This window comes from Somniosus microcephalus, unplaced genomic scaffold (assembly GCF_052327205.1).
Source record: "Somniosus microcephalus isolate GS21.2 unplaced genomic scaffold, FLI_Smic_1.0 unresolved_chr1, whole genome shotgun sequence".
NCBI lineage: Eukaryota > Metazoa > Chordata > Chondrichthyes > Squaliformes > Somniosidae > Somniosus > Somniosus microcephalus.
In genome coordinates, this window is record NW_028225179.1 from 87204702 (window position 1) to 87348880 (window position 144179).

Sequence of the window (144179 nt, forward strand, 5' to 3'; positions counted from 1 at the left end):
GAATTTCTAGCCCACTCTGTGGAAATGGCCATTAATTTATTGGGCTGTGTAAATGATAAGCAAGCAAATTAAATTAAGGTTCGTCAATCAATTTTGCCAGATGACAGTGTCCCTTTAAGAGGACAGATTTTGAAGTGAGTTCATAATAAACTGAGGGAAATTAAACTGAAAGTAAAGTGAGCGACAGAATAAGGAGCAGCAACTGAGATGGCTGTCAGTAAACAGGTCTTCACCCTGGCCGAGGATTTAACCTGCTCCGTCTGCCTGTCTCTGTTTGCAAAGCCGGTGCGACTGGACTGTGAGCACAGCTTCTGTAAATCCTGTATCCAGAAGTGTTGGGGAAACGAGGAGCAGTCCGTGTCCTGCCCAGAATGTCGGGTGGTTCTGCCTGGGAGAAGCTACACCAGTAACAGGGTGTTGGCCAATCTCTCCGAGAAAGCGCGACAGCTGGAGCTGAACCTGAAGCAGGAGAAGGGCCGGTCTCACTGTGAGGAACATGAGGAGAAGCTGAACTGGGAGACGGAGAAGGAGCGGTCTCACTGTGAGGAACACTAGGAGAAGCTGAACCGGGACATGGTGAAGAAGTGGTCTCACTGTGAGGAACACGGGGTGAAGCTGAACTGGGACACGGAGAAGGAGCGGTCTCACTGTGAGGAACACGGGGAGAAGCTGAACTGGGACACGGAGAAGGAGCGGTCTCACTGTGAGGAACACGGCGAGAAGCTGAACCGAGACACAGAGACGGGCTGGTCTCACTGTGAGGAACACGGTGAGAAGCTGAACCGGGACACGGAGAAGGAGCGGTCTCACTGTGAGGAACATGAGGAGAAGCTGAACCGGGACACAGAGAAGGAGCGGTCTCACTGTGAGGAACACGAGGAGAAGCTGAACCGGGACACAGAGAAGGAGCGGTCTCACTGTGAGGAACACGAGGAGAAGCTGAACCGGGACACGGAGAAGGGCCGGTCTCACTGTGAGGAACACGGTGAGAAGCTGAACCGGGACACGGAGAAGGAGCGGTCTCACTGTGAGGAACACGAGGAGAAGCTGAACCGGGACACAGAGAAGGAGCGGTCTCACTGTGAGGAACACGAGGAGAAGCTGAACCGGGACACAGAGAAGGAGCGGTCTCACTGTGAGGAACACGGTGAGAAGCTGAACCGGGACACGGAGAAGGGCCGGTCTCACTGTGAGGATCATGAGGAGAAGCTGAACCGGGACACAGAGAAGGAGCGGTCTCACTGTGAGGAACACGGTGAGAAGCTGAACCGGGACACGGAGAAGGGCCGGTCTCACTGTGGGGAACACGGTGAGAAGCTGAACCGGGACACGGAGAAGGGCCGGTCTCACTGTGAGGAACTCGAGGAGAAGCTGAACCGGGACATGGAGAAGGGCCGGTCTCACTGTGAGGAACACGGCGAGAAGCTGAACCAGGACATGGAGAAGGAGCGGTCTCACTGTGAGGAACACGGTGAGAAGCCGAACCAGGACACGGAGAAGGAGCGGTTTCACTGTGAGGAACACGGTGAGAAGCTGTACCGGGACACGGAGAAGGAGTGGTCTCACTGTGAGGAACACGGTGAGAAGCTGAACCAGGACATGGAGAAGGAGCGGTCTCGCTGTGAGGAACACGGTGAGAAGCTGAACCAGGACATGGAGAATGGCCGGTCTCACTGTGAGGAACATGGCGAGAAGCTGAACCGGGACACGGAGAAGGAGCGGTCTCACTGTGAGGAACATGAGGAGAAGCTGAACCGGGACACGGAGAAGGGCCGGTCTCACTGTGAGGAACACGGTGAGAAGCTGAACCGGGACACGGAGAAGGAGCGGTGTCACTGTGAGGAACATGGTGAGAAGCTGAACTGGGACACGGAGAAGGAATGGTCTCACTGTGAGGAACACGAGGAGAAGCTGAACCGGGACACGGAGAAGGGCCGGTCTCACGGTGTGGAACACGGCGAGAAGCTGAAACTGTTCTGTGAGGAGGATGAGACTCCGATCTGTGTCATTTGTAGAGATTCGCCCGCACATTCAAACCACAGGTTCCTGCCGGCCCGGGATGCAGTGAGAAAGTACAAGGTAAAGAGACACGGGAGGGGATGTTCCCCAACTCTCACCCTAGTGACAGAGGGACCTGGGAGTTAATGTCCCTGAAGGTGGCGGGACAGATTGAGAGAGTGGCTAGCAAAGCATATGGGATCTTGGGCATCATAAATAGAGGTATTGAGTTCAAAATAGTTACGCTTCTTCTTCTTATCGTGTCCACGGACAATCTATACATCGCCCAGCCAGAACTGGACACATTTTTGCACCTTGTTGTTGAATTCGCCAAGATCTGCAACAGTGCAGGCTTCCTCTAACGATGGGCATTGCAGGAGATGTTGCATAGTCTGTGCCTCAGTTCCACATTCACAGGTTGTCGGGCTGGTTGAATATCCCCATTTGCTTAGTGACACCTTTGAGCAACCTACACCGGTCCTAAGTCTGTTAAGGCACTTCCAGGTTGCCCAGTTGCAATTAGCTCCTGGGGGAAGGCTTTAACAAGTAAAATTTCCATCGCTGGTGTTTGTTCAAGACTGGCAAGCCGGTCTTTCCACAAGGCGATGCGGGCTTCAGATGAGGTTGATTGTAATGGAACAATACTGTTCATGAAGCTCTTCCTTGACTTTAGGCGGCTGGGTGTAGGTGTAGGTGTGTGACAATGCTGAACCTCTATAAAGCGCTGGTTAGGCCACAGCTAGAGTATTGTGTCCAGTTCTGGTCACCACACTTTAGGAAGGATGTGAAGGCCCTTGAGAGGGTGCAGAGGAGATTTACCAGAATGGTTCTGGGGATGGGGGATCTTAGCTACAAGGACAGGTTGGAGAAACTGGATTTGTTTTCATTAGAGCGAAGGAGGTTGCGGGGTGATTTGATAGAGGTGTACAAGATTATGACAGGTTTGGATAGGCTAGACGGGGAAAGGCTGTTCCCACTAGTTGATGGTACAAGGACTAGGGGACACAGATTTAAGGTTTTGGGCAAGAGATACAGGGGGGACGTGAGGGAAAACTGTTTTACACAGCGAGTGGTGAGGACCTGGAACTCGCTGCCGACGGAAGTGGTGGAAGTGGACACACTCAATGTTTTCAAGGGGAGACTGGATAGGAACTTGAGGGAAATAAACTTTCCCTCAAGCAGGGCTACAGGGACAGAGCGGGGGAAAGGGACTGACTGGATTGCTCTACAGAGAGCCGGCACGGACTCGATGGACCGAATGGCCTCCTTCTGTGCCGTTATGACTTTATGGGCTAGAAATTCAGTAGGCTTTGCGCCCACTTTTCGCCCAAAGAGGGCTTTTGCGCCACTTGATGAGGTTGCGCCAATATTCAGCGCTGCGGTAATGGTGGCGTTAGCCAGTAGCGCTGCGCCGCCACCGATGATGTCATCGGTGTGCGCAGTGCCCCGCTACCGCCCCGATACCAGCCCGACCGCCATATTGAGCAGCGGCCGCCTCTTCCGTAGCGGCCGCAAACAACGTTCAGAGACCGGGGCCGTACTGCAGCCTTAGTGGGGCGAGTTAAGGTGGAGGTGCGGCCGGCCGCTTTTTCGGCGGCCGCCTGCCCGCACCTCCTTCCCCGGCCTCCTCCACCCACCCCCCCGCAGCATTGCCGGCTGTTGTCCGGGAGCCCGGCACTTCTCCGTGGTGCCGGGCTCATTTGCCGGCACTAGCGAGCGGCGATCTCGCTGTTGCAGGCACCTCCCCCTTAAGAGAGGGAGGAAGGCCTGCAGTACCGCAGCCTGCCGCTCCGCAGCGGGTGGCGCTGCGGCAACTAGCGCGCCGAAATTCAGTTTCATCGCCCCAAGCGGGGGCGGCCACACCCTTCAACAGCGGCAGTCTTCGACTTGGGGCGCTGAAACTGAATATCCGACGGGCGCGAGTGGCTCCACGCCCAGCGGTAACTTCTGGGCGCAAGCGAGCTGGCGGGGCCTAACTGAATTTCTAGGCCTATGATTCTGTGGTGGCTGTGGTGGCTGTGGAGCGCGGGATAGAGGGAGTGGAGAGCTGGGAATCAGTTTCATTACAATATTTAATTGAAATAACTGTAGGGAATCATATTCCTAGCTGGTGCTCACACCATTCCTGGTATTCCCAGGGTCCCCTCGCTCTATGGAAGAAAGCAATTTCCCTCCCAGCCTCAGGAACCTCAGGGACTGGGTCTGTAGCTCACTCTCTCTCTCTTTTATACACACACCCTTGCTGTTTAAAAAAATGTACCCAATATTTGGACATGAGTCTAGGTTCGGATCGGTCATGGCCCTGTGGGTAGCGGAACGGGCCCAGGGGCCATGTAGCCTGATCCTGCTCCTATTTCGTGTGTCTAATTCTGTTAGGTGCAGGAGATGGTTCTGTGATAGTGGATTGGCGGTTAGGATCAGATCAGCCATGATCTTATTGAATGGCGGAGCAGGCTCGAGGGGCCAATTGGCCTACTCCTGCTCCTATTTCTTATGTTCTTATGTTCTTATATAACCTTCAGCTTAAAGCTTTTGAAATGTGTCCTCTCGCTATTCATCATATCATTTTGAAAAAACAGCTCAACAGAAACTGCTAGAAGCTGCAGAAAAATATTCCATCCATTGACCTGACTGAGCGGTATTGATGCTCGCTGTGAAACTGGGTTCACTGCGCTTGCACAGACCGCACGATCTGCGTTCAGTGAACAGAATCAAAGCTCCCGGCAAAAATATCAACTCCAAGCCCAGGGTTTTGGGAGAGGCTGAGGCCTTCAAATACAAACTTCAATTAAGGCATTTAAAGACACAAAAGGAAATTCACTGGATGCATGTAACGATGTTTTTATGAACTATAGGTGTTTTTAAATTTGTTTAAAACCTTACTTTAGAAATTAGAAATTTCAGCTACCGGGGAAAAAAATGGCAGCTGAACATTTTTTCAGAAAGCATTTTGAGTGAATTGCGGGGAATAAGATCACCAGCACCATGTGGGGCTTTAACATGAAGCCGTGCCAGGCCACTGTTGAGATTAACATTGGAAGTCCTACTAAAGTGTCACTAAATGGCTGTTCAGAGTCCTGGCAGTAAGTTTGGACATTTTAAACATTGGGATTCCCACAGGAACTGTTTCTCTAGGAGTTTTCAATGGACTGTGCGACCCACATAAGTATTTTAATACCTAATAAAAACACCAGTGTCTGGTTAAAAGCCCGAACAGCTGTCCCCACAGTTTGGGAATAAACAGCAGACATTGCAAAGGGTTATGGTGAGATTCTGTTCCATTTTTAGGACCAGCTGAAATCGGCCTTGGATTCCATGGAGGAGGAAAAGAAAAGGAAAAGTGAATTAAAACGGCAGCAGGAGGGGAAGATTTCGGAACTGGATGTGAGTATTACTGCAATTACCTTTAAACACTGCCACCCTTTAACAACCCGCTGCTTAAATGATCTCTCTCACCGTCTTAGGAACTCACAGGATCCCTGGAGCAAGACATCTCCGCACAATTTGCCAAAATCCATCAATATCTTGATGACAAAGAGAAACATTTAATCGAAGAGCTGAGGAGACAAAAGGAGGGAGATCTGCGACCAATGGAGAAGAACTTGGAAAGAATTGAAGAGGAACTGACTTCACTTGAGGAGAACAGACTGAACCTTTGTGTAGACATCGAGCAGCAAGACAGTATCTCTTTTCTCAAGGTGACCCTTTATAACCCAATCCCCAAACTGTTGGTGTAAGTGTAAACAGCACTTTATAATAGGGCTCAAACCCCATCACAACAATGCACAATGTGCGGTATAACTGAGGACAAACAGTTACCAGTCAGGATTGAGCTCTGAGTGTCGAGCTGACTGTCCCACACTGTTAGGACCTCACACTGGCTGCAGTATAACTGGAACCAGAGTGAAGGCAACTTATTAAACCTCTTGCTGGTCCCCTTCATGTTTTCAATGTTAGTAAAGAGCTGAGAGGACAGTCCACTCTTCGCTGAAACTAAACACTTCACCAACACAGAGAACTCGACCAATATCTTTAAATACAGGTGCACAGTCCTCGGCTTCCCCACAGCTTGATGTGGTTTGAAGTCAGCAATATAACTCAGAGCTGTGTTTACAGATGTTACCAGGGTTACATAAGAACATAAGAAATAGGAGCAGGTCGAGGCCATTTGGCCCTTCGAGCCTGCTCCATCTTTCAATAAGATCATGGCTGATCTTCTACCTCATCTCCATTTTCCTGAACCATCCCCATATCCCTTGATTCCCTTAATATCCAAAAATCTATCGATCTCTGTCTTGAATATACTCAACGACTGAGTAACCACAGCCCTCTGGGGTCGAGAATTCCAAAGATTCACCACCCTCTGAGTGAAGACATTTCTCATCATCTCAGTCTTGAATGGCCGACCCCTTATTCTGAGACTGTGACCCCTGGTTCTAGACTCACCAGGCAGGGGAAACATCCTCCCTGCATCTACCCTGTAAGACTTTTGTATGTTTCAATGAGATCACCTCGCATTGTTCTAAACTCTAGAGAATATAGGCCTAGTCTACTCAATCTCTCCTCATAGGACAATCCCCCATTCCAGGAATCAGTCTGGTGAACCTTCGTTGCACTCCCTCTATGGCAAGTATATCCTTCACCAGGGCCCTATATAGTTGCAGTAAGATGTCTTTACTCTTGTATTCAAATCCTCTTGTAATAAAGGCCAACATACCATTTGCTTTCCTAATTGCTTGCTGTACCTGCATGTTAACTTTCAGTGATTTGTGTTTTCCCAATCTCTCAGCATTTAAAAAATACTCTGCTTTTCTATTTTTCCGACCAAAGTGGATAATTTCACATTTCTCCACATTATATTCCATTTGCCATGTTCTTCCCCACTCACTTAGCCTGTCTAAATCCCCTTAAAGCCTCCTTGCATCCTTCTCATAGCTTACATTCCCACCCAGCTTTGTATCATCAGCAAATTTGGATCTATTACATCTGGTCCCCTCATCCAAATCATTGATGTAGATTGTGAATAGCTGAGGCCCGAACACTGATCCTTGCAGTACCCCACTAGTTACAGCCTGCCAACCCGAAAATGACCTGTTTATTCTTACTCTCTGTTTTCTGTCCATTAACCAACCCTCAATCCATGCTAGTATATTACCCCAATCCCATGAGCCCTAATTTTGCTTAATAGCCTCTTATGTGGAACCTTATCGAAATGCCTCTGAAAATCCAAATACACCACATCCACTGGTTCCCCCTTATCTATTCTGTTAGTTACAACCTCAAAAAACACCAACAGATTTGTCATAAATCCGTGTTGACTCGGCCCAATCCTATTATTATTTTCTAAGTGCCCTGTTACCACGTCCTTAATAATAGATTCTAGCATTTTCCCTACTACTGATGTCAGGCTAACTGGTCTGTAGTTCCCCATTTTCTCTCTCCCTCCTTTCTTTAATAGTGGGGTTACATTTGCCACCTTCCAATCCGTGGGAACCGTTCTAGAATCTATGGAATTTTGGAAAATGATGACCAATCCGTCCACTATCTCTATAGCAAACTCTTTCAAAACCCTAGGATGTAGGCCATCAGGTCCAGGGGATTTATCGGCTTTCAGTCCCATTAATTTCGCCAGTACTACTTTTTTACTAACACTAATATTTTTCAGTTCCTCATTCTCGCCAGAGCCTTGGTTCTCCACTATTTACGAGAAGCTTTTTGCATCGTCTTCCGTGAATACAGACACAAAGTATTTGTTTAATTTCTCTGCCATTTCCTTATTCCCCATCATAATTTCTCCTGTCTCACATTTACTTTCGCTATTCTTTTCCTTTTTACATACCTATAGAAGCTTTTGCAGTCTGTTTTTATGTCTCTCGCTGGTTTACTCTCATATTCTATTTCCCCTTTATCAATTTCTTGGTCCACCTTTGCTGAATTCTAAAATCCTCCCAATCCTCAGGCCCTATTCTTTTTGACAACATTATAAGCCTCTTCCTTTGATCTAATACTATCTTTAACTTCTCTTGTTAGCCATGGTTGGACCACTTTTCCTGTGGGGTTTTTGGGCCTTAAAGGAATGTATATTTGTTGTAAATTATGTATTATTCTTTAAATGCTAGCCATTGTTTGTCTACCATCATACCTTTTAATGTAGTTTCCCAATCTACCGTAGCCAACTCGCCCCATATATTTCGTAGTTTGCTTTGTTTAGATTTAAGACCCTAGTTTCGGATTTAACTAAGTCACTTTCAAACTCAATATAAAATTCTAACATATTATGCTCACTCTTCCCTAAAGACACTTTTACTACAAGGTTATTAATTAACCCTTTCTTGTTGCACAATACTAAATCTAAAATAACCTGATCCCTAGTTGGTTCCTCAACATACTGATCTAGAAAACTATTTTGCATACATTCCATGAATTCGTCCTCCACACCATTACTGTAAATTTGATTTGCCCAGTTTATATGTAGATTAAAGTCCCCCATGATCACTGTATTACCCTTGTTACATGCGCCTCTAATTTCCTGATTTATACACTGCCCTACATTACAACGACTGTTCGGGGGGCCTATAAACAATTCCCATCAATGTTTTCTGCCTCTTGCTGTTTCTTAGCTCCAGCCAAACAGATTCTACTTCTTGATTTCGGAGTTAGGATCCTTTCTCTCTACTGTCTTTATCCCATCCTATATTATCAGGGCTACCCCTCCTCCTTTTCCATTTTGCCTATCTCTTCTAGAAGTTATGTATGCTGGAATATTTAGTTCCCAACCTTGGCCACTTTGCAACCATGTCTCTGTTATGGCTATTAGATCAAACCTATTTATTTCTATCTGCGCTGTTAATTCATCTATTTTGTTGCGAATGCTTCGCACATTCAGATATAATGCCTTTAGCTTTGACTTATTTCTATTTTTCCCTGATGTCACCTTAGTCACTGATACCTTATTACCTTTGTAACTCTCTCTGCCCCTTCCTGACCCACTCTGCTTATTTTTACCCAAAACTCTACTCTGCTCTAGAGCCTTGACATTTCTCTCGCTGCTTTTACATTTACTCTTTCCTGAATCCTCCCAGCACCCCTCCCCCACTTCATTAGTTTAAAGCCCTGTCTACTGCCCTAGTTCTTTGGTTCACCAGTACACTGGTCCCAGCCCGGTTTAAGTGGAGCTCATCCCAACGGAACAGCTCCCTCTTTCCCCAATATTGGTGCCAGTGCCCCATGAACTGAAACCCCTTCCTCCCACACCACTCTTTGAGCCTTGCATTTAAACCTCTGATCTGTCTGTCCCTATGCCAATTTGTGCATAGCTCATGTAACAATCCAGAGATTATTACCTTTGAGGTTCTGCTTTTTAATTTGGATCCTAACTTCTCAAACTCCCTCAACAGAACCTCCTTCCTAGTTCTACCTATGTCGTTGGTTCCTACGTGGACCACGACAATGGGATCCTCCCCCTCCCACTCCAAGTTCTTCTCCAGCCACGAGGAGATGTCTTTAACCGTGGCACCGGGCAGGCAACACAATCTTCGGAACTCTCGGTCGCAGCTGCAAAGAATAGTATTTATCCCCCTGTCTATACTGTCCCCTACCACAGCTACATTCCCTTTCACTCCCCCTGCTTGAATGGCCTCCTGCACCGTGGTGCCATGGTCAGCTTGCTCATCCATCCTGCAGGCTTTTTCCTCATCCACACAGGCAGCAAGAAGGTCATACCTGTTGGACAAGGGCAAAGGCTGAGGCTCCTCCAGCACTGCACCTGGGGTCCCCTTACCTGCCTGAGTTGCAGTCACACCCTTCTGTCCCTGACCACTAACCAGACCTGTACCAGTACCTAACCTAAGGGGTGTGACTACTTCCTGGATCAAAGAGTCCAGGTATCTCTCCCCATCCCTGATGCCCCACAATGTCTGCTCCTCAGACTCCAGCTCAAAACTCTGAGCTGAAGTTCCTCAAGATGCAGGCACTTACTGCAAACGTGGTTGTCTGGGATTACAATGCTCACCACAAACTCCCACATGCTGCAGTTGCGGCACACCACCTGCACTGCCATCCCTACATGACCTTGATTTATTTAATTACATTTAGTTAAATTTGTAATTAGGTAACTTAGTTTACAGTGTAGTTTCCTGACTACTTACTTGATCTAGATTAAGTTAAAGGTGCTAAAATTAACTATCTACCTGTAACACATAGCAATACAAGTAGTGTAGGCAAAAAGCAGCAACTCCTTCCCACTCTTCTCCGAATTCCCACTCTTTCCAAATTCCCAACCGAAGCACTCTGTTCAAGTCCACTCCGTTTAATCCTGCGCTGTGCAGACCGCTCTGTGCTCTGCAGAAATGTTTGCTTTCATACACTAGGAGCCTCACCCAACTTACAAGTGATGGTTCAGCACCCCTGCTCCTGATGATTAGCTCCTATTCAAGACAAACACTTACAGCCGACTGACCCTGGGCAAAGTGGCCATTAACTGGTCCAGGCAGTGGGTGGGCGAGGGGTCGTTGGGCCCAACTGCCTACCTCTCTTCCACGGGCACGTTCGCGCCCGGGTTGCACTGGAGATGGAGCCCTCGGTGTCCGCTGGCAAACTCGAGGCCTTCCGCAACCAGTGGGCACCAGAGGGGCTGAAGTGTATCATCACCCCTGGCCAAAATTTTTTAAATTTAAGTTGATAATTTCATTTAATGTTTTAAGATTAGTTACAGTCTATTTGTTTATGGGTTGCTCAAAAGAGTACAGCTGACTGACAGTTAACTGCCACTGGCAGTCAGCTTCTGTTAACTATAGTTTTTAAATTCTATGTTAATATCAAAATCTTAAACTAAATTTCACTTTTTACAGCTTCTACTTACCCAGTACTTACCAGAAATTCCCACTCTTTCCAAATTCCCAACCAAAGCACGCTGTTCAAATCCACTCGGTTTAATGCCGCTCTGTGCAGTCCACCTACAGACCACTGTTGCTGGAAATCTCTCTGTGTTTCCGGGGACCTGGTTCTGAGAGCCTGGTTCTGAGAGATATTGACCTTGTCCTTGTCCTGTCACTCTAACCCTTACACTGTTACTAAAAGCCAAACAGTGCATAGCAACATCGAGCAATATATCATCAATCGACTCACCATCCGAATATCTCCAAAAGGTTACAGAAGTTTCTTTCTTCAGTTAAACTTTGTCGCCTCTCAGTTCTCTCCCCTTCACTCATGTCCTTAAATGAGTGACAGGCTGCGGTCCAGCCCCATGGGTGTTGGCCCTGAGAGCAGTGACATGTTGGGGTTCAGTCCCATGGGTGTTGGCCCTGAGAGCAGTGACATGTTGGGGTTCAGTCCCATGGGTGCTGGCCCTGAGAGCAGTGACATGTTGGGGTTCAGTCCCATGGGTGCTGGCCCTGAGAGCAGTGACATGTTGGGGTTCAGTCCCATGGGTGCTGGCCCTGAGAGCAGTGACATGTTGGGGTTCAGTCCCATGTGTGCTGGCCCTGAGAGCAGTAACATGTTGGGGTTCAGTCCCATGGGTGCTGACCCTGAGAGCAGTGACATGTTGGGGTTCAGTCCCACGGGTGCTGGCCCTGAGTGCAGTGACATGTTGGGGTTCAGTCCCATGGGTGCTGGCCCTGAGAGCAGTGACATGTTGGGGTTCAGTCCCATGGGTGCTGGCCCTGAGAGCAGTGACATGTTGGGGTTCAGTCCCACGGGTGCAGGCCCTGAGAGCAGTGACATGTTGGGGTTCAGTCCAATGGGTGCTGGCCCTGAGAGCAGTGACATGTTGGGGTTCAGTCCCATGGGTGCTGGCCCTGAGAGCAGTGACATGTTGGGGATCAGTCCCATGGGTGCTGGCCCTGAGAGCAGTGACATGTTGGGGATCAGTCCCATGGGTGCTGGCCCTGAGAGCAGTGACATGTTGGGGTTCAGTCCCATGGATGCTGGCCCTGATAGCAGTGACATGTTGGGGTTCAGTCCCACGGGTGCTGGCTGTGAGAGCAGTGACATGTTGGGGTTCAGTCCCATGGGTGCTGGCCCTGAGAGCAGTGACATGTTGGGGTTCAGTCCCATGGATGCTGGCCCTGAGAGCAGTGACATGTTGGGGTTCAGTCCCATGGGTGCTGGCCCTGAGAGCAGTGACATGTTGGGGTTCAGTCCCATGGGTGCTGGCCCTGAGAGCAGTGACATGTTGGGGTTCAGTCCCATGGGTTCTGGCCCTGAGAGCAGTGACATGTTGGGGTTCAGTCCCATGGGTGCTGGCCCTGAGAGCAGTGACATGTTGGGGTTCAGTCCCATGGGTTCTGGCCCTGAGAGCAGTGACATGTTGGGGTTCAGTCCCATGGGTGTTGGCCCTGAGAGCAGTGACATGTTGGGGTTCAGTCCCATGGGTTCTGGCCCTGAGAGCAGTGACATGTTGGGGTTCAGTCCCATGGGTGCTGGCCCTGAGAGCAGTGACATGTTGGGGTTCAGTCCCATGGGTGCTGGCCCTGAGAGCAGTGACATGTTGGGGTTCAGTCCCATGGGTGCTGGCCCTGAGAGCAGTGACATGTTGGGGTTCACTCCCATGGGTGCTGGCCCTGAGAGCAGTGACATGTTGGGGTTCACTCCCATGGGTGCTGGCCCTGAGCGCAGTGACATGTTGGGGTTCAGTCCCATGGGTGCTGGCCCTGAGAGCAGTGACATGTTGGGGTTCAGTCCCATGGGTGCTGGCCCTGAGAGCAGTGACATGTTGGGGTTCACTCCCATGGGTGCTGGCCCTGAGCGCAGTGACATGTTGGGTTTCAGTCCCATGGGTGCTGGCCCTGAGAGCAGTGACATGTTTGGGGTCAGTCCCATGGGTGCTGGCCCTGAGAGCAGTGACATGTTGGGATTCAGTCCCATGGGTGCTGGCCCTGAGAGCAGTGACATGTTGGGGTTCAGTCCCATGGGTGCTGGCCCCAAGAGCAGTGACATGTTGGGGTTCAGTCCCACGGGTGCTGGCCCTGAGAGCAGTGACATGTTGGGGTTCAGTCCCATGGGTGCTGGCCCTGAGAGCAGTGACATGTTGGGGTTCACTCCCATGGGTGCTGGCCCTGAGAGCAGTGACATGTTGGGGTTCACTCCCATGGGTGCTGGCCCTGAGAGCAGTGACATGTTGGGGTTCAGTCCCATGGGTGCTGGCCCTGAGAGCAGTGACATGTTGGGGTTCAGTCCCATGGGTTCTGGCCCTGAGAGCAGTGACATGTTGGGGTTCAGTCCCATGGGTGCTGGCCCTGAGAGCAGTGACATGTTGGGGTTCAGTCCCATGGGTGCTGGCCCTGAGAGCAGTGACGTGTTGGGGTTCAGTCCCATGGGTGCTGGCCCTGAGAGCAGTGACATGTTGGGGTTCACTCCCATGGGTGCTGGCCCTGAGAGCAGTGACATGTTGGGGTTCACTCCCATGGGTGCTGGCCCTGAGCGCAGTGACATGTTGGGGTTCAGTCCCATGGGTGCTGGACCTGAGAGCAGTGACATGTTGGGGTTCACTCCCATGGGTGCTGGCCCTGAGAGCAGTGACATGTTGGGGTTCACTCCCATGGGTGCTGGCCCTGAGAGCAGTGACATGTTGGGGTTCAGTCCCATGGGTGCTGGCCCTGAGAGCAGTGACATGTTGGGGTTCACTCCCATGGGTGCTGGCCCTGAGCGCAGTGACATGTTGGGTTTCAGTCCCATGGGTGCTGGCCCTGAGAGCAGTGACATGTTTGGGGTCAGTCCCATGGTTGCTGGCCCTGAGAGCAGTGACATGTTGGGATTCAGTCCCATGGGTGCTGGCCCTGAGAGCAGTGACATGTTGGGGTTCAGTCCCATGGGTGCTGGCCCTGAGAGCAGTGACATGTTGGGATTCAGTACCATGGGTGCTGACCCTGAGAGCAGTGACATGTTGGGGTTCAGTCCCATGGGTGCTGGCCCTGAGAGCAGTGACATGTTGGGGTTCAGTCCCATGGGTGCTGGCCCTGAGAGCAGTGACATGTTGGGATTCAGTACCATGGGTGCTGACCCTGAGAGCAGTGACATGTTGGGGTTCAGTCCCATGGGTGCTGGCCCTGAGAGCAGTGACATGTTGGGGTTCTGTCCCATGGGTGCTGGCCCTGAGAGCAGTGACATGTTGGGGTTCAGTCCCATGGGTGCTGGCCCTGAGAGCAGTGACATGTTGGGGTTCAGTCCCATGGGTGCTGGCCCTGAGAGCAGTGACATGTTGGGGTTCCGTCCCATGGGTGTTGGCCCTGAGAGCAGTGACATGTTGGGGTTCAGTCCCATGGGTGCTGGTCCTGAGAGCAGTGACATGTTGGGTTTCAGTCCCATGGGTGCTGGCCCTGAGAGCAGTAACATGTTGGGGTTCAGTCCCATGGGTGCTGGCCCCGAGAGCAGTGACATGTTGGGGTTTAGTCCCATGGGTGCTGTCCCTGAGAGCAGTGAGATGTTAGGGTTCAGTCCCATGGGAGCTGACCCTGAGAGCAGTGACATGTTGGGATTCTGTCCCATGGGTGCTGGCCCTGAGAGCAGTGACATGTTGGGGTTCAGTCCCATGGGTACTGGCCCTGAGAGCAGTGACATGTTGGGGTTCAGTCCCATGGGTGCTGGCCCTGAGAGCAGTGACATGTTGGGGTTCAGTCCCATGGGTGCTGGCCCTGAGAGCAGTGACATGTCGGGGTTCAGTCCCATGGGTGCTGGCCCTGAGAGCAGTGACATGTTGGGATTCAGTCCCATGGGTGCTGGCCTTGAGAGCAGTGACATGTTGGGGTTCAGTCCCATGGGTGCTGGCCCTGAGAGCAGTGACATGTTGGTGTTCAGTCCCATGGATGCTGGCCCTGAGAGCAGTGACATGTTGGGGTTCAGTCCCATGGATGCTGGCCCTGAGAGCAGTGACATGTTGGGGTTCCGTCCCATGGGTGTTGGCCCTGAGAGCAGTGACATGTTGGGGTTCAGTCCCATGGGTGCTGGCCCTGAGAGCAGTGACATGTTGGGGTTCAGTCCCATGGGTGCTGGCCCTGAGAGCAGTGACATGTTGGGGTTCAGTCCCATGGGTGCTGGCCCTGAGAGCAGTGACATGTTGGGGTTCAGTCCCATGGGTGCTGGCCCTGAGAGCAGTGACATGTTCGGGTTCAGTCCCATGGGTGCTGGCCCTGAGAGCAGTGACATGTTGGGGTTCAGTCCCATGGGTGCTGGTCCTGAGAGCAGTGACATGTTGGGGTTCAGTCCCATGGGTGCTGGTCCTGAGAGCAGTGACATGTTGGGGTTCAGTCCCATGGGTGCTGGCCCTGAGAGCAGTGACATGTTGGGGTTCAGTCCCATGGGTGCTGGTCCTGAGAGCAGTGACATGTTCGGGTTCAGTCCCATGGGTGCTGGTCCTGAGAGCAGTGACATGTTGGGGTTCAGTCCCATGGGTGCTGGCCCTGAGAGCAGTGACATGTTGGGGTTCAGTCCCACGGGTGCTGGCCCTGAGAGCAGTGACTTGTTGGGGTTCAGTCCCGTGGGTGCTGGGACTGAGAGCAGTGACATGTTGGGGTTCAGTCCCATGGGTGCTGGCCCTAAGAGCAGTGACATGTTGGGGTTCAGTCCCACGGGTGCTGGGCCTGAGAGCAGTGACATGTTGGGGTTCAGTCCCATGGGTGCTGGCCCTAAGAGCAGTGACTTGTTGGGGTTCAGTCCCATGGGTGCTGGGCCTGAGAGCAGTGACATGTTGGGGTACAGTCCCATGGGTGCTGGCCCTAAGAGCAGTGACATGTTGGGGTTCAGTCCCATGGGTGCTGGCCCTGAGAGCAGTGACATGTTGGGGTTCAGTCCCACGGGTGCTGGCCCTGAGAGCAGTGACATGTTGGGGTTCAGTCCCATGGGTGCTGGCCCTGAGAGCTGTGACATGTTGGGGTTCAGTCCCATGGGTGCTGGCCCTGAGAGCAGTGACATGTTGGGGTTCAGTCCCATGGGTGCTGGCCCTGAGAGCAGTGACATGTTGGGATTCAGTCCCATGGGTGCTGGCCCTGAGAGCAGTGACATGTTGGGGTTCAGTCCCATGGGTGCTGGCCCTGAGAGCAGTGACATGTTGGGGTTCAGTACCATGGGTGCTGACCCTGAGGGCAGTGACATGTTGGGGTTCAGTCCCATGGGTGCTGGCCCTGAGAGCAGTGACATGTTGGGGTTCTGTCCCATGGGTGCTGGCCCTGACAGCAGTGACATGCTGGGGTTCAGTCCCATGGGTGCTGGCCCTGAGAGCAGTGACATGTTGGGGTTCAGTCCCATGGGTGCTGGCCCCGAGAGGAGTGACATGTTGGGGTTCAGTCACGTGGGTGCTGGCCCCGAGAGCAGTGACATGTTGGGGTTCAGTCCCATGGGTGCTGGCCCCGAGAGCAGTGACATGTTGGGGTTCAGTCCCATGGGTGCTGGCCCTGAGAGCAGTGACATGTTGGGGTTCAGTCCCATGGGTGCTGGTCCTGAGAGCAGTGACATGTTGGGGTTCAGTCCCATGGGTGCTGGCCCTGATAGCAGTGACATGTTGGGGTTCAGTCCCATGGGTGCTGGCCCTGAGAGCAGTGACATGTTGGGGTTCAGTCCCATGGGTGCTAGCCCTGAGAGCAGTGACATGTTGGGGTTCATTCCCATGGGTGCTGGCCCTGAGAGCAGTGACATGTTGGGGTTCAGTCCCATGGGTGCTGGCCCTGAGAGCAGTGACATGTTGGGGTTCAGTCCCATGGGTGCTGGCCCTGAGAGCAGTGACATGTTGGGGTTCAGTCCCATGGGTGCTGGCCCTGAGAGCAGTGACATGTTGGGGTTCAGTCCCATGGGTGCTGGCCCTGAGAGCAGTGACATGTTGGGGTTCAGTACCATGGGTGCTGATCCTGAGAGCAGTGACATGTTGGGGTTCAGTCCCATGGGTGCTGGCCCTGAGAGCAGTGACATGTTGGGGTTCTGTCCCATGGGTGCTGGCCCTGACAGCAGTGACATGCTGGGGTTCAGTCCCATGGGTGCTGGCCCGGAGAGCAGTGACATGTTGGGGTTCAGTCCCATGGGTGCTGTCCCTGAGAGCAGTGACATGTTGAGGTTCAGTCCCATGGGTGCTGGCCCTGAGAGCAGTGACATGTTGGGGTTCAGTCCCATGGGTGCTGGCCCTGAGAGCAGTGACATGTTGGGGTTCAGTCCCATGGGTGCTGGCCCTGAGAGCAGTGACATGTTGGGGTTCAGTCCCATGGGTGCTGGCCCCAAGAGCAGTGACATGTTCGGGTTCAGTCCCATGGGTGCTGGCCCTGAGAGCAGTGACATGTTGGGATTCAGTACCATGGGTGCTGGCCTTGAGAGCAGTGACATGTTGGGGTTCAGTCCCACGGGTGCTGGCCCTGAGAGCAGTGACATGTTGGGGTTCAGTCCCATGGGTGCTGGCCCTGAGAGCAGTGACATGTTGGGGTTCAGTCCCATGGGTGCTGGCCCTGAGAGCAGTGACATGTTGTGATTCAGTCCCATGGGTGCTGGCCCTGAGAGCAGTGACATGTTGGGGTTCAGTCCCATGGGTGCTGGCCCTGAGAGCAGTGACATGTTGGGGTTCAGTACCATGGGTGCTGACCCTGAGAGCAGTGACATGTTGGGGTTCAGTCCCATGGGTGCTGGCCCTGAGAGCAGTGACATGTTGGGGTTCTGTCCCATGGGTGCTAGCCCTGACAGCAGTGACATGTTGGGGTTCAGTCCCATGGGTGCTGGCCCTGAGAGCAGTGACATGTTCGGGTTCAGTCCCATGGGTGCTGGCCCTGAGAGCAGTGACATGTTGGGGTTCAGTCCCATGGGTGCTGGTCCTGAGAGCAGTGACATGTTGGGGTTCAGTCCCATGGGTGCTGGCCCTGAGAGCAGTGACATGTTGGGGTTCAGTCCCACGGGTGCTGGCCCTGAGAGCAGTGACTTGTTGGGGTTCAGTCCCGTGGGTGCTGGGCCTGAGAGCAGTGACATGTTGGGGTTCAGTCCCATGGGTGCTGGCCCTGAGAGCAGTGACATGTTGGGGTTCAGTCCCATGGGTGCTGGCCCTGAGAGCAGTGACATGTTGGGGTTCAGTCCCATGGGTGCTGGCCCTGAGAGCAGTGACATGTTGGGGTTCAGTCCCATGGGTGCTGGCCCTGAGAGCAGTGACATGTTGGGGTTCAGTCCCATGGGTGCTGGCCCTGAGAGCAGTGACATGTTGGGGTACAGTCCAATGGGTGCTGGCCCTGAGAGCAGTGACATGTTGGGGTTCAGTCCCATGGGTACTGGCCCGAAGAGCAGTGACATGTTGGGGTTCAGTCCCACGGGTGCTGGGCCTGAGAGCAGTGACATGTTGGGGTTCAGTCCCATGGGTGCTGGCCCTAAGAGCAGTGACTTGTTGGGGTTCAGTCCCATGGGTGCTGGGCCTGAGAGCAGTGACATGTTGGGGTTCAGTCCCATGGGTGCTGGCCCTAAGAGCAGTGACATGTTGGGGTTCAGTCCCACGGGTGCTGGCCCTGAGAGCAGTGACATGTTGGGGTTCAGTCCCATGGGTGCTGGCCCTGAGAGCTGTGACATGTTGGGGTTCAGTCCCATGGGTGCTGGCCCTGAGAGCAGTGACATGTTGGGGTTCAGTCCCATGGGTGCTGGCCCTGAGAGCAGTGACATGTTGGGATTCAGTCCCATGGGTGCTGGCCCTGAGAGCAGTGACATGTTGGGGTTCAGTCCCATGGGTGCTGGCCCTGAGAGCAGTGACATGTTGGGGTTCAGTACCATGGGTGCTGACCCTGAGGGCAGTGACATGTTGGGGTTCAGTCCCATGGGTGCTGGCCCTGAGAGCAGTGACATGTTGGGGTTCTGTCCCATGGGTGCTGGCCCTGACAGCAGTGACATGCTGGGGTTCAGTCCCATGGGTGCTGGCCCTGAGAGCAGTGACATGTTGGGGTTCAGTCCCATGGGTGCTGGCCCCGAGAGGAGTGACATGTTGGGGTTCAGTCACGTGGGTGCTGGCCCCGAGAGCAGTGACATGTTGGGGTTCAGTCCCATGGGTGCTGGCCCCGAGAGCAGTGACATGTTGGGGTTCAGTCCCATGGGTGCTGGCCCTGAGAGCAGTGACATGTTGGGGTTCAGTCACATGGGTGCTGGCCCTGAGAGCAGTGACATGTTGGGGTTCAGTCCCATGGGTGCTGGCCCTGAGAGCAGTGACATGTTGGGGTTCAGTCCCATGGGTGCTGGCCCTGAGAGCAGTGACATGTTGGGGTTCAGTACCATGGGTGCTGACCCTGAGAGCAGTGACATGTTGGGGTTCAGTCCCATGGGTGCTGGCCCTGAGAGCAGTGACATGTTGGGGTTCTGTCCCATGGGTGCTGGCCCTGACAGCAGTGACATGCTGGGGTTCAGTCCCATGGGTGCTGGCCCGGAGAGCAGTGACATGTTGGGGTTCAGTCCCATGGGTGCTGTCCCTGAGAGCAGTGACATGTTGGGGTTCAGTCCCATGGGTGCTGGCCCTGAGAGCAGTGACATGTTGGGGTTCAGTCCCATGGGTGCTGGACTTGAGAGCAGTGACATGTTGGGTTTCAGTCCCATGGGTGCTGGCCCTGAGAGCAGTGACATGTTGGGGTTCAGTCCCATGGGTGCTGGCCCTGAGAGCAGTGACATGTTGGGGTTCAGTCCCATGGGTGCTGGCCCTGAGAGCAGTGACATGTTGGGGTTCAGTCCCATGGGTGCTGGCCCCAAGAGCAGTGACATGTTCGGGTTCAGTCCCATGGGTGCTGGCCCTGAGAGCAGTGACATGTTGGGATTCAGTACCATGGGTGCTGGCCTTGAGAGCAGTGACATGTTGGGCTTCAGTCCCAAGGGTGCTGGCCCTGAGAGCAGTGACATGTTGGGGTTCAGTCCCACGGGTGCTGGCCCTGAGAGCAGTGACATGTTGGGGTTCAGTCCCATGGGTGCTTGCCCTGAGAGCAGTGCCATGTTGGGGTTCAGTCCCATGGGTGCTGGCCCTGAGAGCAGTGACATGTTGGGGTTCAGTCCCATGGGTGCTGGCCCTGAGAGCAGTGACATGTTGGGGTTCAGTCCCATGGGTGCTTGCCCTGAGAGCAGTGCCATGTTGGGGTTCAGTCCCATGGGTGCTGGCCCTGAGAGCAGTGACATGTTGGGGTTCAGTCCCATGGGTGCTGGCCCTGAGAGCAGTGACATGTTGGGGTTCAGTCCCACGGGTACTGGCCCTGAGAGCAGTGACATGTTGGGGTTCAGTCCCATGGGTGCTGGCCCTGAGAGCAGTGACATGTTGGGGTTCAGTCCCATGGGTGCTGGCCCTGAGAGCAGTGACATGTTGTGATTCAGTCCCATGGGTGCTGGCCCTGAGAGCAGTGACATGTTGGGGTTCAGTCCCATGGGTGCTGGCCCTGAGAGCAGTGACATGTTCGGGTTCAGTACCATGGGTGCTGACCCTGAGAGCAGTGACATGTTGGGGTTCAGTCCCATGGGTGCTGGCCCTGAGAGCAGTGACATGTTGGGGTTCTGTCCCATGGGTGCTAGCCCTGACAGCAGTGACATGCTGGGGTTCAGTCCCATGGATGCTGGCCCTGAGAGCAGTGACATGTTGGGGTTCAGTCCCATGGGTGCTGGCCCCGAGAGGAGTGACATCTTGGGGTTCAGTCACGTGGGTGCTGGCCCCGAGAGCAGTGACATGTTGGGGTTCAGTCCCATGGGTGCTGGCCCTGAGAGCAGTGATATGTTGGGGTTCAATCCCATGGGTGCTGGCCCTGAGAGCAGTGACATGTTGCGGTTAAGTCCCCTGGGTGCTGGTCCTGAGAGCAGTGACATGTTGGGGTTCAGTCCCATGGGTGCTGGCCCTGATAGCAGTGACATGTTGGGGTTCAGTCCCATGGGTGCTGGCCCTGAGAGCAGTGACATGTTGGGGTTCAGTCCCATGTGTGCTAGCCCTGAGAGCAGTGACATGTTGGGGTTCAGTCCCATGGGTGCTGGCCCTGAGAGCAGTGACATGTTGGGGTTCAGTCCCATGGATGCTGGCCCTGAGAGCAGTGACATGTTGGGATTCAGTCCCATGGGTGCTGGCCCTGAGAGCAGTGACATGTTGGGGTTCAGTCCCATGGGTGCTGGCCCTGAGAGCAGTGACATGTTGGGGTTCAGTCCCATGGGTGCTGGCCCTGAGAGCAGTGACATGTTGGGGTTCAGTCCCATGGGAGCTGGCCCTGAGAGCAGTGACATGTTGGGGTTCACTCCCATGGGTGCTGGCCCTGAGCGCAGTGACATGTTGGGTTTCAGTCCCATGGGTGCTGGCCCTGAGAGCAGTGACATGTTGGGGTTCAGTCCCATGGGTGCTGGATCTGAGAGCAGTGACATGTTGGGGTTCTGTCCCATGGGTGCTGGCCCTGAGAGTAGTGACATGTTGGGGTTCGGTCCCATGGGTGCTGGCCCTGAGAGCAGTGACATGTTGGGGTTCAGTCCCATGGGTGCTGGCCCTGAGAGCAGTGACATGTTGGGGTTCAGTCCCATGGGTGCTGGCCCTGAGAGCAGTGACATGTTGGGGTTCAGTCCCATGGGTGCTGGCCCCGAGAGGAGTGACATGTTGGGGTTCAGTCACGTGGGTGCTGGCCCCGAGAGCAGTGACATGTTGGGGTTCAGTCCCATGGGTGCTGGCCCCGAGAGCAGTGACATGTTGGGGTTCAGTCCCATGGGTGCTGGCCCTGAGAGCAGTGACATGTTGGGGTTCAGTCACATGGGTGCTGGCCCTGAGAGCAGTGACATGTTGGGGTTCAGTCCCATGGGTGCTGGCCCTGAGAGCAGTGACATGTTGGGGTTCAGTACCATGGGTGCTGACCCTGAGGGCAGTGACATGTTGGGGTTCAGTCCCATGGGTGCTGGCCCTGAGAGCAGTGACATGTTGGGGTTCTGTCCCATGGGTGCTGGCCCTGACAGCAGTGACATGCTGGGGTTCAGTCCCATGGGTGCTGGCCCTGAGAGCAGTGACATGTTGGGGTTCAGTCCCATGGGTGCTGGCCCCGAGAGGAGTGACATGTTGGGGTTCAGTCACGTGGGTGCTGGCCCCGAGAGCAGTGACATGTTGGGGTTCAGTCCCATGGGTGCTGGCCCCGAGAGCAGTGACATGTTGGGGTTCAGTCCCATGGGTGCTGGCCCTGAGAGCAGTGACATGTTGGGGTTCAGTCACATGGGTGCTGGCCCTGAGAGCAGTGACATGTTGGGGTTCAGTCCCATGGGTGCTGGCCCTGAGAGCAGTGACATGTTGGGGTTCAGTCCCATGGGTGCTGGCCCTGAGAGCAGTGACATGTTGGGGTTCAGTACCATGGGTGCTGACCCTGAGAGCAGTGACATGTTGGGGTTCAGTCCCATGGGTGCTGGCCCTGAGAGCAGTGACATGTTGGGGTTCTGTCCCATGGGTGCTGGCCCTGACAGCAGTGACATGCTGGGGTTCAGTCCCATGGGTGCTGGCCCGGAGAGCAGTGACATGTTGGGGTTCAGTCCCATGGGTGCTGTCCCTGAGAGCAGTGACATGTTGGGGTTCAGTCCCATGGGTGCTGGCCCTGAGAGCAGTGACATGTTGGGGTTCAGTCCCATGGGTGCTGGACTTGAGAGCAGTGACATGTTGGGTTTCAGTCCCATGGGTGCTGGCCCTGAGAGCAGTGACATGTTGGGGTTCAGTCCCATGGGTGCTGGCCCTGAGAGCAGTGACATGTTGGGGTTCAGTCCCATGGGTGCTGGCCCTGAGAGCAGTGACATGTTGGGGTTCAGTCCCATGGGTGCTGGCCCCAAGAGCAGTGACATGTTCGGGTTCAGTCCCATGGGTGCTGGCCCTGAGAGCAGTGACATGTTGGGATTCAGTACCATGGGTGCTGGCCTTGAGAGCAGTGACATGTTGGGCTTCAGTCCCAAGGGTGCTGGCCCTGAGAGCAGTGACATGTTGGGGTTCAGTCCCACGGGTGCTGGCCCTGAGAGCAGTGACATGTTGGGGTTCAGTCCCATGGGTGCTTGCCCTGAGAGCAGTGCCATGTTGGGGTTCAGTCCCATGGGTGCTGGCCCTGAGAGCAGTGACATGTTGGGGTTCAGTCCCATGGGTGCTGGCCCTGAGAGCAGTGACATGTTGGGGTTCAGTCCCATGGGTGCTTGCCCTGAGAGCAGTGCCATGTTGGGGTTCAGTCCCATGGGTGCTGGCCCTGAGAGCAGTGACATGTTGGGGTTCAGTCCCATGGGTGCTGGCCCTGAGAGCAGTGACATGTTGGGGTTCAGTCCCACGGGTACTGGCCCTGAGAGCAGTGACATGTTGGGGTTCAGTCCCATGGGTGCTGGCCCTGAGAGCAGTGACATGTTGGGGTTCAGTCCCATGGGTGCTGGCCCTGAGAGCAGTGACATGTTGTGATTCAGTCCCATGGGTGCTGGCCCTGAGAGCAGTGACATGTTGGGGTTCAGTCCCATGGGTGCTGGCCCTGAGAGCAGTGACATGTTCGGGTTCAGTACCATGGGTGCTGACCCTGAGAGCAGTGACATGTTGGGGTTCAGTCCCATGGGTGCTGGCCCTGAGAGCAGTGACATGTTGGGGTTCTGTCCCATGGGTGCTAGCCCTGACAGCAGTGACATGCTGGGGTTCAGTCCCATGGATGCTGGCCCTGAGAGCAGTGACATGTTGGGGTTCAGTCCCATGGGTGCTGGCCCCGAGAGGAGTGACATCTTGGGGTTCAGTCACGTGGGTGCTGGCCCCGAGAGCAGTGACATGTTGGGGTTCAGTCCCATGGGTGCTGGCCCTGAGAGCAGTGATATGTTGGGGTTCAATCCCATGGGTGCTGGCCCTGAGAGCAGTGACATGTTGCGGTTAAGTCCCCTGGGTGCTGGTCCTGAGAGCAGTGACATGTTGGGGTTCAGTCCCATGGGTGCTGGCCCTGATAGCAGTGACATGTTGGGGTTCAGTCCCATGGGTGCTGGCCCTGAGAGCAGTGACATGTTGGGGTTCAGTCCCATGTGTGCTAGCCCTGAGAGCAGTGACATGTTGGGGTTCAGTCCCATGGGTGCTGGCCCTGAGAGCAGTGACATGTTGGGGTTCAGTCCCATGGATGCTGGCCCTGAGAGCAGTGACATGTTGGGATTCAGTCCCATGGGTGCTGGCCCTGAGAGCAGTGACATGTTGGGGTTCAGTCCCATGGGAGCTGGCCCTGAGAGCAGTGACATGTTGGGGTTCACTCCCATGGGTGCTGGCCCTGAGCGCAGTGACATGTTGGGTTTCAGTCCCATGGGTGCTGGCCCTGAGAGCAGTGACATGTTGGGGTTCAGTCCCATGGGTGCTGGCCCTGAGAGCAGTGACATGTTGTGATTCAGTCCCATGGGTGCTGGCCCTGAGAGCAGTGACATGTTGGGGTTCAGTCCCATGGGTGCTGGCCCTGAGAGCAGTGACATGTTCGGGTTCAGTACCATGGGTGCTGACCCTGAGAGCAGTGACATGTTGGGGTTCAGTCCCATGGGTGCTGGCCCTGAGAGCAGTGACATGTTGGGGTTCTGTCCCATGGGTGCTAGCCCTGACAGCAGTGACATGCTGGGGTTCAGTCCCATGGATGCTGGCCCTGAGAGCAGTGACATGTTGGGGTTCAGTCCCATGGGTGCTGGCCCCGAGAGGAGTGACATCTTGGGGTTCAGTCACGTGGGTGCTGGCCCCGAGAGCAGTGACATGTTGGGGTTCAGTCCCATGGGTGCTGGCCCTGAGAGCAGTGATATGTTGGGGTTCAATCCCATGGGTGCTGGCCCTGAGAGCAGTGACATGTTGCGGTTAAGTCCCCTGGGTGCTGGTCCTGAGAGCAGTGACATGTTGGGGTTCAGTCCCATGGGTGCTGGCCCTGATAGCAGTGACATGTTGGGGTTCAGTCCCATGGGTGCTGGCCCTGAGAGCAGTGACATGTTGGGGTTCAGTCCCATGTGTGCTAGCCCTGAGAGCAGTGACATGTTGGGGTTCAGTCCCATGGGTGCTGGCCCTGAGAGCAGTGACATGTTGGGGTTCAGTCCCATGGATGCTGGCCCTGAGAGCAGTGACATGTTGGGATTCAGTCCCATGGGTGCTGGCCCTGAGAGCAGTGACATGTTGGGGTTCAGTCCCATGGGTGCTGGCCCTGAGAGCAGTGACATGTTGGGGTTCAGTCCCATGGGTGCTGGCCCTGAGAGCAGTGACATGTTGGGGTTCAGTCCCATGGGAGCTGGCCCTGAGAGCAGTGACATGTTGGGGTTCACTCCCATGGGTGCTGGCCCTGAGCGCAGTGACATGTTGGGTTTCAGTCCCATGGGTGCTGGCCCTGAGAGCAGTGACATGTTGGGGTTCAGTCCCATGGGTGCTGGATCTGAGAGCAGTGACATGTTGGGGTTCTCTCCCATGGGTGCTGGCCCTGAGAGTAGTGACATGTTGGGGTTCGGTCCCATGGGTGCTGGCCCTGAGAGCAGTGACATGTTGGGGTTCAGTCCCATGGGTGCTGGCCCTGAGAGCAGTGACATGTTGGGGTTCAGTCCCATGGGTGCTGGCCCTGAGAGCAGTGACATGTTGGGGTTCAGTCCCATGGGTGCTGGCCCCGAGAGGAGTGACATGTTGGGGTTCAGTCACGTGGGTGCTGGCCCCGAGAGCAGTGACATGTTGGGGTTCAGTCCCATGGGTGCTGGCCCCGAGAGCAGTGACATGTTGGGGTTCAGTCCCATGGGTGCTGGCCCTGAGAGCAGTGACATGTTGGGGTTCAGTCACATGGGTGCTGGCCCTGAGAGCAGTGACATGTTGGGGTTCAGTCCCATGGGTGCTGGCCCTGAGAGCAGTGACATGTTGGGGTTCAGTCCCATGGGTGCTGGCCCTGAGAGCAGTGACATGTTGGGGTTCAGTACCATGGGTGCTGACCCTGAGAGCAGTGACATGTTGGGGTTCAGTCCCATGGGTGCTGGCCCTGAGAGCAGTGACATGTTGGGGTTCTGTCCCATGGGTGCTGGCCCTGACAGCAGTGACATGCTGGGGTTCAGTCCCATGGGTGCTGGCCCGGAGAGCAGTGACATGTTGGGGTTCAGTCCCATGGGTGCTGTCCCTGAGAGCAGTGACATGTTGGGGTTCAGTCCCATGGGTGCTGGCCCTGAGAGCAGTGACATGTTGGGGTTCAGTCCCATGGGTGCTGGACTTGAGAGCAGTGACATGTTGGGGTTCAGTCCCATGGGTGCTGGCCCTGAGAGCAGTGACATGTTGGGGTTCAGTCCCATGGGTGCTGGCCCTGAGAGCAGTGACATGTTGGGGTTCAGTCCCATGGGTGCTGGCCCTGAGAGCAGTGACATGTTGGGGTTCAGTCCCATGGGTGCTGGCCCCAAGAGCAGTGACATGTTCGGGTTCAGTCCCATGGGTGCTGGCCCTGAGAGCAGTGACATGTTGGGATTCAGTACCATGGGTGCTGGCCTTGAGAGCAGTGACATGTTGGGCTTCAGTCCCAAGGGTGCTGGCCCTGAGAGCAGTGACATGTTGGGGTTCAGTCCCACGGGTGCTGGCCCTGAGAGCAGTGACATGTTGGGGTTCAGTCCCATGGGTGCTTGCCCTGAGAGCAGTGCCATGTTGGGGTTCAGTCCCATGGGTGCTGACCCTGAGAGCAGTGACATGTTGGGGTTCAGTCCCATGGGTGCTGGCCCTGAGAGCAGTGACATGTTGGGGTTCAGTCCCATGGGTGCTTGCCCTGAGAGCAGTGCCATGTTGGGGTTCAGTCCCATGGGTGCTGGCCCTGAGAGCAGTGACATGTTGGGGTTCAGTCCCATGGGTGCTGGCCCTGAGAGCAGTGACATGTTGGGGTTCAGTCCCACGGGTAGTGGCCCTGAGAGCAGTGACATGTTGGGGTTCAGTCCCATGGGTGCTGGCCCTGAGAGCAGTGACATGTTGGGGTTCAGTCCCATGGGTGCTGGCCCTGAGAGCAGTGACATGTTGTGATTCAGTCCCATGGGTGCTGGCCCTGAGAGCAGTGACATGTTGGGGTTCAGTCCCATGGGTGCTGGCCCTGAGAGCAGTGACATGTTCGGGTTCAGTACCATGGGTGCTGACCCTGAGAGCAGTGACATGTTGGGGTTCAGTCCCATGGGTGCTGGCCCTGAGAGCAGTGACATGTTGGGGTTCTGTCCCATGGGTGCTAGCCCTGACAGCAGTGACATGCTGGGGTTCAGTCCCATGGATGCTGGCCCTGAGAGCAGTGACATGTTGGGGTTCAGTCCCATGGGTGCTGGCCCCGAGAGGAGTGACATCTTGGGGTTCAGTCACGTGGGTGCTGGCCCCGAGAGCAGTGACATGTTGGGGTTCAGTCCCATGGGTGCTGGCCCTGAGAGCAGTGATATGTTGGGGTTCAATCCCATGGGTGCTGGCCCTGAGAGCAGTGACATGTTGGGGTTAAGTCCCCTGGGTGCTGGTCCTGAGAGCAGTGACATGTTGGGGTTCAGTCCCATGGGTGCTGGCCCTGATAGCAGTGACATGTTGGGGTTCAGTCCCATGGGTGCTGGCCCTGAGAGCAGTGACATGTTGGGGTTCAGTCCCATGTGTGCTAGCCCTGAGAGCAGTGACATGTTGGGGTTCAGTCCCATGGGTGCTGGCCCTGAGAGCAGTGACATGTTGGGGTTCAGTCCCATGGATGCTGGCCCTGAGAGCAGTGACATGTTGGGATTCAGTCCCATGGGTGCTGGCCCTGAGAGCAGTGACATGTTGGGGTTCAGTCCCATGGGTGCTGGCCCTGAGAGCAGTGACATGTTGGGGTTCAGTCCCATGGGTGCTGGCCCTGAGAGCAGTGACATGTTGGGGTTCAGTCCCATGGGAGCTGGCCCTGAGAGCAGTGACATGTTGGGGTTCACTCCCATGGGTGCTGGCCCTGAGCGCAGTGACATGTTGGGTTTCAGTCCCATGGGTGCTGGCCCTGAGAGCAGTGACATGTTGGGGTTCAGTCCCATGGGTGCTGGATCTGAGAGCAGTGACATGTTGGGGTTCTGTCCCATGGGTGCTGGCCCTGAGAGTAGTGACATGTTGGGGTTCGGTCCCATGGGTGCTGGCCCTGAGAGCAGTGACATGTTGGGGTTCAGTCCCATGGGTGCTGGCCCTGAGAGCAGTGACATGTTGGGGTTCGGTCCCATGGGTGCTGGCCTTGAGAGCAGTGACATGTTGGGGTTCAGTCCCATGGGTGCTGCCCTGAGAGCAGTGACATGTTGGGGTTCAGTCCCATGGGTGTTGGCCCTGAGAGCAGTGACATGTTGGGGTTCAGTCCCATGGGTGCTGGCCCCGAGAGGAGTGACATGTTGGGGTTCAGTCACGTGGGTGCTGGCCCCGAGAGTAGTGACATGTTGGGGTTCAGTCCCATGGGTGCTGGCCCTGAGAGCAGTGACATGTTGGGGTTCATTCCCATGGGTGCTGGCCCTGAGAGCAGTGACATGTTGGGGTTCAGTCCCATGGGTGCTGGTCCTGAGAGCAGTGACATTTTGGGGTTCAGACCCATGGGTGCTGGCCCTGAGAGCAGTGACATGTTGGGGTTCAGTCCCATGGGTGCTGGCCCTGAGAGCAGTGACATGTTGGGGTTCAGTCCCATGGGTGCTGGCGCTGAGAGCAGTGACATGTTGGGGTTCAGTCCCATGGGTGCTGGCCCTGAGAGCAGTGACATGTTGGGGTTCAGTCCCATGGGTGCTGGCCCTGAGAGCAGTGACATGTTGGGGTTCAGTCCCATGGGTGCTAGCCCTGAGAGCAGTGACATGTTGGGGTTCAGTCCCAGAGGTGCTGGCCATGAGAGCAGTGACATGTTGGGGTTCAGTCCCATGGGTCCTAGCCCTGAGAGCAGTGACATGTTGGGGTTCAGTCACATGGGTGCTGGCCCTGAGAGCAGTGACATGTTGCGGTTCAGTCCCATGGGTGCTGGCCCTGAGAGCAGTGACATGTTGGGGTTCAGTCCCATGGTTGCTGGCCCTGAGAGCAGTGACATGTTGGGGTTCAGTCCCAAGGGTGCTGGCCCTGAGAGCAGTGACATGTTGGGGTTCAGTCCCATGGGTACCGGCCCTGAGAGCAGTGACATGTTGGGGTTCAGTCCCGTGGGTGCTAGCCCTGATAGCAGTGACATGTTGGGGTTCAGTCCCATGGGTGCTGGCCCTGAGAGCAGTGACATTTTGGGGTTCAGTCCCATGGGTGCTGGCCCTGAGAGCAGTGACATGTTGGGGTTCAGTCCCATGGGTGCTGGCCCTGAGAGCAGTGACATTTTGGGGTTCAGTCCCATGGGTGCTGGCCCTGAGAGCAGTGACATGTTAGGGTTCAGTCCCATGGGTGCTGGCCCTGAGAGCAGTGACATGTTGGGGTTCAGTCCCATGGGTGCTGGCCCTGAGAGCAGTGACATGTTGGGGTTCAGTCCCATGGGAGCTGGCCCTGAGAGCAGTGACATGTTGGGGTTCACTCCCATGGGTGCTGGCCCTGAGCGCAGTGACATGTTGGGTTTCAGTCCCATGGGTGCTGGCCCTGAGAGCAGTGACATGTTGGGGTTCAGTCCCATGGGTGCTGGATCTGAGAGCAGTGACATGTTGGGGTTCTGTCCCATGGGTGCTGGCCCTGAGAGTAGTGACATGTTGGGGTTCGGTCCCATGGGTGCTGGCCCTGAGAGCAGTGACATGTTGGGGTTCAGTCCCATGGGTGCTGGCCCTGAGAGCAGTGACATGTTGGGGTTCGGTCCCATGGGTGCTGGCCTTGAGAGCAGTGACATGTTGGGGTTCAGTCCCATGGGTGCTGCCCTGAGAGCAGTGACATGTTGGGGTTCAGTCCCATGGGTGTTGGCCCTGAGAGCAGTGACATGTTGGGGTTCAGTCCCATGGGTGCTGGCCCCGAGAGGAGTGACATGTTGGGGTTCAGTCACGTGGGTGCTGGCCCCGAGAGTAGTGACATGTTGGGGTTCAGTCCCATGGGTGCTGGCCCTGAGAGCAGTGACATGTTGGGGTTCATTCCCATGGGTGCTGGCCCTGAGAGCAGTGACATGTTGGGGTTCAGTCCCATGGGTGCTGGTCCTGAGAGCAGTGACATTTTGGGGTTCAGACCCATGGGTGCTGGCCCTGAGAGCAGTGACATGTTGGGGTTCAGTCCCATGGGTGCTGGCCCTGAGAGCAGTGACATGTTGGGGTTCAGTCCCATGGGTGCTGGCCCTGAGAGCAGTGACATGTTGGGGTTCAGTCCCATGGGTGCTGGCCCTGAGAGCAGTGACATGTTGGGGTTCAGTCCCATGGGTGCTGGCCCTGAGAGCAGTGACATGTTGGGGTTCAGTCCCATGGGTGCTAGCCCTGAGAGCAGTGACATGTTGGGGTTCAGTCCCAGAGGTGCTGGCCATGAGAGCAGTGACATGTTGGGGTTCAGTCCCATGGGTCCTAGCCCTGAGAGCAGTGACATGTTGGGGTTCAGTCACATGGGTGCTGGCCCTGAGAGCAGTGACATGTTGCGGTTCAGTCCCATGGGTGCTGGCCCTGAGAGCAGTGACATGTTGGGGTTCAGTCCCATGGTTGCTGGCCCTGAGAGCAGTGACATGTTGGGGTTCAGTCCCAAGGGTGCTGGCCCTGAGAGCAGTGACATGTTGGGGTTCAGTCCCATGGGTACCGGCCCTGAGAGCAGTGACATGTTGGGGTTCAGTCCCGTGGGTGCTAGCCCTGATAGCAGTGACATGTTGGGGTTCAGTCCCATGGGTGCTGGCCCTGAGAGCAGTGACATTTTGGGGTTCAGTCCCATGGGTGCTGGCCCTGAGAGCAGTGACATGTTGGGGTTCAGTCCCATGGGTGCTGGTCCTGAGAGCAGTGACATTTTGGGGTTCAGTCCCATGGTTGCTGGCCCTGAGAGCAGTGACATGTTGGGGTTCAGTCCCAAGGGTGCTGGCCCTGAGAGCAGTGACATGTTGTGGTTCAGTCCCATGTGTGCTGGCTCTGAGAGCAGTGACATGTTGGGGTTCAGTCCCATGGGTGCTGGCCCTGAGAGCAGTGACATGTTGGGGGTCAGTCCCATGGGTGCTGGCCCTGAGAGCAGTGACATGTTGGAGTTCAGTCCCATGGGTGCTGGCCCTGAGAGCAGTGACATGTTGTGGTTCAGTCACATGGGTGCTGGCCCTGAGAGCAGTGACATGTTGGGGTTCAGTCCCATGGGTGCTGGCCCTGAGAGCAGTGACATGTTGGGGTTCAGTCCCATGGGTGCTGGCCCTGAGTGCAGTGACATGTTGGGGTTCGGTCCCATGGGTGCTGGCCCTGAGAGCAGTGACATGTTGGGGTTCAGTCCCATGGGTGCTGGCCCTGAGAGCAGTGACATGTTGGGGTTCGGTCCCATGGGTGCTGGCCTTGAGAGCAGTGACATGTTGGGGTTCAGTCCCATGGGTGCTGCCCTGAGAGCAGTGACATGTTGGGGTTCAGTCCCATGGGTGTTGGCCCTGAGAGCAGTGACATGTTGGGGTTCAGTCCCATGGGTGCTGGCCCCGAGAGGAGTGACATGTTGGGGTTCAGTCACGTGGGTGCTGGCCCCGAGAGTAGTGACATGTTGGGGTTCAGTCCCATGGGTGCTGGCCCTGAGAGCAGTGACATGTTGGGGTTCATTCCCATGGGTGCTGGCCCTGAGAGCAGTGACATGTTGGGGTTCAGTCCCATGGGTGCTGGTCCTGAGAGCAGTGACATGTTGGGGTTCAGACCCATGGGTGCTGGCCCTGAGAGCAGTGACATGTTGGGGTTCAGTCCCATGGGTGCTGGCCCTGAGAGCAGTGACATGTTGGGGTTCAGTAACATGGGTGCTGGCCCTGAGAGCAGTGACATGTGGGGGTTCAGTCCCATGGGTGCTGGCCCTGAGAGCAGTGACATGTTGGGGTTCAGTCCCATGGGTGCTGGCCCTGAGAGCAGTGACATGTTGGGGTTCAGTCCCATGGGTGCTAGCCCTGAGAGCAGTGACATGTTGGGGTTCAGTCCCAGAGGTGCTGGCCATGAGAGCAGTGACATGTTGGGGTTCAGTCCCATGGGTCCTAGCCCTGAGAGCAGTGACATGTTGGGGTTCAGTCACATGGGTGCTGGCCCTGAGAGCAGTGACATGTTGCGGTTCAGTCCCATGGGTGCTGGCCCTGAGAGCAGTGACATGTTGGGGTTCAGTCCCATGGTTGCTGGCCCTGAGAGCAGTGACATGTTGGGGTTCAGTCCCAAGGGTGCTGGCCCTGAGAGCAGTGACATGTTGGGGTTCAGTCCCATGGGTACAGGCCCTGAGAGCAGTGACATGTTGGGGTTCAGTCCCGTGGGTGCTAGCCCTGATAGCAGTGACATGTTGGGGTTCAGTCCCATGGGTGCTGGCCCTGAGAGCAGTGACATTTTGGGGTTCAGTCCCATGGGTGCTGGCCCTGAGAGCAGTGACATGTTGGGGTTCAGTCCCATGGGTGCTGGCCCTGAGAGCAGTGACATTTTGGGGTTCAGTCCCATGGGTGCTGGCCCTGAGAGCAGTGACATGTTAGGGTTCAGTCCCATGGGTGCTGGCCCTGAGAGCAGTGACATTTGGGGTTCAGTCCCATGGGTGCTGGCCCTGAGAGCAGTGACATGTTGGGGTTCAGTCCCATGGTTGCTGGTCCTGAGAGCAGTGACATGTTGGGGTTCAGCCCATGGGTGCTGGCCCTGAGAGCAGTGACATGTTGGGTTTCAGTCACATGGGTGCTGGCCCTGAGAGCAGTGACATGTTGGGGTTCAGTCCCATGGGTGCTGGCCCTGAGAGCAGTGACATGTTGGGGTTCAGTCCCATGGGTGCTGGCCCTGAGAGCAGTGACATGTTGGGGTTCAGTCCCAAGGGTGCTGGCCCTGAGAGCAGTGACATGTTGTGGTTCAGTCCCATGTGTGCTGGCTCTGAGAGCAGTGACATGTTGGGGTTCTGTCCCATGGGTGCTGGCCCTGAGAGCAGTGACATGTTGGGGGTCAGTCCCATGGGTGCTGGCCCTGAGAGCAGTGACATTTTGGAGTTCAGTCCCATGGGTGCTGGCCCTGAGAGCATTGACATGTTGTGGTTCAGTCACATGGGTGCTGGCCCTGAGAGCAGTGACATGTTGGGGTTCAGTCCCATGGGTGCTGGCCCTGAGAGCAGTGACATGTTGGGGATCAGTCCCATGGGTGCTGGCCCTGAGTGCAGTGACATGTTGGGGTTCAGTCCCATGGGTGCTGGCCCTGAGAGCAGTGACATGTTGGGGTTCAGTCCCATGGGTGCTGGCCCTGAGAGCAGTGACATGTTGCGGTTCAGTCCCATGGGTGCTGCCCTGAGAGCAGTGACATGTTGGGGTTCAGTCCCATGGGTGTTGGCCCTGAGAGCAGTGACATTTTGGGGTTCAGTCCCATGGATGCTGGCCCCAAAAGGAGTGACATGTTTGGGTTCATTCACGTGGGTGCTGTCCCTGAGAGCAGTGACCTGTTGGGGTTCAGTCCCATGGGTGCTGGCCCCGAGAGCAGTGACATGTTGGGGTTCAGTCCCATGGGTGCTGGCCCTGAGAGCAGTGACATGTTGGGGTTCAGTCCGATGGGTGCTGACCCTGAGAGCAGTGACATGTTGGGGTTCAGTCCCATGGGTGCTGGTCCTGAGAGCAGTGACATTTTGGGGTTCAGTCCCATGGGTGCTGGCCCTGAGAGCAGTGACATGTTGGGGTTCAGTCCCATGGGTGCTGGCCCTGAGAGCAGTGACATGTTGGGGTTCAGTCCCATGGGTGCTGGCCCTGAGAGCAGTGACATGTTGGGGTTCAGTCCCATGGGTGCTGGCCCTGAGAGCAGTGACATGTTGGGGTTCAGTCCCATGGGTGTTGGCCCTGAGAGCAGTGACATGTTGGGGTTCAGTCCCATGGTTGCTGGTCCTGAGAGCAGTGACATGTTGGGGTTCAGCCCATGGGTGCTGGCCCTGAGAGCAGTGACATGTTGGGTTTCAGTCACATGGGTGCTGGCCCTGAGAGCAGTGACATGTTGGGGTTCAGTCCCATGGGTGCTGGCCCTGAGAGCAGTGACATGTTGGGGTTCAGTCCCATGGGTGCTGGCCCTGAGAGCAGTGACATGTTGGGGTTCAGTCCCAAGGGTGCTGGCCCTGAGAGCAGTGACATGTTGTGGTTCAGTCCCATGTGTGCTGGCTCTGAGAGCAGTGACATGTTGGGGTTCAGTCCCATGGGTGCTGGCCCTGAGAGCAGTGACATGTTGGGGGTCAGTCCCATGGGTGCTGGCCCTGAGAGCAGTGACATTTTGGAGTTCAGTCCCATGGGTGCTGGCCCTGAGAGCAGTGACATGTTGTGGTTCAGTCACATGGGTGCTGGCCCTGAGAGCAGTGACATGTTGGGGTTCAGTCCCATGGGTGCTGGCCCTGAGAGCAGTGACATGTTGGGTTTCAGTCCCATGGGTGCTGGCCCTGAGAGCAGTGACATGTTGGGGTTCAGTCCCATGGGTGCTGGCCCTGAGAGCAGTGACATGTTGGGGTTCAGTCCCATGGGTGCTGGCCCTGAGAGCAGTGACATGTTGCGGTTCTGTCCCATGGGTGCTGCCCTGAGAGCAGTGACATGTTGGGGTTCAGTCCCATGGTTGTTGGCCCTGAGAGCAGTGACATTTTGGGGTTCAGTCCCATGGGTGCTGGCCCCAAAAGGAGTGACATGTTTGGGTTCATTCACGTGGGTGCTGTCCCTGAGAGCAGTGACCTGTTGGGGTTCAGTCCCATGGGTGCTGGCCCCGAGAGCAGTGACATGTTGGGGTTCAGTCCCATGGGTGCTGGCCCTGAGAGCAGTGACATGTTGGGGTTCAGTCCCATGGGTGTTGGCCCTGAGAGCAGTGACATGTTGGGGTTCAGTCCCATGGGTGCTGGCCCTGAGAGCAGTGACATGTTGGGGTTCAGTCCCATGGGTGCTGGCCCTGAGAGCAGTGACATGTTGGGGTTCAGTCCCATGGGTGCTGACCCTGAGAGCAGTGACATGTTGGGGTTCAGTCCCATGGGTGCTGGCCCTGAGAGCAGTGACATGTTGGGTTTCAGTCCCATGGGTGCTAGCCCTGAGAGCAGTGACATGTTGGGGTTCAGCCCCAGAGGTGCTGGCCCTGAGAGCAGTGACATGTTGGGGTTCAGTCCCATGGGTGCTGGCCCTGAGAGCAGTGACATATTGCGGTTCAGTCCCATGGGTGCTGGCCCTGAGAGCAGTGACATGTTGGGGTTCAGTCCCATGGGTGCTGGCCCTGAGAGCAGTGACATGTTGGGGTTCAGTCGCACGGGTGCTGGCCCTCAGAGCAGTGATATGTTGGGGTTCAGTCCCATGGGTACCGGCCTTGAGAGCAGTGTCATGTTGGGGTTCAGTCCCATGGGTGCTAACCCTGAGAGCATTGACTTGTTGGGGTTCAGCCCCATGGGTGCTGGTCCTGAGAGCAGTGACATGTTGGGGTTCAGTCCGATGGGTGCCGGCCCTGAGAGCAGTGACATGATGGGGTTCAGTCCCATGGGTGCTGTCCCTGAGAGCAGTGACATTTTGGGGTTCAGTCCCATGGGTTCTAGCCCTGAGAGCAGTGACATGTTGGGGTTCAGTCCCATGTGTGTTGGCCCTGAGAGCAGTGACATGATGGGGTTCAGTCCCATGGGTGCTGGCCCTGAGAGCAGTGACATGTGGGGTTTCAGTCCCATGGGTGCTGGCCCTGAGAGCAGTGACATGTTGGGGTTCAGTCCCATGGGTGCTGGCTCTGAGAGCAGTGACATGTTGGGGTTCAGTCCCATGGGTACTGGCTCTGAGAGCAGTGACATGTTGGGGTTCAGTCCCATGGTTGCTGGCCCTGAGAGCAGTGACATGTTGGGGTTCAGTCCCAAGGGTGCTGGCCCTGAGAGCAGTGACATGTTGGGGTTCAGTCCCATGGGTACTGGCCCTGAGAGCAGTGGCATGTTGGGGTTCAGTCCCGTGGGTGTTAGCCCTGATAGCAGTGACATTTTGGGGTTCAGTCCCATGGGTGCTGGCCCTGAGAGCAGTGACATGTTGGGGTTCAGTCCCATGGGTGCTGGCCCTGAGCGCAGTGACATGTTGGGATTCAGTCCCATGGGTGCTGGCCCTGACAGCATTGACATGTTGGGGTTCAGTCCCATGGGTGCTGGCCCTGAGAGCAGTGACATGTTGGGGTTCAGTCCCATGGGTGCTGGCCCTGAGAGCAGTGACGTGTTGGGGTTCAGTCCCATGGTTGCTGGTCCTGAGAGCAGTGACATGTTGGGGTTCAGCCCATGGGTGCTGGCCCTGAGAGCAGTGACATGTGGGGTTTCAGTCCCATGGGTGCTGGCCCTGAGAGCAGTGACATGTTGGGGTTCAGTCCCATGGGTGCTGGCTCTGAGAGCAGTGACATGTTGGGGTTCAGTCCCATGGGTACTGGCTCTGAGAGCAGTGACATGTTGGGGTTCAGTCCCATGGTTGCTGGCCCTGAGAGCAGTGACATGTTGGGGTTCAGTCCCAAGGGTGCTGGCCCTGAGAGCAGTGACATGTTGGGGTTCAGTCCCATGGGTACTGGCCCTGAGAGCAGTGGCATGTTGGGGTTCAGTCCCGTGGGTGCTAGCCCTGATAGCAGTGACATGTTGGGGTTCAGTCCCATGGGTGCTGGCCGTGAGAGCAGTGACATTTTGGGGTTCAGTCCCATGGGTGCTGGCCCTGAGAGCAGTGACATGTTGGGGTTCAGTCCCATGGGTGCTGGCCCTGAGCGCAGTGACATGTTGGGATTCAGTCCCATGGGTGCTGGCCCTGACAGCATTGACATGTTGGGGTTCAGTCCCATGGGTGCTGGCCCTGAGAGCAGTGACATGTTGGGGTTCAGTCCCATGGGTGCTGGCCCTGAGAGCAGTGACGTGTTGGGGTTCAGTCCCATGGTTGCTGGTCCTGAGAGCAGTGACATGTTGGGGTTCAGCCCATGGGTGCTGGCCCTGAGAGCAGTGACATGTGGGGTTTCAGTCCCATGGGTGCTGGCCCTGAGAGCAGTGACATGTTGGGGTTCAGTCCCATGGGTGCTGGCTCTGAGAGCAGTGACATGTTGGGGTTCAGTCCCATGGGTGCTGGCCCTGAGAGCAGTGACATGTTGGGGTTCGGTCCCGTGGGTGCTGGCCCTGAGAGCAGTGACATGTTGCGGTTCAGTCCCATGGGTGCTGCCCTGAGAGCAGTGACATGTTGGGGTTCAGTCCCATGCGTGTTGGCCCTGAGAGCAGTGACATTTTGGGGTTCAGTCCCATGGGTGCTGGCCCCAAGAGGAGTGACATGTTGAGGTTCATTCACGTGGGTGCTGTCCCTGAGAGCAGTGACATGTTGGGGTTCAGTCCCATGGGTGCTGGCCCCGAGAGCAGTGACATGTTGGGGTTCAGTCCCATGGGTGCTGGCCCTGAGAGCAGTGACATGTTGGGGTTCAGTCCCATGGGTGCTGGCCCTGAGAGCAGTGACATGTTGGGGTTCAGTCCCATGGGTGCTGGTCCTGAGAGCAGTGACATTTTGGGGTTCAGTCCCATGGGTGCTGGCCCTGAGAGCAGTGACATGTTGGGGTTCAGTCCCATGGGTGCTGGCCCTGAGAGCAGTGACATGTTGGGGTTCAGTCCCATGGGTGCTGGCCCTGAGAGCAGTGACATGTTGGGGTTCAGTCCCATGGGTGCTGGCCCTGAGAGCAGTGACATGTTGGGGTTCAGTCCCATGGTTGCTGGTCCTGAGAGCAGTGACATGTTGGGGTTCAGCCCATGGGTGCTGGCCCTGAGAGCAGTGACATGTTGGGTTTCAGTCACATGGGTGCTGGCCCTGAGAGCAGTGACATGTTGGGGTTCAGTCCCATGGGTGCTGGCCCTGAGAGCAGTGACATGTTGGGGTTCAGTCCCATGGGTGCTGGCCCTGAGAGCAGTGACATGTTGGGGTTCAGTCCCAAGGGTGCTGGCCCTGAGAGCAGTGACATGTTGTGGTTCAGTCCCATGTGTGCTGGCTCTGAGAGCAGTGACATGTTGGGGTTCTGTCCCATGGGTGCTGGCCCTGAGAGCAGTGACATGTTGGGGGTCAGTCCCATGGGTGCTGGCCCTGAGAGCAGTGACATTTTGGAGTTCAGTCCCATGGGTGCTGGCCCTGAGAGCATTGACATGTTGTGGTTCAGTCACATGGGTGCTGGCCCTGAGAGCAGTGACATGTTGGGGTTCAGTCCCATGGGTGCTGGCCCTGAGAGCAGTGACATGTTGGGGATCAGTCCCATGGGTGCTGGCCCTGAGTGCAGTGACATGTTGGGGTTCAGTCCCATGGGTGCTGGCCCTGAGAGCAGTGACATGTTGGGGTTCAGTCCCATGGGTGCTGGCCCTGAGAGCAGTGACATGTTGCGGTTCAGTCCCATGGGTGCTGCCCTGAGAGCAGTGACATGTTGGGGTTCAGTCCCATGGGTGTTGGCCCTGAGAGCAGTGACATTTTGGGGTTCAGTCCCATGGATGCTGGCCCCAAAAGGAGTGACATGTTTGGGTTCATTCACGTGGGTGCTGTCCCTGAGAGCAGTGACCTGTTGGGGTTCAGTCCCATGGGTGCTGGCCCCGAGAGCAGTGACATGTTGGGGTTCAGTCCCATGGGTGCTGGCCCTGAGAGCAGTGACATGTTGGGGTTCAGTCCGATGGGTGCTGACCCTGAGAGCAGTGACATGTTGGGGTTCAGTCCCATGGGTGCTGGTCCTGAGAGCAGTGACATTTTGGGGTTCAGTCCCATGGGTGCTGGCCCTGAGAGCAGTGACATGTTGGGGTTCAGTCCCATGGGTGCTGGCCCTGAGAGCAGTGACATGTTGGGGTTCAGTCCCATTGGTGCCGGCCCTGAGAGCAGTGACATGATGGGGTTCAGTCCCATGGGTGCTGGCCCTGAGAGCAGTGACATGTTGGGGTTCAGTCCCATGGGTGTTGGCCCTGAGAGCAGTGACATGTTGGGGTTCAGTCCCATGGTTGCTGGTCCTGAGAGCAGTGACATGTTGGGGTTCAGCCCATGGGTGCTGGCCCTGAGAGCAGTGACATGTGGGGTTTCAGTCCCATGGGTGCTGGCCCTGAGAGCAGTGACATGTTGGGGTTCAGTCCCATGGGTGCTGGCTCTGAGAGCAGTGACATGTTGGGGTTCAGTCCCATGGGTACTGGCTCTGAGAGCAGTGACATGTTGGGGTTCAACCCATGGTTGCTGGCCCTGAGAGCAGTGACATGTTGGGGTTCAGTCCCAAGGGTGCTGGCCCTGAGAGCAGTGACATGTTGGGGTTCAGTCCCATGGGTACTGGCCCTGAGAGCAGTGACATGTTGGGGGTCAGTCCCATGGGTGCTGGCCCTGAGAGCAGTGACATTTTGGAGTTCAGTCCCATGGGTGCTGGCCCTGAGAGCAGTGACATGTTGGGGTTCAGTCCCATGGGTGCTGGCCCTGAGAGCAGTGACATGTTGGGATTCAGTCCCATGGGTGCTGGCCCTGACAGCATTGACATGTTGGGGTTCAGTCCCATGGGTGCTGGCCCTGAGAGCAGTGACATGTTGGGGTTCAGTCCCATGGGTGCTGGCCCTGAGAGCAGTGACGTGTTGGGGTTCAGTCCCATGGTTGCTGGTCCTGAGAGCAGTGACATGTTGGGGTTCAGCCCATGGGTGCTGGCCCTGAGAGCAGTGACATGTGGGGTTTCAGTCCCATGGGTGCTGGCCCTGAGAGCAGTGACATGTTGGGGTTCAGTCCCATGGGTGCTGGCTCTGAGAGCAGTGACATGTTGGGGTTCAGTCCCATGGGTACTGGCTCTGAGAGCAGTGACATGTTGGGGTTCAGTCCCATGGTTGCTGGCCCTGAGAGCAGTGACATGTTGGGGTTCAGTCCCAAGGGTGCTGGCCCTGAGAGCAGTGACATGTTGGGGTTCAGTCCCATGGGTACTGGCCCTGAGAGCAGTGGCATGTTGGGGTTCAGTCCCGTGGGTGCTAGCCCTGATAGCAGTGACATGTTGGGGTTCAGTCCCATGGGTGCTGGCCGTGAGAGCAGTGACATTTTGGGGTTCAGTCCCATGGGTGCTGGCCCTGAGAGCAGTGACATGTTGGGGTTCAGTCCCATGGGTGCTGGCCCTGAGCGCAGTGACATGTTGGGATTCAGTCCCATGGGTGCTGGCCCTGACAGCATTGACATGTTGGGGTTCAGTCCCATGGGTGCTGGCCCTGAGAGCAGTGACATGTTGGGGTTCAGTCCCATGGGTGCTGGCCCTGAGAGCAGTGACGTGTTGGGGTTCAGTCCCATGGTTGCTGGTCCTGAGAGCAGTGACATGTTGGGGTTCAGCCCATGGGTGCTGGCCCTGAGAGCAGTGACATGTGGGGTTTCAGTCCCATGGGTGCTGGCCCTGAGAGCAGTGACATGTTGGGGTTCAGTCCCATGGGTGCTGGCTCTGAGAGCAGTGACATGTTGGGGTTCAGTCCCATGGGTGCTGGCCCTGAGAGCAGTGACATGTTGGGGTTCGGTCCCGTGGGTGCTGGCCCTGAGAGCAGTGACATGTTGCGGTTCAGTCCCATGGGTGCTGCCCTGAGAGCAGTGACATGTTGGGGTTCAGTCCCATGCGTGTTGGCCCTGAGAGCAGTGACATTTTGGGGTTCAGTCCCATGGGTGCTGGCCCCAAGAGGAGTGACATGTTGAGGTTCATTCACGTGGGTGCTGTCCCTGAGAGCAGTGACATGTTGGGGTTCAGTCCCATGGGTGCTGGCCCCGAGAGCAGTGACATGTTGGGGTTCAGTCCCATGGGTGCTGGCCCTGAGAGCAGTGACATGTTGGGGTTCAGTCCCATGGGTGCTGGCCCTGAGAGCAGTGACATGTTGGGGTTCAGTCCCATGGGTGCTGGTCCTGAGAGCAGTGACATTTTGGGGTTCAGTCCCATGGGTGCTGGCCCTGAGAGCAGTGACATGTTGGGGTTCAGTCCCATGGGTGCTGGTCCTGAGAGCAGTGACATTTTGGGGTTCAGTCCCATGGGTGCTGGCCCTGAGAGCAGTGACATGTTGGGGTTCAGCCCCATGGGTGCTGGCCCTGAGAGCAGTGACATGTTGGGGTTCAGTCCCATGGGTGCTGGCCCTGAGAGCAGTGACATGTTGGGTTTCAGTCCCATGGGTGCTAGCCCTTAGAGCAGTGACATGTTGGGGTTCAGCCCCAGAGGTGCTGGCCCTGAGAGCAGTGACATGTTGGGGTTCAGTCCCATGGGTCCTCGCCCTGAGAGCAGTGACATGTTGGGGTTCAGTCCCATGGGTGCTGGCCCTGAGAGCAGTGACATATTGCGGTTCAGTCCCATGGGTGCTGGCCCTGAGAGCAGTGACATGTTGGGGTTCAGTCCCATGGGTGCTGGCCCTGAGAGCAGTGACATGTTGGGGTTCAGTCCCACGGGTGCTGGCCCTGAGAGCAGTGACATGTTGGGGTTCAGTCCCATGGGTACCGGCCTTGAGAGCAGTGACATGTTGGGGTTCAGTCCCATGGGTGCTAACCCTGAGAGCATTGACTTGTTGGGGTTCAGCCCCATGGGTGCTGGCCCTGAGAGCAGTGACATGTTGGGGTTCAGTCCGATGGGTGCCGGCCCTGAGAGCAGTGACATGTTGGGGTTCAGTCCCATGGGTGCTGGCCCTGAGAGCAGTGACATTTTGGGGTTCAGTCCCATGGGTGCTGGCCCTGAGAGCACTGACATGTTGGGGTTCAGTCCCATGGGTGCTGGCCCTGAGCGCAGTGACATGTTGGGATTCAGTCCCATGGGTGCTGGCCCTGACAGCATTGACATGTTGGGGTTCAGTCCCATGGGTGCTGGCCCTGAGAGCAGTGACATGTTGGGGTTCAGTCCCATGGGTGCTGGCCCTGAGAGCAGTGACGTGTTGGGGTTCAGTCCCATGGTTGCTGGTCCTGAGAGCAGTGACATGTTGGGGTTCAGCCCATGGGTGCTGGCCCTGAGAGCAGTGACATGTTGGGGTTCAGTCCCATGGGTCCTCGCCCTGAGAGCAGTGACATGTTGGGGTTCAGTCCCATGGGTGCTGGCCCTGAGAGCAGTGACATGTTGGGGTTCAGTCCCATGGGTGCTGGCCCTGAGAGCAGTGACATGTTGGGGTTCAGTCCCATGGGTGCTGGCCCTGAGAGCAGTGACATGTTGGGGTTCAGTCCCATGGGTGCTGGCCCTGAGAGCAGTGACATGTTGGGGTTCAGTCCCATGGGTGCTGGCCCTGAGAGCAGTGACATGTTGGGGTTCAGTCCCATGGGTGCTGGCCCTGAGAGCAGTGACATGTTGGGGTTCAGCCCCATTGGTGCTGGCCCTGAGAGCAGTGACATGTTGGGGTTCAGTCCCATGGGTGCTGGCCCTGAGAGCAGTGACATGTTGGGTTTCAGTCCCATGGGTGCTAGCCCTTAGAGCAGTGACATGTTGGGGTTCAGCCCCAGAGGTGCTGGCCCTGTGAGCAGTGACATGTTGGGGTTCAGTCCCATGGGTCCTCGCCCTGAGAGCAGTGACATGTTGGGGTTCAGTCCCATGGGTGCTGGCCCTGAGAGCAGTGACATATTGCGGTTCAGTCCCATGGGTGCTGGCCCTGAGAGCAGTGACATGTTGGGGTTCAGTCCCATGGGTGCTGGCCCTGAGAGCAGTGACATGTTGGGGTTCAGTCCCACGGGTGCTGGCCCTGAGAGCAGTGACATGTTGGGGTTCAGTCCCATGGGTACCGGCCTTGAGAGCAGTGACATGTTGGGGTTCAGTCCCATGGGTGCTAACCCTGAGAGCATTGACTTGTTGGGGTTCAGCCCCATGGGTGCTGGCCCTGAGAGCAGTGACATGTTGGGGTTCAGTCCATGGGTGCTGGCCCTGAGAGCAGTGACATGTTGGGGTTCAGTCCCATGGGTGCTGGCCCTGAGAGCAGTGACATGTTGGGTTTCAGTCCCATGGGTGCTAGCCCTTAGAGCAGTGACATGTTGGGGTTCAGCCCCAGAGGTGCTGGCCCTGAGAGCAGTGACATGTTGGGGTTCAGTCCCATGGGTCCTCGCCCTGAGAGCAGTGACATGTTGGGGTTCAGTCCCATGGGTGCTGGCCCTGAGAGCAGTGACATATTGCGGTTCAGTCCCATGGGTGCTGGCCCTGAGAGCAGTGACATGTTGGGGTTCAGTCCCATGGGTGCTGGCCCTGAGAGCAGTGACATGTTGGGGTTCAGTCCCACGGGTGCTGGCCCTGAGAGCAGTGACATGTTGGGGTTCAGTCCCATGGGTACCGGCCTTGAGAGCAGTGACATGTTGGGGTTCAGTCCCATGGGTGCTAACCCTGAGAGCATTGACTTGTTGGGGTTCAGCCCCATGGGTGCTGGCCCTGAGAGCAGTGACATGTTGGGGTTCAGTCCCATGGGTGCTGGCCCTGAGAGCAGTGACATGTTGGGGTTCAGTCCCATGGGTACCGGCCTTGAGAGCAGTGACATGTTGGGGTTCAGTCCCATGGGTGCTAACCCTGAGAGCATTGACTTGTTGGGGTTCAGCCCCATGGGTGCTGGCCCTGAGAGCAGTGACATGTTGGGGTTCAGTCCCATGGGTGCTGGCCCTGAGAGCAGTGACATGTTGGGGTTCAGTCCCATGGGTACCGGCCTTGAGAGCAGTGACATGTTGGGGTTCAGTCCCATGGGTGCTAACCCTGAGAGCATTGACTTGTTGGGGTTCAGCCCCATGGGTGCTGGTCCTGAGAGCAGTGACATTTTGGGGTTCAGTCCCATGGGTGCTGGCTCTGAGAGCAGTGACATGTTGGGGTTCAGTCCCATGGGTGCTGGCCCTGAGAGCAGTGACATGTTGGGGTTCGGTCCCGTGGGTGCTGGCCCTGAGAGCAGTGACATGTTGCGGTTCAGTCCCATGGGTGCTGCCCTGAGAGCAGTGACATGTTGGGGTTCAGTCCCATGCGTGTTGGCCCTGAGAGCAGTGACATTTTGGGGTTCAGTCCCATGGGTGCTGGCCCCAAGAGGAGTGACATGTTGAGGTTCATTCACGTGGGTGCTGTCCCTGAGAGCAGTGACATGTTGGGGTTCAGTCCCATGGGTGCTGGCCCCGAGAGCAGTGACATGTTGGGGTTCAGTCCCATGGGTGCTGGCCCTGAGAGCAGTGACATGTTGGGGTTCAGTCCCATGGGTGCTGGCCCTGAGAGCAGTGACATGTTGGGGTTCAGTCCCATGGGTGCTGGTCCTGAGAGCAGTGACATTTTGGGGTTCAGTCCCATGGGTGCTGGCCCTGAGAGCAGTGACATGTTGGGGTTCAGTCCCATGGGTGCTGGCCCCAAGAGGAGTGACATGTTGAGGTTCATTCACGTGGGTGCTGTCCCTGAGAGCAGTGACATGTTGGGGTTCAGTCCCATGGGTGCTGGCCCCGAGAGCAGTGACATGTTGGGGTTCAGTCCCATGGGTGCTGGCCCTGAGAGCAGTGACATGTTGGGGTTCAGTCCCATGGGTGCTGGCCCTGAGAGCAGTGACATGTTGGGGTTCAGTCCCATGGGTGCTGGTCCTGAGAGCAGTGACATTTTGGGGTTCAGTCCCATGGGTGCTGGCCCTGAGAGCAGTGACATGTTGGGGTTCAGTCCCATGGGTGCTGGCCCTGAGAGCAGTGACATGTTGGGGTTCAGTCCCATGGGTGCTGGCCCTGAGAGCAGTGACATGTTGGGGTTCAGCCCCATGGGTGCTGGCCCTGAGAGCAGTGACATGTTGGGGTTCAGTCCCATGGGTGCTGGCCCTGAGAGCAGTGACATGTTGGGTTTCAGTCCCATGGGTGCTAGCCCTTAGAGCAGTGACATGTTGGGGTTCAGCCCCAGAGGTGCTGGCCCTGAGAGCAGTGACATGTTGGGGTTCAGTCCCATGGGTCCTCGCCCTGAGAGCAGTGACATGTTGGGGTTCAGTCCCATGGGTGCTGGCCCTGAGAGCAGTGACATATTGCGGTTCAGTCCCATGGGTGCTGGCCCTGAGAGCAGTGACATGTTGGGGTTCAGTCCCATGGGTGCTGGCCCTGAGAGCAGTGACATGTTGGGGTTCAGTCCCACGGGTGCTGGCCCTGAGAGCAGTGACATGTTGGGGTTCAGTCCCATGGGTACCGGCCTTGAGAGCAGTGACATGTTGGGGTTCAGTCCCATGGGTGCTAACCCTGAGAGCATTGACTTGTTGGGGTTCAGCCCCATGGGTGCTGGCCCTGAGAGCAGTGACATGTTGGGGTTCAGTCCGATGGGTGCCGGCCCTGAGAGCAGTGACATGTTGGGGTTCAGTCCCATGGGTGCTGGCCCTGAGAGCAGTGACATTTTGGGGTTCAGTCCCATGGGTGCTGGCCCTGAGAGCAGTGACATGTTGGGGTTCAGTCCCATGGGTGCTGGCCCTGAGCGCAGTGACATGTTGGGATTCAGTCCCATGGGTGCTGGCCCTGACAGCATTGACATGTTGGGGTTCAGTCCCATGGGTGCTGGCCCTGAGAGCAGTGACATGTTGGGGTTCAGTCCCATGGGTGCTGGCCCTGAGAGCAGTGACGTGTTGGGGTTCAGTCCCATGGTTGCTGGTCCTGAGAGCAGTGACATGTTGGGGTTCAGCCCATGGGTGCTGGCCCTGAGAGCAGTGACATGTTGGGGTTCAGTCCCATGGGTCCTCGCCCTGAGAGCAGTGACATGTTGGGGTTCAGTCCCATGGGTGCTGGCCCTGAGAGCAGTGACATGTTGGGGTTCAGTCCCATGGGTGCTGGCCCTGAGAGCAGTGACATGTTGGGGTTCAGTCCCATGGGTGCTGGCCCTGAGAGCAGTGACATGTTGGGGTTCAGTCCCATGGGTGCTGGCCCTGAGAGCAGTGACATGTTGGGGTTCAGTCCCATGGGTGCTGGCCCTGAGAGCAGTGACATGTTGGGGTTCAGTCCCATGGGTGCTGGCCCTGAGAGCAGTGACATGTTGGGGTTCAGCCCCATTGGTGCTGGCCCTGAGAGCAGTGACATGTTGGGGTTCAGTCCCATGGGTGCTGGCCCTGAGAGCAGTGACATGTTGGGTTTCAGTCCCATGGGTGCTAGCCCTTAGAGCAGTGACATGTTGGGGTTCAGCCCCAGAGGTGCTGGCCCTGTGAGCAGTGACATGTTGGGGTTCAGTCCCATGGGTCCTCGCCCTGAGAGCAGTGACATGTTGGGGTTCAGTCCCATGGGTGCTGGCCCTGAGAGCAGTGACATATTGCGGTTCAGTCCCATGGGTGCTGGCCCTGAGAGCAGTGACATGTTGGGGTTCAGTCCCATGGGTGCTGGCCCTGAGAGCAGTGACATGTTGGGGTTCAGTCCCACGGGTGCTGGCCCTGAGAGCAGTGACATGTTGGGGTTCAGTCCCATGGGTACCGGCCTTGAGAGCAGTGACATGTTGGGGTTCAGTCCCATGGGTGCTAACCCTGAGAGCATTGACTTGTTGGGGTTCAGCCCCATGGGTGCTGGCCCTGAGAGCAGTGACATGTTGGGGTTCAGTCCATGGGTGCTGGCCCTGAGAGCAGTGACATGTTGGGGTTCAGTCCCATGGGTGCTGGCCCTGAGAGCAGTGACATGTTGGGTTTCAGTCCCATGGGTGCTAGCCCTTAGAGCAGTGACATGTTGGGGTTCAGCCCCAGAGGTGCTGGCCCTGAGAGCAGTGACATGTTGGGGTTCAGTCCCATGGGTCCTCGCCCTGAGAGCAGTGACATGTTGGGGTTCAGTCCCATGGGTGCTGGCCCTGAGAGCAGTGACATATTGCGGTTCAGTCCCATGGGTGCTGGCCCTGAGAGCAGTGACATGTTGGGGTTCAGTCCCATGGGTGCTGGCCCTGAGAGCAGTGACATGTTGGGGTTCAGTCCCACGGGTGCTGGCCCTGAGAGCAGTGACATGTTGGGGTTCAGTCCCATGGGTACCGGCCTTGAGAGCAGTGACATGTTGGGGTTCAGTCCCATGGGTGCTAACCCTGAGAGCATTGACTTGTTGGGGTTCAGCCCCATGGGTGCTGGCCCTGAGAGCAGTGACATGTTGGGGTTCAGTCCGATGGGTGCCGGCCCTGAGAGCAGTGACATGTTGGGGTTCAGTCCCATGGGTGCTGGCCCTGAGAGCAGTGACATTTTGGGGTTCAGTCCCATGGGTGCTGGCCCTGAGAGCAGTGACATGTTGGGGTTCAGTCCCATGGGTGCTGGCCCTGAGCGCAGTGACATGTTGGGATTCAGTCCCATGGGTGCTGGCCCTGACAGCATTGACATGTTGGGGTTCAGTCCCATGGGTGCTGGCCCTGAGAGCAGTGACATGTTGGGGTTCAGTCCCATGGGTGCTGGCCCTGAGAGCAGTGACGTGTTGGGGTTCAGTCCCATGGTTGCTGGTCCTGAGAGCAGTGACATGTTGGGGATCAGCCCATGGGTGCTGGCCCTGAGAGCAGTGACATGTTGGGGTTCAGTCCCAAGGGTGCTGGCCCTGAGAGCAGTGACATGTTGGGGTTCGGTCCCATGGGTGCTGGCCCTGAGAGCAGTGACATGTTGCGGTTCAGTCCCATGGGTGCTGCCCTGAGAGCAGTGACATGTTGGGTTTCAGTCCCAAGGGTGCTGGCCCTGAGAGCAGTGACATGTTGGGGTTCGGTCCCATGGGTGCTGGCCCTGAGAGCAGTGACATGTTGCGGTTCAGTCCCATGGGTGCTGCCCTGAGAGCAGTGACATGTTGGGGTTCAGTCCCATGGGTGTTGGCCCTGAGAGCAGTGACATTTTGGGGTTCAGTCCCATGGGTGCTGGCCCCAAGAGGAGTGACATGTTGAGGTTCATTCACGTGGGTGCTGTCCCTGAGAGCAGTGACATGTTGGGGTTCAGTCCCATGGGTGCTGGCCCCGAGAGCAGTGACATGTTGGGGTTCAGTCCCATATGTGCTGGCCCTGAGAGCAGTGACATGTTGGGGTTCAGTCCCATGGGTGCTGGCCCTGAGAGCAGTGACATGTTGGGGTTCAGTCGCATGGGTGCTGGTCCTGAGAGCAGTGACATTTTGGGGTTCAGTCCCATGGGTGCTGGCCCTGAGAGCAGTGACATGTTGGGGTTCAGTCCCATGGGTGCTGGCCCTGAGAGCAGTGACATGTTGGGGTTCAGTCCCATGGGTGCTGGCCCTGAGAGCAGTGACATGTTGGGGTTCAGTCCCATGGGTGCTGGCCCTGAGAGCAGTGACATGTTGGGGTTCAGTCCCATGGGTGCTGGCCCTGAGAGCAGTGACATGTTGGGGTTCGGTCCCATGGGTGCTGGCCCTGAGAGCAGTGACATGTTGGGGTTCAGGCCCATGGGTGCTGGCCCTGAGAGCAGTGACATGTTGGGTTTCAGTCCCATGGGTGCTAGCCCTGAGAGCAGTGACATGTTGGGGTTCAGCCCCAGAGGTGCTGGCCCTGAGAGCTGTGACATGTTGGGGTTCAGTCCCATGGGTCCTCGCCCTGAGAGCAGTGACATGTTGGGGTTCAGTCCCATGGGTGCTGGCCCTGAGAGCAGTGACATATTGCGGTTCAGTCCCATGGGTGCTGGCCCTGAGAGCAGTGACATGTTGGGGTTCAGTCCCATGGGTGCTGGCCCTGAGAGCAGTGACATGTTGGGGTTCAGTCCCATGGGTACCGGCCTTGAGAGCAGTGACATGTTGGGGTTCAGTCCCATGGGTGCTAACCCTGAGAGCATTGACTTGTTGGGGTTCAGCCCCATGGGTGCTGGCCCTGAGAGCAGTGACATGTTGGGGTTCAGTCCGATGGGTGCCGGCCCTGAGAGCAGTGACATGTTGGGGTTCAGTCCCATGGGTGCTGGCCCTGAGAGCAGTGACATTTTGGGGTTCAGTCCCATGGGTGCTGGCCCTGAGAGCTGTGACATGTTGGGGTTCAGTCCCATGGGTGCTGGCCCTGAGCGCAGTGACATGTTGGGATTCAGTCCCATGGGTGCTGTCCCTGAGAGCAGTGACATGTTGGGGTTCAGTCCCATGGGTGCTGGCCCTGAGCGCAGTGACATGTTGGGGTTCAGTCCCATGGGTGCTGGCCCTGACAGCATTGACATGTTGGGGTTCAGTCCCATGGGTGCTGGCCCTGAGAGCAGTGACATGTTGGGGTTCAGTCCCATGAGTGCTGGCCCTGAGAGCAGTGACGTGTTGGGGTTCAGTCCCATGGTTGCTGGTCCTGAGAGCAGTGACATGTTGGGGTTCAGCCCATGGGTGCTGGCCCTGAGAGCAGTGACATGTTGGGTTTCAGTCCCATGGGTGCTGGCCCTGAGAGCAGTGACATGTTGGGGTTCAGTCCCATGGGTGCTGGCTCTGAGAGCAGTGACATGTTGGGGTTCAGTCCCATGGGTGCTGGCCCTGAGAGCAGTGACATGTTGGGGTTCAGTCCCAAGGGTGCTGGCCCTGAGAGCAGTGACATGTTGGGGTTCGGTCCCATGGGTGCTGGCACTGAGAGCAGTGACATGTTGCGGTTCAGTCCCATGGGTGCTGCCCTGAGAGCAGTGACATGTTGGGGTTCAGTCCCATGGGTGTTGGCCCTGAGAGCAGTGACATTTTGGGGTTCAGTCCCATGGGTGCTGGCCCCAAGAGGAGTGACATGTTGAGGTTCATTCACGTGGGTGCTGTCCCTGAGAGCAGTGACATGTTGGGGTTCAGTCCCATGGGTGCTGGCCCCGAGAGCAGTGACATGTTGGGGTTCAGTCCCATGGGTGCTGGCCCTGAGAGCAGTGACATGTTGGGGTTCAGTCCCATGGGTGCTGGCCCTGAGAGCAGTGACATGTTGGGGTTCAGTCCCATGGGTGCTGGTCCTGAGAGCAGTGACATTTTGGGGTTCAGTCCCATGGGTGCTGGCCCTGAGAGCAGTGACATGTTGGGGTTCAGTCCCATGGGTGCTGGCCCTGAGAGCAGTGACATGTTGGGGTTCAGTCCCATGGGTGCTGGCCCTGAGAGCAGTGACATGTTGGGGTTCAGTCCCATGGGTGCTGGCCCTGAGAGCAGTGACATGTTGGGTTTCAGTCCCATGGGTGCTAGCCCTGAGAGCAGTGACATGTTGGGGTTCAGCCCCAGAGGTGCTGGCCCTGAGAGCAGTGACATGTTGGGGTTCAGTCCCATGGGTCCTCGCCCTGAGAGCAGTGACATGTTGGGGTTCAGTCCCATGGGTGCTGGCCCTGAGAGCAGTGACATATTGCGGTTCAGTCCCATGGGTGCTGGCCCTGAGAGCAGTGACATGTTGGGGTTCAGTCCCATGGGTGCTGGCCCTGAGAGCAGTGACATGTTGGGGTTCAGTCCCATGGGTGCTGGCCTTGAGAGCAGTGACATGTTGCGGTTCAGTCCCATGGGTGCTAACCCTGAGAGCATTGACTTGTTGGGGTTCAGCCCCATGGGTGCTGGTCCTGAGAGCAGTGACATGTTGGGGTTCAGTCCGATGGGTGCCGGCCCTGAGAGCAGTGACATGTTGAGGTTCAGTCCCATGGGTGCTGGCCCTGAGAGCAGTGACATGTTGAGGTTCAGTCCCATGGGTGCTGGCCCTGAGAGCAGTGACATTTTGGGGTTCAGTCCCATGGGTGCTGGCCTTGAGAGCAGTGACACGTTGGGGTTCAGTCCCATGGGTGCTGGCCCTGAGAGCAGTGACATGTTGGGGTTCAGTCCCATGGGTGCTGGCCCTGAGAGCAGTGACATGTTGTGGTTCAGTCCCATGGGTGCTGGCCTTGAGAGCAGTGACATGTTGGGGTTCAGTCCCATGGGTGCTGGCCCTGAGAGCATTGACATGTTGGGGTTCAGTTCCATGGGTGCTAACAATGTTCTGCCCAGTCAGCAACAGGGGGCTATTTGACTGTGTGGGCATCACACTGAGCCTAATCCTGTTCTCGTCTGATGTGTAGACAGGTGCGTGTTGCCCCAGAGCTGCCTGGAAGTGTCCAGGAGCTGGTACATCGGCTGTTGTCTCCCTATCGAGGGGATGCTGAGGTTAGGTGTACCACCACTGTCCCCAGCTCAGGGCCACACAGACCAGAGACAAGCTCTGAGTTACTGGGGAATAAGAGACCAGAAATAAAAGGAACTGATCAGTGAACCTTCAAAGTCTTCAGCAGCAGAGGAAACCCTGTCGAGTGTATTCGTGGGTAACTGACGTGGTTTCACATCACTGGAGCCCGTCAGTGAAAACTCCACCCAGATCCCTTCACATTTTACTAAAACCACTGATTATACATCATTAAACTGTACAATCTAAACAGTGCCGTATATTTATTAAAATGTTTCTGATTCTCTGTCCTGCAGGAACTGAACAGATTGAGAGAAAGGTGAGTATCCAATCCAAACCCACACACGGTCTGACACTGTGACCACAGTTTGTATCCTGCACTGAGTGACTGAATCAATCCCATTCAAACAGGTACCTGGACAAAGGTGAGGATGGTGAAGGTGCAGAGAGAGGTGAAGATGAAAAGACCAGTCCCCATCCACCACGACCCTTCTCCGCCTGGCTGAACTTGTTCTCACATTGAACAACTTCTCCTTTAACTCCACTCATTTCCTCCAAATCAAAGGTGTTGCTATGGGTACCCGCATGGGTCCTAGCTATGCCTGCCTTTTCGTGGGCTATGTGGAACAATCTTTGTTCCAGTCCTACTCGGGTCCCCTCCCTCACCTCTTTTTCCGATACATTGATGACTGTATCGGTGCCATTTCCTGCTCTCGCCCCGAACTTGACAATTTCATTCACTTTGCCTCCAATTTCCACCCTTCCCTCACCTTCACATGGTCCATCTCGGACTCTTCCCTTCCCTTCCTCGACTTCTCCGTCTCCATCTCTGGGGATAGGTTATCGACCAATATTTACTACAAGCCCACTGACTCCCACAGCTACCTGGACTACACTTCCTCCCACCCCGCTTCCTGTAAGGACTCTATTCCATTCTCCCAGTTTCTCCGCCTCCGCCGTATCTGCTCCGACGACGCCACCTTCCACACCAGTGCTTCAGACATGTCTTCCTTTTTCCGCAACCGAGGATTCCCCTCTACTGTGGTTGACACTGCCCTCGACCGTGTCAGTTCTATCTCCCGCACTTCTGCCCTCACCCCTGCCCCTCCCTCCCGGAACCACGATAGGGTTCCCCTTGTCCTCACCTTTCACCCCACCAGCCTCCACATTCAACGGATCATCCTCCGGCATTTCCGCTACCTCCAAAGTGATCCCACCACCAAACGTATCTTCCCCTCCCCTCCCCTTTCAGCATTCCGCAGGGACCGCTCCCTCCGAGACACCCTAGTCCACTTCTCTATCACCCCAAACAGCCCTTCCTCTTCGCCTGGCACCTTCCCGTGCAAGCGGAGGAGATGTAACACCTGCCCATATACCTCCCCCCTTCCAGGTGAAACAGCGATTTACTTGTACTTCTCGCAATCTAGTATACTGTATTCGCTGCTCACGATGCGGTCTCCTCTACATTGGGGAGACCAAACGCAGATTGGGTGACCGCTTTGCGGAACACCTCCGTTCAGTCCGCAAGGGTGACCCCGAGCTTCCGGTCGCCTGTCATTTTAATTCACCGCTCCATTCCCACTCGGACCTCACCGTCCTTGGCCTCTTGTATTGTTCCACGGAAGCTCAACGTAAACTCGAGGAACAGCACCTCATCTTCCGATTAGGCAGTCTGCAGCCTTCCGGACTCAATATCGAGTTCAACAATTTCAGATCATAAGCTCGGCCCCCATTTCATTTTCTCTTGTAATTGTTCCACTCCTTTTCCACCCCCCCCTTTCCTTTTGTTTCTCTCTCACACCTGGCAGCTATCTTTTGCCCTGCCAGTACACTTTACACCTAATCCCAGCCTATTACCATCTCGTCTAGCTTCTAATCTCTTTTACTTCTTTTGTTTCTTTTATTCTTTTGTCCGATCGCAGCCCTGCCTCCGATCTAGTTTCTTTTCTTTCCAGTTTTGAAGAAGGGTCCAACCCGAAACGTCAACTCAAATTTCTCTCCACGGATGTTGCCTGACCTGCTGAGTTTTTCCAGCGTTTTCTGTTGTTATTTCGGATTTCCAACATCTGCAGTATTTTGCTATCGTGAAGATGAAAAGATCCTGGTGTCTGCAAGTCTGAAATACCCAGTGTTCGAGGCCCGTTACTTTACGCAGTGTGGAAGGAAATGAAACAGATCATCTCTCCAGGTAAGAAACTCCACAGCTTTGTGTCCACTTCCTGTAGTGTCCTGCTCTCTTCCCCCTCTCCTGAAGGTGCTGCCTGTTGCTGGGTACAGATCACTGGGGCAGCAGCTCTGGGGCCTCACTCAAGGGGCCATTCTTTATGCTGGACCTTAGATTGAGCGATTCAAGCATGAGGGCATCAGAACATCATCTTATTTGACATCCAGACACTCAAACTTTCCTGTAGGGAGATTTTGAGTGTAGTTTTCCTGTTATTGTGAGCTTTTTGTGGAATATGCTTGTTGGGAGTGTTTAGTTGTGGTGATGTCAGTGGGTGGTTTCTATAATGGGAGGCCAATCCCCATCTCCACCTTTATACTCAGGCAGCAAGTTAAACATCAACCTCTGTTACTGACCATGTCTCCTCTCCTTACCCTACACGGCAAATACTTCATAAACTTTCTAATGGTGCACTCACTGGAACAGTCATTTAGAGAATTCTTATAGTACTGTAGAGGGTGCGATGGTGTAGTGGTTGTGTTACTGGACTAATAATCCAGAGAGTGTGAGATTAATCCCACCATGGCAGTTTCAGAATTTGACTTCCGTTCAATGAGTAAATCTGGAATAAAAAGCTGGTGTCAGTAAAAGTGACCATGAAGCTGTCGGATTGTCGTAAAAACCCAACTGGTTCACTGATGTCCTTTCGGGAAGGAAACCTGCCGTCCTTAGCCGGTCTGGCCTATATGTGACTCCAGTCCCACACCAACGTTGACTCTTGACTTCCCTCTGAAGGGGACGAGCGAGACACTCAGTTACATCAAAACCACTAGAAAGGAAAACAAGAATAAAACCTACCGACCTCTCGGCTGTGACCTAGACATTGAATTAGGACATGACAAAAACACACCCAGCCCAGTCTACATTGCAAAGTGCTCCTCACTAACAGACCCACTGGCAGGACAGACCCACCAGAGGTGGGGGCACGGTGGGTGGGTGTGGGAGTCCTCAACATTGCGGTCTCTTGGCCTTCTGCTGAGGAAGCCGTACTCCTTCATGTTGAACACCACTTGGAAGAAGCACTGAGGGTAGCAAGGGCACAGAATGTACTCTGAGTGCGGACTTCAAAGCCCACAACAACAACAACTTGCATGTATATAGTGCCTTTAACACAGTAAAATGTCCCAAGACACGTCACAGGGGCTCAAGCAGACAAACCTTGATTCCAAGCTACCTAAGGAGATATGGAAATAAGAGAGGCGGAGAGGTTTAGGCAGGGAATTCCAGAGCTCAGGGCCGAGGCAGCTGAAGGCACGGCCGCCAATGGTGGAGCGACTGAAATAGGGGATGCACAAGAGGCCAGAATTGGAGGAGTGCAGAGATCTCGGAGGGTTGTAGGGCTGGAGGAGGTTACAGAGATAGGGAGGGGCGAGGCCATGGAGGGATTTGAAAACAAGGATGATCATTTTAAAATCAAGCTGTTGCTGGACTGGGTGTCAGTGTAGGTCAGCGAGCGCAGGGGTGATGGGTGAATGGGACTTGGTGTGAGTTAGGACACAGGCAGCAGAGTATTTAATGTGTTCAAGATTACGTAGGGTAGAATGTGAGAGGCCGGCCAGGAGTGCATTGGAATAGTCAAGTCTAGAGTAATAAAGGCATGGATGAGGGTTTCAGCAGCAGATGAGTTGAGGCAGGGGGGGACTCGGGCGCTGTTACTGAGGAGGAAGTATGTGGTCTTGGTGCTGGAGAGGATATGGGGTCAGAAGATCAGCTCAGGGTCAAATAGAATGTCGATGTTGTGAACAGTCTAGTTCAGCCTCAGAAGGTGCCCAGGGAGACGGATGGAGTCGGTGGCTGGGGAACGGAGTTTGTGGCGAGGACCCAAAACAATGGCTTCGGCCTTCTCAATATTTAATTGGACAAAATTTATGCTCATCCAATACTGGATGACGGACAAACAGTCTGACGAATCAGAGGCAGTGAGGGGTTGAGTGAGGTGTTGGTGAGGTAGAGCTGGGTGTCGTCAGCGTACATGTGGATCCTGACGCTGTAGTTTCAGATGATGTCTCCGAGGGGCAGCATGTAGGTGAGAAATAGGAGGCCCAGTCATCACCAAGACTGGCTCAGTACCACCAATGTGTCCTGAAGGACAAAGCTGCCAGACTGGGTTTGCGGCAATTGGTGAGAAAATCAACACAAGGGAATAACCTACTTGACTCAGATGTAACTGGCCATGGCTGCATTGGTCGGAGTGTCCACCCCACATTCCTTGTGTTCATAGAACAAACAGCAGTCTAGGAATATATCTAACTGTACACTGTACCCAGTCTGTAATATCTGTTCACTGTACATACTGGAGTCTGGGAATATATCTAACTGTACACTGTACCCAGTCTGTAATATCTGTTCACTGTACACACTGGAGTCTGGGAATATATCTAACTGTACACGGTACCCAGTCTGTAATATCTGTTCACTGTACACACTGGAGTCTGGGAATATATCTAAATGTACACGGTACCCAGTCTGTAATATCTGTTCACTGTACACACTGGAGTCTGGGAATATATCTAACTGTACACTGTACCCAGTCTATAATATCTGTTCACTGTACATACTGGAGTCTGGGAATATATCTAACTGTACACTGTACCCAGTCTGTAATATCTGTTCACTGTACAAACTGGAGTCTGGGAATATATCTAACTGTACACTGTACCCAGTCTGTAACATCTGTTCACTGTACACACTGGAGTCTGGGAATATATCTAACTACACTGCACCCAGTCTGTAATATCTGTTCACTGTACATACTGGAGTCTGGGAATATATCTAACTGTACACTGTACCCAGTCTGTAATATCTGTTCAATGTACACACTCGAGTCTGGGAATGTATCTAACTGTACACTGTACCCGGTCTGTAATATCTGTTCACTGTACATGCTGGAGTCTGCGAATATATCTAACTGTACACTGTACCCAGTCTGTAATATCTGTTCACTGTACACACTGGAGTGTGGGAATATATCTAACTGTACACTGTACCCGGTCTGTAATATCTGTTCACTGTACACACTGGAGTCTGGGAATATATCTAACTGTACACTGTACCCAGTCTGTAATATCTGTTCACTGTACACACTGGAGTCATGGAATATATCTAACTGTACACTGTACCCAGTCTGTAATATCTGTTCACTGTACACACTGGAGTCTGGGAATATATCTAACTGTACACTGTACCCAGTCTGTAATATCTGTTCACTGTACATACTGGAGTCTGGGAATATATCTAACTGTACACTGTACCCAGTCTGTAATATCTGTTCACTGTACATACTGGAGTCTGGGAATATATCTAACTGTACACTGTACCCAGTCTGTAATATCTTTTCACTGTACATACTGGAGTCTGGGAATATATCTAACTGTACACTGTACCCAGTCTGTAATATCTGTTCACTGTTCACACTGGAATCTGGGAATATATCTAACTGTACACTGTACCCAGTCTGTAATATCTGTTCACTGTACAAACTGGAGTCTGGCAATATATCTAACTGTACACTGTACCCAGTCTGTAATATCTGTTCACTGTACACACTGGAGTCTGGGAATATATCTAACTACACTGTACCCAGTCTGTAATATCTGTTCACTGTACATACTGGAGTCTGGGAATATATCTAACTGTACACTGTACCCAGTCTGTAATATCTGTTCACTGTACACACTCGAGTCTGGGAATATATCTAACTGTACACTGTACCCGGTCTGTAATATCTGTTCACTGTACATACTGGAGTCTGTGAATATATCTAACTGTACACTGTACCCAGTCTGTAATATCTGTTCACTGTACACACTGGAGTGTGGGAATATATCTAACTGTACACTGTACCCGGTCTGTAATATCTGTTCACTGTACACACTGGAGTCTGGGAATATATCTAACTGTACACTGTACCCAGTCTGTAATATCTGGTCACTGTACACACTGGAGTCTGGGAATATATCTAACTGTACACTGTACCCAGTCTGTAATATCTGTTCAGTGCACACACTGGAGTCTGGGAATATATCTAACTGTACACTGTACCCAGTCTGTAATATCTGTTCACTGTACACACTGGAGTCTGGGAATATATCTAACTGTACACTCTACCCAGTCTGTAATATCTGTTCACTGTACATACTGGAGTCTGGGAATATATCTAACTGTACACTGTACCCAGTCTGTAATATCTGTTCACTGCACACACTGAAGTCTGGGAATATATCTAACTGTACACTGTACCCAGTCTGTAATATCTGTTCACTGTACACACTGGAGTGTGGGAATATATCTAACTGTACACTGTACCCGGTCTGTAATATCTGTTCACTGTACACACTGGAGTCTGGGAATATATCTAACTGTACACTGTACCCAGTCTGTAATATCTGTTCACTGTACACACTGGAGTCATGGAATATATCTAACTGTACACTGTACCCAGTCTGTAATATCTGTTCACTGTACACACTGGAGTCTGGGAATATATCTAACTGTACACTGTACCCAGTCTGTAATATCTGTTCACTGTACATACTGGAGTCTGGGAATATATCTAACTGTACACTGTACCCAGTCTGTAATATCTGTTCACTGTACACACTGGAGTGTGGGAATATATCTAACTGTACACTGTACCCGGTCTGTAATATCTGTTCACTGTACACACTGGAGTCTGGGAATATATCTAACTGTACACTGTACCCAGTCTGTAATATCTGTTCACTGTACACACTGGAGTCATGGAATATATCTAACTGTACACTGTACCCAGTCTGTAATATCTGTTCACTGTACACACTGGAGTCTGGGAATATATCTAACTGTACACTGTACCCAGTCTGTAATATCTGTTCACTGTACATACTGGAGTCTGGGAATATATCTAACTGTACACTGTACCCAGTCTGTAATATCTGTTCACTGTACATACTGGAGTCTGGGAATATATCTAACTGTACACTGTACCCAGTCTGTAATATCTGTTCACTGTATATACTGGAGTCTGGGAATATATCTAACTGTACACTGTACCCAGTCTGTAATATCTGTTCACTGTTCACACTGGAATCTGGGAATATATCTAACTGTACACTGTACCCAGTCTGTAATATCTGTTCACTGTACAAACTGGAGTCTGGGAATATATCTAACTGTACACTGTACACAGTCTGTAATATCTGTTCACTGTACACACTGGAGTCTGGGAATATATCTAACTACACTGTACCCAGTCTGTAATATCTGTTCACTGTACATACTGGAGTCTGGGAATATATCTAACTGTACACTGTACCCAGTCTGTAATATCTGTTCACTGTACACACTCGAGTCTGGGAATATATCTAACTGTACACTGTACCCGGTCTGTAATATCTGTTCACTGTACATACTGGAGTCTGCGAATATATCTAACTGTACACTGTACCCAGTCTGTAATATCTGTTCACTGTACACACTGGAGTGTGGGAATATATCTAACTGTACACTGTACCCGGTCTGTAATATCTGTTCACTGTACACACTGGAGTCTGGGAATATATCTAACTGTACACTGTACCCAGTCTGTAATATCTGGTCACTGTACACACTGGAGTCTGGGAATATATCTAACTGTACACTGTACCCAGTCTGTAATATCTGTTCAGTGTACACACTGGAGTCTGGGAATATATCTAACTGTACACTGTACCCAGTCTGTAATATCTGTTCACTGTACACACTGGAGTCTGGGAATATATCTAACTGTACACTCTACCCAGTCTGTAATATCTGTTCACTGTACATACTGGAGTCTGGGAATATATCTAACTGTACACTGTACCCAGTCTGTAATATCTGTTCACTGCACACACTGAAGTCTGGGAATATATCTAACTGTACACTGTACCCAGTCTGTAATATCTGTTCACTGTACACACTGGAGTCTGGGAATATATCTAACTGTACACTGTACCCAGTCTGTAATATCTGTTCACTGTACATACTGGAGTCTGGGAATATATCTAACTGTACACTGTACCCAGTCTGTAATATCTGTTCACTGTACACACTGGAGTCTGGGAATATATCTAACTGTACACTGTACGCAGTCTGTAATATCTGTTCACTGTACACACTGGAGTCTGGGAATATATCTAACTGTACACTGTACCCAGTCTGTAATATCTGTTCACTGTACACACTGGAGTCTGGGAATATATCTAACTGTACACTGTACCGAGTCTGTAATATTTGTTCACTGTACACACTGGAGTCTGGCAATATATCTAACTACACTGTACCCAGTCTGTAATATCTGTTCACTGTACATACTGGAGTCTGGGAATATATCTAACTGTACACTGTACCCAGTCTGTAATATCTGTTCACTGTACACACTGGAGTCTGGGAATATATCTAACTGTGCACTGTACCCGGTCTGTAATATCTGTTCACTGTACATTCTGGAGTCTGGGAATATATCTAACTGTACACTGTACCCAGTCTGTAATATCTGTTCACTGTACACACTGGAGTCTGGGAATATATCTAACTGTACACTGTACACAGTCTGTAATATTTGTTCACTGTACTCACTGGAGTCTGGGAATATATCTAACTGTACACTGTACCCAGTCTGTAATATCTGTTCAATGTACACACTGGAGTCTGGGAATATATCTAACTGCACACTGTACCCAGTCTGTAATATCTGTTCAGTGTACACACTGGAGTCTGGGAATATATCTAACTGTACACTGTACCCAGTCTGTAATATCTGTTCACTGTACACACTGGAGTCTGGGAATATATCTAACTGTACACTGTACCCAGTCTGTAATATCTGTTCACTGTACACATTGGAGTCTGGGAATATATCTAACTGTACACTGTACCCAGTCTGTAATATCTGTTCACTGTACATACTGGAGTCTGGGAATATATCTAACTGTACACTGTACCCAGTCTGTAATATCTGTTCACTGTACATATTGGAGTCTGGGAACATATCTAACTGTACACTGTACCCAGTCTGTAATATCTGTTCCCTGTACACACTGGAGTCTGGGAATATATCTAACTGTACACTGTACCCAGTCTGTAATATCTGTTCACTGTACACACTGGAGTCTGGGAATATATCTAACTGTACCCTGTACCCAGTCTGTAATATCTGTTCACTGCACACACTGAAGTCTGGGAATATGCCTAACTGTACACTGTACCCAGTCTGTAATATCTGTTCACTGTACATACTGGAGTCTGGGAATATATCTAACTGTACACTGTACCCAGTCTGTAATATCTGTTCACTGTACACACTGGAGTCTGGGAATATATTTAACTGTACACTGTACCCAGTCTGTAATATCTGTTCACTGTACACACTGGAGTCTGGGAATATATCTAACTGTACACTGTACCCAGTCTGTAATATCTGTTCACTGTACACACTGGAGTCTGGGAATATATCTAACTGTACACTGTACCCAGTCTGTAATATCTGTTCACTGTACATACTGGAGTCTGGGAATATATCTAACTGTACACTGTACCCAATCTGTAATATCTGTTCACTGCACACACTGAAGTCTGGGAATATATCTAACTGTACACTGTACCCAGTCTGTAATATCTGTTCACTGTACACACTGGAACCTGGGAATATATCTAACTGTACACTGTACCCAGTCTGTAATATCTGTTCACTGTACATACTGGAGTCTGGGAATATATCTAACTGCACACTGTACCCCGTCTGTAATATCTGTTCACTGTACACACTGGTGTCTGGGAATATATCTAACTGTACACTGTATGCAGTGTGTAATATCTGTTCACTGTACGTACTGGAGTCTGGGAATATATCTAACTGTACACTGTCCCAGTCTGTAATATCTGTTCATTGTACATACTGGAGTCTGGGAATATATCTAACTGTACATTGTACCCAGTGTATAATATCTGTTCACTGTACACACTGGAGTCTGGGAATATATCTAACTGTACACTGTACCCAGTCTGTAATATCTGTTCACTGTACATACTGGAGTCTGGGAATATATCTAACTGTACACTGTACCCAGTCTGTAATATCTGTTCACTGCACACACTGAAGTCTGGGAATATATCTAACTGTACACTGTACCCAGTCTGTAATATCTGTTCACTGTACACACTGGAATCTGGGAATATATCTAACTGTACACTGTACCCAGTCTGTAATATCTGTTCACTGTACATACTGGAGTCTGGGAATATATCTAACTGCACACTGTACCCCGTCTGTAATATCTGTTCACTGTACACACTGGTGTCTGGGAATATATCTAACTGTACACTGTACGCAGTGTGTAATATCTGTTCACTGTACGTACTGGAGTCTGGGAATATATCTAACTGTACACTGTCCCAGTCTGTAATATCTGTTCATTGTACATACTGGAGTCTGGGAATATATCGAACTGTACATTGTACCCAGTGTATAATATCTGTTCACTGTACACACTGGAGTCTGGGAATATATCTAACTGTACACTGTACCCAGTCTGTAATATCTGTTCACTGTACATATTGGAGTCTGGGAACATATCTAACTGTACACTGTACCCAGTCTGTAATATCTGTTCCCTGTACACACTGGAGTCTGGGAATATATCTAACTGTACACTGTACCCAGTCTGTAATATCTGTTCACTGTACACACTGGAGTCTGGGAATATATCTAACTGTACCCTGTACCCAGTCTGTAATATCTGTTCACTGCACACACTGAAGTCTGGGAATATGCCTAACTGTACACTGTACCCAGTCTGTAATATCTGTTCACTGTACATACTGGAGTCTGGGAATATATCTAACTGTACACTGTACCCAGTCTGTAATATCTGTTCACTGTACACACTGGAGTCTGGGAATATATTTAACTGTACACTGTACCCAGTCTGTAATATCTGTTCACTGTACACACTGGAGTCTGGGAATATATCTAACTGTACACTGTACCCAGTCTGTAATATCTGTTCACTGTACACACTGGAGTCTGGGAATATATCTAACTGTACACTGTACCCAGTCTGTAATATCTGTTCACTGTACATACTGGAGTCTGGGAATATATCTAACTGTACACTGTACCCAATCTGTAATATCTGTTCACTGCACACACTGAAGTCTGGGAATATATCTAACTGTACACTGTACCCAGTCTGTAATATCTGTTCACTGTACACACTGGAACCTGGGAATATATCTAACTGTACACTGTACCCAGTCTGTAATATCTGTTCACTGTACATACTGGAGTCTGGGAATATATCTAACTGCACACTGTACCCCGTCTGTAATATCTGTTCACTGTACACACTGGTGTCTGGGAATATATCTAACTGTACACTGTACGCAGTGTGTAATATCTGTTCACTGTACGTACTGGAGTCTGGGAATATATCTAATTGTACACTGTCCCAGTCTGTAATATCTGTTCATTGTACATACTGGAGTCTGGGAATATATCTAACTGTACATTGTACCCAGTGTATAATATCTGTTCACTGTACACACTGGAGTCTGGGAATATATCTAACTGTACACTGTACCCAGTCTGTAATATCTGTTCACTGTACATACTGGAGTCTGGGAATATATCTAACTGTACACTGTACCCAGTCTGTAATATCTGTTCACTGCACACACTGAAGTCTGGGAATATATCTAACTGTACACTGTACCCAGTCTGTAATATCTGTTCACTGTACACACTGGAATCTGGGAATATATCTAACTGTACACTGTACCCAGTCTGTAATATCTGTTCACTGTACATACTGGAGTCTGGGAATATATCTAACTGCACACTGTACCCCGTCTGTAATATCTGTTCACTGTACACACTGGTGTCTGGGAATATATCTAACTGTACACTGTACCCAGTCTGTAATATCTGTTCACTGTACACACTGGAGTCTGGGAATATATCTAACTGTACACTGTACCCAGTCTGTAATATCTGTTCACTGTACATACTGGAGTCTGGGAATATATCTAACTGCACACTGTACCCCGTCTGTAATATCTGTTCACTGTACACACTGGTGTCTGGGAATATATCTAACTGTACACTGTACGCAGTGTGTAATATCTGTTCACTGTACACACTGGAGTCTGGGAATATATTTAACTGTACACTGTACCCAGTCTGTAATATCTGTTCACTGTACACACTGGAGTCTGGGAATATATCTAACTGTACACTGTACCCAGTCTGTAATATCTGTTCACTGTACACACTGGAGTCTGGGAATATATCTAACTGTACACTGTACCCAGTCTGTAATATCTGTTCACTGTACATACTGGAGTCTGGGAATATATCTAACTGTACACTGTACCCAATCTGTAATATCTGTTCACTGTACACACTGGAGTCTGGGAATATATCTAACTGTACACTGTACCCAGTCTGTAATATCTGTTCACTGTACACACTGGTGTCTGGGAATATATCTAACTGTACACTGTACCCAGTCTGTAATATCTGTTCACTGTACACACTGGAGTCTGGGAATATATTTAACTGTACACTGTACCCAGTCTGTAATATCTGTTCACTGTACACACTGGAGTCTGGGAATATATCTAACTGTACACTGTACCCAGTCTGTAATATCTGTTCACTGTACACACTGGAGTCTGGGAATATATCTAACTGTACACTGTACCCAGTCTGTAATATCTGTTCACTGTACATACTGGAGTCTGGGAATATATCTAACTGTACACTGTACCCAATCTGTAATATCTGTTCACTGCACACACTGAAGTCTGGGAATATATCTAACTGTACACTGTACCCAGTCTGTAATATCTGTTCACTGTACACACTGGAACCTGGGAATATATCTAACTGTACACTGTACCCAGTCTGTAATATCTGTTCACTGTACATACTGGAGTCTGGGAATATATCTAACTGCACACTGTACCCCGTCTGTAATATCTGTTCACTGTACACACTGGTGTCTGGGAATATATCTAACTGTACACTGTATGCAGTGTGTAATATCTGTTCACTGTACGTACTGGAGTCTGGGAATATATCTAACTGTACACTGTCCCAGTCTGTAATATCTGTTCATTGTACATACTGGAGTCTGGGAATATATCTAACTGTACATTGTACCCAGTGTATAATATCTGTTCACTGTACACACTGGAGTCTGGGAATATATCTAACTGTACACTGTACCCAGTCTGTAATATCTGTTCACTGTACATACTGGAGTCTGGGAATATATCTAACTGTACACTGTACCCAGTCTGTAATATCTGTTCACTGCACACACTGAAGTCTGGGAATATATCTAACTGTACACTGTACCCAGTCTGTAATATCTGTTCACTGTACACACTGGAATCTGGGAATATATCTAACTGTACACTGTACCCAGTCTGTAATATCTGTTCACTGTACATACTGGAGTCTGGGAATATATCTAACTGCACACTGTACCCCGTCTGTAATATCTGTTCACTGTACACACTGGTGTCTGGGAATATATCTAACTGTACACTGTACGCAGTGTGTAATATCTGTTCACTGTACGTACTGGAGTCTGGGAATATATCTAACTGTACACTGTCCCAGTCTGTAATATCTGTTCATTGTACATACTGGAGTCTGGGAATATATCGAACTGTACATTGTACCCAGTGTATAATATCTGTTCACTGTACACACTGGAGTCTGGGAATATATCTAACTGTACACTGTACCCAGTCTGTAATATCTGTTCACTGTACATATTGGAGTCTGGGAACATATCTAACTGTACACTGTACCCAGTCTGTAATATCTGTTCCCTGTACACACTGGAGTCTGGGAATATATCTAACTGTACACTGTACCCAGTCTGTAATATCTGTTCACTGTACACACTGGAGTCTGGGAATATATCTAACTGTACCCTGTACCCAGTCTGTAATATCTGTTCACTGCACACACTGAAGTCTGGGAATATGCCTAACTGTACACTGTACCCAGTCTGTAATATCTGTTCACTGTACATACTGGAGTCTGGGAATATATCTAACTGTACACTGTACCCAGTCTGTAATATCTGTTCACTGTACACACTGGAGTCTGGGAATATATTTAACTGTACACTGTACCCAGTCTGTAATATCTGTTCACTGTACACACTGGAGTCTGGGAATATATCTAACTGTACACTGTACCCAGTCTGTAATATCTGTTCACTGTACACACTGGAGTCTGGGAATATATCTAACTGTACACTGTACCCAGTCTGTAATATCTGTTCACTGTACATACTGGAGTCTGGGAATATATCTAACTGTACACTGTACCCAATCTGTAATATCTGTTCACTGCACACACTGAAGTCTGGGAATATATCTAACTGTACACTGTACCCAGTCTGTAATATCTGTTCACTGTACACACTGGAACCTGGGAATATATCTAACTGTACACTGTACCCAGTCTGTAATATCTGTTCACTGTACATACTGGAGTCTGGGAATATATCTAACTGCACACTGTACCCCGTCTGTAATATCTGTTCACTGTACACACTGGTGTCTGGGAATATATCTAACTGTACACTGTACGCAGTGTGTAATATCTGTTCACTGTACGTACTGGAGTCTGGGAATATATCTAATTGTACACTGTCCCAGTCTGTAATATCTGTTCATTGTACATACTGGAGTCTGGGAATATATCTAACTGTACATTGTACCCAGTGTATAATATCTGTTCACTGTACACACTGGAGTCTGGGAATATATCTAACTGTACACTGTACCCAGTCTGTAATATCTGTTCACTGTACATACTGGAGTCTGGGAATATATCTAACTGTACACTGTACCCAGTCTGTAATATCTGTTCACTGCACACACTGAAGTCTGGGAATATATCTAACTGTACACTGTACCCAGTCTGTAATATCTGTTCACTGTACACACTGGAATCTGGGAATATATCTAACTGTACACTGTACCCAGTCTGTAATATCTGTTCACTGTACATACTGGAGTCTGGGAATATATCTAACTGCACACTGTACCCCGTCTGTAATATCTGTTCACTGTACACACTGGTGTCTGGGAATATATCTAACTGTACACTGTACCCAGTCTGTAATATCTGTTCACTGTACACACTGGAGTCTGGGAATATATCTAACTGTACACTGTACCCAGTCTGTAATATCTGTTCACTGTACATACTGGAGTCTGGGAATATATCTAACTGTACACTGTACCCAGTCTGTAATATCTGTTCACTGCACACACTGAAGTCTGGGAATATATCTAACTGTACACTGTACCCAGTCTGTAATATCTGTTCACTGTACACACTGGAATCTGGGAATATATCTAACTGTACACTGTACCCAGTCTGTAATATCTGTTCACTGTACATACTGGAGTCTGGGAATATATCTAACTGCACACTGTACCCCGTCTGTAATATCTGTTCACTGTACACACTGGTGTCTGGGAATATATCTAACTGTACACTGTACGCAGTGTGTAATATCTGTTCACTGTACGTACTGGAGTCTGGGAATATATCTAACTGTACACTGTCCCAGTCTGTAATATCTGTTCATTGTACATACTGGAGTCTGGGAATATATCTAACTGTACATTGTACCCAGTGTATAATATCTGTTCACTGTACACACTGGAGTCTGGGAATATATCTAACTGTACACTGTACCCAGTCTGTAATATCTGTTCACTGTACATACTGGAGTCTGGGAACATATCTAACTGTACACTGTACCCAGTCTGTAATATCTGTTCCCTGTACACACTGGAGTCTGGGAATATATCTAACTGTACACTGTACCCAGTCTGTAATATCTGTTCACTGTACACACTGGAGTCTGGGAATATATCTAACTGTACACTGTACCCAGTCTGTAATATCTGTTCACTGCACACACTGAAGTCTGGGAATATACCTAACTGTACACTGTACCCAGTCTGTAATATCTGTTCACTGTACACACTGGAGTCTGGGAATATATCTAACTGTACACTGTACCCAGTCTGTAATATCTGTTCACTGTACATACTGGAGTCTGGGAATATATCTAACTGTACACTGTACCCAGTTTGTAATATCTGTTCACTGTACACACTGGAGTCTGGGAATATATTTAACTGTACACTGTACCCAGTCTGTAATATCTGTTCACTGTACACACTGGAGTCTGGGAATATATCTAACTGTACACTGTACCCAGTCTGTAATATCTGTTCACTGTACACACTGGAGTCTGGGAATATATCTAACTGTACACTGTACCCAGTCTGTAATATCTGTTCACTGTACACACTGGAGTCTGGGAATATATCTAACTACACTGTACCCAGTCTGTAATATCTGTTCACTGTACATACTGGAGTCTGGGAATATATCTAACTGTACACTGTACCCAGTCTGTAATATCTGTTCACTGTACACACTCGAGTCTGGGAATATATCTAACTGTACACTGTACCCGGTCTGTAATATCTGTTCACTGTACATACTGGAGTCTGCGAATATATCTAACTGTACACTGTACCCAGTCTGTAATATCTGTTCACTGTACACACTGGAGTGTGGGAATATATCTAACTGTACACTGTACCCGGTCTGTAATATCTGTGCACTGTACACACTGGAGTCTGGGAATATATCTAACTGTACACTGTACCCAGTCTGTAATACCTGGTCACTTTACACACTGGAGTCTGGGAATATATCTAACTGTACACTGTACCCAGTCTGTAATATCTGTTCAGTGTACACACTGGAGTCTGGGAATATATCTAACTGTACACTGTACCCAGTCTGTAATATCTGTTCACTGTACACACTGGAGTCTGGGAATATATCTAACTGTACACTCTACCCAGTCTGTAATATCTGTTCACTGTACATACTGGAGTCTGGGAATATATCTAACTGTACACTGTACCCAGTCTGTAATATCTGTTCACTGCACACACTGAAGTCTGGGAATATATCTAACTGTACACTGTACCCAGTATGTAATATCTGTTCACTGTACACACTGGAGTCTGGGAATATATCTAACTGTACACTGTACCCAGTCTGTAATATCTGTTCACTGTACATACTGGAGTCTGGGAATATATCTAACTGTACACTGTACGCAGTCTGTAATATCTGTTCACTGTACACACTGGAGTCTGGGAATATATCTAACTGTACACTGCACCCAGTCTGTAATATCTGTTCACTGTACACACTGGAGTCTGGGAATATATCTAACTGTACACTGTACCGAGTCTGTAATATCTGTTCACTGTACACACTGGAGTCTGGCAATATATCTAACTACACTGTACCCAGTCTGTAATATCTGTTCACTGTACATACTGGAGTCTGGGAATATATCTAACTGTACACTGTACCCAATCTGTAATATCTGTTCACTGCACACACTGAAGTCTGGGAATATATCTAACTGTACACTGTACCCAGTCTGTAATATCTGTTCACTGTACACACTGGAACCTGGGAATATATCTAACTGTACACTGTACCCAGTCTGTAATATCGGTTCACTGTACATACTGGAGTCTGGGAATATATCTAACTGCACACTGTACCCCGTCTGTAATATCTGTTCACTGTACACACTGGTGTCTGGGAATATATCTAACTGTACACTGTACGCAGTGTGTAATATCTGTTCACTGTACGTACTGGAGTCTGGGAATATATCTAACTGTACACTGTCCCAGTCTGTAATATCTGTTCATTGTACATACTGGAGTCTGGGAATATATCTAACTGTACATTGTACCCAGTGTATAATATCTGTTCACTGTACACACTGGAGTCTGGGAATATATCTAACTGTACACTGTACCCAGTCTGTAATATCTGTTCACTGTACATACTGGAGTCTGGGAATATATCTAACTGTACACTGTACCCAGTCTGTAATATCTGTTCACTGCACACACTGAAGTCTGGGAATATATCTAACTGTACACTGTACCCAGTCTGTAATATCTGTTCACTGTAGACACTGGAATCTGGGAATATATCTAACTGTACACTGTACCCAGTCTGTAATATCTGTTCACTGTACATACTGGAGTCTGGGAATATATCTAACTGCACACTGTACCCCGTCTGTAATATCTGTTCACTGTACACACTGGTGTCTGGGAATATATCTAACTGTACACTGTACCCAGTCTGTAATATCTGTTCACTGTACACACTGGAGTCTGGGAATATATCTAACTGTACACTGTACCCAGTCTGTAATATCTGTTCACTGTACATACTGGAGTCTGGGAATATATCTAACTGTACACTGTACCCAGTCTGTAATATCTGTTCACTGCACACACTGAAGTCTGGGAATATATCTAACTGTACACTGTACCCAGTCTGTAATATCTGTTCACTGTACACACTGGAATCTGGGAATATATCTAACTGTACACTGTACCCAGTCTGTAATATCTGTTCACTGTACATACTGGAGTCTGGGAATATATCTAACTGCACACTGTACCCCGTCTGTAATATCTGTTCACTGTACACACTGGTGTCTGGGAATATATCTAACTGTACACTGTACGCAGTGTGTAATATCTGTTCACTGTACGTACTGGAGTCTGGGAATATATCTAACTGTACACTGTCCCAGTCTGTAATATCTGTTCATTGTACATACTGGAGTCTGGGAATATATCTAACTGTACATTGTACCCAGTGTATAATATCTGTTCACTGTACACACTGGAGTCTGGGAATATATCTAACTGTACACTGTACCCAGTCTGTAATATCTGTTCACTGTACATACTGGAGTCTGGGAACATATCTAACTGTACACTGTACCCAGTCTGTAATATCTGTTCCCTGTACACACTGGAGTCTGGGAATATATCTAACTGTACACTGTACCCAGTCTGTAATATCTGTTCACTGTACACACTGGAGTCTAACTGTACACTGTACCCAGTCTGTAATATCTGTTCACTGCACACACTGAAGTCTGGGAATATACCTAACTGTACACTGTACCCAGTCTGTAATATCTGTTCACTGTACACACTGGAGTCTGGGAATATATCTAACTGTACACTGTACCCAGTCTGTAATATCTGTTCACTGTACATACTGGAGTCTGGGAATATATCTAACTGTACACTGTACCCAGTCTGTAATATCTGTTCACTGTACACACTGGAGTCTGGGAATATATTTAACTGTACACTGTACCCAGTCTGTAATATCTGTTAACTGTACACACTGGAATCTGGGAATATATCTAACTGTACACTGTACCCAGTCTGTAATATCTGTTCACTGTACATACTGGAGTCTGGGAATATATCTAACTGCACACTGTACCCCGTCTGTAATATCTGTTCACTGTACACACTGGTGTCTGGGAATATATCTAACTGTACACTGTACCCAGTCTGTAATATCTGTTCACTGTACACACTGGAGTCTGGGAATATATCTAACTGTACACTGTACCCAGTCTGTAATATCTGTTCACTGTACATACTGGAGTCTGGGAATATATCTAACTGTACACTGTACCCAGTCTGTAATATCTGTTCACTGCACACACTGAAGTCTGGGAATATATTTACTGTACACTGTACCCAGTCTGTAATATCTGTTCACTGTACACACTGGAATCTGGGAATATATCTAACTGTACACTGTACCCAGTCTGTAATATCTGTTCACTGTACATACTGGAGTCTGGGAATATATCTAACTGCACACTGTACCCCGTCTGTAATATCTGTTCACTGTACACACTGGTGTCTGGGAATATATCTAACTGTACACTGTACGCAGTGTGTAATATCTGTTCACTGTACGTACTGGAGTCTGGGAATATATCTAACTGTACACTGTCCCAGTCTGTAATATCTGTTCATTGTACATACTGGAGTCTGGGAATATATCTAACTGTACATTGTACCCAGTGCATAATATCTGTTCACTGTACACACTGGAGTCTGGGAATATATCTAACTGTACACTGTACCCAGTCTGTAATATCTGTTCGCTGTACATACTGGAGTCTGGGAACATATCTAACTGTACACTGTACCCAGTCTGTAATATCTGTTCCCTGTACACACTGGAGTCTGGGAATATATCTAACTGTACACTGTACCCAGTCTGTAATATCTGTTCACTGTACACACTGGAGTCTGGGAATATATCTAACTGTACACTGTACCCAGTCTGTAATATCTGTTCACTGCACACACTGAAGTCTGGGAATATACCTAACTGTACACTGTACCCAGTCTGTAATATCTGTTCACTGTACACACTGGAGTCTGGGAATATATCTAACTGTACACTGTACCCAGTCTGTAATATCTGTTCACTGTACATACTGGAGTCTGGGAATATATCTAACTGTACACTGTACCCAGTCTGTAATATCTGTTCACTGTACACACTGGAGTCTGGGAATATATTTAACTGTACACTGTACCCAGTCTGTAATATCTGTTCACTGTACACACTGGAGTCTGGGAATATATCTAACTGTACACTGTACCCAGTCTGTAATATCTGTTCACTGTACACACTGGAGTCTGGGAATATATCTAACTGTACACTGTACCCAGTCTGTAATATCTGTTCACTGTACATACTGGAGTCTGGGAATATATCTAACTGTACACTGTACCCAGTCTGTAATATCTGTTCACTGCACACACTGAAGTCTGGGAATATATCTAACTGTACACTGTACCCAGTCTGTAATATCTGTTCACTGTACACACTGGAATCTGGGAATATATCTAACTGTACACTGTACCCAGTCTGTAATATCTGTTCACTGTACATACTGGAGTCTGGGAATATATCTAACTGCACACTGTACCCCGTCTGTAATATCTGTTCACTGTACACACTGCTGTCAGGGAATATATCTAACTGTACACTGTACGCAGTGTGTAACATCTGTTCACTGTACGTACTGGAGTCTGGGAATATATCTAACTGTACACTGTCCCAGTCTGTAATATCTGTTCATTGTACATACTGGAGTCTGGGAATATATCTAACTGTACATTGTACCCAGTGTATAATATCTGTTCACTGTACACACTGGAGTCTGGGAATATATCTAACTGTACACTGTACCCAGTCTGTAATATCTGTTCACTGTACATACTGGAGTCTGGGAATATATCTAACTGTACACTGTACCCAGTCTGTAATATCTTTTCACTGTACACACTGGAGTCTGGGAATATATCTAACTGTACACTGTACCCAGTCTGTAATATCTGTTCACTGTACACACTGGAGTCTGGGAATATATCTAACTGTACACTGTACCCAGTCTGTAATATCTGTTCACTGTACACACTGGAGTCTGTGAATATATCTAACTGTACAATGTACCCAGTCTGTAATATCTGTTCACTGTACACACTGGAGTCTGGCAATATATCTAACTACACTGTACCCAGTCTGTAATATCTGGTCACTGTACATACTGGAACCTGGGAATATATCTAACTGTACACTGTACCCTGTCTGTAATATCTGTTCACTGTACACACTGGAGTCTGGGAATATACCTACCTGTACACTGTACCCAGTCTGTAATATCTGTTCACTGTACTCACTGGAGTCTGGGAATATATCTAACTGTACACTGTGCCCAGTCTGTAATATCTGTTCACTGTACACACTGGAGTCTGTGAATATATCTAACTGTACACTGTACCCAGTCTGTAATATCTGTTCACTGTACATACTGGAGTCTGGGAATATATCTAACTGCACACTGTACCCCGTCTGTAATATCTGTTCACTGTACACACTGGTGTCTGGGAATATATCTAACTGTACACTGTACGCAGTGTGTAATATCTGTTCACTGTACGTACTGGAGTCTGGGAATATATCTAACTGTACACTGTCCCAGTCTGTAATATCTGTTCATTGTACGTACTGGAGTCTGGGAATATATCTAACTGTACATTGTACCCAGTGTATAATATCTGTTCACTGTACACACTGGAGTCTGGGAATATATCTAACTGTACACTGTACCCAGTCTGTAATATCTGTTCACTGTACATACTGGAGTCTGGGAACATATCTAACTGTACACTGTACCCAGTCTGTAATATCTGTTCACTGTACACACTGGAGTCTGGGAATATATCTAACTGTACACTGTACCCGGTCTGTAATATCTGGTCACTGTACATACTGGAGTCTGGGAATATATCTAACTGTACACTGTACCCAGTCTGTAATATCTGTTCACTGTACACACTGGATTCTGGGAATATACCTAACTGTACACTGTACCCAGTCTGTAATATCTGTTCACTGTACACACTGGAGTCTCGGAATATATCTAACTGTACACTGTACCCAGTCTGTAATATCTGTTCACTGTACACACTGGAGTCTGGGAATATATCTAACTGTACACTGTACCCAGTCTGTAATATCTGTTCACTGCACACACTGAAGTCTGGGAATATATCTTACTGTACACTGTACCCAGTCTGTAATATCTGTTCACTGTACACATTGGAGTCTGGGAATATATCTAACTGTACACTGTACCCAGTCTGTAATATCTGTTCACTGCACATACTGGAGTCTGGGAATATATCTAACTGTACACTGTACCCAGTCTGTAATATCTGTTCACTGTACACACTGGAGTCTGGGAATATATCTAACTGTACACTGTACCCAGTCTGTAATATCTGTTCACTGTACACACTGGAGTCTGGCAATATATCTAACTACACTGTACCCAGTCTGTAATATCTGTTCACTGTACATACTGGAGTCTGGGAATATATCTAACTGTACACTGTACCCAGTCTGTAATATCTGTTCACTGTACACACTGGAGTCTGGGAATATATCTAACTGCACACTGTACCCAGTCTGTAATATCTGTTCACTGTACACACTGGAGTCTGGGAATATACCTAACTGTACACTGTACCCAGTCTGTAATATCTGTTCACTGTACACACTGGAGTCTGGGAATATATCTAACTGTACACTGTACCCAGTCTGTAATATCTGTTCACTGTACATACTGGAGTCTGGGAATATATCTAACTGTACACTGTACCCAGTCTGTAATATCTGTTCACTGCACACACTGAAGTCTGGGAATATATCTAACTGTACACTGTACCCAGTCTGTAATATCTGTTCACTGTACACACTGGAATCTGGGAATATATCTAACTGTACACTGTACCCAGTCTGTAATATCTGTTCACTGTACATACTGGAGTCTGGGAATATATCTAACTGCACACTGTACCCCGTCTGTAATATCTGTTCACTGTACACACTGGTGTCTGGGAATATATCTAACTGTACACTGTACGCAGTGTGTAATATCTGTTCTCTGTACGTACTGGAGTCTGGGAATATATCTAACTGTACACTGTCCCAGTCTGTAATATCTGTTCATTGTACATACTGGAGTCTGGGAATATATCTAACTGTACATTGTACCCAGTGTATAATATCTGTTCACTGTACACACTGGAGTCTGGGAATATATCTAACTGTACACTGTACCCAGTCTGTAATATCTGTTCACTGTACATACTGGAGTCTGGGAACATATCTAACTGTACACTGTACCCAGTCTGTAATATCTGTTCCCTGTACACACTGGAGTCTGGGAATATATCTAACTGTACACTGTACCCAGTCTGTAATATCTGTTCACTGTACACACTGGAGTCTGGGAATATATCTAACTGTACACTGTACCCAGTCTGTAATATCTGTTCACTGCACACACTGAAGTCTGGGAATATACCTAACTGTACACTGTACCCAGTCTGTAATATCTGTTCACTGTACACACTGGAGTCTGGGAATATATCTAACTGTACACTGTACCCAGTCTGTAATATCTGTTCACTGTACACACTGGAGTCTGGGAATATATCTAACTGTACACTGTACCCAGTCTGTAATATCTGTTCACTGTACACACTGGAATCTGGGAATATATCTAACTGTACACTGTACCCAGTCTGTAATATCTGTTCACTGTACATACTGGAGTCTGGGAATATATCTAACTGCACACTGTACCCCGTCTGTAATATCTGTTCACTGTACACACTGGTGTCTGGGAATATATCGAACTGTACACTGTACGCAGTGTGTAATATCTGTTCACTGTACGTACTGGAGTCTGGGAATATATCTAACTGTACACTGTCCCAGTCTGTAATATCTGTTCATTGTACATACTGGAGTCTGGGAATATATCTAACTGTACATTCTACCCAGTGTATAATATCTGTTCACTGTACACACTGGAGTCTGGGAATATATCTAACTGTACACTGTACCCAGTCTGTAATATCTGTTCACTGTACATACTGGAGTCTGGGAACATATCTAACTGTACACTGTACCCAGTCTGTAATATCTGTTCCCTGTACACACTGGAGTCTGGGAATATATCTAACTGTACACTGTACCCAGTCTGTAATATCTGTTCACTGTACACACTGGAGTCTGGGAATATATCTAACTGTACACTGTACCCAGTCTGTAATATCTGTTCACTGCACACACTGAAGTCTGGGAATATACCTAACTGTACACTGTACCCAGTCTGTAATATCTGTTCACTGTACACACTGGAGTCTGGGAATATATCTAACTGTACACTGTACCCAGTCTGTAATATCTGTTCACTGTACATACTGGAGTCTGGGAATATATCTAACTGTACACTGTACCCAGTCTGTAATATCTGTTCACTGTACACACTGGAGTCTGGGAATATATTTAACTGTACACTGTACCCAGTCTGTAATATCTGTTCACTGTACACACTGGAGTCTGGGAATATATCTAACTGTACACTGTACCCAGTCTGTAATATCTGTTCACTGTACACACTGGAGTCTGGGAATATATCTAACTGTACACTGTACCCAGTCTGTAATATCTGTTCACTGTACATACTGGAGTCTGGGAATATATCTAACTGTACACTGTACCCAATCTGTAATATCTGTTCACTGCACACACTGAAGTCTGGGAATATATCTAACTGTACACTGTACCCAGTCTGTAATATCTGTTCACTGTACACACTGGAACCTGGGAATATATCTAACTGTACACTGTACCCAGTCTGTAATATCTGTTCACTGTACATACTGGAGTCTGGGAATATATCTAACTGCACACTGTACCCTGTCTGTAATATCTGTTCACTGTACACACTGGTGTCTGGGAATATATCTAACTGTACACTGTACGCAGTGTGTAATATCTGTTCACTGTACGTACTGGAGTCTGGGAATATATCTAACTGTACACTGTCCCAGTCTGTAATATCTGTTCATTGTACACACTGGAGTCTGGGAATATATCTAACTGTACATTGTACCCAGTGTATAATATCTGTTCACTGTACACACTGGAGTCTGGGAATATATCTAACTGTACACTGTACCCAGTCTGTAATATCTGTTCACTGTACACACTGGAGTCTGGGAATATATCTAACTGTACACTGTACCCAGTCTGTAATATCTGTTCACTGTACACACTGGAGTCTGGGAATATATCTAACTGTACACTGTACCCAGTCTGTAATATCTGTTCACTGCACACACTGAAGTCTGGGAATATACCTAACTGTACACTGTACCCAGTCTGTAATATCTGTTCACTGTACACACTGGAGTCTGGGAATATATCTAACTGTACACTGTACCCAGTCTGTAATATCTGTTCACTGTACATACTGGAGTCTGGGAATATATCTAACTGTACACTGTACACAGTATGTAATATCTTTTCACTGTACACACTGGAGTCTGGGAATATATCTAACTGTACACTGTACCCAGTCTGTAATATCTGTTCACTGTACACACTGGAGTCTGGGAATATATCTAACTGTACACTGTACCCAGTCTGTAATATCTGTTCACTGTACACACTGGAGTCTGTGAATATATCTAACTGTACAATGTACCCAGTCTGTAATATCTGTTCACTGTACACACTGGAGTCTGGCAATATATCTAACTACACTGTACCCAGTCTGTAATATCTGGTCACTGTACATACTGGAACCTGGGAATATATCTAACTGTACACTGTACCCTGTCTGTAATATCTGTTCACTGTACACACTGGAGTCTGGGAATATACCTACCTGTACACTGTACCCAGTCTGTAATATCTGTTCACTGTACTCACTGGAGTCTGGGAATATATCTAACTGTACACTGTGCCCAGTCTGTAATATCTGTTCACTGTACACACTGGAGTCTGGGAATATATCTAACTGTACACTGTACGCAGTCTGTAATATCTGTTCACTGTACATACTGGAGTCTGGGAATATATCTAACTGTACACTGTCCCAGTCTGTAATATCTGTTCATTGTACATACTGGAGTCTGGGAATATATCTAACTGTACATTGTACCCAGTGTATAATATCTGTTCACTGTACACACTGGAGTCTGGGAATATATCTAACTGTACACTGTACCCAGTCTGTAATATCTGTTCACTGTACATACTGGAGTCTGGGAACATATCTAACTGTACACTGTACCCGGTCTGTAATATCTGGTCACTGTACATACTGGAGTCTGGGAATATATCTAACTGTACACTGTACCCAGTCTGTAATATCTGTTCACTGTACACACTGGAGTCTGGGAATATATCTAACTGTACACTGTACCCAGTCTGTAATATCTGTTCACTGTACACACTGGAGTCTGGCAATATATCTAACTACACTGTACCCAGTCTGTAATATCTGTTCACTGTACATACTGGAGTCTGGGAATATATCTAACTGTACACTGTACCCAGTCTGTAATATCTGTTCACTGTACACACTGGAGTCTGGGAATATATCTAACTGCACACTGTACCCAGTCTGTAATATCTGTTCACTGTACACACTGGAGTCTGGGAATATACCTAACTGTACACTGTACCCAGTCTGTAATATCTGTTCACTGTACTCACTGGAGTCTGGGAATATATTTAACTGTACACTGTGCCCAGTCTGTAATATCTGTTCACTGTACACACTGGAGTCTGGGAATATATCTAACTGCACACTGTACCCAGTCTGTAATATCTGTTCAGTGTACACACTGGAGTCTGGGAATATATCTAACTGTACACTGTACCCAGTCTGTAATATCTGTTCATTGGACACACTGCAGTCTGGGAATATATCTAACTGTACACTGTACCCAGTCTGTAATATCTGTTCACTGTACACACTGGAGTCTGGGAATATATCTAACTGTACACTGTACCCAGTCTGTAATATCTGTTCACTGTACATACTGGAGTCTGGGAATATATCTAACTGTACACTGTACCCAGTCTGTAATATCTGTTCACTGCACACACTGAAGTCTGGGAATATATCTAACTGTACACTGTACCCCGTCTGTAATATTTGTTCATTGTACATACTGGAGTCTGGGAATATATCTAACTGTACATTGTACCCAGTGTATAATATCTGTTCACTGTACACACTGGAGTCTGGGAATATATCTAACTGTACACTGTACCCAGTCTGTAATATCTGTTCACTGTACATACTGGAGTCTGGGAACATATCTAACTGTACACTGTACCCAGTCTGTAATATCTGTTCACTGTACACACTGGAGTCTGGGAATATATCTAACTGTACACTGTACCCGGTCTGTAATATCTGTCCACTGTACACACTGGAGTCTGGGAATATATCTAACTGTACACTGTACCCGGTCTGTAATATCTGTTCACTGTACATACTGGAGTCTGGGAATATATCTAACTGTACACTGTACCCAGTCTGTAATATCTGTTCACTGTACACACTGGATTCTGGGAATATACCTAACTGTACACTGTACCCAGTCTGTAATATCTGTTCACTGTACACACTGGAGTCTCGGAATATATCTAACTGTACACTGTACCCAGTCTGTAATATCTGTTCACTGTACACACTGGAGTCTGTGAATATATCTAACTGTACACTGTACCCAGTCTGTAATATCTGTTCACTGCACACACTGAAGTCTGGGAATATATCTAACTGTACACTGTACCCAGTCTGTAATATCTGTTCACTGTACACACTGGAGTCTGGGAATATATCTAACTGTACACTGTACCCAGTCTGTAATATCTGTTCACTGTACATACTGGAGTCTGGGAATATATCTAACTGTACACTGTACCCAGTCTGTAATATCTGTTCACTGTACACACTGGATTCTGGGAATATATCTAACTGTACACTGTACCCAGTCTGTAATATCTGTTCACTTTACACACTGGAATCTGGTAATATATCTAACTGTACACTGTACCCAGTCTGTAATATCTCTTCACTGTACACACTGGAGTCTGGGAATATTCTAACTGTACACTGTACCCAGTCTGTAATATCTGTTCACTGTACACACTGGAGTCTGGCAATATATCTAACTACACTGTACCCAGTCTGTAATATCTGTTCACTGTACATACTGGAGTCTGGGAATATATCTAACTGTACACTGTACCCAGTCTGTAATATCTGTTCACTGTACACACTGGAGTCTGGGAATATATCTAACTGTACATTGTACCCAGTGTATAATATCTGTTCACTGTACACACTGGAGTCTGGGAATATATCTAACTGTACACTGTACCCAGTCTGTAATATCTGTTCACTGCACACACTGAAGTCTGGGAATATATCTAACTGTACACTGTACCCAGTCTGTAATATCTGTTCATTGTACACACTGGAGTCTGGGAATATATCTAACTGTACATTGTACCCAGTGTATAATATCTGTTCACTGTACACACTGGAGTCTGGGAATATATCTAACTGTACACTGTACCCAGTCTGTAATATCTGTTCACTGTACACACTGGAGTCTGGGAATATATCTAACTGTACACTGTACCCAGTCTGTAATATCTGTTCACTGTACACACTGGAGTCTGGGAATATATCTAACTGTACACTGTACCCAGTCTGTAATATCTGTTCACTGCACACACTGAAGTCTGGGAATATACCTAACTGTACACTGTACCCAGTCTGTAATATCTGTTCACTGTACACACTGGAGTCTGGGAATATATCTAACTGTACACTGTACCCAGTCTGTAATATCTGTTCACTGTACATACTGGAGTCTGGGAATATATCTAACTGTACACTGTACCCAGTCTGTAATATCTTTTCACTGTACACACTGGAGTCTGGGAATATATCTAACTGTACACTGTACCCAGTCTGTAATATCTGTTCACTGTACACACTGGAGTCTGGGAATATATCTAACTGTACACTGTACCCAGTCTGTAATATCTGTTCACTGTACACACTGGAGTCTGTGAATATATCTAACTGTACAATGTACCCAGTCTGTAATATCTGTTCACTGTACACACTGGAGTCTGGCAATATATCTAACTACACTGTACCCAGTCTGTAATATCTGGTCACTGTACATACTGGAACCTGGGAATATATCTAACTGTACACTGTACCCTGTCTGTAATATCTGTTCACTGTACACACTGGAGTCTGGGAATATACCTACCTGTACACTGTACCCAGTCTGTAATATCTGTTCACTGTACTCACTGGAGTCTGGGAATATATCTAACTGTACACTGTGCCCAGTCTGTAATATCTGTTCACTGTACACACTGGAGTCTGGGAATATATCTAACTGTACACTGTACGCAGTCTGTAATATCTGTTCACTGTACATACTGGAGTCTGGGAATATATCTAACTGTACACTGTCCCAGTCTGTAATATCTGTTCATTGTACATACTGGAGTCTGGGAATATATCTAACTGTACATTGTACCCAGTGTATAATATCTGTTCACTGTACACACTGGAGTCTGGGAATATATCTAACTGTACACTGTACCCAGTCTGTAATATCTGTTCACTGTACATACTGGAGTCTGGGAACATATCTAACTGTACACTGTACCCAGTCTGTAATATCTGTTCACTGTACACACTGGAGTCTGGGAATATATCTAACTGTACACTGTACCCGGTCTGTAATATCTGGTCACTGTACATACTGGAGTCTGGGAATATATCTAACTGTACACTGTACCCAGTCTGTAATATCTGTTCACTGTACACACTGGAGTCTGGGAATATATCTAACTGTACACTGTACCCAGTCTGTAATATCTGTTCACTGTACACACTGGAGTCTGGCAATATATCTAACTACACTGTACCCAGTCTGTAATATCTGTTCACTGTACATACTGGAGTCTGGGAATATATCTAACTGTACACTGTACCCAGTCTGTAATATCTGTTCACTGTACACACTGGAGTCTGGGAATATATCTAGCTGCACACTGTACCCAGTCTGTAATATCTGTTCACTGTACACACTGGAGTCTGGGAATATACCTAACTGTACACTGTACCCAGTCTGTAATATCTGTTCACTGTACTCACTGGAGTCTGGGAATATATTTAACTGTACACTGTGCCCAGTCTGTAATATCTGTTCACTGTACACACTGGAGTCTGGGAATATATCTAAATGCACACTGTACCCAGTCTGTAATATCTGTTCAGTGTACACACTGGAGTCTGGGAATATATCTAACTGTACACTGTACCCAGTCTGTAATATCTGTTCATTGGACACACTGGAGTCTGGGAATATATCTAACTGTACACTGTACCCAGTCTGTAATATCTGTTCACTGTACACACTGGAGTCTGGGAATATATCTAACTGTACACTGTACCCAGTCTGTAATATCTGTTCACTGTACATACTGGAGTCTGGGAATATATCTAACTGTACACTGTACCCAGTCTGTAATATCTGTTCACTGCACACACTGAAGTCTGGGAATATATCTAACTGTACACTGTACCCCGTCTGTAATATTTGTTCATTGTACATACTGGAGTCTGGGAATATATCTAACTGTACATTGTACCCAGTGTATAATATCTGTTCACTGTACACACTGGAGTCTGGGAATATATCTAACTGTACACTGTACCCAGTCTGTAATATCTGTTCACTGTACATACTGGAGTCTGGGAACATATCTAACTGTACACTGTACCCAGTCTGTAATATCTGTTCACTGTACACACTGGAGTCTGGGAATATATCTAACTGTACACTGTACCCGGTCTGTAATATCTGTCCACTGTACACACTGGAGTCTGGGAATATATCTAACTGTACACTGTACCCGGTCTGTAATATCTGTTCACTGTACATACTGGAGTCTGGGAATATATCTAACTGTACACTGTACCCAGTCTGTAATATCTGTTCACTGTACACACTGGATTCTGGGAATATACCTAACTGTACACTGTACCCAGTCTGTAATATCTGTTCACTGTACACACTGGAGTCTCGGAATATATCTAACTGTACACTGTACCCAGTCTGTAATATCTGTTCACTGTACACACTGGAGTCTGTGAATATATCTAACTGTACACTGTACCCAGTCTGTAATATCTGTTCACTGCACACACTGAAGTCTGGGAATATATCTAACTGTACACTGTACCCAGTCTGTAATATCTGTTCACTGTACACACTGGAGTCTGGGAATATATCTAACTGTACACTGTACCCAGTCTGTAATATCTGTTCACTGTACATACTGGAGTCTGGGAATATATCTAACTGTACACTGTACCCAGTCTGTAATATCTGTTCACTGTACACACTGGATTCTGGGAATATATCTAACTGTACACTGTACCCAGTCTGTAATATCTGTTCACTTTATACACTGGAATCTGGTAATATATCTAACTGTACACTGTACCCAGTCTGTAATATCTCTTCACTGTACACACTGGAGTCTGGGAATATTCTAACTGTACACTGTACCCAGTCTGTAATATCTGTTCACTGTACACACTGGAGTCTGGCAATATATCTAACTACACTGTACCCAGTCTGTAATATCTGTTCACTGTACATACTGGAGTCTGGGAATATATCTAACTGTACACTGTACCCAGTCTGTAATATCTGTTCACTGTACACACTGGAGTCTGGGAATATATCTAACTGTACATTGTACCCAGTGTATAATATCTGTTCACTGTACACACTGGAGTCTGGGAATATATCTAACTGTACACTGTACCCAGTATGTAATATCTGTTCACTGTACATACTGGAGTCTGGGAACATATTTAACTGTACACTGTACCCAGTCTGTAATATCTGTTCACTGCACACACTGAAGTCTGGGAATATACCTAACTGTACACTGTACCCAGTCTGTAATATCTGTTCACTGTACACACTGGAGTCTGGGAATATACCTAACTGTACACTGTACCCAGTCTGTAATATCTGTTCACTGTACACACTGGAGTCTGGGAATATATCTAACTGTACACTGTACCCAGTCTGTAATATCTGTTCACTGTACAGACTGGAGTCTGGGAATATATCTAACTGTACACTGTACCCAGTCTGTAATATCTGTTCACTGTACACACTGGTGTCTGGGAATATATCTAACTGTACACTGTACACAGTCTGTAATATCTGTTCACTGTACACACTGGAGTCTGGGAATATATCTAACTGTACACTGTACCCAGTCTGTAATATCTGGTCACTGTACACACTGGAGTCTGGGAATATATCTAACTGTACACTGTACCCAGTCTGTAATATCTGTTCACTGTACATACTGGAGTCTGGGAATATATCTAACTGTACTCTGTACCCAGTCTGTAATATCTGTTCACTGCACACACTGAAGTCTGGGAATATATGTAACTGTACACTGCACCCTGTCTGTAATATCTGTTCACTGTACACACTGGAATCTGGGAATATATCTAACTGTACACTGTACCCAGTCTGTAATATCTGTTCACTGTACATACTGGAGTCTGGGAATATATCTAACTGCACACTGTACCCCATCTGTAATACCTGTTCACTGTACACACTGGTGTCTGGGAATATATCTAACCGTACACTGTACGCAGTGTGTAATATCTGTTCACTGTACGTACTGGAGTCTGGGAATGTATCTAAGTGTACACTGTCCCAGTCTGTAATATCTGTTCATTGTACATACTGGAGTCTGGGAATATATCTAACTGTACATTGTACCCAGTGTATAATATCTGTTCACTGTACACACTGGAGTCTGGGAATATATCTAACTGTACACTGTACCCAGTCTGTAATATCTGTTCACTGTACATACTGGAGTCTGGGAACATATCGAACTGTACACTGTACCCAGTCTGTAATATCTGTTCACTGTACACACTCGAGTCTGGGAATATATCTAACTGTACACTGTACCCAGTCTGTAATATCTGTTCACTGTACACACTGGAGTCCGGGAATATATCTAACTGTACACTGTACCCAGTCTTTAATATCTGTTCACTGCACACACTGAAGTCTGGGAATATACCTAACTGTACACTGTACCCAGTCTGTAATATCTGTTCACTGTACACACTGGAGTCTGGGAATATATCTAACTGTACACTGTACCCAGTCTGTAATATCTGTTCACTGTACATACTGGAGTCTGGGAATATATCTAACTGTACACTGTACCCAGTCTGTAATATCTGTTCACTGTACACACTGGAGTCTGGGAATATATCTAACTGTACACTGTACCCAGTCTGTAATATCTGTTCACTGTACACACTGGAGTCTGGGAATATATCTAACTGTACACTGTACCCAGTCTGTAATATCTGTTCACTGTACACACTGGAGTCTGGGAATATATATAACTGTTCACTGTACCCAGTCTGTAATATCTGTTCACTGCACACACTGGAGTCTGGCAATATATCGAACTACACTGTACCCAGTCTGTAATATCTGTTCACTGTACACACTGGAGTCTGGGAATATATCTAACTGTACACTGTACCCAGTCTGCAATATCTGTTCACTCTACACACTGGAGTCTGGGAATATACCTAACTGTACATTGTACACAGTCTGTAATATCTGTTCACTGTACTCACTGGAGTCTGGGAATATATCTAACTGTACACTGTGCCCAGTCTGTAATATCTGTTCACTGTACACACTGGAGTCTGGGAATATATCTAACTGTACACTGTACCCAGTCTGTAATATCTGTTCACTGTACATACTGGAGTCTGGGAATATATCTAACTGCACACTGTACCCCGTCTGTAATATCTGTTCACTGTACACACTGGTGTCTGGGAATATATCTAACTGCCCACTGTACGCAGTGTGTAATATCTGTTCACTGTACGTACTGGAGTCTGGGAATATATCTAACTGTACACTGTCCCAGTCTGTAATATCTGTTCATTGTACATACTGGAGTCTGGGAATATATCTAACTGTACATTGTACCCAGTGTATAATATCTGTTCACTGTACACACTGGAGTCTGGGAATATATCTAACTGTACACTGTACCCAGTCTGTAATATCTGTTCACTGTACATACTGGAGTCTGGGAACATATCTAACTGTACACTGTACCCAGTCTGTAATATCTGTTCACTGTACACACTGGAGTCTGGGAATATATCTAACTGTACACTGTACCCGGTCTGTAATATCTGTCCACTGTACACACTGGAGTCTGGGAATATATCTAACTGTACACTGTACCCGGTCTGTAATATGTGTTCACTGTACATACTGGAGTCTGGGAATATATCTAACTGTACACTGTACCCAGTCTGTAATATCTGTTCACTGTACACACTGGAGTCTGGGAATATACCTAACTGTACACTGTACCCAGTCTGTAATATCTGTTCACTGTACTCACTGGAGTCTGGGAATATATTTAACTGTACACTGTGACCAGTCTGTAATATCTGTTCACTGTACACACTGGAGTCTGGGAATATATCTAACTGCACACTGTACCCAGTCTGTAATATCTGTTCAGTGTACACACTGGAGTCTGGGAATATATCTAACTGTACACTGTACCCAGTCTGTAATATCTGTTCACTGGACACACTGGAGTCTGGGAATATATCTAACTGTACACTGTACCCAGTCTGTAATATCTGTTCACTGTACACACTGGAGTCTGGGAATATATCTAACTGTACACTGTCCCCAGTCTGTAATATCTGTTCACTGTACATACTGGAGTCTGGGAATATATCTAACTGTACACTGTACCCAGTCTGTAATATCTGTTCACTGCACACACTGAAGTCTGGGAATATATCTAACTGTACACTGTACCCCGTCTGTAATATCTGTTCATTGTACATACTGGAGTCTGGGAATATATCTAACTGTACATTGTACCCAGTGTATAATATCTGTTCACTGTACACACTGGAGTCTGGGAATATATCTAACTGTACACTGTACCCAGTCTGTAATATCTGTTCACTGTACATACTGGAGTTCGGGAACTTATCTAACTGTACACTGTACCCAGTCTGTAATATCTGTTCACTGTACACACTGGAGTCTGGGAATATATCTAACTGTACACTGTACCCGGTCTGTAATATCTGTCCACTGTACACACTGGAGTCTGGGAATATATCTAACTGTACACTGTACCCGGTCTGTAATATCTGTTCACTGTACATACTGGAGTCTGGGAATATATCTAACTGTACACTGTACCCAGTCTGTAATATCTGTTCACTGTACACACTGGATTCTGGGAATATACCTAACTGTACACTCTACCCAGTCTGTAATATCTGTTCACTGTACACACTGGAGTCTCGGAATATATCTAACTGCACACTGTACCCAGTCTGTAATATCTGTTCACTGTACACACTGGAGTCTGGGAATATATCTAACTGTACACTGTACCCAGTCTGTAATATCTGTTCACTGCACACACTGAAGTCTGGGAATATATCTAACTGTACACTGTACCCAGTCTGTAATATCTGTTCACTGTACACACTGGAGTCTGGGAATATATCTAACTGTACACTGTACCCATTCTGTAATATCTGTTCACTGTACATACTGGAGTCTGGGAATATATCTAACTGTACACTGTACCCAGTCTGTAATATCTGTTCACTGTACACACTGGAGTCTGGGAATATATCTAACTGTACACTGTACCCAGTCTGTAATATCTGTTCACTGTACACACTGGAATCTGGGAATATATCTAACTGTACACTGTACCCAGTCTGTAATATCTGTTCACTGTACATACTGGAGTCTGGGAATATATCTAACTGTACACTGTACCCAGTTTGTAATATCTGTTCACTGTACACACTGGAGTCTGGGAATATATCTAACTGCACACTGTACCCAGTCTGTAATATCTGTTCACTGTACACACTGGAGTCTGGGAATATACCTAACTGTACACTGTACCCAGTCTGTAATATCTGTTCACTGTACTCACTGGAGTCTGGGAATATATTTAACTGTACACTGTGCCCAGTCTGTAATATCTGTTCACTGTACACACTGGAGTCTGGGAATATATCTAACTGCACACTGTACCCAGTCTGTAATATCTGTTCACTGGACACACTGGAGTCTGGGAATATATCTAACTGTACACTGTACCCAGTCTGTAAAATCTGTTCACTGTACACACTGGAGTCTGGGAATATATCTAACTGTACACTGTACCCAGTCTGTAATATCTGTTCACTGTACATACTGGAGTCTGGGAATATATCTAACTGTACACTGTACCCAGTCTGTAATATCTGTTCACTGCACACACTGAAGTCTGGGAATATATCTAACTGTACACTGTCCCCAGTCTGTAATATCTGTTCACTGTACACCCTGGAATCTGGGAATATATCTAACTGTACACTGTACCCAGTCTGTAATATCTGTTCACTGTACATACTGGAGTCTGGGAATATATCTAACTGCACACTGTACCCCGTCTGTAATATCTGTTCACTGTACACACTGGTGTCTGGGAATATATCTAACTGTACACTGTACGCAGTGTGTAATATCTGTTCACTGTACGTACTGGAGTCTGGGAATATATCTAACTGTACACTGTCCCAGTCTGTAATATCTGTTCATTGTACATACTGGAGTCTGGGAATATATCTAACTGTACATTGTACCCAGTGTATAATATCTGTTCACTGTACACACTGGAGTCTGGGAATATATCTAACTGTACACTGTACCCAGTCTGTAATATCTGTTCACTGTACATACTGCAGTCTGGGATCATATCTAACTGTACACTGTACCCAGTCTGTAATATCTGTTCACTGTACACACTGGAGTCTGGGAATATATCTAACTGTACACTGTACCCGGTCTGTAATATCTGTCCACTGTACACACTGGAGTCTGGGAATATATCTAACTGTACACTGTACCCGGTCTGTAATATCTGTTCACTGTACATACTGGAGTCTGGGAATATATCTAACTGTACACTCTACCCAGTCTGTAATATCTGTTCACTGTACACACTGGAGTCTGGGAATATACCTAACTGTACACTGTACCCAGTCTGTAATATCTGTTCACTGTACACACTGGAGTCTGGGAATATATCTAACTGTACACTGTACCCAGTCTGTAATATCTGTTCACTGTACACGCTGGAGTCTGGGAATATATCTAACTGTACACTGTACCCAGTCTGTAATATCTGTTCAGTGTACACACTGGAGTCTGGGAATATATCTAACTGTACACTGTACCCAGTCTGTAATGTCTGTTCACTGTACACACTGGAGTCTGGGAATATATCTAACTGTACACTGTACCCAGTCTGTAATATCTGTTAACTGTACACACTGGAGTCTGGGAATATATCTAACTGTACACTGTACCCAGTCTATAATATCTGTTCACTGTACATACTGGAGTCTGGGAATATATCTAACTGTACACTGTACCCCGTCTGCAATATCTGTTCACTGTACACACTGGAGTCTGGGAATATATCTAACTGTACACTGTACCCCGTCTGTAATATCTTTTCACTGTACACACTGGAGTCTGGGAATATATCTAACTGTACACTGTACCCAGTCTGTAATATCTGTTCACTGTACACACTGGAGTCTGGGAATATATCTAACTGTACACTGTACCCAGTCTGTAATATCTGTTCACTGTACATACTGGAGTCTGGGAATATATCTAACTGTACACTGTACCCAGTCTGTAATATCTGTTCACTGTACACACTGGAGTCTGGGAATATATCTAACTGTACACTGTACCCAGTCTGTAATATCTGTTCACTGTACACACTGGAGTCTGGGAATATATCTAACTGTACACTGTACCCAGTCTGTAATATCTGTTCACTGTACATACTGGAGTCTGGGAATATATCTAACTGTACACTGTACCCAGTCTGTAATATCTGTTCACTGTACACACTGGAGTCTGGGAATATATCCAGCTGTACACTGTACCCAGTCTGTAATATCTGTTCACTGTACATACTGGAGTCTGGGAATATATCTAACTGTACACTGTACCCAGTCTGTAATATCTGTTCACTGTACATACTGGAGTCTGGGAATATATCTAACTGTACACCGTACCCAGTCTGTAATATCTGTTCACAGTACATACTGGAGTCTGGGAATATATCTAACTGTACACTGTACCCAGTCTGTAATATCTGTTCACTGTACATACTGGAGTCTGGGAATATATCTAACTGTACACTGTACCCAGTCTGTAATATCTTTTCACTGTACACACTCTAACTGTACACTGTGCCCAGTCTGTAATATCTGTTCACTGTACACACTGGAGTCTGGGAATATATCTAACAGTACACTGTACCCAGTCTGTAATATCTGTTCACTGTACATACTGGAGTCTGGGAATATATCTAACTGTACACTGTACCCAGTCTGCAGTATTTATTGATACAGAAATTATCGACTGGTGCCAAGTCTAGTTCTACAGACATCAGATATTAACCTGTGTCTGTCCATCTTCCTGTCTAAAATATTTAACATGATGTCATTTTTACTTTCCCCCAGTCCCAGCCTCACTGACCCTGGACCCAAACACAGCGCATCGTGGACTCATCCTGTCTGAGGACCGGACCAGTGTGAGACACAGTAACAGAGAATTACAGCTTCCTGATAACCCGGAGAGATTCGATGGTGCTGGCTGTGTCCTGGGGTCACAGGGTTTCACATCAGGGAAACACTACTGGGAGGTGGAGGTCGGGGACAAGACTAAGTGGGCATTGAGTGTGGCCAGAGAGTCAGCCAATAGGAAGGGTAAGATATACCTGGGGCCTGAAGATGGATACTGGGCTGTGTGGCTGAGAAATGGGAATGAATATAAAGCTGTTGAACGCCGGTCTGTCCCATTGACCTTGAGTGTGAAGCCCAGGACCATCGGAGTTTACCTGGACTACGAGGGAGGACAGGTGACCTTTTGCAATGCTGATATGATGTCCAGTCTCTACACTTTCACTGACACATTCACTGAGAAACTCTTTCCTTATTTCTATCCTGGATGTTGCGATGAGGGTAAAAATGCTGCTCCTCTTAAACTGCGCCATTTCGAACCGTAGGTTCTGTGGTAAACCACTGTTGTATCTATGCATGCCTCAGCATGCCTCTGCTGGCTCCGCCCCTGGCTCCACCCACAGGCCCAGGTATAAAGGTGACTGCTCTGCAGCCCCCCTGCCTTCTTGGAACCCAGTCAACCACGAGAGGCATGCTAATAAAAGCCTTTTAGTTACTCTCCTAACTCTCCGTCTTTTATGAGTAATTGATAGCGCATCAATTTTATTAGCAAAAACAAAATGTTGGCACCAAACGCTGAGCAGCAGGCGCTGCAGCAAACGACGGCACCAAACGCTGAGCAGCAGGCGCTGCTGCATGCCCTCAGACCAACATGCCTGGACCTAGACCCTCAAGAGGCGGGTTCGTCTACCAAGTTCGCACAATGGCTGCGTTGCTTCGAAGCTTACCTGGAAGCCTCAGCCGTGACACTAGATGGAAACAAACTAAAAATCCTGGTCTCCAAGGTGGGCCACCAAGTCTACACGCTCATCCAGGACGCGACTACCTACACGGCGGCTAGCGATCTGCTAAAAGGACAATACACACGCCCGGTAAATACGGTTTATGCCAGACACCTCCTGAGATCCCGCAAACAGCAGTCCGGGGAATCGGTGGAGGCATTCCTACGGGCACTACAGATATTCGGCCGAGCCTGCGATTGTAAAGAGGTATCGGCCGCGACACACGCGGAGGGACTTATCCGAGATGCCTTCGTTGCGGGCCTCAAATCCGACTACTCCCGGCAGAGACTGCTGGAGAAGGGCGAAATCGACCTGAAGAAGGCAGTGTCCCTCGCGCTCTCGCTAGACGCGGCCCACCGGAATATGGACGCATTCTCCCCTAACCGCTCCGCACCGTGGACGCCGCAACCTTGGGTCATGGGACCGCCACCCCCGGCACCAACTGCTGCAGTGATGTCCAAGGGCCCGAAATGTTACTTTTGTGGCCAGGCAAAACACCCCAGAGCACGCTGCCCGGCGAAAAACGCTACCTGCTCTGGCTGCGGGAAGAAAGGACACTACGTCACGGTGGTATAGTGGTTAGCACTGTTGCCTCACAGCGCCAGGGACCCGGGTTCGAATCCGGCCTCAGGTGACTGTCTGTGTGGAGTTTGCACATTCTCCCCGTGTTTGCGTGGGTTTTCTCCGGGTGCTCCGGTTTCCTCCCACAGTCCAAAAATGTGCAGGTTAGGTTGATTGGCTATGATAAATTGACCCTTAGTGTTAGGGGGATTAAATATGTGGGGTTACGGGGATCGGGTGGGATATGTGTCGGTGCAGGCTCGATGGGCCGAAATGGCCTCTATCTGCACTGTGGGGTTTCTGTGATTCTGTGATACGTCAGCGCCTGCAAAGGTAAAACCGCTAACGCCAGCAGCGCCGCGTGTGAACCGTGGGGGCAGCCATCTTGTCCGCCATCTTGGACGCCTCCAACTCCAATCGCGGGTGACCCGGACTCAACCACCGCCTCGTCTGATGACCACAGCGACTCGCTCGACCATACGCTGCCCTCCGTGACGCTGGACCAATCTCTCCCTCACCAACTGTCCAGGTCCATGATGGACATTACGGTAAATGGCCGCGCCACTACCTGCCTTTTCGACAGCGGGAGCACGGAGAGCTTTATCCACCCCGACACGGTGCGCAGTTACTCTCTCCCGGTCCTGCCAATGCGCCATCGGATCTCTATGGCTTCCAAATCCCATTCAGCAGACGTCGGTGGCTACTGTGTAGTGACCCTTTCAGTAAGGGGCACAGAATACAAAAATGTTAAACTTCTTGTCCTGCCCCATCTCTGCGCTGCCGTTCTACTGGGGTTGGATTTTCAGTGCCACCTTAAAAGTGTCACATTAGCGTACGGCGGACCCCTCCCCCCACTCACAGTCTGCAGCCAGCAGCTTTTAAATCGCCCGCCGCGCATCATTTGCAGCCTCTCCACCCTTAAAGTCCCCCCCCTCCTTGTTCGCTAACCTCACCCGCGACTGTAAGCCCATCGCTACCAAAAGCAGGCGGTACAGTGCCGGGGATAGGAGCTTCATTAAATCCGAAGTAGCAAGACTCCTGAAGGAAGGGATTATTGAGGGTAGCACTAGCCCATGGCGAGCACAAGTGGTGGTAGTGAAGACTGGCGAAAAACAGCGCCTAGTTATTGACTACAGCCAGACGATCAATCGCTACACCCAGTTAGATGCATACCCACTCCCCCGCATATCTGACATGGTCAATCAGATAGCACAATACCGGGTGTTCTCGACGATTGATCTGAAGTCGGCATACCACCAGCTCCCCATCAGGGCTGAGGACCGCCAGTACACAGCTTTTGAAGCTGACGGTCGTCTCTACCACTTCCTCCGAGTCCCCTTCGGCGTCACCAACGGGGTTTCGGTCTTGCAAAGGGAGATGGACCGAATGGTTGACCAGAATGCGCTGCAGGCCACCTTCCCCTATCTAGACAACGTCACCATCTGCGGCCACGACCAGCAGGACCATGATGTTAACCTAGAGAAATTCCTCCGTACGGCCCAGCGGCTGAATCTAACATACAACAAGGACAAATGTATGTTTCGCACTACGCGCCTCGCCATTCTTGGCTGCGTAGTGGAGAACGGAGTCATCGGCCCCGACCCCGACAGAATGCGCCCCCTTATGGAGCTCCCCCTCCCCCACTGCCAAAAAGCACTGAAGAGATGCCTAGGGTTTTTCTTTTACTACGCTTAGTGGGTGCCCAACTATGCGGACAAAGCCAGACCCCTCATCAAGTCCACCTCCTTCCCCCTGACAGCAGAGGCATGTGCAGCCTTCACTCTCATAAAAAAAGATATTGCGAAGGCCACAATGCACGCAGTGGATGAGTCCATCCCTTTCCAAGTGGAGAGCGATGCATCCGACTTCGCCCTAGCTGCAACCCTTAACCAGGCGGGGAGACCCGTGGCCTTTTTCTCAAGGACCCTCCAGGGCCCCGAGATTCGACACTCCTCTGTCGAAAAGGAGGCCCAGGCCATTGTGAAAGCGGTGCGACATTGGAGGCATTACCTGGCCGGAAAACGATTTACTCAGCTCACTGACCAGCGTTCAGTAGCTTTTATGTTTAATAGTAATCAGAGGGGCAAAATCAAGAACGACAAGATCTTGAGGTGGAGAATTGAACTCTCCACCTACAATTACGATATCTTGTACCAGCCCGGGAAACTCAATGAGCCCCCAGATGCCCTATCACGTGGTACATGCGCCAACGCGCAAGTCGATAGACTGCAGACCCTCCACAATGACCTCTGCCACCCGGGGGTCACCAGGTTCTTCCATTTCATCAAATCCCGTAACCTGCCCTACTCCATCGAGGAGGTCAGGACCATGACCAGGAACTGCCAAATCTGTGCCGAGTGCAAACCGCATTTTTATAGGCCAGACAGAGCAAGCCTGATCAAGGCCACTCGCCCCTTCGAGCGCCTGAGCGTCGATTTTAAAGGGCCCCTCCCCTCCTCTGACCGCAACGTGTACTTCCTCAACATAATTGATGAGTACTCCCGTTTCCCGTTTGCCATCCCGTGCCCTGACATGACCAGTACCACGGTCATTAAATGTCTGAATGACCTTTTCGCCTTGTTCGGCTTCCCTAGCTATATCCATAGCGACCGGGGCTCATCCTTTATAAGCGACGAACTCCGTCAGTACCTGCTCACGAGAGGTATTGCTACAAGCAGAACCACCAGCTACAACCCCCGGGGGAACGGCCAGGTGGAAAGAGAGAACGCGACGGTTTGGAAGGCCGTCCTCTTAAACTTAAAATCTAAGGGCCTTCCGACCTCTCGCTGGCAGGAGGTCCTCCCTGCGGCGCTCCACTCCATTCGGTCACTGCTTTGTACGGCCACCAATGCCACTCCCCATGAAAAAATGTTCACTTTCCCCAGGAAGTCCACATCGGGGACCTCGCAACCGACATGGCTGACGTCTCCAGGACCCGTCCTACTACGGAAGCACGTGAGGTCCCATAAAATGGACCCCCTGGTCGAGAGGGTGAGCCTCCTCCACGCCAACCCCCAGTATGCTTACGTGGCGTACCCGGACGGGCGGGAGGACACAGTCTCCATATGAGACCTTGCACCTTCGGGTGCCCCTGAAACACTACCATTGCCATCCACCACTACCCACAACCCAACCCCGGTAGACGGCATGCCGCAGCCCCAGGACCCGTCACTGACCACCCAACCACTCAATGAGACGCCAGATTCAACGTTGGATGCTGCACCATCACCGCCGCCACCACAACGATCAGGACGGCATACAAGGCCACCTGATAGACTTACTTACACGAACCTTTAGTACACTTCACCCCGCCGGACTCAATTTTAAACAAGGGGTGAATGTGGTAAACCACTGTTGTATCTATGCATGCCTCAGCATGCCTCTGCTGGCTCCGCCCCTGGCTCCACCCACAGGCCCAGGTATAAAGGTGACTGCTCTGTAGCCCCCCTGCCTTCTTGGAACCCAGTCAACCACGAGAGGCATGCTCTGTTCTTTGCTAATAAAAGCCTTTTAGTTACTCTCCTAACTCTCTGTCTTTTATGAGTAATTGATAGCGCATCAGGTTCCTAAACTGCTGTCAGAGTGTGGGGAGAATGTGTCCAGTGTGGGGCGAATATTGCACATCTCACACAGTAACTTGGAGACACAGCAGAATACAGAGAGAATGGGGTCGATATTAACTCCCCACAACATGAGGGAGAGGGTTCGGGGGGGGGGGGTTAAAAATAAAAAGTCAGGACATGCACCCCTGCCTGCCATGTATGCACAGGCCGTCGATTTTGCGACGGAGGTGTGATGAAATAACTCTGTGTTCTGGCATTTGTATTGTTGTTGTTGTTGTTGTTGTACTTGTAATGTCTGGAATGTTCCACCGGGGGGGAACCACTAATGCTCCTCCCTAGCCCCGCCCCTCTTCTGGAATGTTCTTCCAAGGGCTGGGTCGGTGATGAATGATGGTTGCCCTGTGTTAACCTGATGCCATGATTCTTTACTTAATAAAAGCCTTCAGTTCTAAGCTTTAACTTCATGGATTCAGGCAGTTATTTGGCACATCAATTTTACTAAGTAACAACTTTGGAAGATGGATCGATTTTTGAAACCAGAGCGTCTGGATATCGATCCCCATTCGGCAGACGCGTCGAAGAAATTTACGCATTGGCTTCGATGTTTTGAATACTTCATCGCATCGTTCGATTCGACGGTTAACAAGTTGGGTCTTCTAACCAACTTGGTAAGTCATCAAACTTACTCTATAATTGAAGATATTACTACATATGAAGAGGCCCTTGCAGCCCTTAAGGCCCAGTACCTTAAGTCGGTTAACGAAGTATACGCCAGGTACCTTTTGTCTACTCGCAGGCAATTACCCGAGGAATCTGCAGGACCTTAAGGCCTTGGCTAAGGATTGCAACTACAAGGCTGTCTCTGCCATAGTGTATCAATTTCAATTTCAATTTTATTTATCACATAACTAAATACAAGAAGTGTAATCTAGTCAGTGAAATGCTTTTTTCTTGACGAGCCGAGAGCACCAAGCAGCAAGAACACTGAGCTGCCTGGTACGCACGGAGTTCGCAAGGACGGCAGCCATCTTCATCGGCGCCATCACAAAGAAACACATACCGATATATACACGCATACATACTGTAAATATAAATAAAGCAGACATAAAATAAATAAAAGACATAAAAAGACAGCACATAAAATGAACAAGCAATAATGTAAAAAAAGTAATTTCTACAGTAATTACATTAATGGCCCAGTAATTCCTCTCCCAACGCGTGAGTACGGACGGGGTACTCACGTGTGTGCCCGGAGGAATTGCCGGTTTTCAGCATGCACAGCACATGCGGGAAATCCGGCATTTCCTCTCCTCTGACCCAAGGGGTTAAGAGGCTGAACACGTGCTATGAAGAGAGACTGGACAGGCTGGAGTTGTTTTCCTTGGAGCAGAGAAGGCTGAGGGGGGACCTGATTGAGGTGTACAAAATAATGAGGGGCATAGATAGGGTAGATAAAGAGGAACTTTTCCCCTTAGTGGGGGGGTCAATAACAAGGGGGCATAGATTCAGGGTAAGGGGCAGGAGATTTAGAGGGGATTTGAGGAGGAACTTTTTCACCCAGAGGGTGGTTGGAATGTGGAACTCACTGTCTGAAAGGGTGGTAGAGGCAGGAACCCTCACAACATTCAAGAAGCATTTGGATGAGCACTTGAAATGCCATTGCATACAAGGCTATGGACCAAATGCTGGAAAATGGGATTAGACTGGACAGGGATGGATGGGCGGCGCAGACACGATGGGCCGAAGGGCCTCTTTCTGTGCTGTAAAACTCTATGACTCTATGACTCTATGACTACACAGGCAGCGCGTGCGACTTGGATTTCCTTTATTTTTAGAGAGTTGCACATGTGTAAAGGCCTCCGGTTTTTACGCATTGAAAAACCACATGGAAGTACTTAGTTTTACAGGTAAGTGGTCTATTAATACAATTTATAAAAAAAAATTTCCACAGGTTTATTATTTTTAAAGAATTTCCAGTAAGGTAAGTTTAGTTTTAGCCCCGATTTTTTATATAATAATTTTTTTCAAATTTTAAAATTATTGTTTCAAATAGTTTTTTTTACAGTTATTTATGGTTCATTTAAGTAGTGCAATGTTTAAGTAGTCCCGATCCTAATTTCAGGGCCGATATTTCTACCCAGGCTTCTAGACTAATCCCTGGTTACAGGGTGGCCGCACTGGGAGAGCATCGTGAGGAACTCACAGCTTATAATTAAATAAATGTAATTAATTAATTAATTAATTAATTAAATAAAATAAATAAAGTTCCCCCTCAATCTTTCTCGATGTTTCCATCTTGGTCTCTCTCAATGTTTCCCCTCTTTCTCTCTCGATATTTCCTCTCAGTTTTTCTCGATGTTTCCCCTCAGTTTCTTCCACATACCTGGCCTGCACATTACCCCTGGCTGTCCAACTTGGCGTCCTGGTAACCGGGTTCCACTCCAGCTCTCATCCTTCAAACTGTCTCTCCAGCTCTTGACCTTCAAACTGTCTCTCCAGCTCTCAACCTTCAAACTGTCTCTCCAGCTCTCGACCTTCAAACTGTCTCTCCAGCTCTCGACCTTCAAACTGTCACTCCAGCTCTCGACCTTCAAACTGTCACTCCAGCTCTCGACCTTCAAACTGTCTCTCCAGCTCTCGACCTTCAAACTGTCTCTCCAGCTCTCGACCTTCAAACTGTCACTCCAGCTCTCATCCTTCAAAATATCAGGAAGAAGCCATCCGCGATTCTTTCATATCTGGCCTCCGATCTAATTATATTAGACAGAGACTCCTCGAGAACGACTCGTTAGTTTTAAAAACGGTCGTCGCTACTGCTCGATCGTTAGATGTAGCCCAGAAGAATTCAGAAGTGTATGCATCAGCCCATGCATCTCTCTCAGCCTCGTGTGTTCCGAGTATGGAGGCATCCATAACACCAATGGAGCCTCCACTTAATCCTATTGTTGCGGCTGTACCCCATGGGTCTAAGTGTTATTTCTGTGGCCAATCTAAACACCCCAGGCAAAGATGCCCAGCCAGAGAGGCTACCTGTTTTAAATGTAAGAAACGGGGACATTTTAGTAAAGTGTGTAAGGGTAATCCTGTACCCGATGTCTTCTCTGCTGCCGCCTATCGTTTTACTCTAGCCTCGGCTACGGTTGACCAGACCATACCGTGTTCCTTGTCGAAATCTATGATGGACATCAAGATTAATGGTCATCCTACTGGGTGTTTGATAGACTGTGGCAGTACTGAAAGTTTTATACACCCCAACCTTGTTAACTCCTGTTCATTGAAGGTGTATCCTACTCAAAGTGAAATTGTGATGGCGTCCAAGTCCCTTACTTCGGAGGTAACTGGATATTGTAAAGTCACATTGACCGTTAAGGATACGGTGTATAAGGACTTTAAACTCCTCATATTACCTCAGTTGTGTGTGAACTTAATATTAGGCTTGGACTTCCAGTGTCAGCATGAGAACGTTACCCTTAAGTATGGTGGATCCCAGCCTCCACTCACAGTCTGCGGCCTTTCTACTTTAAAAGTAAGTCCGCCTTCTTTGTTCGTGAACCTTGCTCCTAATTGTAGACCTATAGCGACTAAGAGTCGACAGTATAGTTCAGAAGATAAAACATTTATAAAAGAGGGAGTGGAAAGGCTTCAACGGGAGGGAATCATCGAACACAGTGGTAGCCCGTGGCGTGCCCAGGTGGTGGTGGTTAAAACTAATGAGAAGAAAAGACTTGTGGTCGATTATAGCCAGACTATAAACTTGTATACCCAATTAGATACCTACGCTTTGCCTCGTATTTCTGAGATGGTGAACCAGATAGCTCAGTATCGCGTGTTCTCCACCATTGATTTAAAGTCTGCCTACCATCAACTCCCCATCAAAATAGAAGACCGACCTTATACGGCCTTCGAAGCTAATGGGCGCCTGTTCCAATTCCTTCGGGTGCCCTTTGGAGTGACGAATGGGGTATCCGTCTTCCAACGGGAGATGGATCGTATGGTGGATGAATACGCGTTGGAAGCAACATTCCCGTACCTGGACAATGTTACCATCTGTGGGCGCGACCAATGGGAGCATGATCAAAATCTCGCGAAGTTCCTAGAGCCTGCAAAGAGGTTAAACCTGACCTACAACGAAAACAAGTGTACCATCAATACTACACGTTTGTGTATTCTTGGTTGCGTTGTGGAGAATGGGGTAATCGGGCCAGATCCTGAAAGATTATGCCCACTTAAGGAATTACCTTTACCTCACACTGTAAAAGCTTTAAGAAGGTGTCTGGGATTCTTCTCGTACTATACCCAGTGGGTGGCTAACTACTCAGATAAAGTCCGACCTGTTATTAAGTCGACGTCTTTTCTGCTATCGGCGGAAGCTCAGGAGGCTTTCCTTAATATCAAACAGGACATTGAGAAGGCAGTGGTATGTGCCGTGGATGAGCAGATCCCTTTTCAAGTGGAAAGTGATGCATCAGATTTTGCGTTGGCAGCAACTCTTAACCAAGCTGGTAGACCAGTAGCCTTCTTCTCTCGTACATTGCAAGGACCAGAAGTTCGACATTCTTCAGTGGAAAAGGAGGCACAGGCGATTATCGAAGCAGTCAGGTATTGGAGTCATTATCTCGCTGGCCAACGTTTTACAGTCATTACTGACCAGCGATCTGTGGCCTTTATGTTCAACACTAAGCAGAGAGGCAAGATCAAAAATGATAAGATTTTAAGATGGCGAATAGAACTGTCAACATATGATTATGATATTCAGTACAGGCCTGGAGTATTTAATGAGCCATCGGATGCTTTGTCACGAGGAGTATGTGCTAGTCTAGGTACAGATAAGCTTCAAAGTCTCCACGACGCACTCTGCCACCCTGGGGTTACCAGAATGAACCACTTCATTAAGTCCCATAATCTACCCTACTCTATTGAGGAGGTCTGGACAATGACCAGAACCTGTCGTGTTTGTGCTGAATGCAAACCCTGCTTCTATAAGCCGTCCGAGCCAACTCATCTTATTAAAGCAACTCGACCATTTGAGCGTTTGAGTCTCGATTTTAAAGGTCCCCTTCCATCGAGCGACCGTAATGTCTATTTTCTTAATATTATAGACGAGTACTCTCGGTTCCCTTTTGTTATCCCCTGTCCGGATGTGACTAGTGCTGTTGCAATTAAATGCCTCTGCCAACTGTTTTCCTTGTTCGGCATGCCTAACTATATACATAGTGATAGGGATTCTTCCTTTATGAGTGAAGAATTACGACAGTTTTTGCTATCGAAGGGGATTGCAACGAGTAGAACTACCAGCTATAACCCTCGTGGTAATGGGCAGGTCGAGAAAGAAAATGCAACAGTGTGGAAGGCTATCATACTGTCTCTGAAATCACGAGGCCTGCCGACCTCTCGCTGGCAGGATGTCCTGCCAGACGTGCTGCATTCCATAAGGTCTCTTTTGTGTACAGCGACGAATGTCACCCCTCATGAAAAGCAACTAACGGAGTATCGTTACCCACATGGTTGACGACCACGGGCCCTGTGCTGTTGCGCAGACATGTGAGAGGCCACAAGACTGATCCACTGGTGGAGAAAGTACAACTCCTCCATGCTAATCCCCAGTATGCGTATATTCAATATCCGGATGGGCGAGAGGTTACGGTCTCTATTTAAGATCTTGCACCTGCTGGAGCTCGAAAAGAGTTCGACTCTGAGAGTAGAGTTTTCAATCGTGGTATTGGACCTTCAGAGACACAAACCCTAAGTGTGGAAAATACTGATGATTCTGGGAATTCGAATGAACTGGAGTTAGTACTCCGGGAGGAGCCTCAGCAAGAGTTACGTCATTCCCAGAGGATTATCAGACCTCCTGACAGACTGAATCTATAGCAGGGGGTGAATGTGATGAAATAACTCTGTGTTCTGGCATTTGTATTGTTGTTGTTGTTGTGCTTGTAATGTCTGGAATGTTCCACCGGGGGGAACCACTAATGCTCCTCCCTAGCCCCGCCCCTCTTCTGGAATGTTCTACCAAGGGCTGGGTCGGTGATGAATGATGGTTGCCCTGTGTTAACTCGATGCCATGATTCTTACTTAATAAAGGCCTTCAGTTTTAAGTTTAACCTCTTGGATTCAGGCAGTTGTTTGGCACATCAGGAGGGTCGCGGGCGAGTCTGTTCCGCTCTCGCAGTGCCATTGGGAGCCCGATTTAAATTTAAGGCTGGCCGGCCGGGATTCCCATGGTGCAGGAATCCCGGGAGCTGAATGGAGACGGGAGCAGCCGCATCAAGCAGGTAAGTGCTTTTCCAGCACGGCTTGTGAGCCGGGAGGACCAGGAGTTCAACCCCTGGCACCCCCCCACCCTCAAACAAAGCTTCTACTGATCGATGCCTCTCCTCACCGCCACAATTCACCCCCCACCAGATCTGTCCCTCCCTCCCGATTGTCACTCTGACCAAACCTCCCCTCCCCTCCTCACCAGATCTGTCCCACCCTCCCGATTGTCGCTCTGACCAACCCTCCCCTCCCCTCCTCACCAGATCTGTCCCTCCCTCCTGATTGTCGCTCTGACCAACCCTCCCCTCCCCACCCCACCAGATCTGCCCCTCCCTCCCGATTGTCGCTCTGACCAACCCTCCCCTCCCCACCCCACCAGATCTGTCCCTCCCTCCCGATTGTCGCTCTGACCAACCCTCCACTCCCCACCCCACCAGATCTGTCCCTCCCTCCCGATTGTCACTCTGACCAACCCTCCACTCCCCACCCCACCAGATCTGTCCCTCCCTCCCGATTGTCGCTCTGACCAAACCTCCCCTCCCCTCCTCACCAGATCTGTCCCTCCCTCCCGATTGTCGCTCTGACCAACCCTCCACTCCCCACCCCACCAGATCTGTCCCTCCCTCCCGATTGTCGCTCTGACCAAACCTCCCCTCCCCTCCTCACCAGATCTGTCCCTCCCTCCCGATTGTCGCTCTGACCAACCCTCCCCTCCCCACCCCACCAGATCTGTCCCTCCCTCCCGATTGTCGCTCTGACCAACCCTCCCCTCCCCACCCCACCAGATCTGTCCCTCCCTCCCGACTGTCGCTCTGACCAACCCTCCCCTCCCCTCCTCACCAGATCTGTCTCTCCCTCCCAATTGTCGCTCTGACCAACCCTCCCCTCCCCACCCCACCAGATCTGTCCCACCCTCCCGACTGTCGCTCTGACCAACCCTCCCCTCCCCACCCCACCAGATCTGTCCCTCCCTCCCGATTGTCGCTCTGACCAACCCTCCCCTCCCCACCCCACCAGATCTGTCCCTCCCTCCCGATTGTCACTCTGACCAACCCTCCCCTCCCCACCCCACCAGATCTGTCCCACCCTCCCGATTGTCACTCTGACCAACCCTCCCCTCCCCACCCCACCAGATCTGTCCCTCCCTCCCGATTGTCGCTCTGACCAACCCTCCCCACCCCACCCCACCAGATCTGTCCCTCCCTCCCGATTGTCGCTCTGACCAACCCTCCCCTCCCCACCCCACCAGATCTGTCCCTCCCTCCCGATTGTCACTCTGACCAACCCTCCCCTCCCCACCAGATCTGTCCCACCCTCCCGACTGTCACTCTGACCAACCCTCCCCTCCCCTCCTCACCAGATCTGTCCCACTCTCCCGATTGTCGCTCTGACCAACCCTCCCCTCCCCACCCCACCAGATCTGTCCCTCCCTCCCGATTGTCACTCTGACCAACCCTCCCCACCCCACCCCACCAGATCTGTCCCTCCCTCCCGATTGTCGCTCTGACCAACCCTCCCCACCCCTCCCCACCAGATCTGTCCCACCCCCCCGATTGTTGCTCTGACCAACCCTCCCCACCCCACCCCACCAGATCTGTCCCTTCCTCTCGATTGTCGCTCTGACCAACCCTCCCCACCCCACCCCACCAGATCTGTCCCTCCCTCTCGATTGTCGCTCTGACCAACCCTCCCCACCCCTCCCCACCACATCTGTCCCTCCCTCCCGATTGTCGCTCTGACCAACCCTCTCCACCCCTCCCCACCAGATCTGTCCCTCCCTCCCGATTGTTGCTCTGACCAACCCTCCCCTCCCCACCCCACCAGATCTGTCCCTCCCTTCCGATTGTCACTCTGACCAACCCTCCCCATCCCACCAACACCACACATCATCCCACTCCCTCTCCACCTCCCCATAAACATCGGGGCCAATGTGTCCACTGCGGGGTGAATATTGCACATCTCACACAGTATCTTCGAGACACAACAGGAATCAGCACTGGGAAAGGGGCTTGGCAATAAATGGTGGGGTTAGAGTGTTGGGCTGGTGAATTGTAAGTGTTCCTTGCGCTGAACTCTTGGGCTGTGATAACGGACTGGGACATAGAATCATAGAATCTTAGAAAGTTACAGCACGGAAGGAGGCCATTTCGGCCCATCGTGTCCGCGCCGGCCAACAAAGAGCTATCCAGCCTAATCCCACTTCCCAGCTCTTGGTCTGTAGCCCTGCAGGTTAGAGCATCCCAAGTGCACATCCAAGTACTTTTTAAATGTGGTTAGGGTTCCCGCCTCTACCACCCTTTCAGGCAGTGAGTTCCAGACCCCCACAACCCTCTGGGTGAAGACATTTCCCCTCAAATCCCCTCTAAACCTTCCACCAATTACTTTAAATCTGTGCCCCCTGGTTTTTGACCCCACTGCTAAGGGAAATAGGTCCTTTCTATCAACTTTATCTGGGTCCCTCATAATTTTATACACCTCAATAAGGTCTCCCCTCAGCCTCCTCTGTTCCAAGGAAAACAGACCCAGCCTATCCAGTCTTTCCCCATAGCTAAGATTCTCTACTCCCAGCAACATCCTTGTAAATCTCCTCTGCACCCTCTCTAGTGCAATCACATCTTTCCTGTAATGTGGTGACCAGAACTGCACGCAGTACTCTAGCTGAGGCCTAACTAGTGTTTTATACAGTTGAAGCATAACCCTCCTGCTCTTGTATTCTATGCCACGGCTAATAAAGGCAAGCATTCCGTATGACTTCTTAACCATCTTATCGACCTGGCCTGCTACCTTCAGGGATCTGTGTGTAATGTATATATAGAATGTATATACCTATAAGGGGGGAACTACTTTTTACAGCTCATGTATACTGCAGTACCGGCAGTGACCACACCTGTATATAGCACTGAGTAGTAATCTGTACAGTTCAGTTCCAGAGTGAGCCACGTTGAGTAAACACCTGTTGTACCGTTCTCCTGCAGTCTTGTGTCTTATTACTGACGGACACAACATTGGCGACGAGAAAAATTCGATCCTACCTGCAATTCTGCATCACCTCCCAGGGATTCGTTCCTGGAGACCAGAAGATTTGAGGTCAAGGCCAGAGACACGGGCGTCGACCACGGGCAACCGCCCAGTCATCCAGCAGAGACTCGAGAATTGCGGGGGAGGCTGTTGAGAGCCAGGCTTGGCTTTCCAGTCGCGGTGGTCCAGCGAAACGGGCTGGCAAAAGGTAGTGCACAAACCCTTCCCGGACAGCGGCGGGCTACAGCCCGACCGAGCGGCACAGCAAAGGGCCGAGCAGTGTCGATGGGGGAGAGAGAGAGAGGGCAGAGCGCACAGGGCGCAGCCGGTGTTCAAGGGCCGAGCAGCATCGAGGAGAGAGAGAGAGACACGCAGAAACCCACGAGGCACCGCCATTGCCACGAGGACCGCCGAGAGCGGCGTTGGCAGCAGCGTAGGAAGGCCCGCGGAAAACTTGTTGGCAGCAGCGGGGGAGGAAGGAAAGCGCGGGAGACGCCATTTTAAACCACACCCAAAATGCCGAAGAGTGGCAGTATCACCGCATTTGACAATGAAGTCGAAGATTGGACTACATATGTCGAACGAATAGAGGTATACTGCAAGGCAAATGAGGTGCCAGATGACAAGAAAGCGCTGTGTAAGAAGCAAAAAGACTGCTGGCCAGGTAGATTACCTTAAACCAGTTTAAAAGAAGCCCCCGGAATCCTTACAATGGCGAGCCAGCCAGGAGTGGAGGCAGTTTTTGATTTAATAAGTGGTCTGGATCTGGAGAAAGCATCAGCTCCTGTTTCTCTCGTTGTTTTCAGTATGTGGGTAGCCCTGCGGATGTTAGCAGCAGCGTGTAGGCTGACCTATTGGGGTATAGGTGGCTGGGTTAGGAAGGGTGTGAAGAGAGAGCAGGAGGAAAGGTTTAGGGAAGCAAAGGCAGCTTATAAGCTGGCCTGCGCCCTAAGGTTTGAGGAAGCAGATCATGGCCCCTGTAGTGCAGAGCTAGAAAGCCTTAACATGGTTTTAAATGCATCTAAGGGGATGATTTGCATGATCAGCCTGAAGGCAGGTCAGCCGGGCTTTACTGGTAGCCCAAGTAGAACCATCCCACAGGCAACACCCAGAACGGTGCTGGATAGGGGTAAAAAAAGACCGCAGCCCACAGCTCCGAGTCTTGAGGAGCTCTCGCAGCGAGGAGTGGTGGACAATGGGGTGGTAGGAGAACACCAGCAGGTCCCGCTAGGCAGGCGGGGACCAGGACCAGTGTACCCCCTCCAACAACGGAGGTACGATCCGCCCGTGAGGAGTGAGCCTGAGAATAGGAATCCTCAGCCCACAGCATGTTCGAGTTCACAGGCAAGCACAGTGGCTTGTGTGGGGGGAGGAGCCATTCATATTCAGAATAAGCTGTTAATGCCAGGGAACAGGAAAGGAGAGTTCTGGGACCCATGTAGAGCAGGTCCAGTAGCAGAAATCCAGGACAAGGGAGGCACACAGGGGATAGTTTTGGCCCCAGGAAAAAGGCAGGTCCAAAATTCCCCATTTAAAGCCACCTGGGTGAGGGAACATGAGTTTGCTGTCCATGCAAGTTCAAGTTCACAGCCTACAAAAACAGGAACTGTGACTTGTCTCCAGGGAAGAGCAGACAAACCCAGAGAGAGATTTGCACTGGCAGGCTGCCAGGTACATTATACAGTGCGGGCTATTTGGACATGGGGGAGAAGGTTCCCAGCCAGCTGGGGCTGTGACCCAAGCTCAGGGTCCGCCAGCCAAAGTTTCCCCCATAGAGACTGTGATGAAATATATGCCTTCATCAGCCTATGTGTTTTACCTGTGTGTTTCACCTGCTTGTATTGTGTGAACCGCCCCCTTTTGTTCCTATTGTGTGTATTGGCTACGCCCCTGTCTTTTGCCATATAAAGGTCTCAGGAGCTGTATGAGTCATTCCTACCAGACGCCCGATGTGGGAAGACCTGTAATGCTGCTATGTTCTTAGTGATTAAAAGCCTTAATTGAATCCTTTAAATTCCTTGTCTTTGAGTCATTGATGGCACATCAATTTTAATCACTAAAACACCAAGATGGATTGACTCCTGAAACCAGAGCGCTTGGATCTGAACCCCCATGCCTCAGACGCAGCCACACAGTTCGGACACTGGTTCCAATGCTTCGAATTTTTCATTGCAAACTCATCCACTGCCATAGCCGCAGCCGAAACCGCTACCGGAGACATGAAACTGGGAATCCTGCGAAACTGGGTGAGCCATCGGGTCTCCCCTCTCATCCAAGATGCCACCAGCTACGAGGAGGCCTGCACCATCCTGAAGGCCCACTACGCGCGGCCAATAAACGAGGTGTACGCCAGGCATCTTCTGACTACTCGCACGCAGCGGCATGGTGAGTCACTAGAGGACTTTATACTAAACCTAAAAGTACTGGGCAGAGACTGTAACTGTAAGGCCGTGTCTGCCATCGTGTACACGGAGGAGCTGATTCGAGACTCCCTTATTGCGGGCCTCAGTTCAAATTATATTCGGCAGAAACTGTTTGAAAAGGAGGGACTGGAATTAAAACAGGCTATAGATATAGCGCGATCACTGGATATGGCCCAGAGGAACTCTGAATCCTGTTCCCCAGGCCACGCGGCCCACTCCGCCTCATGCGCGCCGTGGGGGCCGCCATCTTGGAAGCCATCTTCACCTCACAGGTCTCAGGCCAGCCCAGCACCATCGGAGCCCCAGCCTCCACCCAGGAGCCCCACTACTGCCGCAATGCATCGGGGCCCGAAATGCTACTTCTGCGGCCAGGACAAACACTCCAGGCATCTGTGCCCAGCGAAGGGCACCACCTGTTTTAAATGCGGGAAGAAAGGACATTTCAGCAAAGTCTGCAGAGGGAACCCCGCCTCCAACTCCACCACCGCCGCGTGCGCACCATGGGAGCGGCCATCTTGGAAGCCATCTTGTCCACCCTCATGGAGTCCACCATCTTGCCCCGACTACACGGACCTCCAGGACCCACTGGTGGCCTCGATCACAGTGGATCCGCCCAGGCAGCATCCGTTGTCTAAATCGATGATGGACATAGAGGTAAACGGGAACAAGGTTAAATGCTTGATTGACTGCGGGAGCACCGAAAGCTTTATTCATCCTAGCCTGGTAAAACGACTTTCACTAACGATAGTCCCCACACAGGGCAAAATCGCCATGGCCGATAAGACTCATACCTCAAAAATTACAGGTTTCTGCGCGGTTATGTTGTCGGTAAAAGGCAATGATTACAGAGATTTTAAACTATTGATAATGCCAGATCTCTGTGTGAGCGTGATCTTGGGTCTGGACTTCCAGTGCCACCACCAAAGTATCACGCTTACCTACGGTGGGTCCCAGCCGCCCCTCACAGTGTGCGGTCTGGCTACCCTGAAGGTCAAGCCACCCTCTCTGTTCGCCAACCTCGCACCCAACTGTCGACCCATAGCGACCAAGAGTAGGCGGTACAGCTGGGAGCACAGACGGTTCATTGCGTCGGAAGTAGAAAGACTCAAGCGGGAAGGTATCATCGAATACAGTACCAGCCCGTGGCGCGCCCAGGTAGTAGTAGTTAAGGGTAGCGAAAAGAAGCGGATGGTGATAGATTATAGCCAGACGGTTAATCTATACACCCAGCTAGACGCCTACTCTCTGCCCCGCATAGCGGATATGGTAAACCAAATGGTGTTTTCCACCATCGACCTAAAATCGGCATACCACCAGCTCCCCATTAGGCCGGAGGACTGTCCATACACCGCCTTCGAGGTGAACGGACGCCTCTACCACTTCCTCAGAGTCCCCTTTGGGGTAACGAATGGGGTCTCGGTCTTCCAGCGGGAGATGGACCGCATGGTCGATGAGAACCAGTTAACAGCCACCTACCCATACCTAGACAACGTCACCATCTGCGGCCACGACCAGCAAGACCACGACTCGAACCTCGCGAGATTTCTGAAAACCGCCCTCAGACTCAATCTCACCTACAACGAGGATAAGTGTGTCTTTAGCACCACGCGCCTCTGTATCCTGGGCTGCGTGGTGGAAAACGGGGAAATCGGTCCGGACCCTGACCGATTGCGCCCCCTACGGGAGCTACCCCTACCAAACACTCCCAAGGCCCTGAAAAGGTGCCTGGGGTTCTTCTCCTATTTCGCCCAATGGGTCCCCAATTATTCCGACAAGGCCCGTCCCCTCCTGAAATCAACGTCCTTCCCGCTCACGGCCGAGGCCCACGCCGCCTTCAACAGCATTAAACACGACATTGAGAAGGCCGCGCTGCAGGTAGTGGACGAAAACATCCCTTTCCAGGTTGAAAGCGATGCGTCCGACTTCGCTTTAGCAGCCACCCTCAACCAGGATGGGCGGCCCGTAGCCTTTTTCTCAAGAACCCTCCAAGGGCCCGAGATCAGGCACTCCTCGGTAGAGAAGGAGGCCCAGGCTATAGTGGAGGCAGTGCGGCACTGGAGGCACTACCTAGCCGGCAAACGCTTCACCCTGCTTACCGACCAGCAATCGGTAGCCTTCATGTTTAACAACAAACAGAGGGGGAAGATCAAGAACGACAAAATTCTCAGGTGGCGGATCGAACTCTCCACGTTTGAGTACGACATAATATATAGGCCGGGGGCCCTCAACGAATCCCCCGACGCCCTATCACGAGGGATGTGTGCCAGCATCCAGGGGGACAGGCTACAGGGCCTCCACAATGGCCTCTGCCACCCGGGGGTCACCCGGCTATTCCACTTTATAAAATCCCGTAACCTGCCCTATTCCATCGAGGAGGTCTGGTCTCTGACCAGGGACTGCCGCACTTGTGCGGAATGCAAGCCCCATTTTTTCAGGCCCGACCGAGCCCACCTGATCAAAGCTACACGGCCATTCAAGTGCCTGAGCTTAGATTTCAAGTGACCACTCCCCTCCACCGACCGCAATGTGTACTTCCTCAACATTGTGGATGAGTACTCCCGCTTCCCATTCGCCTACCCCTGCCCAGATATGACCAGTGCCACGGTCATCAAGTGCCTCGGCAACCTGTTTTGCACGTTCGGCATGCCCAACTACACCCACACTGACAGGGGGGCGTCATTCATGAGCGATGAACTGCGCCAATACCTGCTGTCAAAGGGGATAGCCACGAGTCGGACCACTAGTTATAACTCCTGGGGTAATGGGCAAGTGGAGAGGGAGAACGCGACAGTGTGGAAGGCGGTCACCTTAGTACTAAGGTCTAAAGGCCTCCCCACCTCCCGCTGGCAGGAGGTCCTCCCAGATGTACTCCACTCGATAAGGTCACTACTGTGTACTGCTACTAACGCCACTCCTCACGAGAAGATGTTTGTTTTTCCCCGCAAATCAACCTCAGGGGTATCCCTACCCTCGTGGCTCTCCGCCCCAGGGACAGTCCTGTTACGGAAACATGTGAGGGGCCACAAAACGGATCCCCTCGTGGAGGCAGTACACCTACTCCACGCAAACCCACAGTACGTGTACGTCAAGCACGCCGACGGGCGTGAAGACACCGTGTCCATAAAGGACCTCGCCTCGGCAGGAAGCGATGACGACGACCCATCACCACCACCCCCAGAAGAACCTCCACCATCCCCAGAGGTATCCTCACCGCCCCCAGAAGTACCTGCAACACCCCCAGCACATGGGTATGCCCAGGAGGGCACCACGGACCCCCGGTCGGAACCCGAGGTACTGTTGCGACGTTCAGGAAGGACTATCACACCCCCGGACAGACTAAATCTGTAGAAGGGGTGAATGTGATGAAATATATGCCTTTATCAGCCCATGTGTTTTACCTGCTTGTATTGTGTGAACCGCCCCCTTTTGTTCCTATTGTGTGTATTGGCTACACCCCTGTCTTTTGCCATATAAAGGTCTCAGGAGCTGTATGAGTCATTCACTACCAGACGAACCCGATGTGGGAAGACCTGCAATGCTGCTATGTTCTTAGTGATTAAAAGCCTTAGTTGAATCCTTTAAATTCCTTGTCTTTGAGTTATTGAAGGCACATCAGAGACACCCCTCAGAAGGTCTCAGTGGGTGCCCCAGCCTAAGAAAGCATGGTCACCCACTTTACAGTGGAGTAGGGCGGTTTCCCGAGCCAGGGATAAGCCAGAGAACAGAGGCCCCCACTCAACAGCCATAAGCTGCGAGGGACCAGAGGCAGGAGGCAGTCCAGCTTCGCTGCAGCCAGCAGCAATCTGCGACAGTGCCAGAGATTAGACTGGCCATCCGGAGACGGGCGGCATTTGTATTATAGCTATGTGTGTGTATATAGCTTGCTTTAAGGTGTATTTTAAGTTTTGTTGATTTAACTAGTCTTAAGTTTAAGTTTAAAGAGTTTAAATTTACATGTGTGCCGAATGTTTGTATTTTGGTCCAAGGTCGAGGGACCTGACCATGTCTCCACCTAAGGCAGCAGGTCAGAGAGACCTGGCTGCATGTCCCTTTTAAGTTTTTGCAGGAGATGGAAAAATGAAGCAGCCATGTTCGCCCAGCCCGAGCTGGACATCGAATGAAGATACGGAATGTTGGGGATCACCTCGCCACTGGACGAATCCAGGAGACCCCGCAGCGATCTTCGGGAAAAACCGGACAGAGCCCGGAGGAATTTGCCTACTCCTCCTACGGGGAGGAGATGGCTCCAGCTGTGTGGGGCACGGCCCCCAACCCAGCACTATCCTGACCGAAGTTCACTTGCGGGAGACCTCGCTGTTGAGGAGTCACGATGGGGAAGCGCGGGCGCCTTGTGATAGGGACGCGTTCCCCGGGGGTGGGTGGTGATGGCCCGGGAAGATTGTACAGAGGAGGGGGAGACCCAAGAGTTGCGTGGGTGCGGTCGGGGGAGGGAGGAACCCACCCGGGGGCCCACGGGCAAAGAGGATAAGTGTGGCTGGGAAGGATGAGTGGGTGGCCGGATCAGTGTGGGGCCAGAGAGTGCCGCCACACAGGCACCCATCATTTTCTGCAGCCCGTCAAGGGAAGACGGGAGGGGGGAGGGACTGGGAGTCATGAGATCCCATACTCCCCGGTCTCGGTCTGTGCCAAGGTAAATTTTAAACGTGAGGGGTACCCCGCCTCCACAAAGGGACAAGGGAATGGTTCGGGGCTGGCGGAACAGGCTGGTCGGTAAATCCATTCTGCCTGTTTTAAAGTTTAAGCTGATCAAAGGGGGGTGGAAGGTACTTTTACTGCCCGAGTGGGAGGAGCAACGCCCACTCGAATTTCGCGACCCATCATCGGCACGTGATGATCGGGGTTCATTTAAGCGTGTTGTTTAATGATTTTTTGTATTTTGTGTTGCAGCCCCAAGTTGAGCAGAGGCGTGAGGTCCTCTCCGTGCTTGGGACCAGTTTGTGACAACTCCAAGTTGAGCAGAGGCGTAGGACCCTCTCCGTGCTTGCGATAAATTTTTGAGTACATTGTGTAACTAAGATTGCAACATTTTGTAATAACTTATGATGTAAAAAAAAAGTGATTGTAAATTTGGTTTACACTGTATAATTTTACAAGCGTGTAGGGGTATGAGACCCCTTATTGAAAACTGAAGTATCTGTAAGATGCCTACCGTACCATGGATTTTTTCTTGAATTTAAGGGGAATAGACAGGACGGGGATCAGTGGCAGATAGCTATTAGGTAAATACAGGGGATGGTTGTTTGTGGGGGGTCAGAAATCATTGCTCATTTCTTCAAGAGGATACTACAAGCAAGCTGGAAGTATCCAAGGGTGGACTGTAAGAATTCGCAATAATTTACAGTTCTGAAGATTCATTTTTTTGATTAAAGTATCCCTGGGCAATGTGCTTTTAAATTTCCAGGGATAAAAATGGCAGTCACCACATGGCCGAAGACAAAAGAGGCTTGGAATGCAGCTTTCTGTGTCTGGAAGTAAGGTTCAATGAAGGCAAAGGACAATGCTTTGTTTACAAAGCAACTGAATGCTATTAGCATTTGTTTGTATATCGAGTGGATACATCTAAACTGCAGAAGAGACTTTTTGTATCTTGAATGGGAAACGTTAAGATTTGAATGGATTTTAAATCACCCCAGTACTGGACAATAGAGCAGTTGTATCTCCCTTTTGTTTCAGCACAGGGAGCTCCGAAAATCACATTAACTCAATCTAACCACTTTGAGTTAGCCTATCACAGCTTTCTCTTGTGTATTGGACCCTTTTGGGTGGGGAATTTTGCACACAGCCTGCAAGGCAGGATGGGAGGGGCTCACCAGATAGAAAGATAGGGCTGAGAAGCCAGCTCTCTCTCTTGACTTCCTGGGACCATAGGTGAGCCTCTCTCTCTCTCTCTCTCTCTCTCTCTCTTCGCTGGACCACATGTGAGCAGAGTTTCTGACTCCTCAACAAGGCAACCTAGCAGGAGTTAAGGGGTGGTGATTTAAGGGAATTGCTAAGATTGTTTAAATAACATTGTAGCCATTGTATCCCTTGTTTTCGCCGTCTGCAACCCCCTGTTGTATAGTTTTACAATTTCACTGTGTTCGTGTGGGATAGTTTGATATTTTGATTATAGTTTCTTTCAGTTAATAAAGCTTGATTTTGTTCTCTCATCCAAACCACGTGTTCCGTTTTAATATCATTAATTATAAGTTCCTCCACTCAGAACTAAAGGAGGGGTAGCGATTCGGAACGGCTGTTTGTAAATTGGTTTAGAGTGCAGCAGCAAAAAGACTGCTGGCCAGGTAAATTACCTTAAACCAGTTTAAAGAAGCCCCCGGAATCCTTACAGCTGGTATTGTTAAACTTAATGGGTGCAAAGACGTATGGTTTCTTACGAAATCTAGTAACCCCAGCGAAACCAGTGGAAAAGAGTTTTGGAGACATAGTGATGATACTACAGGAACATTTAAACCCCACACCGCTGCTGATAGCAGAAAGATTCAAGTTTCACAAACGGAACCAGCATAAGGATGAAAGCAATGCTGAATATTTAACAGAACTGCGCAAACGATCAAAACACTGCCAGTTTGGAATGGGACTGGCAGATACCTTAAGGGGCAAATTTGTGTGTGGGCTTCAAAGTGAAGGAACCCAGAAACGGCTTTTATCTGAAAAGGACCTTACGCTGGACAAGGCTTTCAGCATTGCGGTATCATATGAAGCAGCAGCATGGGGCGCTGCAGAGATACAACAGAGACCGCAAGAATATGGCACAAACAAAATGTCATACAGAACAGAGAAATGCTATCGCTGCAGCAGAACAACACACGACCACAATAATTGCTGGTTCAAAGACAAATTGTGCAGACAGTGTGGAAAAGTAGAACACATAGCACGAGTCTGCAGGTCAGGAAAGAAAACCAGCAATAAGAAATCTCCAAAAGAAAAGTACAATAAGGTACATAAGGTGATGGAGAATAGTTCAGACAAACAAAAAAGTGAAACCGACTCCGAAAGCAGGGAGCTGAGTTGTCTGAAACTACATAATGTGATCACAACGGAGGATCACCGAACCATTTGGGTCACTCTCAAGATAGCAGGAGTCCAGGTAAAAATAGAATTGGACACAGGATCAGCCCTAACAGTCATAAACCGACAGGACTATGAGCGGCTATTCTCACACATACCCTTGAGAGACACAAAAATTATTTTGAAGATGTACACGGGGCAAAAAGTCTACCCCAAAGGAAAAATAAGGGTGACCGTTATATATAACGGTAAGGAAACATCAAAACTACACCTGTATGTATTGCAAGATGGAAGACCACCATTACTGGGACGTGAATGGATCCAGAAAATACAGCTAGATTGGCATTCCATACAAGCACTGACTGTGGCTGCCAAAAAGGATGACAACGTCACACCTGGGCGACTGTCAAAGATCCTAACCGATGCGCAAGAAGTGTTCCAGCAAGGACTCGGAACACTAAAAGGCATGACAGCAACAATTAAAATCGAAGAAAGCGCAAGCCCAAAATTTTTTAAGGCCAGACCGGTGAAGCAGAGCTGGAGAGTTTGGAACATTCAGAAGTACTGTCCAAGGAAGACTGGAGCGAGTGGGCTACGCCCATCATCCCTGTGATGAAAAAGTCGTTGAGCAGCACGCCTGGGGAACCAAGGAAGGTTCACATCTGTGGGGACTTTACGGTAACAGTGAACCCGGGCCTTCACACCGTACAATATCCACTTCCGCGGATTGAAGATATTTTCACCTCGCTATCTGGAGGGAAACGCTTCACTAAGATTGATCTGGCCCAGGCGTATCTGCAAATGGAGGTAGAAGAAGCATCAAAAAAATACCTCACAATCAACACCCATAAAGGTCTCTACCAATACAACCGGCTGGTATTCGGGGTAGCATCAGCCCCGGCTATTTGGCAAAGGGCAATGGAACAACTCCTGCAAGGGATCCCAGGGACCCAGTGTTATTTGGACGACATCCTGGTCACGGGCGAAAATGACAGTGATCACCTCGCCAACCTGGAGCAGGTGCTCACTAGATTGAAGGAATATGGGCTCCGAGCTAATCGCCACAAATGCGAGTTTTTCCAGAAGCAGATCTCGTATTGTGGCCTCGTTATTGATAAAGAGGGGTTACATAAGTCCCCTGAAAAGATTGAGGCAGTAGTCAAGGCTCCAGCACCGGAAAACATGTCACAACTGAGGTCGTTCCTCGGGCTGGTAAACTACTACCATAAGTTCTTGCCAAATTTGTCTACAATACTACACCCACTGAACACCCTACTGCAAACTGGGGTGCCATGGAAATGGAGTGACGAATGTAAACGAGCTTTCCAGAAGAGCAAAACACTAATCACATCGAAAGAGGTATTGGCCCATTTCAACCCAGCACTACCAATTCGGTTGGCGTGTGATGCGTCACCTTACGGCATTGGAGCGGTGCTGTCGCACAAATTCTCGGACGGCTCAGAGAGGCCAATAGCCTTTGCGTCACGATCACTAACCTCAGCCGAGCGTAACTACGCCCAGATGGACAGGGAGGCCCTCAGCCTAGTGTGGGGAGTGAAAAAGTTCAATCACTATCTGCACGGGCAGAAGTTCACCTTGCTGACTGACCACCAGCCCCTTGTCTCCATTTTTAATCCGAAGAAGGGCGTTCCGGTGATGACTGCGCAACGACTACAAAGATGGTCACTCTTTCTAGGGGCGCACCACTATGAGATTGAATATAAGGGCACGAAACAGCATGGAAATGCTGATGGGCTATCATGCCTGCCATTGCCTACTGCGGAGGAAGCACCAGCAGTGGATCCTGTCAAAATATTTCATTCGACTATAGTTGAATACCTACCGGTAACTAACGCTCGTATAGAAAAGGAGACCCGAAATGACCCGACACTGTCTCGGGTATATGATTTGACGGTGAAGGAATGGCCAGTACATGGCGACTCACTGTTGCCAGCATTCTCGTCAAGAAGAGAACAGCTGTCAGTGTGCCGGGGGACCTTGATGTGTGGATCCCGAGTGGTAATTCCACCCAAGTTAAGGGATAGAGTGCTCAGTGAGCTTCATGAGGGTCATCTGGGAGGGGTAAAAATGAAAAGCCTTGCCAGGGCTTATGTGTGGTGGCCAGGAATCGATAAACAAATCGAGGACCTGACCAAGAGCTGCTCAGGATGCCAGAAAGTCCAAAATGCACCACCACAGGCCCCTCTACACCCATGGGAGTGGCCCTCATTTCCATGGCAACGGGTGCATATTGATTTTGCAGGTCCATTCATGGACTCAATGTTTTTAATAGCCATGGATGCGCACTCGAAATGGCCTGAGGTCATCAAAATGTCCTCCACCACCACGGAGAAAACTATTGCAGTCCTACGGACCATTTTTGCCAGGAACGGCTTGCCAGAGCAGATTTGCTCCGATAACGGACCACAGTTTGTGTCCGAAGAGTTCCAGAGGTTTATGAAGAAGAATGGGGTAAGGCATTACACATCCGCCCCGTATCATCCAGCCACAAATGGATTGGCTGAGAGGTTCGTACAAACCTTTAAGAAGGCAATAAAGGCTATGTACAATGACAACATTCCACTGCAGCATAAGGTGGACAATTTCCTGTTCGCCTACCGGAATGCGACACATGCAGTCACCAACCAGGCCCCGGCCATGATGTTCTTTAACCGAAGGTTAAGATCTCGCCTGGATTTGCTCAGACCAAACGTACGAAGAGATGTTGAGAGTAAGCAATTCCAGCACATCCATGAGAAGCCAACAAGGAGCTTCAATGTAGGGCAACCAGTCTTGGCCCGCAACTACCGAACAGAAAAATGGCAGCCAGGAACGATATGCACACGGCAGGGCCCACTAATGTACACAGTGGACGTTGGGGAGAACATCGTGAGATGCCATGCTGGCCAGATCCTAGCGTCACAGGAACAAGTCAACCCCATGTCTCGCCCATACGTACCTGGTGAGGAACCCGACGTACAGGTCGCATCTACCTCAAAAACAGTAGCATCGGAAGCTGATGACCCAACCGATGACAGGGTGCCAGAATCGCCTCCGCACCAAGAGCGAGGCACTCAGGAAAGGCGTTATCCAGAAAGGATCAGGAAGCCTCCCCAAAGACTGAATATATAAATGGACTATTTTCAGATAACTTTGTATGTTAAAAGTGTTAATTTTAATTAGTTTGATATTTAATTGTTAAATGAGTGTTATGGTACTGTTAATCTAAAAGGGGAGGAATTGTAATGTATATATAGAATGCATATACCTTTAAGGGGGGAACTACTTTTTACAGCTCATGTATACTGCAGTACCGGCAGTGACCACACCTGTAAATAGCACTGAGTGAGCCACTTTGAGTAAACACCTGTTGTACCGTTCTCCTGCAGTCTTGTGTCTTATTACTGACGGACACAACACTGTGGACAGGCACTCCAAGATCCCTTTGTTCCTCGACACTACTCAGTGTCCTACCATTTAACGTGTATTCCCTTTCCTTGTTAGCCCTCCCCAAATCCATTAACTCACACTTCTCCGGATTGAATTCCATTTGCCACTGTTCTGCCCACCTGACCAATTTATTGATATCTTCCTGCAGTCTACAGCTTCCTTCTTCAGTATCAACCACACAGCCGACTTTAGTATCATCTGCAAACTTCCTAATCATACCCCCTATATTCAAGTCTAGATCACTGATATATACCAGAAAAAGCAAGGGACCTAGTACTGAGCCCTGCGGAACCCCACTGGAAACAGCCTTACAGTCACAAAACTACTGTGCAGGGTGAAGAGGTCCCAACGTGAGCTCCTGGCCGCTCGCACCAGCTGTGCAATCTGGAACTCTTCACTTCTGGTCATTCCACCGTGAGAGGCCCTGCTGCTCTTTGTGAATCCGGGGTCCGTGTTACAAATTCCAGCAGTGCCGTTCACCATCAGGAAACCGGAGTAACGGGATCCCGGAGTCACATTGCACTGTTCACACACACCCAGGGGCTAGTAGAGTAAAAATTTACAACAGTTTTATATAAATGGGCAAAATTGGCTCCAGACAAGCTGAAGCAACAAGGGGTCATTGAGTTACACCTCATGGTTGTAATAAGAGAAGAACAGGTCACCATAGGAACTTGCACAACCTGGCTCCAGACCAGCTGAAGATCTCCATAACCTGGCTCCAGACCAGCTGAAGATCTCCATAACCTGGCTCCAGACCAGCTGAAGATCTCCATAACCTAGCTCCAGACCAGCTGAAGATCTCCATAACCTGGCTCCAGACCAGCTGAAGATCTCCATACCCTGGCTCCAGACCAGCTGAAGATCTCCATAACCTGGCTCCAGACCAGCTGAAGATCTCCATAACCTGGCTCCAGTCGAGCTGAAGATCTCCATAACCTGGCTCCAGACCAGCTGAAGATCTCCATACCCTGGCTCCAGACCAGCTGAAGATCTCCATAACCTAGCTCCAGACCAGCTGAAGATCTCCATAACCTAGCTCCAGACCAGCTGAAGATCTCCATAACCTGGCTCCAGACCAGCTGAAGATCTCCATAACCTGGCTCCAGACCAGCTGAAGATCTCCATAACCTGGCTCCAGACCAGCTGAAGATCTCCATAACCTAGCTCCAGACCAGCTGAAGATCTCCATAACCTGGCTCCAGTCCAGCTGAAGATCTCCATAACCTGCCTCCAGACCAGCTGAAGATCTCCATACCCTGGCTCCAGACCAGCTGAAGATCTCCATAACCTAGCTCCAGACCAGCTGAAGATCTCCATAACCGGGCTCCAGACCAGCTGAAGATCTCCATAACCTGGCTCCAGACCAGCTGAAGATCTCCATAACCTGGCTCCAGACCAGCTGAAGATCTCCATAACCGGGCTCCAGACCAGCTGAAGATCTCCATAACCTGGCTCCAGACCAGCTGAAGATCTCCAGAACCTGGCTCCAGACCAGCTGAAGATCTCCAGAACCCGGCTCCAGTCCAGGTGCTACACCACAACCCGGGGGCACCGAGATATTTTGAAGTCTCGGCTCGTCTGAGCCACCATGAGTAGACGTAAGACTTTACTTCAGGGGTTAACCTGGGATGGGGCTTTGTTTGCAGATAGGGGATCGCATTTTGGGAGTCAAAAGGTTTTCTTAGTTGTTAAAGCAATTCTAAATCGTGCAGCAATTGCAGATATTGTTTAATTCAACGTGGTATTTTTCTGCTATATAATAAATGATTATCTTCTTTATAAAGCCATGGTTTATGACTGGAATTTCTAAATACCAAATTGAAGAATAACATCACATTTTGCCTTTGCCCCTGCATAGTGCACAGTGATCGGAACAGGACCTCTGGCCTATCCCCCTCTCTAACCTGAGGGTAGAGCACCCCTACATAGTGCACAGTGATTGGAGCAGGACCGCTGGCCAATCCCCTCTCTAACCCGGGGGTAGTGCACCCCTACATAGTGCACAGTGATCGGAGCAGGACCCCTGGCCAATCCCCATCTCTATCCCGGGGGTAGAACACTCCTACATAGGGCACAGTGATCGGAGCAGGACCCCTGGCCAATCCTCATCTCTATCCCGGGGGTAGAACACTCCTACATAGTGCACAGTGATCGGAGCAGGACCCCTGGCCAATCCCCCTCTCTAACCCGGGGTAGAGCACCCCTACATAGTGCACAGTGATCGGAGCAGGACCCCTGGCTGATCCCCCTCTCTAACCCGGGGTAGAGCACCCCTATATAGTGCACAGTGATCAGAGCAGGACCCCTGGCCAATCCCCCTCTCTAACCTGGGGGTAGAGCACCCCTACATAGTGCACAGTGATTGGAGCAGGACCGCTGGCCAATCCCCTCTCTAACCCGGGGGTAGTGCACCCCTACATAGTGCACAGTGATCGGAGCAGGACCCCTGGCCAATCCCCATCTCTATCCCGGGGGTAGAACACTCCTACATAGGGCACAGTGATCGGAGCAGGACCCCTGGCCAATCCTCATCTCTATCCCGGGGGTAGAACACTCCTACATAGTGCACAGTGATCGGAGCAGGACCCCTGGCCAATCCCCCTCTCTAACCCGGGGTAGAGCACCCCTACATAGTGCACAGTGATCGGAGCAGGACCCCTGGCTGATCCCCCTCTCTAACCCGGGGTAGAGCACCCCTATATAGTGCACAGTGATCAGAGCAGGACCCCTGGCCAATCCCCCTCTCTAACCTGGGGGTAGAGCACCCCTACATAGTGCACAGTGATCGGAGCAGGACCCCTGGCCAATCCCCTCTCTAACCCAGGGGTACAGCACCCCTACATAGTGCACAGTGATCGGAGCAGGACCCCTGGCTGATCCCCCTCTCTAACCCGGGGGTAGAACACCCCTACATAGTGCACAGTGATCGGAGCAGGACCCCTGGCCAATCCCCCTCTCTAACCCAGGGGTAGTGCAGCCAATGGGAGCAGTAAAGCTGGTGAAAGGCTGGGACTCTGTACTGCTCCCCAGTTGATATCAACTTGGTCAACACAGGATGGTGAAGCAGCCTGGGATCTCCCCGGCCTGTATGATTCAGAGATGGTGATTCAGTGATGGGGGTTTTACCTTGGAGCTATTAAAACACTATAACCAACATTCTATTCAGGTGGAGCAGAGCGATGTGTAAACTCAGTGTCCTGTTCGACCCATCACTTCCAGCTCCCCAACATTGACTGTTTTTGCCCCTTTCAGCTGCTCTTCCACTGAAACCCTAATCTGTGTGTTATAAGAACATAAGAACATAAGAAATAGGAGCAGGAGTAGGCCAATCGGCCCCTCGAGCCTGCTCCGCCATTCAATAAGATCATGGCTGATCTGATCCTAACCGCCAATCTACTATCACAGAACCATCTCCTGAATCTAACAGAATTAGACACACGAAATAGGAGCAGGATCAGGCTACACGGCCCCTGGGCCTGCTCCGCTACCCACAGGGCCATGTCCGATCCGAACCTAGACTCATGTCCAAATTCCTGCCCGCTCCCCGTAACCCTTAATTCCCTTTACTTCTAGGAAACTGTCTATTTCTGTTTTAAATTTATGTAATGATGTAGCTTCTACAGCTTTTTGGGGCAGCATATTCCATGGACCTACCACCCTCTGAGTGAAGTAGTTCCTCCTCATCTCAGTTTTGAAAGAGCAGCCCCTTATTTTAAGACTATGCCCCCTAGTTCTAGTTTCACCCATCATCGGGAACATCCTCCCCGCATCCACCCGATCCAACCCCTTCACAATCTTATATGTTTCAATAAGATCGCCTCTCATTCTGTTGAACTCCAATGAGTAGAGTCCCAATCTACTCAACCGCTCCTCATATGTCCATCCCCTCATCCCCGGGATTAACCGAGTGAACCTTCTTTGTACTGACTCGAGAGCAAGTATGTCTTTTCTTAAGTATGGACACCAAAACTGTATGCAGTATTCCAGGTGCGGTCTCACCAATACCTTGTACAACTGAAGCAATACCTCCCTATTATTATATTCTATCCCCCTAGCAATGAAAGCCTTCTTAATCACTTGCTGCACCTGCATACTAACCTTTTGAGTTTTGTGCACCAGGACCCCCAGATCCCTTTGTACTTCAGTACTTTCCAGTTTCTTGCCATTAAGATAATAACTTGCTCTACGATTTTTCCTGCCAAAGTGCATAACCTCACATTTTCCAGTATTGTATTCCATCTGCCAAATCTCTGCCCACTTACTTAGCCTGTCTTTGTCCCCTTGCAGGTTTTTTATATCCTCCTCACTCACTACTTTCCCTCCCATCTTAGTATCATCTGCAAACTTTGATATGTTACACTCAGTCCCCTCTTCCAAATCGTTAATATAGATTGTAAAGAGTTGGGGACCCAGCACTGACCCCTGCGGAACACCACTAGTTACTGATTGCCAGTCTGAGAATGAACCATTTATCCCAACTCTCTGCCTTCTGTTAGATAGCCAATCCTCTATCCATGCCAGAATATTACCCCCAATCCCGTGATTTTTTATCTTAAGCAATAATCTTTTGTGTGGCACCTTGTCAAATGCCTTTTGGAAGTCTAAATACACTACGTCCACTGGTTCCCCTTTATCCACCCTATATGTTACTTCCTGAAAGAACTCCAGCAAATTTGTCAAACATGACTTCCTCTTCATAAAACCATGCTGACTTTGTCCTATTAAATTATGATTGTCCAAATGTCCTGTTACTGTCTCCTTAATAATGGACTCCAAAATGTTACCTACCACAGATGTTAGGCTAACCGGTCTATAGTTTCCAGCCTTCTGTCTACTGCCCTTTTTAAATAAGGGTGTTACATTAGCAGTTTTCCAGTCTGCCGGGACCTTTGCTGAGTCCAGGGAGTTTTGGAAAATTATTACCAATGCATCCACAATCCCTACCGCCACTTCCCTCAAGACCCTAGGATGTAAGCCATCAGGTCCAGGTGATTTATCCGCCTTGAGTCCCATTATTTTACCGAGTACCACTTCCTTAGTGATTTTGATCATGTTTAGCTCCTCCCCCCCTATAGCCCCCTGTTTGTCCAGTGTTGGGATATTCTTAGTGTCCTCTACTGTAAAGACTGATACAAAATATTCATTCAGTGTTTTTGCCATCTCCATATTTCCCACCATTAATTTCCTAGTCTCATCCTCTAAGGGACCAACATTTACTTTAGCCCCCCTTTTTCTTTTTATATAACTATAAAAACTCTTACTATCTGTTTTTATATTTTTTGCTAATTTACTTTCATAATCTATCTTCCCTTTCTTTATCAATCTTTTTGTTATTTTTTGCTGTCCTTTAAAGTTTTCCCAATCCTCTATCCTCCCACTAGATTTGGCTACCTTATATGCCCTTGCTTTTAGCCGAATACTAACCTTAATTTCTTTACTTAGCCACGGATGGCTGTCTTTTCTTTTACACCCTTTTCTTCTCAGTGGAATATATATTTTTTGGAAGTTGTAAAATAACTCCTTAAATGTACATCACTGATCATGTATCGTCTTACCCTTTAATCTATTTTCCCAATCCACTCTACTCAATTCCGCTCTCATACCTTCATAGTTTCCTTTATTCAAGCTTAGCATGCTTGTTTGAGATCCAACCTTCTCACCCTCTAATTGAATATGGAATTCAACCATGTTATGGTCACTCATTCCAAGGGGATCCTTTACTAGGACATTGTTAATTAATCCTGTCTCGTTACACAGGACCAGATCTAAGGTTGCTTGCCCCCTGGTCGGTTCAGTTACATACTGCTCAAGAAACCCATCCCTAATACACTCAATGAACTCATCCTCAAGGCAGCCCTGCCCAATTTGATTTGTCCAATTAATATGATAGTTAAATTCCCCCATAATTATAGATGTTCCCTTATTACAAGCCTCAACTATTTCCTGATTGATACTCCGTCCAACAGAGTTGCAACTGTTCGGAGGCCTATAGACTACGCCCACTAGTGTTTTTTTCCCTTATTGTTCCTTATCTCCACCCAAACTGTTTCATTATCCTGATCTGTTGGTCACTTCCAGACTTCATTCCTGCAATGCTCTCCTTGTAGGCCTTCACCATTCAGCCTCCATAAACTCCAACCTGCCCAAAAAGCAGTGGCCTGTATACTGTCCCACACTGAGTCGCACTCGCCCATCACGCCCCTCCTCACTGATCTATGCTGGCTCCCCATCCTCATATGGATCCAATTTAAAATCCTTGACCCCATCTTCGAGATCCTCCTCCTTTCCCCTACCTCTGTCGACTCCTCCAGTGTTGCATCCCTTCCTACACCCTTCAGTCCTTCGACTCTGGGTCTTATTGCATCCCTCCCTCCCTTCATCCCACTATTAGTGGCAGAAACATCAGTCTCCTCAGTCACACTCGCTGGAACTCCCCCCCTAAACCCCTCCAGATCTCTACATCTCCGCTCCCTTTGAGAACCTCCTCATCACTCATCGTTCTGACCTTCAGTCACCTCTCCTAACCTCTCGGCCGTTGTTTACCATCTGTTGCTCTTTTCTGTAAGGTGCCTTGGACTTGTAACACTTTAAAGGTGAAACCTTTTCGCAAATGTAATATCTTGGCCAATTTCAGAGCCTGTTACTGTAAATCCTTGACCAGTGTCACCGGCTTCCTCACATTATCTACTTTTTTCAACCATACTCCATTCACGTCCCCACTTTCTTGGTTTCCCTCAACACTCGCCTCCATTTCCCAGCCTCCCTGTACTTGGTTGTCCCATCCTCCAGCTCTGAACCCTGACGATTGGCTGTCGGGGTATAGAACCAGCCCGGCCACTTCACTGACCGCTGATGTCTCACTGACCACCAGCCCCGCCCTCACTGACCCCGAGCCCCGCCCTCACTGACCCTGAGCCCCACCCTCACTGACCCCGAGCCCCACCCTCACTGACCCCGAGCCCCGCCCTCACTGACCCCGAGCCCCACCCTCACTGACCCCGAGCCCCACCCTCACTGACCCCGAGCCCCACCCTCACTGACCCCGAGCCCCGCCCTCACTGACCCCGAGCCCCGCCCTCAATGACCCCTCACTTCAATCGACCCTCCTCAGTGCTGCACCTTCCTCTCCAAAACCACCACCCTTTCCTTATGACCAACAAGCATTTTCCCATCTCTAGTACACCTGGTTCTTGTAGATACTTGGCTAAGTAGGAGATGATGATGAGGATAGTTATAGTCTTCAGGATGACGTAGATAGGATGGTGAGATGGGCAGAAGCACGGCAGATGGAGTTCAATGTGGAGAAGTGTGCAGTGATGCCCTTTGGGAGGACTAATATGGACAGACTAGACTATAAATGGCACGATTTGGAGAAGTGTAGATGAGCAGAGAGGCCTTGGTGTCCAGATACACAAATCCTTAAAGGTGGCAGAGCAAGTTGATAAGGTGGTTAAAAAAGCATATGTGTTATTGGGTTTATCAATAGAGGCACAGAATATAAAAGCGAAGAGTTCATGCTGGAACTTTATAAACCACTGGTTAGGCCTCAGCTGGAGTATTGTGGACAATTCTGGGCCCCACACTCGAGGAAAGATGTAAAGGCCTTAGAAAGGGTACAGAGGGGGTTTACCAGGGTGTTACCTGGGAAGAGGGACTTCAGTTATGAGGAGAGGTTGGAAAATTTAGGAGTGTTCTCCTTGGAACAGAGAAGGTTAAGAGGTGACCTAATCCAGGTTTTCAGGATGATGAGAGGTTTTGAGAGAGGAGATCGAGAAAAAATATTCCCTCTGGCGAGTGGGTCAATAACCAGAGGTCATTGATTCAAAATCATTGGCAAAAGATCTGGAAACATAGAAACATAGAAGATAGGAGCAGGAGTAGGCCATTCGGCCCCTCGAGCCTGCTCCACAATTCAATGAGATCATGGCTGATCATCCAAATTCAGTACCCGGTCCCTGCTTTCTCCCCATACCCCTTGATCCCTTTAGCCTTAAGAAATATATCCAACTCCTTCTTGAATATATTTAATGAATTGGCCTCTGCTGCCTTCTGTGGTAGAGAATTCCACAAGTTCACCACTCTCTGGGTGAAGAAATTCCTCCTCATTTCTGTCCGAAATGGCCTATCCCTTATCCTTAGACTGTGACCCCTGGTTCTGGACTCCCCGACCATCGGGAACATCCTTCCTGCATCTAGTCTGTCCAGTCCTGTCAGAATTTTATAAGTTTCAATGAGATCCCCTCTCATTCTTCTAAACTCCAGCGAGTACAAGCCCAATCGACCCAATCTCTCTTTATACATCATTCCTGCCATCCCAGGTATCAGCCTGGTGAATCTTCGCGGAACTCCTTCCATGGCAAGAACATCCTTCCTCAGATAAGGCGACCAAAACTGCACACAATACTCAAGATGTGGTCTCACCAAGGCCCTGAACAACTGTAGCAAGACATCCTTGTTCCTGTACTCAAACCCTCTCTCTACGAAGGCCAACATACCACTTGCCTTCTTAACCGCCTGCTGCACCTGCATGCTTACCTTCAGTGACTGGTGCACAAGGACACCCAGGTCTCGTTGCACTTCCCCTTCTCCCAATCTATTGCCATTCAGATAATAATCTGTCTTCCTGTTTTTGCCACCAAAGTGGATAACCTCGCATTTATCCACATTATACTGCATCTGCCATGCTTCTGCCCAATCACCCAACCTGTCCAAATCATCCTGTAGTTTCTCGGCATCCTCCTCACAGCACACACGCCCACCCAGCTTTGTGTCGTCTGCAAATTTGGAGATATTACATCTAGTTCCCTTGTCTAGATCATTAATATATATTGTGAATGGAGGGGAGATGAGGGGAATTTCTCACTCAGGGAGGTGTGGGGATCTGGAACGTTCTCCTGAAAAGGTGGTGGAAGCTGATTCCATCAATGATTTAGAAAGGGAGTTGGACGGGTTCTTGAGGATGAGGAACTGACAGAGTTACGGACACAAAGTGGGGATGTGGGACTAAGCACGACAGCTCCTTCAAAAGCCAGCACGGGCACGAGGGGCCAAATGGCCTCTTTCTGTGCTGTGAGATTCTCTGATTCTACATCTTCCCCTCCTCTCACCTTTTAGCATTCCGAAGGGACCGCTCCATCCGCAACACTCTGGTCCACTCCTGAATCACCCCCAACACCCCTTCCCCCTCGCTCGGCACCTTGCAAGCGCAGGAGATGCAACACCAGCCCTTTTACCTCCTCCCTTCCCACTGTCCAGGGCCCCAAACACTCCTTCCAGGTGAAACAGCGATTTACTTGCACTTCTTGTAATCTTTTATACTGTATTCGCTGCTCACGATCTGGTCTCCTCTACATTGGGGAGACCAAACACAGATTGGGTGACCGCTTTGCGGAACACCTCCGTTCAGTCCGTAAGGGTGACCCTGAGCTTCCGGTCGCCTGTCACTTTAATTCACCGCTCCACTCCCACTCTGACCTCTCTGTCCTCGGCCTCTTACACTGTTCCAGCGAAGCTCAACGTAAACTCGAGGAACAGCACCTCCTCTTTCGATTAGGCACTTTACAGCCTTCTGGACTCAAGATCGAGTTCAACAATTTCAGACTATAACCTCTGCCCCTATTTTTTCAGAGGGCAGCGGTTGATGATTCAGCCGTTCCCATTTACACCTCCTCTAGACCCATCCTTTGTTTCTGTACTTGTCCCATTCCCATCTCCTCTTGCCTCGCACCATCATCCCTTTTGTCATTGACTCTCTCCTGCCCTCCGCCCTATCACAGACCTTCCCTTTTGTTCTTTCCTCCCCTCCCATCCCCCCTCCCCCCTCTCCCTGCCCCGACACCTGCTTAAAAACCTGTTCCAGCTCCAACTTTTTCCAGTTCTGACGAAGGGTCAGCGAGCTGAACCGTTAACTCTGTTTCTCTCTCCACAGATGCTGCCGGGCCTGCTGAGTGTCTCCAGCATTTTCTGTTGTTATTTCCCACTCCTCCCGGCCTCTAGATGACGCTGTGTCAGGATGACTCCCATTTTAAAGTTCAATCCGTAAGGGTGACCCCGAGCTTCCGGTCGCCTGTCACTTTAATTCTCCGCTCCACTCCCACTCTGCCCCGATTCTTTTTTCTTTCCCTTTATTTTATTTTATTTTCTCTCTCCTACATGGCAGCTGTCTTTCATTCTGCCAGTGCCATTTACACTTCATCTCGAGCCATCCTTTGTTTCTTAACTTGTCCCATTACTATCTCCATTTGCCTTGCACCATCTCTTAATCTCTCTTAATCTCTCCTGCCTTCCATCCTATCACAGGCCTTCCCTTTTGTTCTTTCCTCCCGCTGCACTTGCACTTGCTTAAAAAACTGTTCCATCACCAACTTTTTCCAGTTCTGACGAAGGGTCAACGATCTGAACCATTAACTCTGTTTCTCTCTCCACAAAACCTGCCGGGCCTGCTGAGTATTTCCAGCATTTTCTGTTGTTATTTACCACTCCTCCCGAACGCTAGATGGCGATGTGTCAGGATGACTCCACTATAATGCTGGGGCCCTGCTAGGCTGCAGTGCGCCCTCCCGGCCTGTAGATGGCTCAGTGCCTGGATGACACCAATTATAAAGCAGGGGGTTGGCCCCGCTGGGCAGCAGTGTGCCCTCCAGGCCGCTAGATGGCGATGTATCAGGATGACCCAATTCTGGAAACTCGCTTTCAGGACCCAGGTGGGACAGTGTTGGCCAATCGAATTTAAGGTGATTGGCAAAAGAACCAAAGGCAATGTCAGAAAAAACTCTTTCAGGCAGCGAGTGGCCAGGATCTGAAATGTGCTGCCTGAGAGGGTGCTGGAGGCAGACTCAATCACCGCTTTCTAAAGGGAATTGGATCAGTATCTGTTAAGTCTGTGTGTTATATTGCGAATTACTACACAGACCACAAGAGTAAACTTTAACAGGACTTTACTATTCAAAGGTCAGGGCGGAACTGCCCAATAAATCCTTACACAGCACTTATATACCGGTGTGGTCACCACCGGTATTACAGTATACAGCAGCCAAGATAAAGTAGTGCAACCCTTAAAATAGTTCTCTTAAAGGTGGAACGTTACATACACTACAATCCTCCCTTTTTAGGTTAACAGTATATATTCCCATTAAACATAACATCATAACATATATACACAACTTCATGTAAAAACAGTTCACAGATTCAGTCTCTGCGGAAAACAATTCACAGATTCAGTCTCTGCGGAAAACAGTTCACAGATTCAGTCTCTGCGGTGGCGTCTCCTGCGCTTCCTGATTCGGTCCGGATAACGCCTCGGTGGTGTAGTAGTTTTCGATGGTGTAGTAGGTTCTTGTTGCTGGGGTGACTCATCTAATAGTCCTTCACTGGACTTAACAGCTTGAACTTCCGTAGCTTCAGAACCAGCTTGAGCTTCCGTAACTTCAGAACCAGCATTGCTGACTTCTAAAAGCTCGAGTACCTTGGGAAGTTTTTCTACTTCCAAACTGATTTGACTCAGTTCGGCGGGACCACGTGCGTGACCTGGTAGAGGTGATAATGGTTCAGATGGGTCATCATCTTCTGCTTCGTCTTTTCCTTTTCTGCTTCTTGGAGACTCTCTGGGCTCCACTCCCAGCTGCATGCACAGTTCCTCCTCCTCTTCCTCCTGTTGCCGTAGTAGCGCCACCATCTCCCGGTGTTTCTTAGACTTTTCGTGATTCTTCATGGTTTTTGCACTTTGGAAGATTTCCCCACAAGCTGGGCAGAACAGGTCGTGGTAATATTCGGTGTCGTCCTGAGCTAGGCTGGTGAGAGGGTCTTCTATTTCCTCCATGCCCAGCTGGACGTTAGCCAGCTTTTGTTCCAAATCCAGACATCTCTCCTGAAGAGACTTCTTCATGTGTTCAGCTTCATCCAGCTTTTTCTGGGCTTCCTGCAAGCCTTTTACTAATGACATCATTTGTGATTTCAATACTTCAACTTCATTCGGAGATTGATTGATCGGACTATTCAATCCCTCTACTGGAGCAGCTGTTTCAGCATTCTGTTGTTCGCCATTGACGTGAGTCAGCGTACTCTTGGCATCCAAGGGCTGCTCTGCTGCAATCTTCTCAGTCTGTGTTGCAACCTCAGCTATTTCAATAACTTTTGAGAGCTCTGAACCCCTTTCCTTTGAAGATTGAAGCTCGTGTTCAAGTTTTTCCCATTTCAGAGTCTTGTCCCTCAGCATATGAAGGAGTTGGCTGACCGTTAACTCTTCTGACATCAGACGTTTCCCAGTATCGTCGTCATGTGTTTTTGACGTATAGGCTGCAGGGCTGTTTGTAACCTTGCACTGGGGCTCCTTTGCTGCTTTTAATTCGCCATCATCCGCAGCCTCCACCATTCGAATTTCAACAAATGAATCGTCCGGTGATGCTGCACCCAACTTCAGTAGGAGCTCGGAATTCATGGCAACCAAATCAGCCTTCAGTTGCTGAACATCTTGCTCCACCAGATTAGAGCACGCACCTTCAGAAACCGAATCAGCTTTGATTCGTTTGGCCTCCTCGCGCAGACGGTTTGTGTGTTCCTGCTCCATTTTCTCCATCAGCTGCTTCTGCTGTCTTTCCAGTTTCTCCCACTCTGTGTCAAAGAACTTTTTCGTTGCATTCATCTCTTGCTCAAAACGGCGAATCATTTGTTCTAATTGCTGTTGTAGTTTGAAATGGAGTTGAGTTCGAGCCCGGTGTTCCTCAGAAATGTGCATGTCTGAAGACTGGACAGACTCAGAATTCTCTGTCAAACTATGTTGTTGTTGTTCAGTGGAATTCTGTTCTGATACTTTGTTCTCCTCTGAAGCATAAGCATTTATGCACTCCTTCATTTTTCCATCATTAGTCTGCAAGTCCATTTTAGACTTGTCTTTTGCACATGGGCTGGTCTTACCATCATCAGTTCCAGAGTCTGAGCTGATTGTCTTCACCGAGTTCTCACTCTTTATTGCTTTTAGGGAGTGCCAGTCCATATTTATTTTCCTGATCCACTCCCGTCCCAGAAGTGGTGGACCTCCCTCAGGTAGTACATATAAGTCCATTCCTTGGTGTTCTTTGCCCTTGTGTCTCACCTTGACTTTTATCTTTCCGATGGGGTATACTCTTCGCCCCGTGTATGTCTGCAATACAATCTTGGTATCTCTCAAGGGTAAATGTGAGAATAGCCGCTTGTAGTCCCTTCGGTTTATGACTGTTAGGGCTGATCCTGTGTCCAATTCCATTTTCACTTGGACTCCGGCTATCTTGAGCGTGACCCAGATAGTTTGTAGGTCAGCTTCCTTACTCACATTGTGAATTCTCAGACTACCCAGTTCCTGGCTGTTGGAGTCTAAATCTGAATTCTTCTCAGCCACCTTATGTACCTTTCTGCACTTTTCCTGCGGTGACTTTTTGTTGCTGGTCTTCTTACCTGACCGGCATACGTTAGCTATGTGACCAAGCTTGCCACATTTTCTACATTCCTGGTTTTTAAACCAGCATTGGTTCTGATCATGTGTTGTCTTTCCACAACGATAACATTTTGTTGTACCCAAAGCCATTTGATCTACGCCGAGTACCGCTGCCTTCAGCTGCATTTCCGCCGTGCCTCTCGCTGCGGCTTCGTGCGATGCTGCAATAGAGACAGCCTTATCAAGTGTAAGATCATTCTCTTCGAGCAGTCGCTTTTGTGTTCCTTCCTTTGACAACCCACACACGAACTTGTCTCTCAGTGCCTCTGTCAGATTTTCCCCAAACTGACAGTATTTCGCTAGCCTACGCAGTTCAACCAAGTACTCCGCGTTGCTTTCCTCTTTCAGTTGCGTTCTCGCATAAAATTTAAATCGTTCCGCTAACATCAGCGGTGTGGGGTTCAAATGATCCTTCAGGACAGCAACAATATTAGCGAAAGTCTGATCCGCCGGTTTAGCTGGTGATAGAAGATGCTTCAATAGCCCGTATGTCTTCGCACCCATTGAGTTTAGTAAGGTTAGTGCTTTATCATCATTTGATATTTTATTTGCCTTACAATATATCTCTATGCGTTCTACATACGTGGCCCAATCTTCCACATCGGGATCGAAATCGTTGATGTTACCACGCTTAGGCATCTTCGCAATCTTTTTGAGAAACAACAACGAAATTTTTCTTTAACTTTTTTTTTCAAAAATGGCGGTTTCCCGCGCTTATCTTCTTCCCCGCCTCCGAGAATGGCGGTTTCCCGCGCTCGTCTTCTTCCCCGCCTAAATGGCGGCTTCCCGTGTTTCTTCCTCTGGCGGGAGGGGTAAAGATTTGCCCTCGGGCGACGACCGCTGGCTTTCGGGGTTCGCAGCCTGCGCGCCGGCTTCAGTTTATTCTGAAAGCGCGAGAACAGCTGATTGAGTTCCTTGTTCCCTTTCCCGACAGGGGCAACCGGGCGCTGGGGACAACCAGTTGGCGGCGGACAGTTCCAGCTCTTGGTCCTTTGCGGAAAGCTGCTGTAAGCCGCTGGGCGGAAATCTCGCTCGGTCTCCCTCGCTCAGTCCCGTTCTCCCTCGCTCGCTCGGTCTCCCTCGCTCACACGGTCTCGTTCTCCCTCGCTCGCTCGGTCTCGTTCTCCCTCGCTCGCTCAGTCTCCCTCGCTCTCCCGCTCGCTCGGGCTCTGTCTCTCCCGCTCGCTCGGTCTCTGTCTCTCCCTCAGCGGTTTTCAAGCGTGCCTCCCAGCCCCTCTCGCAGTCCGGTCCTTTCCCCCCCCGGCTGCGGCTGAGTTCTCCGCGGTTTTTTTTTTTTTAAATTTCCTCCCGCGCCTTACGATCCCGGTCGCAGCGCCTCGCGGCCTCGGTAGCTGCCCGGCCTTTTCACCGGTCGCGGTCGAGCTGTCTCTCGACGCTGTTGCGTCTCCCAGCCCGCTTGTAGCCCGGTCTCTCACACCGGCTGCGTTTGCCTGCACCGCGGCTTCCGTGCCCTATGCTGCCCCAGTCTCAGCGCCTCTGGCCCCGACTTCTGTCCGCTCCTTTCCCCGGCCATGGTCGAGTACTCCGCCCTTATATCCTCCGTTTTTTTTAAATTTTCTCCCCTACTCACAGTCCACGTGGCCGACTTGCTGCTCGTCGCTGATCGGCTTACCACCACCGTGACAGAGGGATGATCACTGCCTGTTGCTGATGGAAGGCTTCGTGTCAGAATTCTTCCTTCTTCCTTTGCTCTGCAGACTCGAGTCTTCTCTCAGCAGAATGACGAGGGCGGATGCCTCTTCTCGACGCCCGTTAAACTGCCTTGGATGTATCTCTGCCGTAGGGTAAGATCGAACTCGTCGCCACTGTTAAGTCTGTGTGTTATATTGCGAATTACTACACAGACCACAAGAGTAAACTTTAACAGGACTTTACTATTCGAAGGTCAGGACGGAACTGCCCAATAAATCCTTACACAGCACTTATATACCGGTGTGGTCACCACCGGTATTACAGTATACAGCAGCCAAGATAAAGTAGTGCAACCCTTAAAATAGTTCTCTTAAAGGTGGAACATTACATACACTACAGTATCTGAAGGAACAACATTTGCAGAGCTGCGGGGGAAAGGGCGGAGCAGTAGCACTGGCTGAAGAGCTGTTGCAGAGAGCCGGCACGGGCTGGACGGGCCGAATGGCTTCCCTCCCTGCTGTAACAATTCTATGATTCTGTGATTCTAGGACTCACCACAGGTGTTGCTACGGTGACACTGTTTTAGCCACAGGCACTAATTGTCTCAGAAAACGCCTGAGACACAATCCAGGTGAATGTACTTCACACGTGTATATTCACTGAACAAACGTTTACCACCATTCAGTAACCAAGGAAGTACAGCACTCAACGATCAGAAAACACACGCACTCTGCTTATCCTCTTACCATTCTATCAACAAACGCACAATAAACAACTTGTATTTATACAGCACCTTTAATGTAGTAAAACGTCCCAAGGCGATTCACAGGAGCGTTATCAGACAGAATTTGGCATAGAGCCACATAAGGAGACTAAAAGCTTGTTTTTAAGGAGTGTGTTAAAGGAGGAGAGCAAGGTAGACACTGGAGAGGTGGAGAGGTTTAGGGAGGGAAGTCCAGAGCTTTGGGGCCCAGGCAGCTGAAGGCACGGCGACCAATGGTGGGGAGAAGATAGTGATGTACGCACAAGAGGCCAGAAATCAAGAAACACAAAGGTCTCAGAGGGCTGTCGGGTTGGAGAAGATTACAGAGACAGGGACCATGAAGGGATTTGAACATGAGGATCAGAATCTTAAATTCGAGTCGGTGGCGGACTGGGAGCCAGGGTAGGTTAGCGAGCACCGGGGTGATGGGTGAACAGAACTTGGTGCGAGTTAGCATACGGGCAACAGAGTTTTCAATGAGCTCCAGTTTATGCAGGGTTGAGGATGGAAGGCGGACCAGGAGAGCATTGGAATAGTCGAGCCTGGAGGTCACAAAGGCATGGATGAGGGTTTCAGCAGCAGATTCGCTGAGGCAGGGGTGGAGACAGGCAATGCAGCGGAGGTGGAAGTAGGCAGTGTTGGCGAAGGAGAGGATATGGTATCCCAGTGGTAATCCCATTATACATGGAGTGGGTGGGACACACGGTCCCAGTGATAATCCTATTATACATGGAGTAGGTGGGACACAGGGTCCCAGTGATAATCCCATTATACAAAGGGTGGGTGGGACACAGGGTCCCAGTGATAATCCCATTATACATGGAGTAGGTGGGACACAGGATCCCTGTGATAATCCCATTATACATGGAGTAGGTGGGACACAGGGTCCCAGTGATAATCCCATTATACATGGAGTAGGTGGGACACAGGGTCCCAGTGGTAATCCCATTATACACGGAGTAGGTGGGACACAGGGTCCCAGTGACAATCCCATTATACATGGAGTAGGTGGGACACAGGGTCCCAGTGATAATCCGATTATACATGGAGTAGGTGGGACACAGGGTCCCGGTGATAATCCCATTATACATGGAGTAGGTGGGACACAGGGTCCCAGTGATAATCCGATTATACATGGAGTAGGTGGGACACAGGGTCCCGGTGATAATCCCATTATACATGGAGTAGGTGGGACACAGGGTCCCAGTGGTAATCCGATTATAAATGGAGTGGGTGGGACACAGGATCCCAGTGGTAATCCCATTATACATGGAGTAGGTGGGACACAGGATCCCAGTGATAATCCCATTATACATGGAGTAGGTGGGACACAGGGTCCCAGTGATAATCCCATTATACATGGAGTAGGTGGGACACAGGGTCCCAGTGATAATCCCATGATACATGGAGTAGGTGGGACACAGGATCCCAGTGATAATCCCATTATACATGGAGTAGGTGGGACACAGGGTCCCAGTGATAATCCTATTATACATGGAGTAGGTGGGACACAGGGTCCCAGTGATAATCCCATTATACACGGAGTAGGTGGGACATAGGGTCCCAGTGATAATCCCATTATACATGGAGTAGGTGGGACACAGGGTCCCAGTGATAATCCCATGATACATGGAGTAGGTGGGACACAGGATCCCAGTGATAATCCCATTATACATGGAGTAGGTGGGACACAGGGTCCCAGTGATAATCCCATTATACATGGAGTAGGTGGGACACAGGATCCCAGTGACAATCCCATTATACATGGAGTAGGTGGGACACAGGGTCCCAGTGATAATCCCATTATACACGGAGTAGGTGGGACATAGGGTCCCAGTGATAATCCCATTATACATGGAGTAGGTGGGACACAGGGTCCCAGTGATAATCCCATTATACATGGAGTAGGTGGGACACAGGGTTCCAGTGATAATCCCATTATACATGGAGTAGGTGGGACACAGGGTCCCAGTGATAATCCCATTATACATGGAGAGGGTGGGACACAGGGTCCCAGTGATAATCCCATTATACACGGAGTAGGTGGGACACAGGGTCCCAGTGATAATCCCATTATACATGGAGTAAGTGGGACACAGGGTCCCAGTGATAATCCCATTATACACGGAGTAGGTGGGACACAGGGTCCCAGTGATAATCCCATTATACATGGATTAGGTGGGACACAGGGTCCCAGTGACAATCCCATTATACATGGAGTGGGTGGGACACAGAGTCCCAGTGATAATCCCATTATACATGGAGTGGGTGGGACACAGGGTCCCAGTGATAATCCCATTATACATGGAGTGGGTGAGACACAGGGTCCCAGTGATAATCCCATTATACATGGAGTGGGTGAGACACAGGGTCCCAGTGATAATCACATTATACATGGAGTGGGTGGGACAAAGGGTCCCAGTGATAATCCCATTATACACGGAGTGGGTGGGACACAGGGTCCCAGTGATAATCCCATTATACATGCAGTGGGTGAGACACAGGGTCCCGGTGATAATCCCATTATACATGGAGTGGGTGGGACACAGGGTCCCAGTGATAATCACATTATACATGGAGAGGGTGGGACACAGGGTCCCAGTGATAATCCCATTATACATGGAGTAGGTGGGACACAGGGTCCCAGTGATAATCCCATTATACATAGACTGGGTGGGACACAGGGTCCCAGTGATAATCTCATTATACATGGAGTAGGTGGGACACAGGGTCCCAGTGATAATCCCATTATACATGGAGTAGGTGGGACACAGGGTCCCAGTGATAATCCCATTATACATGGATTAGGTGGGACACAGGGTCCCAGTAATAATCCCATTATACATGGAGTAGGTGGGACACAGGGTCCCAGTGACAATCCCATTATACATGGAGTGGGTGGGACACAGGGTCCCAGTGATAATCCCATTATACATGGAGTGGTTGGGACACAGGGTCCCAGTGATAATCCCATTAAACATGGAGAGGGTGGGACACAGGGTCCCAGTGATAATCCCATTATACATGGAGTAGGTGGGACAGAGGGTCCCAGTGATAATCACATTATACATGGAGTAGGTGGGACACAAGGTCCCAGTGACAATCCCATTATACATGGAGTAGGTGGGACACAGGGTCCCAGTGACAATCCCATTATACATGGAGTAGATGGGACACAAGGTCCCAGTGACAATCCCATTATACATGGAGTAGGTGGGACACACGGTCCCAGTGACAATCCCATTATACATGGAGTAGATGGGACACAAGGTCCCAGTGACAATCCCTTTATACATGGAGTAGGTGGGACAGAGGGTCCCAGTGATAATCACATTATACATGGAGTAGGTGGGACACAAGGTCCCAGTGACAATCCCATTATACATGGAGTAGGTGGGACACAGGGTCCCAGTGACAATCCCATTATACATGGAGTAGGTGGGACACAAGGTCCCAGTGACAATCCCATTATACATGGAGTAGGTGGGACAGAGGGTCCCAGTGATAATCACATTATACATGGAGTAGGTGGGACACAAGGTCCCAGTGACAATCCCATTATACATGGAGTAGGTGGGACACAGGGTCCCAGTGACAATCCCATTATACATGGAGTAGATGGGACACAGGGTCTCAGTGATAATCCCATTATACATGGAGTAGGTGGGACAGAGGGTCCCAGTGAAAATCCCATTATACATGGAGTAGGTGGGACACAGGGTCCCAGTGATAATCCCATTATACATGGAGTAGGTGGGACACAGGGTCCCAGTGAAAATCCCATTATACATGGAGTAGGTGGGACACAGGGTCCCAGTGATAATCACATTATACATGGAGTAGGTGGGACACAGGGTCCCAGTGATAATCCCATTATACACGGAGCAGGTGGGACACAGGGTCCCAGTGATCATCTCATTATACATGGAGTGGGTGAGACACAGGGTCCCAGTGATAATCCCATTATACATGGAGTAGGTGGGACACAGGGTCCCGGTGATAATCCCATTATACATGGAGTAGGTGGGACACAGGGTCCCAGTGATAATCCCATTATACATGGAGTAGGAGGGACACAGGATCCCAGTGATAATCCCATTATACATGGAGTAGATGGGACACAAGGTCCCAGTGATAATCCCATTATTCATGGAGTAGATGAGACACAGGGTCCCAGTGATAATCCCATTATTCATGGAGTAGGTGGGACACAGGGTCCCAGTGATAATCCCATTATACATGGAGTAGATGGGACACAAGGTCCCAGTGATAATCCCATTATACATGGAGTAGGTGGGACACAGGGTCCCAGTGATAATCCCATTATACATGGAGTAGATGGGACACAGGGTCCCAGTGATAATCCCATTATACATGGAGTAGATGGGACACAAGGTCCCAGTGATAATCCCATTATACATGGAGGAGATGGGACACAGGGTCCCAGTGATAATCCCATTATACATGGAGTAGGAGGGACACAGGATCCCAGTGATAATCCCATTATTCATGGAGTAGGTGGGACACAGGGTCCCAGTGATAATCCCATTATACATGGAGTAGATGGGACACAAGGTCCCAGTGATAATCCCATTATACATGGAGTAGGTGGGACACAGGGTCCCAGTGACAATCCCATTATACATGGAGTAGGTGCGACACAGGGTCCCAGTGATAATCCCATTATACATGGAGTGGGTGGGACACAGGGTCCCAGTGATAATCCCATTATACATGGAGTAGGTGCGACACAGGATCCCGGTGATAATCCCATTATACATGGAGTAGGTGGGACACAGGGTTCCAGTGATAATCCCATTATACATGGAGTAGGTGCGACACAGGATCCCGGTGATAATCCCATTATACATGGAGTAGATGGGACACAAGGTCCCAGTGATAATCCCATTATACATGGAGTAGGTGGGACACAGGGTCCCAGTGATAATACCATTATACATGGAGTAGGTGGGACACAGGGTCCCGGTGATAATCCCATTATACATGGAGTAGGTGGGACACAGGGTCCCAGTGATAATCCCATTATACATGGAGTGGGTGGGACACAGGGTCCCAGTGGTAATCCCATTATACATGGAGTAGGTGGGACACAGGGTCCCAGTGATAATCCCATTATACATGGAGTAGGTGGGACACAGGGTCCCAGTGATAATCCCATTATACATGGAGTAGGTGGGACACAGGGTCCCGGTGATAATCCCATTATACATGGAGTAGGTGGGACACAGGGTCCCAGTGATAATCCCATTATACATGGAGTGGGTGGGACACAGGGTCCCAGTGGTAATCCCATTATACATGGAGTAGGTGGGACACAGGGTCCCAGTGATAATCCCATTATACATGGAGTAGGTGGGACACAGGGTCCCAGTGATAATCCCATTATACATGGAGTAGGTGGGACACAGGGTCCCGGTGATAATCCCATTATACATGGAGTAGGTGGGACACAGGGTCCCAGTGATAATCCCATTATACATGGAGTAGGTGGGACACAGGGTCACAGTGGTAATCCCATTATACATGGAATAGGTGGGACACAGGATCCCGGTGATAATCCCATTATACATGGAATAGGTGGGACACAGGGTCCCAGTGGTAATCCCATTATACATGGAGTAGGTGGGACAAAGGGTCCCAGTGATAATCCCATTATACATGGAGTAGGTGGGACACAGGGTTCCAGTGATAATCCCATTATACATGGAGTAGGTGGGACACAGGGTCCCAGTGATAATCCCATTATACATGGAGTAGGTGGGACACAGGATCCCACTGATAATCCCATTATACATGGAGTAGGTGGGACACAGGATCCCAGTGATAATCCCATTATACATGGAGTGGGTGGGACACAGCGACCCAGTGATAATCCCATTATACACGGAGTAGGTGGGACACAGGGTCCCAGTGATAATCCCATTATACATGGAGTAGTTGGGACACAGGATCCCACTGATAATCCCATTATACATGGAGTAGGTGGGACACAGGATCCCAGTGATAATCCCATTATACATGGAGTGGGTGGGACACAGCGACCCAGTGATAATCCCATTATACATGGAGTGGGTGGTACACAGGGTCCCAGTGATAATCCCATTATAAATGGAGTAGGTGGGACACAGGGTCACAGTGATAATCCCATTATACACGGAGTAGGTGGGACACAGGGTCCCAGTGATCATCCCATTATACATGGAGTGGGTGGGACACAGGGTCCCAGTGATAATCCCATTATACACGGAGTAGGTGGGACACAGGGTCACAGTGATAATCCCATTATACATGGAGTAGGTGGGACACAGGGTCACAGTGATAATCCCATTATACATGGAGTGGGTGGGACACAGGGTCCCAGTGATAATCCCATTATACATGGAGTAGGTGGGACACAGGGTCCCAGTGATAATCCCATTATACACGGAGTAGGTGGGACACAGGGTCACAGTGATAATCCCATTATACATGGAGTGGGTGGGACACAGGGTCCCAGTGATAATCCCATTATACACGGAGTAGGTGGGACACAGGGTCCCAGTGATAATCCCATTATAAATGGAGTAGGTGGGACACAGGGTCACAGTGATAATCCCATTATACACGGAGTAGGTGGGACACAGGGTCCCAGTGATAATCCCATTATACATGGAGTAGGTGGGACACAGGGTCCCAGTGATAATCCCAATATACACGGAGTAGGTGGGACACAGGGTCCCAGTGATAATCCCATTATACATGGAGTGGGTGGGACACAGGGTCCCAGTGATAATCCCATGACACATGGAGAGGGTGGGACACAGGGTCCCAGTGATAATCCCATTATACATGGAGTAGGTGGGACACAGGGTCCCAGTGATAATCCCATTATACATGGAGTAGGTGGGACACAGGGTCCCAGTGATAATCCCATTATACATGGAGTAGGTGGGACACAGGGTCCCAGTGATAATCCCATTATACATGGAGTAGGTGGGACACAGGATCCCAGTGATAATCCCATTATACATGGAGTAGGTGGGACACAGGGTCCCAGTGATAATCCCATTATACATGGAGTAGGTGGGACACAGGGTCCCAGTGATAATCCCATTATACATGGAGTGGGTGGGACACAGGGTCCCAGTGATAATCCCATTATACATGGAGTAGGCGGGACACAGGGTCCCAGTGATAATCCCATTATACATGGAGTAGGTGGGACACAGGGTCCCAGTGATAATCCCATTATACATGGAGTGTGTGGGACACAGGGTCCCAGTGGTAATCCCATTATACATGGTGTAGTTGGGACACAGGGTCCCAGTGATAATCCCATTATACATGGAATAGGTGGGACACAGGGTCCCAGTGGTAACAGCAACAACTTGCATTTATATAGCAACTTTAACGTTGTAAAATGTCTCAAGGCTTCACAGCAGTGTTATAGAACAGAATTTGAAAGTGAGCAACATGAGATATTAGGGCAGATGAGAGATAGGTTTTAAGGAGCGTCTTAAAGGAGGAGAGAAAGGCGGAGAGGTTAGGCAGGGACTTCCAGATCCTCCCTGCATCCAGTCTATCTGGTCCTGTCAGAATTGTATACATTTCAATGAGATCCCCTCTCATTCTTCTAAACTCTAGTGAATACAGGCCTAGTCGACCCTGTCTCCCCTCATACGACAGTCCTGCCATCCCAGGAATCAGTCTGGTGAACCTTCACTGCACTCCCTCTATGGCAAGTATATCCTTTCTTAGGTAAGGAGACCAAAACTGCACACAGTACTCCAGGTGTGGTCTCACGAAGGCCCTGTATAACTGTAGTAACACATCCTTGCTCCTGTACTCAAATCCTCTTGCAATGAAGGCCAACATACCATTTGCCTTCCTAACTGCTTGCTGCACCTGCATGTTTGCTTTCAGTGACTGGTGTACAGGGACACCCAGGTCCCTTTGTACATCAGCATTTCCCAATCTATCACCATTTAAATAATACTCTACCTTTGTGTTTTTCCTGCCGAAGTGGATAACTTCACATTTATCCACGTTATACTGCATCTACCATGTATTCACCCACTCACTCACCTTGTCTAAATCACCTTGAAGCCTCTTTGCATCCTCCTCACAACTCACAATCCCACCTAGTTTTGTGTCATCAGCAAAATTGGAAATATTACATTTGGTTCCCTCATCCAAATCATTGATATATATTGTGAATAGCAGGGGCCCAAGCACTGATCCCTGCGGTACCCCAGTGGTCACCGCCTACCACCCCGAAAAAGACCCATTTATTCTTACTCTCTGTTTCCTCTCTGTTAACTAATTTTCAATCCATGCCAGTATATTACCCCCAATCCAATGTGCTTAATTTTGCACACTAATCTCTTATGTAGCACTTTATCAAAGGCCTTCTGAAAATCCAAATACACCCCATCCACTGGTTCTCCCTTATCTATTCTACCAGTTACATCATCAAAAAACTCCAGTAGGTTTGTCAAACACGATTTCCCTTTCATAAATCCATGTTGACTTTGTCTAATCCCATTGATATTTTCTAACTCTCCTGTTATCACCATCCTTTATAATAGACTCTAGTATTTTCCCTACTACTGATGTTAGGCTAATGGGTCTGTAGTTCCCTGTTTTCTCTCTACCTCCTTTTTTAAATAGTGAGGTTACATTTGCCACCCTCCAATCTGCAGTAACTGTTCCATAACCTATAGAATTTTGGAAAATGACAACCAATGCATCCACTATTTCCATGGCTACCTCTTTTAGTACTCTGGGTTGCAGATTATCAGGCCCTGGGGATTTATCAGCTTTCAGTCCCATTAATTTCTCCATCACTATTTTTTTACTAATACTAATTTCCTTTTATTCCTCCTTCTCACTAGACCCTTGGTTCCCTTGCATTTCTGGGAAGTTATTTGTGTCCTCTTCCATGAAGACAGAGCCAAAGTATTTGTTTAATTGCTCAGCCATTTCCTTGTTCCCCATTATAAATTCTCCAATTTCTGACTGTAAGTGACCTACATTTGTCTTCACTAATCTTTTTCTTTTTACATACTTGTAGAAGCGTTTAAAATCCGCTTTTATGTTCCTTACAAGTTTACTCTCATACTCTATTTTTCCCCTCTTAATCAATCTCTTGGTCCTTTTTTGCTGAACTCTAAACTGCTCCCAATCCTCAGGCTTGCTACTTTTTCTGACAACTTTATATGACTCCTCTTTGGATTTAATACTATCCTTAATTTCTTTTGTTAGCCATGGTTGGGCCACTTTTCCTTTTGTGTTTTTGCACCAGAAAGGAATGTATAACTGTTGCAATTCATGCATTCATTCCTTAAATTGCCTATCCACCATCATGCCTTTTAATGCAGCTCCCCAATCTATCATAGCGAACTCACTCCTCATACCATCGTAGTTTCCTTTGTTTAGATTTAGGAACCTAGTTTCGGATTGGACTTCTTCACTTTCCATATTAATGAAGAATTCTATCATGTTATGGTCACTCTTCCCTAAAGGACCCTGCACAACAAGATTATTAATTAACCTCTTCTCATTGCACAATACCCAATCTAGGATAGCCTGTTCCCTAATGTGCTGTTCTAAAAAACATCTCGTACACACTCCAGGAATTCATCCTCCACAGTACTATTGCTAATTTGGTTTGGCCAGTCTATATGTAGATTAAAATCACCCATGATTACTGTAGTACCCTTGTTACATGCATCTTTAATTTCCTGTTTGATGCCATCGCCTACATTATCACTACTGTTTGGAGGCCTACAGACAATTCCCACCAATGTTTTCGGCCCCTTGGTGTTTCTTAGCTCCACCCAGACTGATTCTACATCTTGATTTTTTGAGCCAATATCCTTTCTCACTATTGCTCTGATTTCATCCTTTACTAACAAGGCCACCCCAACTCCTTTTCCTTTTCGCCTGTCCTTCCTAAATATCGAATATTCTCGCATATTCAGCTCCCAGCCTTGGTCACCCTGCAGCCATGTCTCTGTAATCGCAATTATATCGTATCCGTTTACATCTATTTGCACTGTTAATTCGTCAACCTTATTATGAGTGCTTCGTGCATTCAGATACAGTGCCTTTAGATTTGTCTTTTTAACATTTTTAGACATCTTAAGATTTTTTTGTACTATGGCCCTTGTGATAAAAATAATAACTTCCGGGAAGTTATGTCATCACTTCCTGTGAACTGTGAACTGTGAACTATGAACTATGAACTGTGTACATACCTCACTTCCTGTCATATGTCACTTCCTGTTGGACTGGTATAAATACTGGTCTGTTCAGTTTTGTAAGAGGCTTCTACCAGAGGCATGGTAAAGACCTCTCTTGTATATAGTGTGTTTATAAGTTACTTAAAGCTTACTTTAAAGTTACTTGATGGTAAGTCTCCTTTTTCTTACATCAATTTAAGTAACTTAATATTTACACTGACAAATACTAGACCTTCAGACAAACTCGGAAGTTAAGGATCCAGGGAACCACCCATCATGGAGAAAATCCTTAGACCTATTCGTCTGGACTTGGACCCGAATACACCAGCAGCTGGCAGGGTATGGAAGCATTGGTATCGTACTTTTGAGAATTTTCTGGATGAATGTAAAGCGGATGCTCCTGCTAAATTGAAGATACTTGTCAATTATGTGACCCCAAAAGTGTTCGAATATGTTGATGACTGGGATAATTACGAAGAGGTGATTCGGGCACTTAAGAAACTGTATGCGAAGACCCCAAATGAGGTCTATGCTAGACATCTACTGGCCACAGCCCGACAAGGGCCAGGGGAATCAATTGACAAATTCC

At 49.8% G+C, this 144179-nt stretch overlaps 1 pseudogene; it reads left to right on the plus strand.

Moving 5' to 3' along the window:
* The first annotated feature begins 207 nt into the window (after positions 1-207).
* Positions 208-90701, plus strand: LOC147095563 (zinc-binding protein A33-like; annotated as a pseudogene).
* Positions 90702-144179: the final 53478 nt, after the last annotated feature.